Here is a 129,183-nt window from a genome sequence, read left to right on the forward strand (position 1 = left end):
CTGTTCCAGCCCATGGCCAAGTGTGAACATGAGTCCAGGGTACCCAGAGCCTTCCACTTTAAAAAAATTATTTTAATTGGAGGATAATTGCTTTAAGATATGTTGGTTTTTGCTGTACAACAACGTGAATCAGCCATAAGTATGCATATGTCCCTTCCCTTTTCAACCTCCCTCCCCCTCCATTTTTTTCATGTGGACCGTTTTTAAAGTCTTTGTTGAATTTGTTATAATATTCAGTTCAGTTCAGTCGCTCAGTCGTGTCCGACTCTTTGAGACCCCATGAATTGCAGCATGCCAGGCCTCCCTGTCCATCACCAACTCCCGGAGTTCACTCAAACGCACGTCCATCAAGTCGGTGATGCCATCCAGCCATCTCATCCTCTGTCGTCCCCTTCTCCTCCTGCCCCCAATCCCTCCCAGCATCAGAGTCTTTTCCAATGAGTCAACGCTTTGCATGAGGTGGCCAAAGTACTGGAGTTTCAGCTTTAGCATCATTCCTTCCAAAGAACTTCTGTTTCTGTTCTGTTTTTTTGGCCATGAGGCATGTGGGCCCTTAATCCAAGGAGGCCGGTGTCCTTGTAGGAGGAGAGGACATGCAGAGACAAGCATGCCGGGAAGGAGAGCCATATGTAACAACAGAACGCAGAGGCTGGAGGGGGTGAAGCTGCAAGCCAAGGAATGCTGAGGTTGGTGACCACCACAAGCTATGAAGAAGCAAGATTCCAAGGAGTATGAATTTGTTGTCTCCTTGATTTCTCAAGTCTAGCCTCCAGAACCATGAGAGAACACATTTCTGTTGTTTAAGTCACCCAGTTTGTGGTATATAACCCAGTTTGTAGTTAGGGCAGCCCTAGGAAACTAATACAGGTGTCATTTGAACTAAGTAGAGAATGATGAGAAAGAGGAAACCAAGTGAAGAGTTACAGGGAAGAATATTTCATGCAAAAGCAGGAATTAAAAAACAGTGGCTGAAGAGGGGTGAGTAGGAGCTACGCCTGGAAAGCTAGCCAGGGATAGTGCTTGTAGGACCAGGCGGGAGAGGGGATTCAATTAGCAATGAGGTGGTTGTGTCATTTGAATGACAGAAACAGCTGTCAAGCGAGTTACCCAGAGTCTTAGAGGGCAGGATCTAGGATATATTAGTTGCAATAAATAATGACAATATGAGATGACAGGGCCCTTTCTGAGCTTCCCCGCCCTGCCCGGCGACCTTGCTGGATGGTCAATGTCAGTTCTAGCATTTCAGGCCGTGGCTGGCTTCGGCTCCGTTAAGGCAACGCTCCTTCTCCGCAAACTCCTTCCTCCCTCCGACCCCAGACACCCCAAATACACACAATCTAGGTAAAATAAGCTCTACAAATGCGGTTTGCGGCCAACTTCCCCATCCCAGCTGGGCATGAGAGATTCCCTAAAGGCCGAAGCATTTCTAAAGAAACACTGAGAGACCCAGCCAACTCCCGCAAAGGTACAACAATCCCCGCCGCGGGCGCCTGGCGCGCGGGGGCGGGACCGGGGAGGCGCGTGCGCGTGCGCAGGGGGCTGCCTCCCGGCGAGGGGGTGGGGCGGGCGCCTGGGCCGGGGCTGTGACGTCAGGTGCGCGCGTGGCTCGGGCTGCGCAGGAACAGCTGGTCCCTGGGAAGGCGGCTGGCCGGCGGACACGCGTGGGGTGCGGGTGGCTTGCCGCGCCACGCTGCGGGATTAGCCGCCGCCTACCACCACTGCACCATGTCTGGCCAGCTGGAGCGTTGCGAGCGCGAGTGGCATGAGCTGGAGGGAGAATTTCAGGAACTGCAGGTAGGACCGGACCACCTGGTCCCGAAACTGCTACCTGAAGTGCCGGGTATTTCCTTTCCTGCTTCTCCCAGCCCCGGCCGTGGGAACCATCAAGGCCCGGGCCAGGCCCTGCGGCGGAGGCGAGGGGTTGTTGCCGGTGGTCTGCGTGGGCCAGCCCCCTCCCATCTCCCAGGACTTCACTTTTTCATCCACTTAGGGCGCTGGGTGGAAGCCCCCACAGCTACCCCAGCACCCCCCGCCTTCTCACCGGCTCTTTGCTGCGCGCGCCTCCTTCGCTGCAGAAAGTTGATCTGTGACCTCTGAGGGGAAGTTCCAGGCATGTCCATGTTGGGGAGGCCGGAGGGACCAGGTATGTTCTGGGACTCAAAAGAGAAAGCCCAGTCCCTACCTCCTCAGGGGTCTCCCCTAACCCCACCGCCGCCCACCAGGGTTTGGCGGCTCCACTCCCCTTTTGCTGTGGCGGATCAGCCCTCTCCTCTGACGCTCCATTTTGGGAGATGTGCTTGGGAGCCCTTCACCTTGAGCCCGCAGGCTTTGCTTAGGGGTTAGAGACCCCTGACCTCAGCCTTTGGGGCTCCTGTGTCCCGCCTCTGACGTTGCTGCAGGCCAAGTTTGGCGTCGTGGGTGACATCTGTCACTTCTGACAGCTGGGTTGCCTCCCAGTGATAGAGGCTGCTCCCAGCCCTCAAGCTTTGGCCCAGAGCCTTATGCTGGGTGGGGTGAGGTCGAGTATAAGAGAGGCCCCTTGAAAGAACAGCATTGGCATTGCCGCTGCGGGGTCCCTGGCAGGAGGAGTTGTTCCTGAGAGGAGGTTCGCAGAGGCCTCAGCTGCCTATCCTGGTGACTAGAGAGGTCTCTGAAAATCTTGGAGTTGGCTAAGAGAGATGCCTGGATCTTTTTTTGGGAGATGGGGCTGTTCCCTCCCCAACTACCGGATTGTGTTTGTTTTCTCCAGAGTTGGGCTCTGTTTGCCTGAAATCACATGGAACACCCCCAGCCCACTTCTGCCTAGTCTCAGCTGGGACCAGTGACATTTTGCTTGTCCATGGAGCTCTTGTCTGCAGTTTAATTAGCCGTTTACTGTGTCCAGAGTAGGGGAAGGAGGGGAGATGGGGAAGGGTGTCTGTGATGGGTCTTTCCAGAGCCATCTAGAGGGAAGATGGGTCATAGGTCCGGAAGAATAGAGAAGGGGTGCTGGAGAGACCAAGCAGGGAGAGGAGTGCTGTTTTAGCTGTGAGCAGAGAGTAAGGTACCAGAGCTGGTTCCCAGGGGACCTTTCTGGCTCTCCTGCCATGGAGAAGAGTCAGCTACTTTTTTTTTTTCTCAGTATTTATCTTTATTTTGGCTGTGCCAAGTCTTAGTTGCAGCACTCAGGATCTTCAATCTTCATTGCAATATGTGGGGGATCTTTAGTTGTGGCTCGTGGGATCTAATTCCCTGATCAGGAACTGAACCCCGGGCCTCTTGCATTGGGAGCGAGGAGTCTTAACCACTGGACCACCAGGGAAGTCCCCACTCAGCTGCTTCTTGCCGCTTTGTCCTGCTGGGCTCTCGGTTATGTCCAACTGTGGACCCATGGAGGGTATTAGGGTCGGGCGTGAGAGAAGAGTTTTGCTGTGTGGAGCTTTTGTTGTTCATAATGCCTTTCCCTGACCCTGCTTTCGGCTAGAAGGAAGAGTCTTAACTCTTCAGAGCTATACAATTAATGCAATTAACAGCAATTAGATAGCTAGTCTTGGCAGGCAGAGGTTGCAAAGGAGACGTTTGATTTGTTGTTATGTTCTTACTTGGTGTCTCTGGGGCTCAAGTGTGTGGGGGACAGAGAGGAATTGGAAATGAATCCTGGATTGTGTCCCCTGGTGCAAGGATTGTAGAAGAACTGACTGGGTAGAAACCATGATGTCCCTTGCTCAGGTCTTCAGCACTGGGGCAAGTGGAATGGACTAGGTCCGACTTCTTATCCCTCCCCCCACCCCCCATAATACACATGAGAACTCTGAACTCCTGAGATGAACATCTCTGGAAAAAGGCATGTAATAGGTAGAGTGTACGTTGTCATTATGTGTGTGTTGGGTGAACTTTCAAATATGAGACATTTGTCGGGGAGCAAGGAGGTCACAACAGGTATACGTTGGGTGGGGGTGCTGATTGGAACTAGAAAAGTTAATGGTAGGAAGGGTCTTTTTCTCCCACCAGAAAATCCCAGTCTATCTTACTTCACCTGTATCTGCTTCAGAATCTGGGATTTGTGGGTGTCATGCTCATATCTCTCTGATTCTGTCTTGCTTGGGATGATGTATAATATCTCTGTGTTTTATCTCTCCTTCCCTTTTGCCAGTGGAGGGAGGAAAGAGGAGATCTAATTTCAGACCCAAAAGGATTTGAAAGATTTCTGGAACTTCCCCCCTCCCCCAAACCCTAAAATGTCAAAATCTCTGGGACTTTCTAGAGGAAAGGATCTTTGTTCTTTTGTCTGTAATGTACATCTGCCAGGGCCTCCGTGGACTCAGGGGCAAGGCTGAGTTGCTATGAGGACTTTGGTTTTGGCTGGTTGGGGTTTTGGGTGTGCTGGCGATTGAGCATTAGTCTGAGACTGGCGCATGTTTGGCCCTGTGGCCTGTGGTGTGACCACAGAAGGTCACTTACAGACGTGGTGGCAGGTGATTTAATGAGCATTTCTTGTCTTGCCTCTCTGGAAACCTGACCTCATCCCTCTGCACCCAGGAAGGAGGTGGCCCGAAGAGGCCTTTCCCTTACCCTGACCTCGCAGAAATGCAGGGGCCTGACAGGACATTACAGAGATTTTTGGCTTTTATTACCAATGAAACAGGTATTCCTTTGGCTGCTGTGTATAGAATAGACATGAGGGGGCCAGGCTGGAAGCAGGAAGATCAGTATTATTTAATTAAAACCCTCTGAAATAGAGCCTGTTATACCCATCTTACAGAGTGAAAAATATACCCCAAAGTATAAGTACTAGAGTCAGGATTCAAATCCAGGCAGGTGAACATCAACATCTATACTCTTAAAAAAAATTTTTTTTTATTTATTTAGGCCATGCCTTGCACTACACAGGATCGTAGTTCCCACATTAGGTACTGAACTGGTGCCTCCTGCATTGGCAGTGTGGAGTCTTAACCACTGGACTGCTGGGGAAGTCCCCAGAGTCTGTACTCTTAACCACGGCCCAAGGCAGGTCTGTGCCCTGGGTACTCTTGTTTCTCTCCCATCTTGCATTGTTTTCTAGGCCTCTTTTCCCCTAGAAGTGGGTTGTGTGGAAAGAACTCTGGACAAGGGAATCAGAATTCTTGGGTTCAGGTCTGAATTCTGCTGCTGTCTAGCATCTGACCTTTAGCAAGCTGCCTCTCTGAACTTGAGTTTCTTTGTCGACCAAACAAAGGCTGACAGTAATAGCAGCAACAATAAGAACTAATTGTATGATACATGGATTATTCCATTTAATCTAAACAACAACCTGGCTTTATAGATGAGACTGAGGCTGAGAGATGTTACGTAACTTGAAATTCGTGGAGCCAGAATTTGACCCCAGGCCCGCTGTTTCCATCAGGTATTTTTGGGGTTGAGCTCCAAAAGTATCCTGAGACCTTTGGCTTTAGAAGGAAAGTTTTGGACTTGTGGGGACTAATTTTATTTCTATGGTGCTTTAACATGAAGCATTAGTAAGGGTTCTTAGTTGTAAGTGGCAGAAATCCAATTCAACCAGCTTTAAGCCAAAAAACCGAAATAGTTTATTGGCTTCTGTATTGGGAAGTCCAGTGGCAAATGGCTTCAGGCAGGGCTGGATCCAGCTTCTCCAGTGATGTTACATGTGCACGTGTGTCTGTGTCCTCTGTCAGCTTTGTTCTCAACCATCTCTCCCATGTTGTGGCAAAGATGAGCTTTGACAGCCCCAGGCTGACATCTACCAGCTTAGCAAACCTCAGAAACAAGCATCTTTTCCCCTGTAATTCTAGCTGGAGTCCCAGGGCTGACTCTCATCGGCCCTACCTGGGTCATGTGATTATCCCTTAACCAGATCCTGTGGCACTGATTGGCTGGGTCTTGGTTAATATGTCCCCCCTGTTGCCCAGGACTGGGATGACTGCTGCTCAAACCACATGAAATAACAGTGGGAGAGGGGTGGTCCCATGAAGGAAAATCAAAGTACTGGTAGTGAAAAAACAAAAACAGAGAAGGATGCCAGACAGCTATCTTTTTAGGAGTAATATTGTAGAAACAGTCTATATCTGTGTTTCACCAACTGTGTTAAGGCACCTCCAAGGAGCTGCAGCAAGCTCATAGGGGCACTATGGGATAATTTAAATTTTCAAGAGAAAGACAATGACATCTGTCACGTACCACTTAAACTGCTAATGGAGTAGTTCACAGCTGCACATTAGATTATGCTACATTCTTTTTAATGATGTCATATCTTAGTGAAGTTGGGGTTTTGGTGCTGATTAAAATCAAGTACTATGTGAAAATCAATTTAGAACAAGAAATGAGGGTGACAGTGTCCAATCTATTCCTAAGCTTTGAGCCTGACAGGCATATACATCCATAAATAATTTTGGTTACTTCAAAATGAAATAAAAATACCCTTGGCAATTTCTGCGTATTCTTTTTTATTTCTTCCAAGAGACTACTGAGTTGTTAGGACATGGATACTTTTCAATTATTTGGCTTCCTTAGTGGCTCAGAGGGTAAAGATTCTGCCTGCAATGTGGAAGACCCAGGTTCGATCCCTAGGTCGGGAAGGTCTCCTGGAGAAGGAAATGGCAACCCACTCCAGTATTCTTGCCTAGAGAATCCCCATGGGCAGAGGAGCCTGGCAGGCTACAGTCCATGGGGTCACAAAGAGTTGGAGACAGCTGAATGACTTCACTTTCACTTTTTCTTCCAATTATTTGGCCTAAGGACTCTGTGAAAAGTTCATTGAGACACTAAGGCAGTGGTAAACCAACAAAGTTAGGGAACCTTTATTTTATATCCTCATTGTGGTGGTGGTTACACAACTGTATATATTTGCCAAAATTCATTAAATTGTACACCTGAAAATTGGTGAATTGGTATGTAAATTATACCTATAAAGCTGATTTAAAAATACCAGTACATGGCCTGTTACCTATATCTCATGCCCTAGCTCTTTCACAACTGAGGAAACTAAGAAGTGGCAGATTCTAGACGTGAAGTCAGTCTGAGTGTCAAGCCTAATCACTTAATTTTTATGTTACCTGCCTCCCAAATGCCTGACATACTTGCCTATACCTCCACTTACTGTTCCTATAACAGACATTACTAATTGATCCTGGCACGTGACTCAGAATCTTTCCCAGTGTAGAACTGATACAGTTTAGGTGAAGTCAACTTGTCATCTTTGTAGTCTTTCCACTGCCAGTGAGTCTTCGTTCAGTATATTCAGCATTCAGAAATCTTTGTCTGAAGTCAGTTCCTTAGAACTATATAAATGCAATCTCGTGAAAACTTAGCACCAGCCCCAACTACCAGCCACCGTATTTTTGTGGTGGCCATGACTCTGGCAGTCTACTGGGCTATCCACCAGCTTGCAGTGCTCCTAGGCCAGAGCCCTGTCTGAAAATGGCACATGATTCCATTCTGGCACATTTAGTAAATTTTTTTGGCCATGCCATATGGGAGCTTAGTTCCCCGACCAGGTATTAAACCCATTCCCACTGTAGTGGCAGTACAGAGTCTTAACCACTGGCCCGCCAGGGAAGTCTCATTGCCATCAATTCTTGCAATGCATATTGACTCAGGTGTTGTGACTCAGTCAAGTTATGTTAAGAGGGCATCTCCAGGTGTGTCACAGCCGTGCTGGGACCTGGAATCATTAACCTCATCTTCCCACTGGGGCAGAGTTTGTGGCCTCAGAGGACAGGAGAGGTGGCAGATCTCCAAATCCTTCAATGGAAACTCAACTGTTTGTGTCTCCTGTACATGGTATAAAAGGAATGCCAATCAGATATGTGGGAAAGGAGCTATGGGCATCCTAGCTAATGGTGCCAATGTTAGCGTCTGTCTCTGATCTATCCTATATTTTTATAAGTAATACATAGCCACATAGTTAAAAAGTCAAATAGGAAATGTGTATAAGCATTCTATAACAGCTAAAATCTGGAAACCTAACTGTCCATCAGGATGGATAATTCCACCAAACATCCATAGAGTGTGGTATGAAGATGAGAATGAATAAACTAGAACCATATGTATCAACATGGGTAAATGTTTTAAAGAGAAAAGCAACATTGAGTGAAAAGTTGCTAAGCAGGTACGTATAGTATAACATGTATAATATAATTTAAAGCATTCAATACAACACTTATGTTCTGCTTACTGATACGTGTCTATACAGTACAAATACAGACTTTTGCAAGGGAGTGATATGGGTCAGATTCAGTAGAATGGAGATTTGGGCAGGGCCCTAGCAAGAGGCAAATGACTCTTCCGTATGGATCTCTCTGAAAAGAGTTTAAGGACGAGGCTATTTACAGGGGTTTAAAGGGGTTTCCCTGGTGGCTCAGGTAGTAAAGAATCTGCCTGCAATGAGAGAGACCCAGGTTCAATCCCTGAGTCAGAAAGATGCCCTAGAAAAGGGAATGGCTTCCCACTCCAGTATTCTTGCCTGGAGAATTCCATGGACAGAGGAGCCTGGCGGGCTACAGTCCATGGGGTCGTCAAGAGCTGGACACAACGAGGCCCCTGGAGTTGGGACCATCCCAATACTTAAGGGACAGACGGAAGGGGCAGTCACCGGAGCCTAGTGCAGGGTAAAGGAGAGCAGCAGGACTGCAGCTGTAGTGTCAAAAGCCTAGGAAAGTGAGGAGGAGGCAGGGGAACCAATACCCCAGTCTGCCTCTCCTCCTTCCCCCAGTCTTCTGTCCTGGCACCCCGTTGGCTAAGTAGGAGGCAGGGCAAGGGAGCCCAGGAGATGCAGTCCGTAGGGGTCAACCTCTCAGGGCACAGAGGAAGACAAGATTGATCTGGGGTGGGCTTGGGGGTGGAAATAACCAGCCTAGGGGTTCCTCTTGTTGAGGGTAGAGGATGGGAATGCTATGTAGAAAGAATATGTAGGGGCTTTCAACAATTTGTGTACTATTAGTTCTTAAACTGAGGGTGAGAAATGTGGGCATTAATGTTGTTTATTTTCTATTAATTATAGGATTTTCTGACTTTTTCAATATGCCTGAAATATTTCATAGTCAAATGAGCAGGAGACCAGAAAGTCACCTAACAGTACCAAAAGCCTTATTCATAAAAATAGGCTCAATGGGACTTCCCTGATGGTCCAGTGGTTAAGACTCAGCGCTTCCACTGCAGGGGCACGGGTTCAGCATCTGGTTGGGGAGCTAAGATCCCACATGCTGAGAGGTGTGGCTAAAAAAACAAACCCCCCAAAAAAGATTCAGTCATTTATGTGATTAGGACCATGCAAATTTCATTTACTGAAGAACTGAGCAGTGTACAATGCTTGTACTTTCTCTTGGGGATTTTTATTACATTTATATAGTCAGCACTTGATTGTTTCCTGGCAGTGTTTGCCTTGTAACTATCTTCCCCGCCCCCCACCCCAAAGCTCTATCTTTAGGTATTTTATCAAGTGGGTCTTTCTTTCCTTTGCTTGGTCTTGAGTTAGACAGCTGGGGGTTGGGACTTGCTCTCAGCCGCAGAACAGAGTCCTTTCTTTCGCAGCTGCCTGTCTGCTCCGGTGCCCCCAGCACTCAGGGTTATTTTTGGAGGTAGCAACTTGAAGTGGGAGTCAGTCGTGTGCTTTATAAGCTGGTACTCCCTGCATTGTGTGCAGACACCAGACTCCCAGTTTTTGGTGAGTGTGCTCTTTTGCTTCAGTCCACTTCTGCCAAGTTTATTTTATTTTATTTACTTTATATTCTGTTTCTTATTGATTTATTTATATGTTTGGCTGCACGGAGTCTTCCTTGCAGCATGCAGGGTCTTTCAGTTGTAGCATGTGGTATCTAATTCCCCAACCAGGGATTGAACCGTGGGCCCCTTGCATTGGGAGTGCAGAGTCTTAGCCACTAGACCACCAGGAAAGTCCCACTGCTGCCAAGTTTAGAAATAAAAATAGTGGTTTGGTATTTTGGCATTTTCTTTGAGAGTTGGCAAACATACATGTACCATATGACCCAGCAGTTTATTCCTAGATATCTAACCAAGAGAAGTTGAAATATATATCTACTACCAAGACTTGTGCACAAATGTGCATAGCAGCCTTATTCGTAATAGCCAAAGACTGGAAATAACTTAAATGTCCAACAACTGGTAGATGAGTAAACAAAATATGGTATAAATGCTGTGGTGTGATAAAAAAGTGGATACATGCCACAACAGAAATACACCTCAAAAACACGATTCTTTGTGAAAGAACCAGACACAAAACTGCATCTTATATGATTCCTCTGATGTGAAATGCCCGGAAAAGACAAATCTATAGAGTCCGAAGGTGGGTTAGTGGTTGCCAGGAGCTGGGAGGAAGAAGAGTGGGGAGTGAGTGTGGATAAGCACTAGAGATCTTATTGGGTGACGGAAAGTTCTGAAACTGGACGTGGTAATAGTTGCACCACTTGATAAATGTATAAAAATCACTTAATTGTACACTTAAAATGAGAATTTTATGACATGTAAGTTATACCCAATAAAGTTGTTAATAATGGTTTAGGTTCTTGCTTTGGCAGAAAAACACCCAATATGGTTGTTCAGAGATCTGCATTTTAAAGTGCCTGTTTAGTTACTGGCTTGATGAAGGATTTATTCATCAGGCTCCAAGTTTTTTGGCACCTTTACGATGACAGTGCCCAGGGCAAGAGCTTGGTAATGAGTCCAAGATTTATGGCTTCTCTTCTTACCTGGTATGGTTAACTTTTCCCAGAAGGGAGGCTCTGTTCTTTGGCATATTAATCTAGATTCTGACCCCTGCCTCATTTTTAAATTAGCTAATTTTATTTGACTGTACCGGGTCTTAGTTGGGGCATGTGGGATATTGTCTTCCTTTCTGCACGCGGGATCTTTAGTTGTGGCATGCGAACTCTTAATTGCAGCAAATGGGGTCTAGTTCCCTGCCTGGGGATCGAACCTGGACCCCCTGCATTGTTAGTGCAAAGTCTTAGTCACTGGACCACCAGGGAAGTCCCTGACACTGGCCTCTTAAATGGAGACACTCAACCCAAATTGGCAAAGCCAAACAGAATAAAATGGCATTTGTTCACTTATATTACTTAGGACCTCAAAGGTGTACCACCTTCAGATATAAGCTGATCCAGGAGCTTAAATGAAACCATCAGGGCTCAGTTTACCCCTCCATCCTGTTTTCCTCTCAATTGGGTTCATTCCCAGGCAGCTAATGGCAGCCCCATTAGCTCTGGGCTCATATCCTACTATCTTCAAAACGAGTGGCAAAAAAGTTTCTTTTTTTCCCCTTTTTTTCAACAGTTCTGATAAAAAAAGTCCCACAACTGAGTGTGATTGGTTTTGAATGCTCGTCCCTGAGTCAACCAGCTGGGTCAGGAGGGTGATGTTCTGATTGGCCAGGCCTGGGTCATTTGCCTTGGAACCTGGGGCAAGGTCCACTCTGTTCCTAGCCAGATCTCATGGACTCAGTGTCAGGGAGGGAGGATCTCCAAAGAAATTACAGGGAATTAACCAGAAAGGGAATAGCTGCCGAGCTGGCAAAAACAACAGAAGGCTTCCATCTGGTGACTAGTTGCGTTCAAGACCATAGGGGCTGGTTGGTTGAAAGGCAGGGTTGGCTTGCCTCCGTGTGGCTCACTCCTGGAAAAAGCATCTCAAAGCACAGGTCCAGCTGAGGGTCTTCTGGAGACATCCTCAGGAGTGGAGGACAGGGTCTCTGAGGGAAGACAGGAATTGTGTTCCTTCCCCCCGTCCCGCCCCCTCCCAGAAACACCACAAAGACAGTCCCATCAAGAGACAGCTGTTGTGAAATGTTTCAGCCTCTCTGGAAAATGATATGGCAGTTCTTTAAAAAAAAAAATTAAGCTGTGTGATTAATTACCATATGATCCAGAAATTCTGCTTCTGAATACACACACACACACACACACACACACACACACATATATACCCCAAAGAATTAAAAGCAAGGACTCGAACAAATATATATACATCCATGTTCATAGTAACATTATTCACAATATCCAAAAGATGGAAGCAACCCAGGTGTGCATCGACAGACGGGTGGATAAAATGTGCTATGTACATACTGTGGGGTATTGTTCAGCCTTAAAGAGGAAGGAACTTCTGATACGTTCTGCAGTGTGGATGGACCTTGAAGACATTATGCTGTGTTTAAATGTCAGGCACAAAAATATAAATACTGTATGAGTCAACTTGTATGAGGTACTTAGAGGAGTCATATTCATAGAGGTAGAAAGAATGGTAGAGGACTTCCCAGGTGGCACAGTGGGTACGCACCCGCTTGCCAATGCAGGAGACACGGGTTTGATCTCTGTTCTGGGAAGATCCCACGTGCCTCAGAGTAACTAAGCCCTCGAGTTGTAACTACTGAGCCCACGAGCTGCAACTGCGGAAGCCCACTTGCCTAGAACCTGCACGCCATAACGAGAGGCCATTGCAATGAGGAGCCTGAGCACTGCAACAGAGAGTGGCCCCTGCTCGCCACGATTAGAGAAAGCCTGTTCAAAACAGTGAAGACCCAGCGTAGCCAAAAATGAATAAGAAAAGAGAGTGGAGGTTGTCAGGGGCTGAGGGGAACAGGAAACTGAGTTATTGGGTGATGGGTTCAGAGTTTCAGTTGAGATGATGAAAAAGTTCTGGAGATGGATGGCAAATAATGTGAACATATTTGATGTCACTGAGTTGTACACATAAAATGGTTAAGGTGGTAAGTTTTGTGTGTATTTTATTGCAATTAGAAAAATTTTAATGATTAACATGGTAAGTTTTATATATATTTTACCACAGTTGAAAAAAGACTGAGAGACAACTGTCTGGGAAAAGGACAGAATCCACGAAGTGAGTTGATAATCTTTCCTGCTGCTGGTGTGACTACACAAGGTGGAATCAGCAGAGGCTGGGTGTGGGTGAGGAATGCCCTGGGAACAGAGAGCGTGTCACACTAAGGGCCTTGTTGCCACTTCACATTGTCCTCGAGGCTGACAAATCCTGAGCCTGGAGCCGAGGACAGGGTGGACAGGAAGTGTGGTATCCAGTATCAGATCTCCCTTAGGAAGTGGCCCTAGCCAATGACAGAGAACTGTTAGGAGTCAGGAATGACTGTATGTGCCTGCGGACACAATTATGAGAAGGGCCATGGACTCCAGTCTGATGTTTTAAGAGTGGGCAGAAAATACCACCAGTGGAGCGTTATTGTTGTTTAGTCGCTAAGTCGTGTCTGACTCTTTGCAAGTCCCCATGGACTACAGTACGCCAGGCTTCCCTGTCCTTCACTATCTCCCAGAGTTTGCTGAAACTCATATTCATTGAGTCGGTGATGCCATCCAACCATCTCATCCTCTGTTGCCCCCTTCTTCTCCTGCCTTCAGTCTTTCCCAGCATCAGGGTCTTTTCCAGTGAGACGGCTCTTCACATCAGGTGGCCAAAGTACTGGAGCTTCAGCATTAGGTGAAGTATGGAGCATTGCATGCACGTGTGCTAAGTAGCTTCAGCCGTGTCTGACTCTGTGCAACCCTATGGACTGTAGCCTGCCAGGCTCCTTTGTCCATGGGATGCTCCAGGCAAAAATACTGGAATGGGTTGCCATTTCCTTCTTCGGGGATCTTCCGGACCCAGGGATCGAAGCTGCATCTCTTACATCTACCTGCGTTGGCAGGTGGGTTCTTTTACCATTACACCACCTGGGAAGCCCATGGAGGCATTAGGAAGCGCCTTTAAGAAAGTCAGTGGGGATACGCTGAGTGTTGGTGAGTGTGGGCAGCTGTTGTATGCTGTGGGTGGGAGCATAAATTGGCACAGCCACTCTGTGGGCAGTTTGCCAAGACAGGTTAAAAGTAAAAACAAGCCTGTACGCCATGACCCAGCAATTCCACGTCTCTTCCCCAGAGACACTTGTGTGTGTGCCCAAGGAGACAGTGCAAGGATATTAATCATTGTTGCATTGTTGGTTATTGTCAGAGACTGGAAACAACCTAGTGATAGGAAAATGGCTAAATAAACTGTTGTCTGTTCATAGTATGAAGGACTGAACAGGACTAAAAATGAAGCACATCTGTATAGTCTTCTTTTTTTCTTCTTCTTTTCAATTAATTAATTTGGCTCTGCCAGTCTCAGTTGTGGCACGCGGGATCTTTGATCTTCGTTGCGGCATGTGAACTCTTAGTTGTGGCTTGTGGGATCTAGTTCCCTGACCCCGGATCAAACCTGGGCCCTCTGTGTTGAGGGTGTGGAGTCTTAGCCCCCGGACCACCAGGGAAGTCCCTATCTATGTATTCTTATGTGGATAGATCTATAAGACATATTATTGAGTGAGAAAAGAAGGTTGTGAAATCATATCTATATTCTGATACTGTTGATATATTAAAAAAAATCAAAAGTATGTGCTTTAGGGTATAAGCTATGCTGCTGTAGCAAAGAGATCCCCTAATAAAGTGGTTTAAATGAGATAGCTTCTTCCTTTCTCACATAGTAGTTCAGACGGGTGCTGAGTTATCCATTGGCCAGTTATCCATTGGCATAAAGCAACAGTAATTGCATTTTGCTCATGGATTCTGGGAGTCAGGAATTTAGGCAGGGCATGGTGGGAATGGCTTGACTGTGTTCCACAAGGTCAGAGGCCTTAGCTGGGAAGATGCAAATGATTGGAGCTGGAATTATCTGGAGGTTTCTTGACCCTCATATCTGCCTGAACTGAATGACAAGAAGATTTATCTTAGTTGTGGCTGTTGATGAGATCAGACTGCCGTCATGTGGCTTCTCTAAGTGGTTAGGGTTTCCATGCAGCATGGTGGCCTTAGAGTCATGGAACGTTTTGTTCCAGAAGCTAGTGTTCCAGCAAAGAAGGTGCAAACGCAATGGCCCTCTGTGATTTTTTCTCAGAAATGGTATAGTGTCAGTTCTGCCGTTTTTAAAAAATTGAGATAAAGTTGATATATTATATGTTTTAGGTGTATAATATAGTGATTCACATTGTTAAAGGGTAGACTTGACTTATGATAAAATGCTGGCTGTATTCCCTGTGCTGCACAGTGCATCCTGAGAGCTTGTTTATTTATTGCATAGTGGTTTGCATCTCAGTCCCCCTACCCCGGTATTGCCCCTCTCCCCTTTGCTCTCCCCACTGGTAACCACTAGTTTGTTCTCTGTGAGTCTGTTTCTTTTTTGTTATATTCACTAGTTTGTTGTATTTTTTATATTCCACATATAAGTGATATCATATAGCATTTCTCTTTCTCTGTCTGACATATTATTAAACATAATGCCCTCAAAGTCCATCCATGGCGAAAATGTCATTCTTTTTTTATGGGTGCATAGTATTCCTGTGTGTGTGTGTGTGTGTGTGTGTGTGTGTGTGTGTACCACATCTTTTTTATCCATTCTTCTGCTGATGGACATTTAGGTTACTTCCGTATCTTGGCTATTATAAATAATGCTGCTATGAACATTGAGGTGCATGTACCTTTTTGAATTAGTGTTTTCATTTCCTTCAGATACAGACCCAGGAGTGAAAGTGCTGGATCATATGGTAGGTCTATTTTTAGTTTTTTTGAGAAACCTCCATACTGTTCCCATAGTGGCTGCACCAATTTATATTCCCACCAACAGTGTGCAAAGGTTCCCTTTCCTCCACATCCTTGCCAGCATTTGTTATTTGAGGTCTTTTCAATGATAGCCATTCTGACAGGTGTGAGGTGATATCTCCCTGTGGTTTTAATTTGCATTTCCTTGATATTAGTGATGTTGAGCATCTTTTCATGTGCCTGTTGGCCATCTGTATGGCTTCTTTAGAAAAATGTCTATTCAGATCTTCTGTCCATTTTTTAATTGGGCTGTTTGTTTTTGGGGGTACTTCTGACATATTTGACAGAAGAACTGTACAAAAAAGGTCTTCATGACCCAGATAATCATGATGGTATGATCACTTACCTAGAGCCAGACATCCTGGAATGTGAAGTCAAGTGGGCCTTAGAAAGCATCACTACGAACAAAGCTAGTGGGGATGATGGAATTCCAGTTGAGCTATTTCAGATCCTGAAAGATGATGCTGTGAAAGTGCTGCACTCAATATGCCAGCAAATTTGGAAAACTCAGCAATGGCCACAGGACTGGAAAAGGTCCTTTTTCATTCCAATCCCAAAGAAAGGCAATGCCAAAGAATGCTCAAACTACCACACAATTGCACTCATCTCACACGCTAGTAAAGTAATGCTCAAAATCCTCCAAGCCAGGCTTCAGCAATACGTGAACCATGAACTTCCTGATGTTCAAGCTGGTTTTAGAAAAGGCAGAGGAACCAGAGATCAAATTGCCAACATCCGCTGGATCATGGAAAAAGCAAGAGAGTTCCAGAAAAAACATCTATTTCTGCTTTATTGACTATGCCAAAGCCTTTGACTGTGTGCATCACAATAAACTGTGGAAAATTCTGAAGGAGATGGGAATACCAGACCACTTGACCAGCCTCTTGAGAAACCTATGTGCAGGTCAGGAAGCAACAGTTAGAACTGGACATGGAACAACAGACTGGTTCCAAATAGGAAAAGGAGTACGTCAAGGCTGTATATTGTCACCCTGCTTATTTAACTTATATGCAGAGTACATCATGAGAAACACTGGGCTGGAAGAAGCACAAGCTGGAATCAAGATTCCTAGGAGAAATATCAATAACCTCAAATATGCAGATGACACCACCCTTATGGCAGAAAGTGAAGAGGAACTGAAAAGCCTTTTGATGAAAGTGAAAGAGAATAGTGAAAAAGTTGGCTTAAAGCTCAACACTCAACATTCAGAAAACTAAGATCATGACATCTGGTCCCATCACTTCATGGGAAATAGATGGGGAAACAAGTGGAAACAGTGTCAGACTTTATTTTCGGGGGCTCCAAAATCACTGCGGATGGTGACTGCAGCCATGAAATTAGAAGACGCTTACTCCTTGGAAGGAAAGTTATGACCAACCTAGATAGCATATTCAAAAGCAGAGACATTACTTTGCCAACAAAGGTCCATCTAGTCAAGGCTATGGTTTTTCCAGTGGTCATGTATGGATGTGAGAGTTGGACTGTGAAGAAAGCTGAGTGCCAAAGAATTGATGCTTTTGAACTGTAGTGTTGGAGAATACTCTTGAGAGTCCCTTGGACTGCAAGGAAATCCAAGCAGTCCATCCTAAAGGAGATCAGTCCTGGGTGTTCTTTGGAAGGAATGATTCTAAAGCTGAAACTCCAGTACTTTGGCCACCTCATGAGAAGAGTTGACTCATTGGAAAAGACTCTGATGCTGGGAGGGATTGGGGGCAGGAAGAGAAGGGGACGCCAGAGGATGAGATGGCTGGATGGCATCACCGACTCGATGGACTTGAGTTTGGGTGAACTCCGGGAGTTGGTGATGGACAGGGAGGCCTGGCGTGCTGTGATTCATGGGGTCACAAAGAGTCGGACACGACTGAGCAACTGAACTGAACTGAACAGACATATTGTATTGGTCAGAGCAGCCACAAGCCTACTTGTATTTAAGGAGACTGAAGAGAGATACCACTTCTTTGTGTGAGGAGTGCTAAAGGACTGGTGGTCATGTTTTAAAAGAAGATCCAGGTTGGTGTGGCTGAGGAGGGCACTGTAGGCTTTGTCATTTGTACCATGTAGCTTCCATTTCCGATTTCAAGGTAACTGGATCCATTGTTGCCATATGCCGCCAGGGAAAGAAAGAGTGGAGGGTAAGTCGTTACTTAGAAAAATGTGGTTCAGTTATTCTTGGCAGAAAATGTTGCCTTGAAACTGCCTTGTCGCAGTGAAAACTGAACAGCTAGAAAGAGCAGGTGTAGTGGTTAAAAAAAAAATGTAGTTCAGAACTTACATCCCTTCTGCTTGCAACCCATTGGCTAACACTTGGTTGTATTCCTACACTTAGCTGCAAAGGAGGCTGGGCAATGTCTGTAGCTGGACAGCCATGTGCTGGCTATGTCTTGGTGGGGTCCTTTTATTAAAAGGAAGCCAAGGAGGGCTTCTCTGAGGGTCCAGTGGTTGAGTGTCTGCTCCCAATGTAGGGGATACAGGTTTGATCCCTGAATGGGGAGCTAAGATCCTACGTGCCTCATGTGCCACGTGGTGTGGGGCAAAAAAACAAAAAACTGAGATGTAATAAATACTCAAACTCTTTATTTAAAAAAAGGAAACAAAGGAGAATAAGTATTAGGGACAATTAGTTTTTGCAACAGTGAGCATTTTTCAGATGTATGTTAAGTGTGTATATATATATATATATATATATATACACACACATAAATAGGTCTATGTGGAACATAGAAATACACAGATACAGAGAATACAGTCTAGAAGAAACGTAACAGTGGTTACTTCTGGAGAAGTTGGAGAAGACAGGATAGGGGTCTATTCAAAGTCAACTCTAGCTGTAGCTGTAGTGTTTTAATTTTTAACGAGGATAATGTCCTTATGTTTACTTGTGAAATTAAATATTAATTCAAGCTGAAGAGGGCCCAGTGAGCATCTGTCTGTTGATGTTGTAGTCTGGTCTTATCTCACTGTCCGGGGGCCCGACACCCAAGAGTGCCGGGAGGTGGTGTGGTGTTTCACCTTCCGTTGCTGGGGACTCCAAATCCAAAGGCGTCACTTTCTCAAAGGCTGTGTAGTTGGGGGTCTCTCTGCACCCATCCTCCACGTCCAGTTCTGGAGAGTTGCCTTTCTTACCCGCAGACACTGGTTGAACACTGAGGACTGTTTTGGCGCTGAAGCCTCTTTCTGTACAGATTATTCGTTCATTACAGGTAGGAAGCTGGTCACTGTACAATGGAGAAGACAGATGGCCACCATCTCCCCCAAGCAATCAGAGTTAACATCACAGACTCCACATCCCTTCTCATGGGAGACACTGAGGACCCAGTGTCACTTGAGTGGCATGTCTGTCCCAGATGCATATTCAAAATTCAATCATGAGGAAATATCAGACAAACCAAGGCAGAGGGACATTCTCCAAAACAACTGGACTGAACACTTTAGAAGCGCTGATATTCCCAAGACAGAAGTTGAGGAGCTGGTCTAGACTAAAGGAGACCAAAGAGATATGAACAACAATACAAGGCATAAGATGGAATTGGGTCCAGGGTCTGGGGAGAAATTGCCATCCAGAGATAGTTCACAGGACTTCGCTGGTGGGCCAGTGGTTAAGAATCCACCTGCCAGTGCAGGGGATACAGGTTGATCCCTGGTGTGGGAAGATCCCACATGTGAGGAGCATCTAAGCCCACACGTCATAACTGTTGAGCCCGTGCTGTAGAACCCAGGCTCCACAACAAGAGAAGCCACCGCAGTGAGAAAGACGAGCGCTGCATCTAGAGAGTAGCTGCTGCTTGTAGCAACTAGAGAAAGCCTGCATGCAGCAACCAAGACCCCACACAGCCATAGAGAAATAGTAATTAAAAAAAGAAAGCGTTCACATCCAAACTTGAATTTGGATGGTATTTGAGGCCACAGTAGTGTATTGTATCAAAGTAACATTTTCTATATTTGATAGTTAGATGTATAAGAGAATGTCATGTCCTTAGGAAATATGCATTGAAGTATTTAGGAGTAAAGAAGCCTATTGTCTACAAGTAACTCCCAAATGATTTAGAACAGAAATAGTCAGACTCTTGACAAAAAGGTCAAGTAGTGAGGATTCTGGGCTTTGCAGGCCATGTGGTCTCTGTCACAACTACACTTGCTCCATTGCTGTGGTGCTGCAGACGATATATAAATGAATGGGCATGGCTGTGCTCCAGTGAAATGGATATTTATTCATGGATTCCAGAGTTTCAATTTCATATATGTTTTACATGTCACAAAATATTCTTCTTTTGATCTTTTGCAATGAGACAAAAATCATTTCTAGCTTACTGCCTGTACAAAATCAGGTGGCCAGATTTGGCCAGTGGGTTTATTGATGCCTGATACAGATAAAGACTACACGCACACACAAACACACACATGGGAAGAAAGCAAATATATCATAATGCTAATAGTTGGTGAATCTGGGCAAAAGGTGTAAGGGGAGTTCTTTGCACTCTTACAAATCTTTCAGAAGTGTGAGATTAGTTAAAAATTAAAAGCTAAATTTTAAAAAATGAGACACGGTTTTCCTCTCTGGGGGCTCAGGAAGGAGAGAATGAGGAAACTGTTTAAATCCAGGGGACTGAGCCCTCTGTCAACTGAGGGCCAAAGGAGATAGGCTCAGAGCATTCTTCCGTGTTGCTCCTAAGTGTTATCTATTCACTTCATTGCCTTCATTTTTTTCTTATTTTTGAGCTTAACTTTCATATCTAGGAACCTGCTTGGCAGACATGAGAGTTTAGGCTATGGGCCTCATTGCCCATCCCTTTTTCCTCTCTGCTAATACAGTTCTCTACCACCCAAGCAGACAGCCACTTTAAATATGGCCATTGGATTATTGTTTTTTATTTTATGGTCCCTGTACCCTCATATTGTTCTCTCCAGATTGTTGGTATTTGTCTTAGATTACCAGGACTCTGGAGGAGACTGGTTGTTTCCCTGCATAGGGCACTACCCAGGGGGAGGTGTGCTATGGCAGTAATGTCGAGAAGATCCTTTGTTCCATTCTCCCTGCCGTGGGGAGCACTGTCTTGTATTTCCTCTGGCCTTGTGGTCCCGAATGGTTATTTCCAGGAGTAAGATATTGAGTGTATTGGAGTGGCTGTGCCTGGGATAAGGAGGGTTGACTTAAAGGGAGGAGGTATGTCTTTTTCTTAATTGTCTTAGCAAGAACTGTCTTCATTGCCAAGATCAGAAACCCAACCCAAACTGGACTAACCAGAAAGGAATTTATTAATTCATATAACTAAGAGTATCAGTGTTGTATTCAGACTTGGTTGGATTCAAGCGCTGAAATGATGCTGTAAGAATGCTGTCTCTTACTGTGTCCCAATTCTGTTTTCCTGTTTGGCTTCATTCTTCTTTTTAAAAAATTATATTTATTTGGCTACATCAGGTCTTAGTTGTGGCACATGGGATCTTCAATCTTCTCTGTGACATGGGGATCTTTAGTTGTGGCAGTTGCAGCATGTGGGATCTAGTTTCCTGACCAGGGATCGAACCCTGGCCCCTGCATTGGGAGCATGAAGTTTTAGCTAATGGACCCCCAGGGAAGTTCCCAGCATTCTTAGGCAGGCTCTCCACACTCAACAGCCCCAGGTGTGCCTTCTACCAGAGTAACAAACCCAGGAGAAAGAGGGCATCTCTAAATCAATACTTGTAGGTGAAGTCCCAGAGCTGACTCTCATTGGCTCAGTTTGAGCCATGAATCCACCTATGAACCAGTCAGTTATTGGGGGGATTGGAGAATACTGATTGGCTAGGCCTGGGTCACATGACCACGCTTGGTTATGGGCACTGTTAGCTCTATTCAAACCACCTGGACCAAGAATTGACAAGAGGTGGCTGGCCCCTCAGAGGCATATTTGGTTTCTGTTCCCATCAGAAAAGACAGAACCTGCACAGAAAAAAACAGCAGTTCCTTATTTCACTAGTGCTGCCTTCCCCAAATCCAGTCCCAGTTTTATAAGTTAGATCTTTAATAGGTGTACTTGTATCATCTTAACTGTCAAACTGGATTCTATAGTCACAAAGAGCTGACTCATTGGAAAAGACCTTGATGCTGGGAAAGATTGAAGGCAGAAGGAGAAGGGGGCAGCAGAGGATGAGATGGTAGCATCACTGAATGAATTTGAGCAAACCCTGGGAGATCGTGAAGGGCAGGGAAGCCTGGTGTGCTACAGTTCCTGGGGTCAAAAAAACTCAAGTCAGACATGACTTAGTGACTGAACAATAATATACTCAGACACAAGCAGACTGAAAAATAACCTCATTATGTTTTCCTGCACACCCTGCCCGGGCTCTTCTATCCCTCAGGAAACTCACAGGATCTACAAGCAGAAGCTGGAGGAACTGAATGCACTCCAGACTTCATGTAGCAGCTCCATCAACAAGCAGAAGACACGACTGAAGGACCTGAAACTCACACTCCAGAGGTAGGCAGGCTGCAACTCAGAGGCTCCCCTGGCTTTTAGGGACAGAATCTCAACTCAAAACTGGCTTGAGCCGAGAATGGAAATTTTAATGGAAAAAAACAGAAGTGGCTTCAAGCATCACTGGATCCAGGGGGTCAAAGGGTGTTTTCAGGAATTTGGTTTTTTCCCTTTCAGTTCTGCCTTCCTCTAGATTGGCTTCACTCTCTGGCTGAGATGGTCACTGAGATAGCCACCAGCAGTGCCAGGCTGTTATCTTCTTGGCCTTTCTTCCTACTGGCTTGGCCACCCCAGCAGAATGAGAATTGTCTTTCAGCCCAAGTGCTAGGTGTGAGTCTCATTGGCTGGAACTGGTCATGTGACCATCTGTGACCCAATCATTGAGACTCGGTTTATATAAGACTTGGGGGCTACCCTGGTGACTCAGAGGTAAAGAATCTTCCTGCAGTTCAGGAGACCTGGGTTGGGAAAATCTCCTGGAAAAGGAAATGGCAACCCATTCCAGTATTCTTGCCTGGAGAATTTCATGGACATCCGAGCCTGGCAGGCAAGCCCATGGGGTTGCAAAGAGTTGGATACGACTGAGTGATAACACTTTATAAGACTTGGTCCTATGCTCAGTTAGTTTATGGACCTGGGGGATGGGATAGCTCTACTTGAACTACTTGGGAGGGGGAAGAGGATGAGGCATAGTTCCCACAGGAAAGTTGTTATGAGAAGTCCTGTCAGGCAGGCAAATAGCCAGTATCCTTCTCTCAGGCAAAGGGAGTTCACCCCACCAGGTCTCTGGTGTAGGGGGTGAGAGGTCCGGCATGCCTGGTGGGGATATACTTGAACTTACGACCTAGTTCCTTTCCTAAGGCCAGGATCACCTGTTCAGTTCCTAGTCCCATGTCTTTATGGTTTGGAAAGTGCTGTCATTCCCTGCAAGTGCAGGAGTCCAGTGAATGCTGTGACCCCCTAGGAAGACAGGTAAACAGGCTCTGAGTGCCTTGTCCCTGGTCGCTTAGTTGGGCCTCCATTCCAGTTTATGATTCCTGGGCGATTCTTCCCTTCCCCAATGGAAAATTTGGGAGGATGGTTACTGATTATACCCCTAATCTTGACTGACCATTTCAGACATGGAGGCCCATTAGTCATGTGAAGAGTGTGGATGGTTCCACATAATGACATCACCACTCTTGGAAAAACATATCTCACTGATGGTAGGACTCCAGTCTTTTATCTGTCTAGGGTTTTTCATTCCTGTCACTCTTGATACTTCTTTGTTCCTGTGCATTGTAGGATGTTGGGCAGCATCCCTGGCCTCTACCCACGAGATGCCAGTAGAACTCTCTACTCCTGTCTTGACAACCCAGAATGTTCCCAGACAGTGTCTTCATGGTTTGGGAGAACTCCCATCCCAAGTTTCCCCAGTTGAGAACCATTGGGTTGGAAGGTTGACTCATGAGCTAGGTTCCCAAGGACCCCTGCTATTCTTCTGAGTATCTATGACTTGTTTTTCTAGTTTTGAAATTAAATCTCACCAAAGAACAACAATCAGACCTTGGTTGGTTGACTGCTAATACTTTCAAAACTCTTCCTGTCTGCACTCTCGTAACCTTAAGGTTATTCCTATAGAATAGCGTAGAGGGTGGTATTGCCGGCCAATATCCCTGGAGCTGGTACTATGTGTCAAGTATTCTAAATGTTTACACTGCATTTACTTACTGTGTCCTTACAATGATATCGTTTGCAAGGTAGGTCTGATGTTATCCCTGTTTTTGAGGTATGGAAAAGAAAGCAGAGAGGTTGGTTAAAGGACGTTTCCCAAGGCATCAAACCCAGAGAGTACAGCTGGAGAGCTGAGGTTGCCAGAAGCATTGAGATGGAAAGATGGGGGACAGTGCCTAGAGCTTCTGGTTTCTTTATCCAGTCTGTATAACGCTTGTCTCACCCCCCACACCTCTGGCCTCAGGTACAAGCGCCATGCCAGTCGGGAGGAGGCGGAGCTCGTTCAGCAGATGGGCGCCAACATCAAGGAGCGGCAGAATGTCTTCTTTGACATGGAGGCCTACTTGCCCAAGAAGAATGGGTAGGCGCTGGGGACCTGCCCTCACACTCCCAACACCGTGTGCAGATGCCCAGGCCTGGAGCACCTGGTCTGCGTGCCTCTGACCTCCCTGCTGGGGGTTGAGGAGGAAACAAGGGCAGGGAAGAGAAGGAAGCTTCCTTACATGACCCTCCATGAACCCAGGAGGGGACCTCAGCCCCTCCGTGTAGCAGTAACATTCCTGGAAGGGCTTTTTCAAGGAACCAGACAAAGGATCTGGTTCCCAGCCTCTGCCATCTGCCTGATGTCACCTGGGGTCAGGAGGAAACGTGTTCTTTCAAGAGAACAAACATCCATTGAGGGCCCCTGTATGCCTGGCATTGTGCAGGGGGGCTCTCTTGACGTCAGTCATTTCACCCTCTACAACCCGGTGAGTGAGATCCAGGAATCTCTGTTCTAAAGGTTCAGAGAAGTGGCTTTAGGAAGTATCTTGCCCAGGGGGCTCAGACTGGGTTAGGCTGAACCAGGATGTGAACACTGGACATTCTGACTCTAATGTTTGTGTTCTTTCCGTTTTCCTCCTTCAGAGAAGTCCCATCTCCTTCCTCAAGTGACATCTCTGCCACCTTGTAAAGAGGGATCCTTATAGCATTGTATCATGACTTGATGTGGGTGGCTAAATGCATGTCCCAGGAAGCACCCTGACTTTCTTCCTGGTTTGACCCAGCCCTGAGTCAGAGCCTTCTACCAGAGGCCTTCCTTTTGTCTTCTCCTTTTTGGCTGTGTTTGGTTAAAAACTCCATGCTTTGGGTGGTGATAACTTTCTACAGAATGAAACAGCGTGACCTTCTTTTAAAGTCAGATTCACTCTCCCAGCTCCAGTCTCCCTAGTCCTCTGTCCAGCTTACATTAGTTAGGAATCCTTGGAATACAAATAACAGAAAACCCAACTCAAAGTTGCTTAATTAATAATAGGGCATTTATTGACACATTTAACTAAAAAGTCCAGGTGTAGCTCTAGGTAGGACTGCTGCTGCTGCTGCTGCTGCTAAGTCGCTTCAGTCGTGGCCGACTCTGTGCGACCCCATAGACAGCAGCCCAACAGGCTCTGCCCTTCCTGGGATTCTCCAGGCAAGAACACTGGAGTGGGTTGCCATTTCCTTCTCTAATGCATGAAAAATGAAAAGTGAAAGTGAAGTCGCTCAGTCGTGTCTGACTTTATGCGACCCCATAGACAGCAGCCTGCCAGGCTCCTCTGTCCATGGGATTTTCCAGGCAAGAGTACTGGAGTGGGTTGCCATTGCCTTCTCTGTAGGTAGGACTGGATACTGTTAAACTGTGTCCCTATTTATTTATTTTTTTTTACTCTGTTTTGCAGTGTGTGAATTTTATTCTCAGGCAGGCTTCCTCCACAAGCTGGCCCCAGCAGCTCTGGGTTTGCTTTCTACCTGCTTAGCAAATCCAGTACAGAAAGCCTCTTTGTTCTGTAGGAGTTCTGGGAAAAGTCCTCTTATTGATTCTCATTGGCCTAGATTGTGTTCCATGATCATGATTGACCCAATCAGGAGGTTGCACCGCTTTGACTGGGGGAACCTGGGTCATGTGCCTTGCCCTAGAGCCTAGGGGGAAAGGTGATTCTCTGAAGGGAAATTATACTGCCCTTCCAGGAGGTAGGGACTATATGCTAGGTGAGAAAAATAGATGGTTTTCTGACACCTCTGCTCTAGATGCACAAGACTGGAAATCTACCTAGATTTTGCCCATAGCTGGAAGAAGGCTTTTCTGTTCCCTTTTCTCCTCTCAAACTTCTGTGTATCCTTCAAAGCCCAGTTCACATGTTACTACCTCAGTGAAGTCTTTCTAAACCCCTCTCTCCCTCTGTGGAATTAACTTGTCTTCCCCTGAGATCTCCTAACCCTTTATTTTCACCTTTGTTAATTAGCATGTTAGGGGCTTCCCAGGTGGCTCAGTGGTAAAGAATCCACCTGCTCAGTGGTAAAGAATCCTGCCAGTGCAGGACCAGCAGGAGACACTGGGTTGGAAGGATCCCCTGGAAAAGGAAATGGCTCCCTACTCCAGTATTCTTGCCTGGGAAACCCCACGGGCAGAGAAGCCTTGGGGGGCTACAGTCCATGGGGTTGCAAAGAGTCGGATGTGACTGAGCATGCATGTACATAACATGTTAGAGTACAGGCTGTTGTAACAGAAGCATCATGGCACAGTGGCTCAAACATGCGAGGCTTTTGTCTCTCACACACAACAGTTCAGAGGTGAGTGGGCCAAGAATGTTGGGCTCCTAAGGTCACCTAGGAACTTGGTCCTTGCTGCTTACTTACTACTCACCACTTCTTTAGGAGTTATTCTCATCTGCATGGCCAACGCTGGGTCACGCCATTGCATTCTCAGCAAGCAGGAAAGAGTCAGGCTGTGGAGGGCAATCAGATCCCTTTTTACAAAAATGTTTGCCATTTCCTCGTGAAGCCAAACACATACATACCATACAACCCAGAAATTCCACTCCTGGGTGTATATACACTCAGTGGAAATGAGTGCTGAACGTTCACAACAAGGAAGCCAGACATAAAAGGCCACATATCACAGGAGCCTGTTTACATAAAATGTCAAGAATAGACAAATCCACAGAAACAGAAAGTAGATTAGTGGTTGCCAGGGGCTGAAGGAGTGAATGCTAGTGGGTAAGGACTTTCTTCTTGGGGTGTTGAAATTTCATGTTCTGGGATTAGGTGACACTGATGTTTGCACACCGTTGTAAATATACTTGAAACCATTAAATTCTATAATTTGTTTTTAATGTAAACATTTTTTATGAGCTCACATTATTTTATTTATTTTTTAGATGAGGTAGACATAGCAATTTGATATTTCTGTACAGTACAAAATAATCACCACTAAGCTGTATGCTTATTTTTTATTTTATTTTTTAAAAATATTTAGCTGCAAGGGAGGCTGGGAAACATGGTTGTAAGCCAGCTAAAATGGGGAGAGATGGGTTAATCATGACAGTCCTGACAGTTGCCATGTTCTCTAGTTAATCATTTTCATTCTCATATGATGTGAGAACTTTACCGTTGAGCTTAGCACCTCGTTTTCTAATATCTGGTGCTCAGTGCCATGCTTATTGTGCGTGCGTGCGTGCTCAGTCGCTCAGTCATGTCTGACTCTGTAGCCCAACACGCTCCTCTGTCCATGGGATTTCCCAGGCAAGAATACTGGAGTAGATGGCCATTGCCTCTTCCAGGGGATCTTCCTGACCCAGGGATTGAGCCCACATTTCCTGTATTGACATCGGGTTCTTGACCACTGGGCCACCTGGGAAGCCCTTGCCATGCTTATTAAGTTTGCATATTTTTGGCTGGGGCCCACTCCTGGGGTTGTTGGTGCGGTGGCCCTCACAGGTCTTTCCTTTCAGGCTCTACTTGAATCTGGTTCTCGGTAATGTGAATGTGACCCTTCTTAGCAACCAGGCCAAGTGAGTATCCCAGGCACCCCTCCACCTGACTTTATGGAATCCTGGCATTTTGCTCTTTCAGCTCAAGAGAGATGGGACCAAGCTAGTTTTTGCATTAAAAAAAAAATGTTCACAGCTGGGACGCTGGCTTTTGGTCTTTCCGACAGTCTCTTCCTTAGTATGTAGACCACCTGGGGGAGGTTTCCTTCCTTCCTTCACAGAGTCAGTATGTGGTGTGGACTGGACTGCCAGCTTCCCATGAGAAATGGGCCCCCTGTCGCATTCCATGCCTTATCACACACATTCCTCCTGGGACGTAGGCAGTCCTGGCTACCCCAAATGTATCCCATTTCCAGGGAAAATGGAGCTGTGGCTTTTCCACTACTGTAGGTAGTTGAGGAGGAGACCCTATCTCAGCTCCCTGCCCATCACGGGCTCAAAACCTTAAACCCAGGAGTCCAGGGACAAAGGAAGCTTTGCACACTGGCCCTCTTTCCCTATCGATCATCACCATTAATTCGAAATCTCTCCCTTAGTTTGATCTAGCAGGCCAGGGATCCAGTGGGGTGATGGATTATAGTGATGTGACCTTTCCTGGGGGTGTCTGTCACTACAGATTTGCCTACAAGGATGAGTATGAGAAGTTCAAGCTCTACCTGACCATCATCCTGCTCCTGGGTGCTGTGGCATGTCGATTTTTCCTTCACTACAGGTGATGGGGTGTGTTGGTGTGTGTGCAGGGGTGAGGGAGGAGGGCCATCAGAGAAGGATCCAGGGTTTCTGTTGCATCTCCTCGTTTGGTGTGATAAGGTATAGGGTAGAGAATGACCATTTCTTACAGGAATTAGTTCTGTCTGCCTTACAGCCATCCAACAAATATCTACTGAATGGTTGCTAAAGAGGCCTTATAACGTAGTAGTTAAGAAAGAGCCCAGTGTGGTCCATCCATACAATGGAATATTATTTGGCCACAAAAAGAACTGAAGTACTGACACGTGCTATAACATGGATGAAGCCTGAAAACATGGTGCTGAGTCAAAGAGCCCAGAGGCAGAAGGCCACTCACTGTGTGCTCCCATTCATATAAAATGTCCAGAACAGGCAGACTCTAGAGACAGAAAACAGATCAGTGGTTGCCAGGGGGTGGTGAGGAGGCAAATAGGGAGTGACTGCTAAGGGCCACAGGATTTTTTTTTTTTTTTTTTGGAGTGGTGAGAATGTTCTGGAATTAGATAGTGATGATGGATGCACAACTCAGTGAATATACTGAAAACACACTGGCTTGTATCCTTGAAAAGGGTGAATTTTATGGTATGTGAATTGTATCTCAGTTACAGAAATAAAGGTGGTAGCGGGTAGGATGGGGAGCAAAAAAGAGGAAGGAAGGAAGGAAAGAAAAAGAGATAGACCACAGACTTCTTGGGTTTGAATCCTGCCTTCGAGACCTACTGGCTGTCAGATGGGCAGGTTGCCTCTGGGTGCCTCAGTCTCCCTCGCTGTAAAATGAGGGTGACACCAGACCCTGCCTCACTGGGTGGTTGTGACAGCTGAGTGCATTAACACTGCACGTGGCTGTGCCCAGCGCCTGACACCCAGTGGCACGGTCGAGAGGGTCAGCTGCTCCATTTGAGTGGGACAAGGAGGTGAGCCAAAGCCACGATCCCCCAGGGGGTTTTGTTTCCCCCTGCTCTGGCCCCGGGTTTCCTGCCCTGAGGGGAGGCAGCCAAGTGTGGCTTGGGCATTTGGCCCACGTGTCAAGGGTTTATTTCCTGGCAGGAGCTTGGCTGGGAGTCCAGTTGCTGGGCTGCCCACTTGAGTGTCCAAACAAAGGTTCTTTCAGGCCCTGAGCCCGTGCCTGCCTGCTGCCGTGGGCCAGGGCAGCTTCCCTGGAGGGCAGAGGGTGCTCATGTCAGTCATACCCACTCACGTGCCCCCAGAAAGGGGGCAGAAGTTCTTGACGTGCAACCAGATTTCCTGGTGCTCGGACTTCTGGGGCCCTCAGAGGACAAACCTGTGGTGTGCGGTTGAGTGCTGAGGCTCACTGAGGGCCTGGCATCACCGTGTCTCCCATCCCTTTCTGTATTCATTCCCTGGGGCTGTCGTAACAAGGCACCACAAGCTGGGTGGCTTAGAACAACAGAAGTGTATTTTCTCATAGTTGTGGAGGCCAGAAATCTGAAATCAAGGTTGGAATCATGGTTGGCAGGACCACACTCACTCTAAAGACTAGAGGAGGAGCCTTCCTTGCCTCTCCCAGCTGCTGGTAGTGGCTGGCCATCCTTGGCATTCCCTTGGCTTAAGGCTGTTTCACTCTAGTCTGTCGTTATGGCCCTCTGCCCTGCGGCCCTGTATCTCTCTCCTGGTCTTCTTATAGGGAGACCCTAACCCATTATCTCCTCATCTTCACTAATTATATTTACAAAGACCCTGTTTCCAAATCAAGTTATATTCTGAGGTTCTGGATGGATTTGAATTTGAGCAGGGGGGAACACTGTTTAGCTGACTACACCTTCAATGGCTTAAAAAAGGCCGAGAGCGGGGAGCTGGATGGGCAGCACATCTCTGAACCTCAGTTTCCTTATCTGTAAAATGGGAAGTTGTTGTTCAGTCGCTAAGTCGTGTCCGACCCTTTGAGACCCTGTGGACTGCAGCACGCCAGGCTTCCTTGTCCTTTACTATCTCCTGGAGTTTGCTCAAACTCATGTCCGTTGCATCAGTGATGCCATCCAACCATCTCATCCTCTGATGCCCCCTTCTCCTTTTGCCCTCAGTCTTTCCCAGCTCCATTGCTCAAACTCATGTCCATTGAGTCAGTGATGGCATCCAACCATCTCATCCTCTGACACCCCCTTCTCCTCTTGCCCTCAATCTTTCCCAGCATCAGGATGTTTTCCAATGAGTCAGCTCTTCACATCAGGTGGCCAAAGTATTGGAGTTTCAGCATCAGTCCTTCCAATGAATATTCAGGGTTGGTTTCCTTTAGGAGTGACTGGTTTGATCTCAAGGGACTCTCAAGAGTCTTCACCAGCACCAAAATTCAAAAGCATCAATTCTTCGGTGCTCAGCCTTCTTTATTTCCAACTCTCACATCTGAACATGACTACTGGAAAAACCATAGCTTTGACTAGACGGACTTTTGTTGGCAAAGTGACGTCTCTGCTTTTTAATACACTGTCTAGGTTTGTCATAGCTTTTCTTCCAAGGAGCAGGCGTCTTTGAATTTCAGAAATGGGAAATAATACTGTCTTTGTTTGGGTTTCCCCAGAAGAAATCCCCCAAGAAAAGCATTTGAGTGCCAATAATTTATTCAGGAGGTGATCCCAGGAAACACTGGTAGGGGAATGGAAGTGAGACAGGTAGGGTTATCCTGTGGGAACCTGGAGTTCAGTGCTGCTGGGGAGTAGGGGGCAGCAAAGGACGGGCTGCAGTTACTCCCCCTTGAGGGAGTGGGTGGCATTCATCCTCCAACTGCTGTCTGCTGTCAGTTAAGGGAGGCTTGACTCTCCGAGTATTGCAACCTTAGCATTTATGCTACAATTGTCTACAAAATGAAAAATGGAACAATGTAAGTGAGCATAATAGGTACAATTATCCATTTCCACAGCCAAATTTAGTTATTACCAGCACTCAGGAAGGCACATTTCCGTATATTGAACTTTCAAGGCCCTACTCAAGTGCCATCCCTTCTTTGGGGACTTCCTTGTCCTGGTTTGCTGTTCAGTTGTGCGTGTGCCGGGGGTGGAGGTGGGGCGGGGGGACAGCTGTCCCTGGTTTCTCATGTCTGTACCCCTCCCTGGGGCTGTTTCTCTATGCCAGGGTGACAGATGAAGTCTTTAACTTCCTGCTCGTATGGTATTACTGCACCCTGACAATTCGGGAGAGCATTCTTATCAGCAACGGCTCGAGGTAACAGGGGGCCCAGCTTTGCAGGGTGGTGCGGGGGAGCCAGAGGGAAATCTGTCATGGAGGTGAGAGCTATCACCCTCGCCTTGCACCCCCTTCCTCCATGTGGGGTGGGGGTATTCATGACTGTTGAGAACCAGGGAGGAGGAAAACGGTGTCTGCTGCTGCAGCTTCACTTGCAATGGTCAGTCTCTTGCTTACAAGAAACCCTAACTCAAATAAATGAGTTTAGCACAATAGGAAGTTTATTTTCTCACATTAAGGAGTGGGTCCATTAGTGCTGAGTTCAGGTAAGGCTTAATCCAGGCGTTCAGACAGTGTCATCAGGACCCAGTTTCTATCTCTCAACCATACCTTCTACTGTGTTCTTTTGGTCTCGGGTTCCAGGTAGGAGCACCCAGCAGCTCCAGGCTCACATCTTCATTTCTAGCATTCCCAGCAAAATAAGGCACATTCCTGTCTCCCAGGAGTCTCACTGGCTCCTGTTGGCACTCACTGATTATCTCTGAGCCAGTCGCTGTGGCCAGAGACTGCACTGCTGTGATTGGCTGGTTGTGAGCCTTGTGCCCACCCCCAGGGCTGTCAACCAGCACCTCAAAGCTGAGTGTCAGGAGAGGAATGATTCCCTGGAGGAAAGTGAATGGTCACCAGAAGGTTGAATGGATTCTGGTGAGAAAAGTGGAAGGTCCCCGAGAGAGAGATTAGAGTGTCAGGACTGAGTTAAGACCCACGACTTGCCACTTGTAGGACCCATTTCCCATAGGTCTGATGCCTTTTGAGGGTGTCCATTTGAACCCCTGCATACCATTCTTGGCCCTGTTTTTCCTGAAACAAAAAGTAACAACCTCTCGACCCTCCCCACTTCCTTCTTCCTGGAGGCTGGTAAGGAACGGCCAGGAGCTGTGTATTTAAGATTGGGGTGTTTGCCAAACCCCCAAATAATTTGCTACCTTCTCACTTCTCTGCCAGTGGTCTCTCATGGCATATCCCTGCCCCGCCGGGCCTTACCCTGACCATAGAGCTGAGAGGTAAGGACCAGGGAAAACAGCTCTTCTTAGGTATGTAGCCCTGTAGCATGTAGCCCTTTAGAAAAGATCAGTGTTTCTCAAACTGCGCTCATCCTTTGCCATGTCCAGCATCACCTGGATGATAGTTTTTTCACAATTTAAATCCACCGTCTTTCTGTTTCTCTTTTTAATTAAATAAATGTGAATTTATTTTAAAAGGAAACTTTTATTTTACCACCATACGTGGAAAACCAGCATCAATTGCAGGAAAGAGGAAATAGTGTAAAAATAGAATTTCATTTTCATTGTCTAATTTATTGAAGTCAATGATTCCTGCTTCCTGAAGGCTCTGAGCCTGAGGCTTGCTATCTCTCTTACTTGTGTGTACATGTGTTAAAAGGGAGATGAGCAGATCTCTATGTATGTATTTATGTATGTGTTAATTGCTCGGTCGTGTCCAACTCTTTGTGACCCCATGGACTGCAGCCCACCAGGCTCCTCTGTCATGGCATTCTCCAGGCAAGAATACTGGAGTGGGTTGCCATTCCCTTCTCCAGGGAATCTTCCCAATCCAGGGATTGAACCTGGGTCTCCTGCATTACAGGCAGATTCTTTACCATCTGAGCCACCTGGGAAGCCCAAGAACAGGGGATTTTGTAAATTAAAGATGTCCTGGCATTTAACCTAGACTGTCTCCCTGACTTAATCGGGAGAATGGAAAGAACAGGACTGATGACTTCTCACCACATGATTCAGTATCATCTAGTGTTACACTCAGATACCATCTAAAACTTGATGGTACATGCCCCATGCTTTGGGAAACACTGAAGTTGAAAATCCTACCAAATCAATAACATTTGTAGTTTTCCTTAATTTTAGAGATTGTATCTTCCTGCTTTGGGGCATGGTTGGAGGGGACCCAGGGTAGTACATAGTGGAGAAATGGGCCCAGGGCAATGGGCCAAGCTTTCTTGTTACTAATTCTCTTCATGCTCCCCTGGGCTTGGTGTTGGGAGTTTCCTCCTCCTGATGGACTCATATTAAAAATGTTCAGGGGCATGCTACATCTCTAACAGTCACTAACACTTTAATAAGAGTTACTCTTGTCCCTTTTTTCTTGTATGACAGACTGTGGGTGGGGGGGTTCCCTGAGAGAAGGGAACAGGTCTGAGTCGAGGTCCCTGTAAGTGTGGAGCATACCCAGAAAACAGGGAGGAGGACTAAAGGGGGAAAGTAGGGTTCCAGAGCCACCTCACTTGCCTGACACCTTAATGGGGCCTTCTCTGGGGCCTCCCTAGGGCTTGTGCTCTGATGGGACAACAGGAAGGGCTGTCACTGAGCTGGTAATGCAAAGCTTTGTGTGTGGTCCAATCTGTCCCCGACCTGCCATTTATTACACATTTATTTTATGTATTTTACATTTTATTTTATTTTGCTGTGCCACGCAGCATGTGGGATCTTAGTTCCTTGACCAGGGATCAAACCTGTGCCCCCTGCAGTGAAAGTGCGGAGTCCTAACCACTGGACCACCAGGAAGTCCGCATTACACTTTCATGAGCAACTTCTAAGTACCAGACACTGAGTAGGGAGGGACTCCAAGATAGGTCCCACGTGGAGCCTTTTGGGAGCACTCATAGGGGTTCTTTAGAAGACCATTCATGGCAAATATGCTTCAGGAAGGTCAAGTTGCTTCAGGAATCACACTCCCCTAGGCCTGCCTCCCCAGTCTGGCCTTCGGCACAGATTCGGATGTGTTGGTGGTGGGGACCGTGGGATGAGCGGGGTGGGCCTGTATGGATGTCTTATTTTCTGGAATGACTACGGGAGTTGTGGTCAACTTGTGGGAGAGGGAGGCATGGCAGGTGGACCAAAGTTGGGTGATTAAAACTTGTGACTCGTCCTCAACGTCTGTTGAATAGTTAGCCTCCATCCTACCCCTCTCCTTCTCAGAGCGGATTTTTCTCCTGAGGGTGGGCACGGGAGATGCCTGTGAGGTTTCCCCTCACACTTGGCCCTTATTAGGGAATAGCTAAGAAACCAGTTCAAGAACGCTCAGTGAGGAGGAGGCAGGGGTCCAGTTTGGGATGAAGGCTGCCTTTCTCTGAAGTGTCCCACGGCCAGCTCTGGAGCTCACAGTGGGTACCCAGTGAGTGCCCCAGAGTCTGTGTAGAAATGAACTGAACCCAAGCTCTGTAGTGAAGGAAGTTCGTTGGGGTCATCTTGGTGTTGGAGAGACAGCTGAACCTGAGCCAGATAGACTTCCTGGAGGCTTGCTGCCCAGTTTTGGTCTGATTGAACCTCTTTTATCCTGTTTCCAGTTGCATCCAAGACCTGAATTAGGGGTGTGTTGGGGGGAAGCAAGCTTTGAGAGGTGGGTGTGTAGGGGAACGCCCGCATCATGGGATGGAGCCACCCGTGGTTTGTGTCTGATGTTTCCCATGTGAGATGTAGCTCCTTAGCTTAGAGCCATAAGTAAGTCAGCTTCCCTTCCAGATTTTGCAAATGATGGAAAACCACCTGATAGGAGTAAACATGAAAGGGTATTTATTGGAGCATATAAATAGTTCAGGGGGGTCCAGAGCGCTCAAACAATGTTAATTTAACCGGCCTCCTCCTCCTCCCTTTTCCTTTCCTGCTACCTCCTGCCCTGGCTCCCAGCAGCCCAGACCAGCACCCACAGGGATCAGCAATCCCAGAGGAAAGAGCATCTTTCCTCTACTGGTCCAGGGGCAGTAGGGTCTTGAGACAGACTTCTGATTGGCCAGACTCAGGTCACATGCTCATCCCTGAACCAATCACTGTGCTGGAGTGATTTAGCATCTCCATTGGCTGACTCTGGGTCATGTGCCCAGTTATCTTCGCTCCACCACCCAGACTGTGGCGGTGAGGTAGTTCCCCCAAGGAAAGACAAAGGGGAGAAGTGGAACAGGGAGTGATTAACAGACAGACAAAACAGCAGATGTCCTCTGCAGTAGTTCCGGGATAGAATGAATAATGAATCAGAAATCACGTTGCCTTTTCTGGCAAGCCAGCCCACCAGTGCCCAGAACGAATGGGTTTTTGTAAGGGCCTTTCCTAGGATACAGAGGGGTGGGGTGGCAGAGGAGAGAGGGAGCCTTGGTGTAGAAGCCATTCCCTGAGTCATGCCCAGATGACCTGAAGCTCAAAGCCAGAGAGAGCCAGGGGTTGACTAGTGACTGGTGCCTGGATCTTACGCTAAGGTGTCCTGAAGGGAGCTCTCCAGGCACAATCCCCAGATATCAGAACATGCTGTTCCTACTACATTCAGCTATGCAGTGTGCCGGCCTTCCTGGAGTACCTACTGTCTGCTCATTTAAAAGGCCACAAGCTCCTGCAGGCTTCGTTTCTGGGGCAAAACGGACCCTAGAGATAGACTGCTGAAGGGTGAAGGTGTCTTTCTGGAGCGGTACAAATGTCCTAAAACTGACTTTGGTCATGTTTGCACAACTTTGTGAGTACACTGACATGTATACTTTAAATGGGTGGATTGTACGGTATCTGACTGACATCACAATAAAACTTACATAAATACACACACACACACTGGTACGTGTGGAGCACCAGTTCAGAGCCCTGGGGTATGCAGACGGACAATGGGGCTGGCGAATGCACACTGGGAAAGAGGACATTTTTAGCCTCTCCCAGTGCCACTGAGCTGTGTTTATTGGTGGCGTCTGTCAGCGCTGGGCTGTGGGCACAGTGAACTGTGAAATTAGAAGCTGCTGCTCAGCCAGGCTTGCTGCTGAGAGCCTGTGTCTGGCTCCGGCCCTTCCTGGACAGGGAGCGGGTATTTCTCTGGGGACCTTTGGTAGGTAGGACAGAGAACGGGGGCTTGCCAGGCCTCCAGGGCTTGCAGAGATGTGTTGGTTGCTCTTCAAGATGAAGGTCTAAGGATGGGGCCAGTTATCTTTTCAGTCAGAAACCAAGGTTCTTCAGAGACACTGACAGGCAGGGCAGGGACACAGGGAAGGGAGATTGGGAACCAGGAAGTGGACAGATGTCCCATCCTGTCCTGTGAACTCATGTGGCACCTGCGTCAGTCTCCTGTCCAGTCTGTCCTGGTGGCATCTATACCAGCTGCACTTCTTGAACATCACTTTTTTCATTTCAGAATTTATTGAGTACCTACTGTTTACCAGGTGCTGTTAGTGCTAGGAATAAAAAGCCTCCTAAAACCTTGTTTCTCCTCATAACCACTCAAGCATCCACAGGCTGTTGCCCAAACACCTAGTTTATGACCAGACTTTTTTTGTGGCTGTATTGTGTGGCACATGGGATCTTAATTCCTGACCAGGGATTAAACCCGCAGTCCCTGCGTTGGAAGTGTGGAGTCTTAACCCCTAGGCTGCTAGGGAAGTCTCTTTCATTTATTTTCTTTCTTTCTCTTCCTTTCTCCTTTCTCCTTCCCTTCCTTCCTTCCTTCCCAGAACTACTGAAGGGCTTCCCAGATGGCTCAGTGGTAAAGAATCTGCCTGCCAGTGCAGGACACACAAGAGATAAGGATTCAGTCCCTGGGTCGGGAAGACCCCCTGGAGAAGGAAATGGCAACCCACTCCAGTACTCTTGCCTGGGAAATCCCATGGACAGAGGAGTCTGGTGGGCTACAGTTCATGGGGTCACAGAGATTCAGACGGGACCAAGTGACTGAGCACACACACACTCATTGAAGGGCTTCGAAGAGAAGAGAGGAGTAAGATGCTGTGCCTACCCTTACAATGTTTATGTCCAGGTTGGAAGGTCTTAAGACAACTCAAATCCACTTATTAGGACAGTGCAAACGAAAACCTCAACGACACACCGATTTTCACATAATAAGATTGGGAGAAATTTTAAAATTAGGTATTCCGTGTTGCTGAGGGTTTGGGGAACTCGATAGTCTCTACTGCTGATGGGAGGGTAAATTGGGAATTGCTGTTTTGGAAGGTAATTTGAGAAATTACCACGCACGCGCCCTCTGAGCTAGCCATCCTGCATACTTACTTCCTGGTAGCCGCCGTGGAGAAATGCCGTCAGGACACAGGGGACTTCCACAGGATGTATGGCAACATGAAGGGTGACTGTGACAATTCGGGAATGGCTGAGTAGACTACGGCAGAGCAGACACATCCTGAAATGCCGTGTCACATTTAAGAAGTCGGTGGCAGGTCTGTAGATACAGGCCTGGAGTCAAGACAAGGAAGCAAGTCGCAGGATGATTTTAGTTAAAGTCTAAAAAAAAAAAAATTTTTTTTTTAATTTAATAAAAGGGACTTCTTGGAACTTTCCTGACAAAGACAGCATACTCCCAATGCAGGGGGCCCAGGTTTGATCCTGGTCAGGGAACTAGATCCCACATGCCACAGCTAAGGTCCGATGCAGTGGAATAAATAAATAAATTTTAAAAGAGAGGGCTTCCTTGTGGTCCAGTGGTTAAGACTCTGAGCATGCAATATAGGGGAACAGGGATTTGATCCCTGGTCGGGGAACTAAGGTCCCACATGCTACACGGCTCGGCCCAAAACAATTTAAAGAAAGAAAAAAAAACATCTAATCCATCAGCTCATCCCCTAAACCAGCAGATCCTCGGGTGCCTCCATTTGGAGCCCATCTCCCCACTTGGCCCCCTCTCCAGTTATCTCCCAAGAGAGTGTTCTGGAAAGACGAAGGTTAACTTCTTCTCCCACATGGGTGCTTCCCGTGTCCCAGTCCCTGGTATCCCAGGGTGCATTTGGCAAAGCAGATTGCTGCCTCCTCATGTTCTGATCACTGAGCTCCTGGAGGAGGCCTGGGGAGGCCAGCAGAGGCCTGAGACGCACTCTGGGACCTTGAAGAATAAAGACTGCCTGTGACACTGGAGAGGGGGTGACAGCCAGGCTCCCTGCCCCTCTTTGGAGTGATAGCCCTGAGCCAGGGGAGCGCTGGGTTCTTCTTATTTATTTGGCTGCCCTGGGTCTTAGTTGCAGCCCGTGGGATCTTCAGTCTTCATTTTGCCATGGGGCATCTTTAGTTGCAGCAGGCAAGCTCAGCTGCACCACGTGGGATCTAGTTCCCCGACCAAGGATCCAACAGGAGCCCCCGGCTTTGGGAGCGAGGAATCGGCCATGGGACCACTAGGGAAGTCCCAGGGCTGGGTTCTGACTGCGGGGTCCCGGCAGCTTGTGGACTGGATGAGTGAAGTCCAGGGCTGGGCGAGGGCCTGCTGTAGACAGAGGAGCAGATGAGCCTGGGGCCTGGGGCCCCCGGAGAGCAGCTGTGTCTGGGATGGAGTGAGGCACTTTGTGTACAGTCTGTTGTTCCTCTGCGAATGTGGGGTTAACAGCTAGCTACAGCTCTGTGTAAACGTGTGCGAGTGTTCTGTGTTTATTCAGCATGCTCGTTGAGCACCTGCTCTAAGCCAGGTGTCACGATACAGATGAACAGACAGTATCTCTGCTCTTTTGAGTGGGGAAGGGGGTTCAGAAACAAATGAGGAAAGAATGATAATTTTAGGTAGTGATAAGCACCGTGAAGAAAATGAAGCAGGGTAACTTGATCCAGAGTGGGGCTGTCTAGCTGTTGCAGATAAGGGGGTCAGGGAAGGCCTCTTGGAGGAGGTGACAGTTGGTCCGCAAACTTGAATTTGGACCAGGAGCCAGGCCGGCCAAGATCTTGGAGCAGAGAGAATGGCAAGTTTGAAGACCCCGTTAGTCTGCTCAGGCTGCCATGACAAAGTATCACAGACTATGGGACCTAAACAACAGAATGTATTGGTTCTGGAGGCTAGAAGTTCAGGATCAGGGTGCTGGCAGGTTTCCCCTGGGACCACGCCTTGGCGTGCAGAGGGCCACTGCATCCTCACAGGGCCTATTCTCCGTGTGCATGCACTCCGCTCCAGTCTCTTCCTCTGCTTGTAAGGACACCGAGCCTATCGTATTAGGGCCCCACCCTTGTGACCTAATTTAACCTTAATTATCTCTTTAAAAGTCCTCTCTCCAAATATAGTCACATTTTAAGGTACTGGGGTTAGAGGTCTTCAACATAGGAATTTGAGGGGAACATCATTCAGCCCATCACAGGCCCTGAGGTAGCCATGGGCTTGGTGGGTTCAAAGAAAAGGCTACCTGGAGCTCCTGAGAGTAGGGGTGAGGAGGGGCAGAGAGGCGGGTCTTGGAGTGCTGGGGAGGTTAGGGAGGTGCCCGAGTGCCTCTCTGGGTCTCTGTGTGATTGTATATCTCATAGGACAGAGGGCAAAAGTCCTGGCTTGGGTTCATTTCTTGCTCCAAGAAGCTGTCTCTGGGTTGTAGACCACTCTTCTCCCTCAACACAGGCTGGGAAGCTTGCCTTTCTCTCCCCTCCTGAGCTCTTTTCCTTCTCTTCTCTCAAGAATTAAAGGCTGGTGGGTGTCTCACCACTACGTGTCCACGTTCCTGTCCGGAGTGATGCTGACCTGGTAAGTGTCTCCTGCTTGAGCCCAGGACCTCTGCTCACTCTCCTCAGGGAGCCGGTGGATGGGAACTGGCAGTGGGCCCAAGATGCAGGGGATTTGGGGGCTGACTTTTGGGCCGAGAAGTAAAAGTGTGAGCTTACGAAGGGGCTGCAGGGCCACCCCAAGCCAACTGGGGACTTTTCCAAGGGCCACTGACTGTGGTGACAGGGAGCAAGTCTGGACAGAACAAGCACAGGGACAAGACCGTGACTGATGGAGGGAGGAGGAATGGGTGGGCATTTGGTCTTCGAGATGCCTACCCCCGCTCCCTTGGTTCTAGAATGTATTAAAGCAATGATGGAAATTACCTGGTCCAGCCCCAGGGACATGGTGATAAGGTAGAAACTGGGTTTAAAATCTTTTCTCTCTCTCTCTTGGTTGGAACAGAGATAGGATGGGGATGAACAAATGATTTCAGATTGGGGCTTCATCTTTGCTTTTCCTCCACTTCTCTGCAGGCCTAACGGACTAATTTATCAGAAGTTTCGCAATCAGTTTTTAGCGTTCTCCATTTTTCAGAGTGAGTGTCTCTTGCTCAGATTCTGGGGACGGGCACGGTGTGGCTTTCACTGGTGGAGGTTGTGTGAAGAGTGGAGGTTATGTTTTTCTTGTGTGAAAGGAGTGGAAGGACTGGGGGAGGTCCCTGGTCGGGCAGGGAAGGGTCCCAGAAATCCAGAAGGAGCTGCCCACCATCTCTCCCCACCACTCCATCAGCTCCATCCTGCCGTCCAGCCCCCTGCCCCTGGAGAGGAATGTCTACCCCCTGGAGCTCCAGTTGCTGCCTTTTTTTCCCCTGGTTCAGAATCTGACCAGTTGTGCCCCTCAGGAGCTGCGTGGTGTTGGGAGCATCAACTCTGTTTCCCTTAAAATGGACATTTATGTTCTTTTTCTTATTTAAGAATAGCTCCGGATTTGTACACAATGAGGGGTTAACTCTGAGGAACAGAGATTGGATGGTTAAAGACAGGGAGAGAGTTTTACTTTTTGCCAAGTACCTGTTTGTTCCCCTTGAGTTTTATGCTGAATACATCTTACCTATTCAAAAAAATACAATTTAATTTTTAAATAAAACCCTGCGTACAAACATAAGCCAAGAAGGAAAATTATGTATAATTCCATCCTTAGGGTGTTAATAGACATATGTCCTTTTAAATATTTTCATTCATAAACACACATACACACCTATAATACTGTATTATGTATAATCTACAAACAGGATTCTTCTACACAGCTTTTTTTTATAACCTAGTTTCTATTCTTTTAACAGTTATGATGGGTATTTTTCCATGTCGACACGCAGAATTCTGCTTCCTCGTTTTTTGGGTTCAGACGTGTGTGTGTGTGTGTGTGGTGTGGTGTGGTGTGGCGTGGCATGGCGTGGTCTGCCTCCTCGTTTTTTGGGTTCAGACGTGTGTGTGGGTGTGGGTGGGTGTGTGGGTGTGGTGTGGTGCGGTGTGGTGTGCTACGGTGCAGTGTGTGTTGGGGGTGGGAGGAGGTTGTACCCAGGCGCCCCTGGTGTCTGGGCAGTGGAGACCTGCCGGCCTGCCGTGGAGGTGTTGCTGGGTCCCCTAGTCCCTGAGCTGGGCGCTGTGCTCCCCCTACAGGCTGTGTCCAGTTCCTGCAATATTATTACCAGAGAGGCTGCCTCTACCGACTGCGGGCCCTGGGGGAGAGGAATCACCTGGACCTCACTGTGGGTGAGTAGCCTGGCCTGGTCAGCGAGGTGACAAGCACTGACCCTTTCTGTTCCCCCAGACTTTGCCCCGTGTCCGTCAGGGGGCCAGGTGCCGGTAAGAGCCTGACAGGATTTGCCACATGCAAAGCCAGGGCTTGCTGGCCTCATCCTAATTGCTTTTTGTAATTCATGGTGGATTCCATTGCAGTTGACAAATGCAAGGCCAGCTGTGTGCCAGGCCCTGGAGGCTAAGTGCCTGTAGCCTATCCTTTTTAAATGTCTATATTTTTTTCCTATGTTTTATGACATACATAATGCTAGTCTAGTCTAGTGTTTTTACACTTGTGCAATTTATGTGTTCTTAACTTTAACTCATTGGGGTGGGTGCTGCATCAGGAAAACTCAGAGACCCTTCCTTTAAACTTTCAGGGGAAAGTGTTGTTAATAAAAAATCTGTTTTTTGAAGTGGTCATTTCCATCGAATTACTCTGCGCAGTAGGCCCTATTTTGTCAAGACTCGATTGAAATGAAGCATGCCATAGCCAGTTACGAAATGTAAAATCCCGTGCAAATTATGAAAAACCAAAAACCATACTAGTGCTGGCATGTCAGCGTCCTGTAAGAGTGGTCAGCCCACTTGGGTCACAGGGACGTGAGGTGCGAGGGCCACCAGGCCTGGCGGCAGGTAGTCCACGTGTTCCCTGGGTTATTTTCCAAGTTAGCACTCACCCACCTGATGGAGGTCAACCCGCCTGATCGCAGAGTGATGGGCAGGGCCAGGCCACCTCACCCAGGCCCTTCACTCCCTCCTTCCTCTCCACAGAAGGATTTCAGTCCTGGATGTGGCGAGGCCTCACCTTCCTTCTGCCCTTCCTGTTCTGTGGCCATGTGAGTCCCCCTGGAGTTTGTGGGTACCCCCTTCCAGGAATAGAAGGTCCTAAGGCCACTCCCTCTCTCACCAACCATCTGTGAGCTGGGGCCCTCGGGGTCCTGTGGCTGGGACGGCCCCTGGGTCCAGGGAGGCCAAAGGCAGGAGCGGGAATTGGCCCTGGGCACCCGCATGCCCCACCCCAGGCTGGGTGCCCCAGTTTCATTTGAAGGGGGTTGTCAGTGTCTCAAGGGCAGTTTACAGCAGAAGCTGGGGGGCTTGCCCCTGCCCCCTGGGCTTTCCCACCTGGGTCTCAAGGGGACTCAGGTGAGCTGAGCAGTTCCTGCTTCCCCTCTCTAGTTCTGGCAGCTCTACAATGCCGTCACATTGTTTGAGCTCTCCAGCCATGAGGAATGCAGAGAATGGCAGGTATGGTGCTCGCACGTGTGTGTGTGTGTGTGTGTGTGTGTGTGTATGTGTGTCCTGGGGCCACTTGGAAAGAATTCCTTCCCCGCCCCACCCCCTGCTCTGTGGGGACCTGCAGTAGAGAGCTCACTGCTCTGGGGGCCTAGGAGACTGGGGCAGGAAATCTGGGGGTCCCTTGGAGCCCCTCAGAGGTCTGAGAAACACCAAGGAAGGCTCTGGGGATAGGAGGCAAGGGGGGAGCCCCCTAGGACACTGCCTGACCCCGAGGACTCATACCTCTCACCCAGCTGGCTCAGATCCCTGCCTTCCGCTGGCAAACCTTGAAGTTCTCAGGGAGCTTGTGCTTAGGGGTTCTGAGGTCCCTGGGGGCGCTGATGTGTGTGTGGGGTTTGGGGGGGCCAGTCACTTCAACAAGGAGAGCTGACCTGAGTGGGCCTCTGCCTTCTCTCCCTTCTGTTCTCTGCCTGCCTCCCCCACCCCGGGGCGCCCCCTCCTATGCACCACCCCCCCAGGTGTTCGTGTTGGCGCTGACGTTCCTCGTCCTCTTCCTCGGCAACTTCCTGACCACACTCAAAGTCGTGCACACCAAACTCCAGCAGAACAGAAGCAAGGCCAAGAAGCCGTGAGCCACGGGGCCAGCGCCCCTCAAGACCCCGGACTTTGAGACTGCAGGGGATCCCAGGCGGCATCCTTGCTGCCCATCTCCTCCCCAACAGCGCCAGTGACCACTGGCAGCGGTGACCTCAGGGGCCAGTGCATCACTGGGAGCAGAGCCAAGGCCCAGTCCCTGGCTGGACAAGAGGAATGTGACCCCAGCCTGTTGGCACAGTATTAGCCGGCCCCAGCCTCCCTATTTATGACATATTTAATATTGCCTGCCCCCTTCCCTAGAATCTGCTGCCCTCCTTCCCCTGCTGCTCTCTCGAGACTGGGTCAGTCTTCCTGGGAGGGGGCGGGGGGAACTAAGCCTCAGGGACCCCCTCTGTTCCCCATCCTGTCACTGAGCCCCTCAGGTTTGGGCTTCAGATGTGCCTCACTGGGGGTGGGTTTCGGCTGATCTGCTAGTTCCTGAGTTCTAGGTGGGTGGAAGGAAGCCTCTTGATGTCCTGCGGAGTCTCCCTCCCCGGGCGCTGCTTCTGCTGTAAGCTCCCCGCGGCCTCCGGGGTGTTTCAGCTCTCAGAGAACCACTGTCCCTCTGTGCCTCCTGCTCCTTGTGCTTCCTGAGGCTCCCTGCTTGCTGGCCGCCAGGGCTTGGCCTGAGGCAGGGGAGTTTTCTGAGGGTCACCACCAGAGGGCACCCCTGCATTGTTTGGTTGGTTTGAGGGCATGTTTCCCTCCCACCCACCCTGCCCCCCACAAAGTTTGGGTCCACTCTTGTGGGAGGGGTGCTTCCTGACCACCACTCCTCAGCCCACCTTCCCAGATTCATGCAGTAACTCAGGGAGTGGGGACAAGACTCAGCCCTGGTTGGGACTTCAGCCAGCATGGAGGTCACCCGTGCTCCGGACTTCTCCCCTTCACCTCAGAGGTTCTGGAATGTGGAGGGAGGAGGGGCGAGTTTGAGCAGGCTCGCTTTGTGGAGGTCACCCTCTGGAGGTCATGGCAGGTCTGCTGGTCACCTCACATTAGGTTCTCTATCTATGAAGAAGCCAAAAGGTTTGGTTGCATTTTCTGCATCTTCTCGTATGGGCTTCAGCCGCCCTTAACAACTTACCTAGAAATCTCTGTTGGCCAGAATTCACAGATGGTGTCTGTAGTCATGCTCTGGCCCTCGAAGGAGTTTAAGTTTTCAAAATATGGTATTTCCCCTCCCTCCAGTAAGATCCCACATGAAAAATCCAGATTTCTACTTTCCCTAGAGAGATGGAAAGACCTAGAAACATTCCCATAGAGCAGCATTTGGCTGGGCTGAGCTGCCTTGTCTAGGGTGGGGGCTTGCTTTCTAGTTTGCCCCACCACTTCCTTTCATCCCTACCCTACTTCACTCATTTGGGTCTCCCATCTGGCCCTTTAGGAACTTGGGTTTGCCCCAGACTAGGAGTTGGCAAACTTTTTCTGTAAAGAGCCAGATGGCAAATATTTTAGACTTTGAGGGCCAGATGGTCTGTGTCACACGAGTCTGCCGTTGGAGGGCAAAGGCAGCCAATGTATAAATGAATGGGAGTGGCTGTGTTTCAATAAAAGTTTATTTACAAAAATAGGCAGTGGCCAGATTTGGCCCATAGACTGTAGTTTGTGGACCTCCTCTGTCCTAGACCATCCTTTCTTTGTCCACGAAGCTCTGGACTGAATGCTCTGTTGACTCTCCCTAGGCATGTCAGGGCCTTGGGGAACCTAGGTGGGGTAGGGTAGGTTTTATGTCTCTTTCTCAGGCCCAGTGGAGGCCAGAGCACTAGGCAAGGGAGGGGGCAGAGGCAGAAGATACCAGGGAGGGCCGGAACCACCTAACGCCATGATCTCATATTAGGTAAAGCTGATTCCCGGCTTATTCAGGAACCACCAGCTCACAATCTCTGGGGCATTAGAATCACCTGGGACTCTGACCCCAGACCTTTCAGGAGGTTCCGGGAAGCTGTGCTGGGGGTTAATCAGGAAGTCTCCCAGGAGGCCAGGATGGCCTTGGTGTGTAGTCTCCACACCTCGGCAGCAGGGGGCGCTGTTTGGGACAGAGGGGAGCCTGGTGACAAGCCAGTGCCATCCTTCTGCAGGTAAAAGAAATCTGTAGAGAGACCTGACTTGCCCAAGATCACTCAAGAGCCTCTGTTACTTTTCATCTCCGGTTTCTGGCAAGTCGTGGCCAGGGTAGGGTCACAGACGCTGAGCAGGGATCAAATAGATGGTCCAGGGAATACTTCCTGCTTTTAGAGAGAGATCCCTCTCTGTCCCCTGTGCGTCCAGCTCTGGAAAGATGGTGGCCAAGCTGAAGGCTGAGACTGAAGTCCTCTGTATGAGGTGGAGGAAGGAGGCCCTAATGTCCAGGGCTGAGGCCTGTGTTCTTCTGATAGGCCCCAGGCCCACCACGGTGCCTGAGTTCCTGGGCGGAGGAAGCGAGAAGCTGGAAGATGTGACCATGCCTATTTCGGGGGCCCAGGGAGGTGGGTGACTTGGGAGAGCAGGCTTGGGAGCCCTGTGGAAGGCTGCCAAGTCCACATGTATCCATGTACCAGACGTTGTTTCTCGTTTCAGGCATGGGCTTGGAGGACCTGTTGGGTGTGCAGAGAGGAAACACACAGCTGGGAGCTGGATGTGACAAGGGCACTCCTGAGTGCCGGGGACAAGTGCTGGTTCCAGGATAACAGAGGGACCGAGTTCAGCACCCCCACCCTCACCACCACTATGGCCACACAGGCTGGAGGGGAGTGTGTGGTCAGAGCTCCAGCTGGGAAAGGAGAGAGTTCCAGAATGTTCCAAGAGCCTGGCCACAGGCTCCAGACACTAGGTCCTGGAGGTGCCTGACGCCAAGTGCCCTTCGAGAGCTGGGGCAGGGGTGGGGTCTGGGCAGCAGCATGGGCCTGGGGGCCTGGGCCCTGTCAGTTCTGTCGTGAGGGCCGCATGCCCTGCTGGGAGCTGTCAGAGCAGCAGGCAAAGCCGGTGTTGTTTCTGCCGCTGTGCTTTCTTCAGAGCACTGAGGGCAACCTTGGCAGCCTCCCGGAAGACGTCTTCCACATTCTCCCGAAACTTGGCAGAACATTCCAGGTAGAGGGCAGCTCGGATCTGCTCGCAGGCGCTCTGGCCCTGGTCGGGGGAGGGGTTGGGATTAGACCAGGGGCTTTGGGCACCTCCTGTGCGACCCCACTCATGAATTTGGGGGCTTCCTGGGGCCAGGGTCCTCCCCAGGGTGTGCAGATGGGCCGTAAGGGCTTGTTTGGTGTGGCCCACAGGCTGTAGCTGCTGGGAACTCCATCCTGGCCTCCACCCCATACTCTCCCCAAACTCAGGCAGAGAGGGGCTGACTTCAGCCAGGAACTGTGGTGGTCTGTTGTGTCTGCCAGGCCTGTGAGAAGCATTGAAGGCCTCAAGACATAAGGGCTTCCTGCATGCCTCTCTCCCTGCTCGTCTCAGAAGCACAATTTAGGCAACTGAGCTGGCTATAGAGTAGAAAGAAAAATACTTCTAACACAAATTTATTAATGCCTATTCCTTTTGATTAAACTTTATTAGTTTTCGTTTGTGTTCCTTTTATTCTGCCACGCCTCACCCAGAAGGCTGCAGGGTTTAGTCAGGTTCCTGAAAGGAGCCCTGCTTTCCAACACAGGCCTGCCCCTCCAGGCCTCTGGGGTGATGGGACAGGACGGTGGTCAAAGGCTCAGGCTCTGGGGCCAGAGTGACTAGGGTGGGATTTTGGCTCCAATTCAGGTTATCTGTGTGACCCTGGACTAGCTACTTAACCTCTCTGAGTCTCAATCTCTACTCTGTAAAAGGGAGGGGGGCAGTAACAGTGCCTGCCTCAAGGTAATAAGGATTAAATGAGGTAAGTAATGTGCTCAGATAAGTGTCTATTAATATCTAAAAATTATTCTTAGGGAATTTCCTGGTGGTCCAGTGGTTAGAACTCAGTGCTTTCACTGCTGTGGCCCCAGGTCTAATCCCTGGTTGGGGAACTAAGAGCCCACAAGCTGCTGGGATGGCATTTACACATAGTCACTTCAGTCATGTCCGACTCTGCGAACCCATGGACTGTAGCCTGCCAGGCTCCTCTGTCTATGGTATTCCCCAGGCAAGAATCCTGGAGTGGGTTGCCATTTCCTTCTCCAGGGGATCTTCCCTACCCAGGGATTGAACATCTGAATCTCTTATATCTCCTGCACTGGCAGGCAGGTTCTTTACCACTAACACCACTTGGGTATACGATTCTTAGAATTCTGTTGCCTTCAGCTTCTGAAAGGTCACTGAGGCACACCAGATGCTGAGGCCAAAGGCCTGGGAGGCTTTTGGCCATGGCTGTGCACGTGGACCCAGGCTCCTCGGGGTGGGGTCGGGGAGGGCCCCTGGTCACCTGTGTGTAGGTGATGGGCTCCAGCTGGGCTGCCCGGAGCTTGCGCAGCTGCTCCTTGTCCTTCCTCAGGTCTGTCTTGCAGCCGATGAGCACCATGGGGATCCCACGACAGAAATGTGTGACCTCGGGGAACCACTGTGGAAGGGGAGGGCAGGCATCAGGGGTAGGGCCCCATCTGGCCCCACTTCCAGAGGCAGGCGGGGCTGGGAGACGGGGCCTCACCTTGATGAGAACGTTGTCGTAGCTAGTGGGGTTCATGACGTCATAGCAGATGAGCACGAGGTGGGTGTTCTGGTAGGACAGGGGCCGCAGCCGATCGTAATCTTCCTGTCCTGAAACCAGACAGCAGGTGGGGGTCAGGGAGGTGCCCCTTACTTCTCCACCCAAGTCCCCTGCCTGGGCTCAGATAGGGTAGGGGTTGGGGTCTCCTGGGCAGTTGACTCTGTGTCTCTGGGCCTCGATTTCTTCAACTATAAAACAGAGGAGACAGCCCACAGTCCTGGACCGTAGGGAAGATTACACAAGATAAAAGCAGCGGGGCTTCCCTGGTGGCTCAATGGTAAAGAATCCACCTGCTAATGCAGGAGACAAAGGTTTGATACCTGATCCGGGAAGATCCCACATGCATCAGAACAACTGAGCCCATGCACTGCAACTATTGAGCCTGTGCTCTAGAGCTTGGGAGCTGCAACTACAAAGCCCACACGGCCTAGACCTGTGCTCCCCAACAACAGAAGCAACCGCAGTGAGAAGCCCACATGCTGGAACAAAGAGTTGCCCCGTGCAGCAACAAAAACACTCAAAAATAAAAGCCGTGCGGTGCTCTTGTGGTGCTCAGAGATGGGCCTGGCTGAAGGGTCAGTGCTGGGAAACAGCTAGCACTCATGTTGATAATGATCACCACCCCTCGCTTCCGTCTTCATCCCTGATGCTCAGGTTTAAGGCTCAGACTCTGAAGAAACCGAACCCTTCCTCTCCCGAGGTTTCAGACCAGTGGGGTTGGGTGGGCCCAGAACACTGCAGTTAACTGTGGAGGGTGCCCCTGCCACCAGCAAGCTGAGAGGGGCATGGTCTCTGGTTATACTCCTCTTGCCATTCTGGCCTATGCTAATAGGAGGGTGGGGGGACTGCTGGAGATGATGGGCATTTGCCTGCCTGGGCCCACCTGGCACTGGTTGTCAACCCTGCACCACATGACTCACCAGGGGAACTGATGGCTTCTGATACATCAGCCCCTCCCAGCACCAAGTGAATCAGGACCCAAGCTTGGGCTTGGGCAACAGTGGGCTTGGTTTTTTTCAAAAAAAGACCTCATTTAGTATTTTTTGTCGACAGTTTCAAGCTTACAGAAAAATTGCAAAAGAGTGCAAAGAATTCCCTTACTCCCTTATTCACTGGGGCCTCACGTTTTGTCCACTTGCTTTATCTGTATATAAACACTTTAAACCATGTGAGAAGACCTTTGGCTGGCTGCTGCTTCTCCCCACCCCCGCCCCAAACTCCTGGAGATTTACCGTGTGGTTTTTCTAAGAACAAGGACGTCTTCTCACTTACCTCAGTACAAGTATGAAACTAACCAACACTGAGACTGTATTCTAACCCAATCTACTAGCTGTGTTCAGATCTCACCAACAACGTCCTGCAGAATTTTTTTCTGTTTCAGAAGCAGGCCTGGGATTACACACTGCATGTGGTCCCCACGGCTCAGTAGTTTTTTTTTTTTTTTAATTGAAGGATAATGGCTTTACAGAACTGTGTTGGTTTCTGTCAAACATCAACATGAACCAGCCATAGGTATACATATGTCCCCTCCCTCTTGAACCTCCCTCCCTGGCTCAGGGATTTTTAAAAACTCCCAGAGTGAGAAGTGAGAGTCTTTCAAGCCCATGGGCGACCCCCAGCCACCTCTGCAGAAAGACTCAGGCAGTGACTTCCCTTCCAGGGAACGCAGAACACTGAGCCCAGGAATCCCCACCCTGGCCTTTAGCCTGTGGGTGCCAGGGTGACACCAGCTTGCCCTCTGACCCCTGCCTGCCCAAGGCCTCTCAGGACAAGTGGCCTCTCCGGAGAGCACGGACAGGCCATGTCCTGCTGGTGATGGCACAGCTGCCATCTTTCCCACTGGCTCCCCATCAACCCAGGGACCCCTGACAGTGTGCAGTGGCCGGGAACCCAGCTCTAACGATGGCTGGTCCGGGAGGACTGTCTAGGCTGTCATTCAGCCCACGTCCCCTCAACACCGGAGAAGGGATTAGGGATAGTCTGCACCTGGCAGACTCGGGCCCTCCTGCCCTTGTCGCCAAAAGCAGGAGAAATCCTTGTAAGATGGTGGAAAACAGGCCAATACGCTACTCTAGCCAATCTCCTCCCCTTTCCACACACATCCCCAAACTATCCCCTCTCCTGACCTCTGTGAACATCTTTCTAGACCTGCACTGTCTGGGAGGGTAGCCACTAGCCCCACCTGGCTACTTTAATTAACGTTAAAAATTCAGGTTCTCCAAATGTAGCATTGGCTACATTTCAAGTGATTAACTCATCCAAGACAGTCTCCTGCGTCGCCTCCTCCCGTGCCGCCGCCTCAACCCATTCTCCACCCAGCGGCTGAATGGAGTGGGTGGGGTGGGGTGTGTGTCTGTCTGTGTGTATGTGCATGCACTAAGTCGCTCAGTCGTTGTCCAACTCTTTTTGACCTCATGGACTGTAACCTGCCAGATTTCTCTGTCCATGGAATTTTCCAGGCAAGAATACTGGAGTGGGTTGCCATTTCCTATTCCAGGGGATCTTCTCAACCCAAGGATTGAAGCCAAGTCTCTCGCCACCTTCTGCACTGGCAGATGCATTCTTTACCACTGCGCCACTTGGGAAGCCCCTGAATAGATGGTAACAAAACTAAAATCATGCCCCTCCCCTCATCTCAAACACCTTCAGTGGCTCCCTATTGCTCTTTGTGGAAAATCCAAGACTCTCCTGGTTATTGACATGACCTCCATGCCTACCAACCTTGGCTTCACCCTCCTCCCACCTGTGCCCCTAACCCTCACTCGCTGCGGTCCAGTCTTGCTGTTTCTTGAACTCATCAAGCTCTCATGTCACACCTGGAATGCTTTTTCCTCCTTTCCCCATTGTTTGCTTCCAAACATTTTAAACATTCAGACTCACTATCCATAGTTATTTCCTTTATCAAGATAATCATCTTCTCTGTACCTCTACTTATTGATAATGCCACGTTATGCATTACAGTATTTTTTTTTTGTCCGCAACCCATGGCTTGTGGAATCTCAGTTCCCAGACCAGAAATTGAATCTGGGCCATGGCAGCCCAGAATCCTAACCACTAAGCCACTGAGGACGTCACCTCACATACTTCTTACAGGGCCTCTGCCTCTAAATGATTAAGAAATCTTTACAACATGGACTTCCCTGGTGGTCCAGTGGTTAAGAATCTGCCTGCCAATGCAGGGGACACAGGTTCAACCCCTGGTCCAGGAAGATTCCATGTGCCTCAGGGCCACTAAGCCCGTGTGCCACACCTACTAAGCCAGAGCGCCTAGAACCTGTGCTCCACAACGAGCCCCAAGAAGCCTGCACACCCCAACTAGCGAGTAGCCCCTGCTCACCACAACTAGAGAAAGTCTGTGCCAGCGATGAAGACCCAGCGCAGCCAGAAAATTAATTAAATTTAAAAATTAAAAAAAATTTTTTTTAAAAGAAATCTTTACAACAAACACCTGATGTGCTAGTCAGGGAACTCCTGAATCCTATTTACATATAAAGAAACCATGAGCCATGAAGTGACCTCCCCCACTTCCACCACGAGGTCACCGAACCAGAGCCAGGCCTGACTCTAGGTTCATTCCGTTCCAAAGCCAGCCTTCCTTCTGCTGAAACACAGCAGTGCTCTCTTCTGCTCGGTAGTACGCACAGACCGGTGCCAGGCCTAACACACACTCTGATGCCCTTTTAGAAACACGGCAGGAGAAGACAAGCAGTTACGAGACAGGACTGCTGCGTGCCGAAGTCTGTGCCGACGTCTTCCCCACCTTGCCCGGCTGACTCTTCAGAGAGGCCTTCTCTCACCACACAAAGTCTGTCCCTGCCCTGTCTGGCCACAGTCTGTTCTCCCACGTTTATTCGTTTACTGCCTGTCCCCTGGGAGACTGTAGGCACCCGGAGGGCAGGGACCATGTCTGTCCTTAAACATCGTTCCTGGCACCGGGCAGGTGTCCAGTCACTGCTGGCTAGTGGGCTGTCTCGAAGTCGTTCAACTCTTGTCAGATGAGGCAGGGACCAGGGAGGTGAAAGGGTGCCACTGGGCTGAGCAAACTGGGGCCTGAGCTGACTGCAGCAGGCTCGATGGGGGCCGAAGTCAGGCTGGTAGAAAGAGGAAGTCAGACCAAGCCTGCTCCTGGTGAGGGCCTCTCCGTTGCTGTTCCCTCTTCTAGAATGCTCTTCCCAGGTAACAGCATGGCTCACTCTCTCCTTTCCTTCAGGCTTCTGCAGAGATGTCACCTCTTCCTAGAGAACTTTCCAGACTGCTTTGAAATAAGAGCGTCCTTTGCCATCTGTCCCATGACCAACTATGGCTTTAATTTTCTTCCTAGAAAGGACATCACTACCCAACATCATGATTTTTCCATGAGTACATAAGACCCTGAGATGCCGGCCATCTCTGTACACATCACTGTTACATCAATGGGTACACACACAAGCTCAGTAATCATTTGGGGGTATGAAACAACAAATGAGCGGGTGAATAAAGTGTAATGATAATTTCTATGGCTTTCAGGCTTGCAAGGGCACTTCATTTCTATCACCTGTGTTAAAAATTTTTTTGGCTGCATTGCTCGGCTTGCAGGATCTTAGTTCCCCAACCAGGGATCAAACTTGTGCCCTCCTATCCCACCCCACTTCAGTGGAAGGATGGATTCTTAATCACTGGACTATCAGGGAAGTCCCACCTGTGTTAATTTAAGCAGTCACCCCAGGAGGGAAGCTGGGTGGGGCAAATTCTTCCTGTTAGGAGCCCATGTGGCTGGGGGTGATTTCAAGGTCATAGACAGGTTTCCTGTGAGCTGAAGCACCAACTCAGTCCCCAGTTCCAAGGTCAGCTGCCAGCCCAGCCACTCTAAAAATTCCAATCCTCCTAGGAAGCCTTTCAATTGGGAATTCACCTCTGGACCTCAGTTTTCTCAACTGTGAAATGGACATGTGAGGAATAGGTGGGCCTGTGATAATGGTAGTGAAAATGGTCAACAGTATTTATCGGCAGTGCTCACTCATCACATGCCAAGCCCCATTCAAAGGCTTTTGTATGCACAGACTCATCAATCTTCACTATGATTCCTCACTACTGGCTATTGGGTTTTGGGGGCTTTTTTCTTTCTTTCTTTTTTTTTTTTTTAGTCTTATCACGTGGCTTTGTGGAATCTTGGTCCCTCAACCAGGAATCGAACTCAGGCCATTGGCAAGTGAAAGCTCGGAGTCCTAACCAATGGATCGACAGGGAATTCCCACCACTGGCGATTGTTTTCTTCAATTTACAAATGCAGAAACTGAAGCAGAGAGATGAAGTGACTTGCCCAATATCACACAGCCAAAAGGAAGGTTCATAAATGATAGAGGATCATAGGGAGGGCTACTGGGGTGCTTTTCTCTCAGGGCACCCCAGAGGATAGGAAGCTGTCCTTATTCTACAAGCCCCAGCCCCGACCAGGTGAGGAAAAGGCTGCCAACAAGGGATGAACTCTGGGAGAGGATGGGTAGCCAGCCCAGATCTCAGCGCCTCCTCTGGGTTGCCTTCTTGGCTTGACTGTGTCTGGCTCAGCTTCCCCAGGGGTCAGTATGCAGGGACCACGCCTGCAGAGGATGGACTTGCAGGCGCTGCTGACCTCGTTTCTTTGGGAGTGGAGTATCCTGGACACCACTCCCCTGTGAGTCAGGGGAACCAATATCCATCATGTTCCACATGACTCATGTTCCACGATCTTGGCACCTTCCCTACCTGGGCCTCAGTTTCCTTATCTGGAAAAGGGGGTGATAATCCTGTCCTTGATCTTGGAAGTAGAGAACTTGCAGGCTCGCAATGCTGGCCAAAGGTGTGGTTACTACTGAAATTGAAACTCACAAGGGACAGGGGCCTGGGTAGAGGATTCTAACCCCTGATCTTTGGACCCACAAACTCTAGGGGGCCTCCCAGCCACAGGTGATACAATGACCTTTCCCATTTACCCACAGTGATTCACAGGCTTAGAGGGGCAAGTCATCTGTCCAGAAGAGATGAACAGGGTTCCACTCTGGCCTCTGCAGATGGGCTTGCAAGGTTAAAAAAAAAAAGCCCCCGAAGGCCTTCCCTGGTGGTCCAGTAGCTAAGACTCTGTGCTCCCAATGCAGGGGCCCTGGGTTTGATCCCTGGTCAGGGAACTGGATCCCACATACCACAACTAAGAGTTCTCATGCTACAACTAAGACCCAGCACAGCCATATGAATTTCAGAAACAAATAAAAGGCCCCGAGTTATGTGCAGAAGGATGCATTTGCTTCTAGAGGGAATGTTTTCTGGGCCACAGTGCCCCTTGAAGCTGCCTGTCTTCCTGAAGCTGGGGTGCTGTGGGGCAGAGGAAGTGAGGCGAAACTCGCCTCATGCAGGGCATTTCCTTTGCGGGAAGCTCGGCCGTGGCAGGCATCGTGTCGGGGGCATGGTCTCTAAGGTCTGGTGCTGGATTGAGGAGAGGGTATCCTTGGAGCCACAGCAGTCCCCAAATCTGCCAGAGGACACCCACTGGGCACATAATTCCCAGCTCTGGCTGGGGTGTTGGTCAGGGTAGGGGTGTAGGCAGTGTGAGAAGCGGAAGCTGCCAGAAGAGGAACCCACTTCTGTACTAGTGCTGCTGGGGCCTCCCCAACCTGTGTTTCCTCCCCCGGAGAAAGGAGCGGCTGGTGCTCGGGTGGCCTGGGCCTGGAACTCAGACCACGCTGCTCTGACGGATCTGCAGGGTCAGCTCCCCCGCCTCTGGGGCTCCTGGGTCCGTAATTCCTGTCTTAGCAACTTGCTTTACCCCCGATTTGTCCTACTGTTCCCATCTCAGGTTGGGAAGGGGCCCGCAGCTCCCCACCTCCCAGGGCAACTCCACCCTGCCCCACCCCTGGGCCCCACCCCAAAGCCCAGATAACTGTCTCTGGTTGGTGTCTTAACATCCCACCTCGCCCCACATCTCCCCTCTCTCTGCCCAGGAAACTTCAGACTTCACCGCAGTTTCCGGCCTCTGAGGTGGCAGATGAGCCGCTAAAGCGATGGGTGCTCACAGCTCCCGCCCCTCTTCACCTTTGAGCACTGAGAGCTCCATCCCCCTCAGTACCCCTCCATTGGCTACAGCGGTGTCTGTAACTGCTTCCGCCGGATGGAGACAAGCAACCAGACTGTCCTCCCACACAGACCCCTGTGGGCAGGGTCCTGGGTATGGAGAAATTTTGCCTCCTAGGGGCCACCCCATCCCACAGCTCTGGGTACCACTGATTGGTTGGAAAGATGCTTTCTCCTGTCCTCCACCCCTCACCTTGGGGTCTGGCCCGTCCGGTTCTAGAACCTTCTACAACAACCTTTACTGGACTCATCTCCACCTTGGCCACTCCCTTCACTCTCTCAGTCTCTATCTTCCTCTAGTTGGTCACCTGGCCGTCTTTTCTGCCACTTTCTCCTGATATCTGTCGACCCCAAAGGCAGAGACCAATCTCACCATCTTTATCACAAAGGACCTTCTCCAGAGATCTCTATGTGCCCAAGATTTTTCTTCATTCATTCGTTCCACAAGCCTTGCTCTGTGACAAGTGCTGTGCTGGGCACCGGCATGTGGAAAAGGAATGACCCAGCCTTTCCTTCACGTTCCTCTAGATAACGGGGCTTTCCAAGACACAGCAGGATACTCTTGAGGGAGCAGCCACATCTCTCTGCACCAGAATCTCTCTACTGGGCTGTCCCACTGATTGTAAGGCCAGCCTACTTCCCCAGAACACTAATGAGAGGTTCAAAGCCCGGCTCTGCTCTTCTGCTGCCTGTAACAGTCCTGCTGGGAAAGCATGGGTGGGGGCTGGCACAGAGCTCTGCAGGCCACTGGTTCAAAAGAACAGGCTTGGGCTCAGGCCTGGGCCTGAGCAGCAGGAGGTTAGAAAACTCCCAGTAACACTCAGTGAGCTCTTTGGAAGAGGCAGGCCCTGTGCTAAGCGCTGTACATCACATGACTCTGTCATCCTCATAGCTATTTTAGCCCTGCTCACAGAGGAGGAAGGGGCTTCCCAGGTGGTGCAGTGGTAAAGAATTCACCTGCCAATGCAGAAGACACAAAGACACATGTTCGATCCCTGTGTTAAGAAGATCCCCTGGAGAAGGGTATGGCAACCCACTCCAGTATTCTTGCCTGGGAAATCCCATGAACAGAGGAGCCTGGCGGGCTACAGACCCTGGGGTCGCAAAGAGTCAGACACAACTGAGCATGCACACACACACAGAGGAGGAAACTGAGGCCCAGGTGTCCCCAGGGACATACAGCCATGAGAGCTGGCATCAAAGCCCAGGTCAGACTCCAGAGCATGCGGCAGGACGCTGCGGGCAGGTCCTCATTGCCCTGGGTGGTCACGCCTTCTGACAATTGAGAAAGCGCTCTCCCCACCCCTCCGGCACGAGCTCTTAGTGAAAACCCTGCCTTATACCAAGCAGAAGCTTGCCAGAACCTCTTCGTGACAATGTACTCTGATAAGTCTTTTGAGCATCTTCTTCCAGGTTAAGCAAGAAAGACCAGAAGTGGTCCCAGCACTGGGTCTGCTGGGGGAGGCTGTGGTGAACAGTGAGCCCCAGGGATCTAAGTGGAGAAGGCCTGAGAGGAGAGGAAGGAGGAGCTGGTTCAATCCTTGCTCTGACCCTCCCTCCCCCACCAGCCCTCCACCCAGAGCAGAGTTAATGAACCTCCCCCTACCTGGGTCCGTGTGAAACTGAAAGAGCCCCAGACACACCACTTGGGGTCCCGCCTTTGGGAATTCCTCAGACGACTTTGGCTTTTCCAGTTCAAGGGGCTGGCCCTGTTCTGGGGGCGGCCCTGCACGGTGTTCATCCAACAAGAGAGGGTCCTTAGGGGCCACTCGAGGGGGGACACACCCACAAAGTCAGGAATACAGAAGGACCTGGGTCTGGGAGAGACCCTTTCCTGAACCTTTCCAGGGTGGAATGACAGATGCTACTGGTTGCCTTATGGAGAGGTGCACAGTGGGGTGGGGAGCTGGGGATGGGGGTGGGGGATTTTGGTCTCATCCAAGGGCAGTTGGAAGACTCCACTTTATACATACAAGGCGTGGCTGACAGGGCACCTGATGACATGGTTCCACACAAGTCATTAAACATAAGAGTCACAAAGGCTGGGTGAGGCCCCAACTGGGGATCCTAACCTTTGCTCCCCAATGTTGATTCAGCCCAGAGGGGAGTCGGGGCATGAGGTAAGCTCCTCAAGGGTACCAGCAGCAGCAGCAGTGTTACTGGAATCTTCCCATTGGCTGTGCTCCTCCTACCATCCCCCAACAATAGGAACGCTGAAGATTGCGAGGGGATCAGCATAAATACACTTGCCTTGGGAGCTGCAGGTGGCAGAAAGAACCTTATTTTGGACCTACATCCCCTAGAGCTCTACTCCTTCTTCAGTGCCAGGAAAAAACAGAAGTGTAGCCACAGAGTCCGAGAACCACAGGCTCAGAATGACAGACCACAGAATTCCAGAGCCAGGCACCACAGTCCATGGAATCCCAGAAACACGGGACTCAGAATTTATAGCTACAGGGCCCTAGAGTCTCAGGACTGTCAGCCACAGAATCCTGGCGTTCACAGGATCTGATCTGAAGCCCAGAGTATTCTACAAAATAGGACCCAGAAATGCAGCCTACGAATCCTTAGCAGCAGGGGACTCAGATCAGCAGCCCACGGAATCTTAAGAGACCACAGCATGTAACACACGACATCCTGGAACCATGGTAAACAGAAGCAAAACCCACGGTTTTCTAGAACCACAGGAGAGGAACGAAGCTGTGAGCCCTCAGAACATCAGCACTAGGAGGGCGGCCCAGAAGCTCACCTCTTCCAAATACCCTCCTTTTACAGATGGGGCGACTCTGTCGGGCTTCCAGCACCACCCAGCCAGGCGGTGGTTAACGGGCTCCCAGACAGCGCCTCTCCAGGAGTGACGGGATGTCGAGGTCCGGAGAGGCAGGAGGGCGGGCGGGATGGCCCGGTGGGGGGATTCCCCTCAGGGGAAAACCCTGCAGGCGGACCCTAGGACCCTCGCCGCGCAGACGCACTCACCGGCGGTGTCGTAGAGGTTCAGGGTCACCTCCTTGCTGCCCACAGTCACGCTGGCTGTGTACTTCTCGAACACGGATGGGGCGTAGTGCTGTCGGAGAAGGGGTTATGTCGGTTCTTAAGGGGTGCAGCGGGTGTCCAGGTTCCAGCTGGACACCCACCCCTACCTTCCATCTTCAGCCCATCTGGCTCAGCCTCACACCCCCACTCTGCTGGGCTCTGGAATTCCCGAGGGGGCGCCCCCGGGTGACGGCCGCCTCTTCGTGATCAGGATGCCAGGGACCCGGGGTCCGGGCTCGAGGCGCAGGCTGAGGTCCGCCCGTCGCCCCTCGTGGCCCCAAGTCCTTTCCCCCATCCCACCCCCAGCCTACCTGTTTGCAGCCCCCCGGCGAGCCTCACCTCGGGGAAGGAGCCCTGGCTGTACACCATGAGCAGCGAAGTCTTGCCGCAGCCGCCGTCGCCCACGATCACAATCTTCAGCTCCTTCCGGCCGGAGCCCGGGGCGGCGGGTCGGGCCGGGGCCGGGGCCGGGGCCGGGGCCGGGGCCCCAGCAGCGTCCATAGCCAGGAGCCGGCAGCACTGGCAGCGGCTCGCCGGGTAGAGCGCTGGGGTTGAGCGATCGGAGGCGGGGTGGGAACTGGCCCGGGGGCGGGACTAAGAGAAGCCCCGCCCTCGGCACCTCCTCCGCCAGGCAGCCAACCGGGCTGACTTCAGTCTCATTCCCAAGGAAACTGAGGCAACTGAGAAATGGAGAGCTCGGCGGCGATGGCAACTCCCATCTCCTCCCCTGTGCATCACTGCGCGCCCCTCACCGGCAAGGTCCGATCGTTTCCGCCTCTTCCCGCCCGGCATTGGCAGGCTGTCTTCAGGCAGAGACCCTTTGATTGGCCGATTTGGCCTCCCATCGGATCGCATCCTTTTGATTGGCAGGATGCCCCCAACACGCCGGTTTGAGGAGCCTTGGTCTCAAGCGCTAGGAAAATGCCCCCATCTGCGCCCCGTCCCAATTATATGGCCTTGGGGAAGTCCGCTTTGACTGCAAGTTCCCCCAGAAGGTAGCATCGGTGGTGCCCAATATCCTAGCATGAGGGTCAAATCGGCCCACCTGATCCGGCCGTCTGAGTCTGTGTGCGGGCTGGGGAATAGCAGTTCCGCTTACCTATCACCCCACCTCCCAAAGGTGGAGGTCTGGCGCCCTCTGCTGGGCGATGGCATCTGCGCGGGGACTTTGGGAACAGGTGAGCTGACTCATAACAATGCCCTTTAGAGAGCTGGCCCCAAACCACGCGGGCGGGAGCCTCTTTCTAGCAAGACCCAGAGGCGTGAGCAGAGAGACTCCGTCGAGGAGAGGACAGGGAAGGCCAGGGTAGATGTAGTTGCCTTCAGCTGGGCCCCCTTCCGTCCACTTTATTTGTATTCTCCAGACAGCAGAAATACCTATCCTTCTCAAGCTGTCTCCCTACCCTCCTTACCCCATGACCAAAACGGCTATTTCTTGAGCATTTACTCTGGATGAGTACTATCAGGAAGGCTGGCTGAAACCATCCTGCCCCCATCCCTCCCTGCACTTTGGGCTGTGCTTTGCACAAATTAGGCCAGTGGTTGCAGAGGGATCCTCAGGAGCAAGCGTGTACCAGGCAGGCACCAGGGCATGGCTAGGTGAGAAAGCAGGGTCTTTCCCAGCTAGGATAAGATCTCTGATAACTTCCTCAGAGAAGAGCTGGCAGGACTCAGGATCTTCTTGCCTTCACCCCAAAGGTTCCCCATTTTCAAGCACTCAGCAAAGATCAGGTAAACTTTATTTCCAGAGGAAGTTGCCAGCCTGGCAGTTCCATAAATGCCAGGTCAACGTTTTCGGCGGCTGCAAGGCATAACCTGACCACCAGATGGCAGCAGAGACTGCCCCTGGAAACTTTCAAAGCGCACAGACCTGGGAAGAGAGAAGCCCAGCTCTAGGCTGTTCAGTGGAGAGCCCTCAAGATCCCCTAGACAAATTTACAGCAATTCATTCATTTTTTGCAGCACAAGTTTATTGAGAGGCAACTGTGTTCCTGTTTTTGAGGAACTCAGTCTTGGGGGAAGCAGTCTAAATGCAAGATGTGAACTATTTAGACACCAGAGCCCCTGTGGGATTGAGAGAGACCTGGGTAGTACATGAACTAAGCTTGGCAGTGCTGGCAGGAAGGGCCAATGGAAGTAGGATGGGCGTCCAGCTTGAGTAAATGCACAGTGGCTGGAAAACCCCATCAAGTTTGGCAATGGCTGGGGCGTGAGAAGGGTGAGACATGGCTGTCAAGGAAACCAAGGCTTAGACCATGGAGGCCTGGCTGCCAGGCTGAAGACAGGAGTCAGACACAGGCTCTGAACAGAAGAGCCAAGCCAAAGCTCTCTCCGGTGACTGAGGAGGAGCTGTGATTGGTTGGTGAGGCCGTGGCTGGGGCCATCTCTGCATAGGGGCAGCCTGGCGCTGGCAGGAGGGGAAGAGCATCACTCAGGGACAGGGAGGATGGAAGAAGGTTTTGAGAGAGAGGGGAGGACCACTTACCTTTGAGCCAACTGTAGGACTGACCTTGTGTCAGGGATCCTGAAGCTCAGGGAGTGACTAGGAGAGTAAGACTGCCTCATCTGGGAGGGTCACTGGGAGAATTCACTTAGAAGGGTCACCCTACTCTGAGCAAACTGTGGTAACTGCTCCAGCCTGGAGGGGGAGTCCACTTGACTTTTCTCAAAGTCCTCAGACCTGAGTTTCTACCTTTTCTATGAAATGAATTTCAACTTACAACAAATGACATAACACAGAGCCAAGAGGAGGGAAAGTGGGTCTTCCCAACCTGGCCTAGGCCCAGGCAAGACAGCTGACACTGGCCCCAGCCTGCCCACCCACCCTGCCTGGCCAAGAGGTTGGCGGAGCCCCAACCCCACCCTGCAGGGAGCATGTTTGATTTGGACCTCGCTCCAGTGGTGGTGCAGGGGCTGGCTTTGTAGCTAAAAATACCCAGTGGCCAGGCCAGCTGCTCAGAGCTTCCTCAGAGGCAGTAGGCCAGTGCAGGCCAGCTGAGGCACTGGAAATGCCCACAGGCCGGCAGACTCCCTTACCTGCAAGACAATCTGAGGACCCAGATCCATTCTTCTCTTCACTAGGAATTCCTGGAGAGATTTGGGAGAAGAAAAAAATTCTTTAACCCGGTTCTTGCTACAGAACTGTTGGTACACAGAAGCCTAGGGGAGTTGGCAGGTGACATTTGTGGGGGTGAAGCGACTTGTGTTCACACTTAGGCCTAGGGGCTCTCCCAGTGTTAAATCGTTCAGCCATGTCTGACTCTTTGTAACCCTATGGACTGTAGCCTGCTAGGTTCCTTTATCCATGGGATTCTCCAGGCAAGAATACTGGAGTGGGTAGCCATTCCCTTCTCCAGATCTTCCCAACCCAAGGACTGAACCCGGGTCTCCTGCATTGCAGGCAGATTCTTTACCGTCTGGGCCACCTGGGAAGCCCTGGGTGTCTAGTGAGGCCAACTGACCCCAGGAGAGAAGTAGGGCCAGATACACTTCTGTCTTATGAGGTCAAGGTCTGGCCAGCACAGATCAGGACAGGGAAGTGAACAGCAATGCTATGGCTTCCACTTCCCTAGTGCCTCAGGAACACTGTCGGAGGTCACTGCACACCTGAGGGGTCATCCACCCTATGTGGGACAGAAGTTAATGGAGCCATCCTCTGAGGTCCCAGAGATGGGAGGTGGCCCAGGGTGGCCTGGGGGATCAAAGCTGTCTCTTCCTGTGCTAGGGCTCTCCTCCAGGCTCGACATTTGGTAACAGGGTTGGGGGAGTGACTGCCAGAGTAAAAAAGCGGCCTTCATAAAGCCAGACTCAGAAACAGCTCAAGAGGTTATCCGCCACCTTCCTCCTCCTGGTTCACAAGGGGAGACTATGAGTCCTGGAGGGGCGGGATTTTGTCGAGGTCACTGGCCAGAAGGAGACAGACAGCACTGGACCCAGGCGGCCTCTGAGATGGCCGGGTGCCCTCCACAGTCCAGGCAGACGCTGAGTTTCCACCCAGAGGGTCTGTCCGAAAGGTCGTACTCCACACCGCGCCCGTTGGCCGACAAGCCGGAAGGGGCGGGGCCCTGGCGTCCAGTAGTAAGGCAGGTCCGGCCACCTCCCAGCCGCCCTTCCGCCCTTCCGCTGGCGTGGCCCTCTCCAGGCAGGCTCCACCGGCTGGGCGCCAGGAACGCCCCGCCCCGAGCTCGCTGGGTGACCGGTGGGCGGGGCCACCCTCCCGCGCAGGAACCACCGTCTGAGGACGATAGGCTGCCCCGCTCCTCCCTTCACCTAGGAGGTGATACCAGCATGCGGACAAACAAATTCAAGAGGTAGAAAAAAAGACTAAGAAGCGAGAAGGGGGTACAATCCTTCCAGGTCTTCCGGACACCCCTCCATTTCCAAGAATCACACCCCGAACCCAGGGGAGAGCCTCATTGTTCCCTAATTGGTCCGAGGGCGGGTGTGGAGGAACTGGAACTGGCTGTAGCCCTTCAGGCTGCTGCTGAGAGGGAAAGATTTCAATTATTTAACCATCCAGTGCCCACGGGAGGTAAAGACCACTGGTCCGCGGAGCCCCAAGGACTCCATCAGAAAAGGATGGAGGACACTCTTAGGTGGCAGAAACGTCACATGAGAATCGAAGGGAGTTGAATGAACACATCAATGGCAGAGCAGAATCTAAACCTTAGGACTGGGACAAGTGTGTACGTGGGAAGAGGCTCATAGTATAGGGTATTAATAATCTGAGCCTCACCAGCTTTTACAAAGTGCTCACTCTGGGTAGGGGAAAGGGAGTCTAGTGCCCAGTGTAGTCAGCTGCACCCCTTCACCCGAGCAAAGGACAGGATGGACCAAATCCAGCTTATCTGGGATAAGATCCTCATGTGGTCAAGACTCGGCAGCCAGAAGGAACTACGAGTACCATGCTGGCTACTTTCAACCAGACAGCTTTGCCGGCTCCTGGGCAGTGATGCCAGCAGACAGCTGGCATGGGCAGGAGACCAAAATAACCCAGACAGCTGGGGCGAGGGGGTGCCACGGACACAGGCGCTGGGCTGGAAGTCAAGACACCTGGAACCTCATTCTGACTGCCCGTGGTGGCCTCCTGACCTTGAATGAGTCACTTCTACTCTCCCAGTTGCCGGGGGGGGGGGGGGCACACCCCTAAATCAGGACCCATTATGGAACAGCCTGTGGACTTGAGGAAGGGCCACAACCCCAACTCACACACTGGAGGAAAAACAGTGCTGGCTCCCAGCCGGCAGAAAGTCAGTCTTCCCCTTTGCCCAGAGGCTTCGCCACATGCTGTGGGGTGGGCAAGTGGGGGAGGAGCCTACAGATGGCCCAGCCACCTAGGAATGAAGGCCAACTAATGTGAAGCCAGAACGTGAGGCCGACACCCCTTAATCGCACTTAATCTGCCCTCCACCCTTTACAGCAGGCTTCATTATCATCACTTTACACAGGAGACTCGCCCAAGGTCACTAGCACCCTGGAGAGTCAAGCCCACAGCTGCCTGACCTACAGCTTCCCTTGATGAAACACCAACACTGCCCCAACAGAATCTCTGGGTCAAGCCCTAAGGCTCCTCCAATCCTCAATCCAGCCCCCACACTGAGGGATGGGATAAAAGTGAACAGAGCCGATCAGACTGGGAAGCCTGAAGCCAAAAGGGGGGAGGCTGTGCAATCAGCAGGGACCCAAATGGTTCATCAAAGTAATCACAAACTAGAGCTCACATGGGGGAGGGGTCAGAGATCAAGGGTCACACTATCACCAGCTGTGGAGCTTCCTGGAGATCAAGAGGACAGGAGACCCCTCACAATCAGCCTGTCTTAGGAAAATGAGAGTTGCCATTACTACAAAGCCCTTGACTCTGCACCAAGAAATGAGGTCGGGGCTTCAAGTGCACAAGTTCAGGTCCTTTCAACACCCCAAGGTGTTACCCGGCACAAAGGTTCTCAGAATGTGTCTCCACCAGGCAGCCATGAGCAAAACCTGGGAATTTTATTAGAAATGCGAGTTCTCAGGCCCCACCAACTGAATCAGAAACTCAAGGATGGGGTCTCGGAGTATTTTAATGAGCCACCCGTGTGATCGGATGCACACTTTGACAATCACTGACCCATTTGTTCGGATGCGGAAACTGGGGCTGAGAGACTGCGCTGCTTACACAAGGTCACAGCAGGTAAAACGGCTAGCCAGGTTTCAAATTCGGGTTTGTCCAATTCTAGAAACAGGGCTTTGAGGGGGAGGGGGCTGGGTGAGATGGAATCGTGGGAATTTCCTGGAAGGAGACGAGTCAAGAAACCTCTTTCTTAAAGAAAACTGGCCCAGATCTCAAGTCCTTCTGTTCTTCACCTCCCTAGCAGCCAGACATTAGAAAGGAAGGGGCCAGCTTCATACAATCACCCCACACACCCCCAGTGCGGGCCGGAAGGGAGGGCCAGCGCCGGGTCCGGTTTCCTGGCAGCCGACTGTGCCTTTCAGAAGAGGCATCCAGGGCCCTCCCCCACCACAAAACACACGACTGGGAAATACTTTCGTAAGTGCAGCCTCTCCTATGCTGCTAAATACGGCAGAGAATTGCACGCCCCAAACTCCTGACAACAGAAGCTGACAGGCGGGGATGGATGGACCAAGCAGGCCCAGCAGGCAGCCGATTTCACACAGTCCCACACATCTGTGTGGGGGAGGGGCCGAAGAACCAGACTAGCGGGTTTGGGGTGCCCGCCCTCCCTGGGCGCCAGGCCAAAGCCCCCCAAATCGCCCTCGCAGGCTGGGAAAGGGCTCACACCTACCTTAATGCGGGGACTGGCAGAGTCAGACTATACCTGCTTCTGCTATCCAAAGGAGGGCGGTCCACTCTGAGGGTACCGGGCCCCTTCTCCAGTCACGAGCCTAAAGGGAAAAACGGGAGGGTTTTTTTAGGGCGTCGATGGCCACAAACCAGACATGATCTCCTAGAGGAAGAAGAGCCTTACAAATGCTGAACCCCCTTCCCAGCTGCCAAGGCGTCCGTCACTCTAAAATGGATGAGGCGGGGGGGGGGTGGCGCACGGGAGTCACGAAGGTTCTGCCGGAGCGCTGAGCTGCAGGAGGCGACTCATCTGCATTTCCAAAGGCCCGCCCAGTCTGCATCCCCTCCCCCAGGAATGGCCGGAGGTGCGAGGGTTTACCCCACAGCCCTCCGCCTAGGGGGATCCCGGGGAAGGCCCGCTCGGCTTTCCCAGGCCCCAACCCCCCACCCTACCCTCCCGAGCGCCGGTGGCCAGCACTGCCTTCATGGCCACTTCGGAACATCGGTGGCCTGCGTGAGGGCCTCGTGCCCAAAGCAGGGGACAAAAGGGGCCCACCCGCCCCTCGGGCTCGGCTATCAAAAAGGGCGGTTAGGGGGCCAAACGTGGGCGCCATGGCTCGAGTGGGCAGCAGGGAGGGCCTGGGGTCAGAGCAGGGCCACGGGGGGGTAAAAAAAACTCCGCAGCCTCTAGAGCAGCCCTTCGGGGTCAGGGGGCGACCTCGAGCGGCCCCGTGGCCCTTTGCTACTGGCTCCCGGACGGGAGGAAGAAGAAAGGCCCCGCCCGGGAGCGAGGCCTCGTGCCCGCGGGGGCTCCTGAGTAGGGCGCGGGGTTTACGGAGGCTGCAGAGCGCGCTCTCTTCGTCTAAGCTTCCCCGGGCCGGGGGCATACCCCCAGGCGGCGGCCTGGAACGCGGGCGGCGGCCTCCCCTCCTCTTCCCCCCGCTCCGGCCCCGCCGCCTCCTTCCCTCCTCCCGCCTGGCGCGCTGCGGCCGCCACCGCCCGAGCCGCGGGCGGCGCGCGCGAAATGGCGCCTGTCTGGCCGCCTCGCCCCGCGGATGCGAGCGCGGGAGCCTCGGCGCGCGACGCCCCCCAAGGCCCGCGGCCCCCGAAACGGCCTCGGAGACCAATCCCCGACCCGGGGCACTGGCCCCGCAGGTTCTCAGGGCTCCGCCCGGCCGACGGACCGCCGCCTGCTCCGGGGTCCCAACGACAACCGGGGAAGGAGGGAGGAAGAAAGAGAGCGGCCGCCATTAGCCACCCCGCAGCCCGGCCCTGGCTCCGGCCCCAGCCTCGGCCCCAGCCCAGCCGGCGGCTCTGCTCTGAACCTGAAAATAAAACTCGTGTTTGCGAGGGAGGAGCGAGCGCGGACGGGAGCACAAGCAGCGCTGGGGCTGCAAAGCGGGAGAGATGCTGCGTCATGGTGCCAACATGGACGCCGGCCTTTTGTCCTTTTTTGCTTAGGAAGCGCAGGCGCGCCCAGGAGCCCCGAAAAGCCGGCTTCGGAGGGCGAGACCCCAACCACCAAAAGGAAAAGAGGCCTCAGGCCCGGAAGGAGAGGCTTCCTCAGCTTTTGTGACCCCCTTCCCCAAAGCACTTCAATTTCTTCTCCCTATCAAGGCTCAAACGTAGAAAAGAGAGGGGAACTAGCGCAGGCGGCTCCATGGATGCCCCAAATCGCTGGGGAGACCTTCCTCTTGCCTCCTGGGCAAAAGGGGCAAAGGGTCTGAAGAGCCCTCCTCGTGCCCCCACCCTCCCCGATCCGGCTGCCAAACGTGAAGCTCCAGAAACCTCCTTCTCCCCTCAGCTCCTAAACATTTGCAGCGCTTGGCCTTCTCGAAAAAACATTTCCTCGAAGGGGCAAATACACTTTTTTTTTTTTTTTTTACTTACCGCTCAGCCCGGTGCCATGGAGTCTGGAAGATCAAGCTGGGCGGAGGTTTTGGAGGTGTTATTGTGGGGGGGAAAAAAAATCTTTTAGGGAGATTGTTTAGTTGGAAATATTTGGGGTAATGGTAGTGTCTTTTTTGTTGTTACCTTTTTAAAGTTACACTCTCATGGCATTTTCTGCTCCTTCCACTTCTGCAAACTTTCCAGGGTTGGGTTGGCAAAAGGCGGCTTCGCTGAGGACTGTTTACTGCTCTGGATATAGCAATGGTGTGACCGTCATTAAGAGACAAAAGGCGAAAATACACAGTCAAATCAAACAAAAGGCAAAAGACGCACCGGCCATCCCAACCACCATAGAAACTACCCCCGTTAACGATGGTGTTTGGCTCGAACCAGCTAGGACTTGTTTTCCAGTTTTAATCTAGTTTCCTGTGACGGCTTTAGTCTCTTTACACAAAGAGGTCTTCCTTTCCCTCACAACCCCCCTTCCCCAACAAAGACGTCTGTTTTTCTTCAAATAGATCGATTTTCAAAGAAAGTGTACCTGTTACGGGGAAGAAAGCTGACTAGCATTTATTGCTGTAAACATTTTCAAAAGCTTAACTCTAAAACCTAGCTTTATAAAAGCAAAATCGTCTAAAAGCATTTTAACTGGCTTATGCTAGACAAGAGCGACAAAGACATACATGCAGATGAAGGTTCAGAAAATTAAGGACATCTCAGCAACATTAACATGAAAACTGCACTGCGTAAGGACAGAATGGATTGGGTACTTACAATGTAAAAGGTTTTTAAACACTTAAGAGTAACGACTGCTTACAGTTTTTTGTTGCTGCCATTTCGCTAATCCTAAAACTATACATTTAAAACATTACCTTGTTAAAAAGAGCAGAAGGAGTTAATAAGATGGCCAGTTTTAAGTGTTTAATAGAGGAAACTATATATATAAAAATTTATTGTTCAGTTAAGAGAATACAGATTAAGACAGCTCCAAGCTCCCCCACCCACCCAAGAAAAAAAAAAAGGAAAAAAAATTAAATATGTCATTTACTTAGGTTTTTTGTAATTCAAAATTGTTAACTGCTGACATTAATGGTGTGCTATGACCTAGTTATACAAGACAAAGATGGATTCCAAGTCATAAGGAAAAATCCAGATCTTTTTAAAGTCTTCTTCATTCTTCCAATTTTGAGTCCTTTAGCTTGTTGACAAATGTTAAACACAACACTGAGGCGTCCTGAACGGGATGGTGGAGTCAAAGGAAAAACATTCCCCATTTGCAACAAAGGAAAAACCCACTTGGCCATTTAATTCCATTGCAGAAAAATGGCTCCCCTCATCTGTTGGCCTCTCCTTGGTGTCTGATGAAGGATGTTTTGAGATCAGCGTCTAATAACTCAAGCCCTATAGAAGCCGCGCGCTGATTGGCTGCCGCGCCCGGCCGCCCTGCTCCAGCCAATTACCTACCCACGGCCAAATTACAAACCCCGAAAAGAGCCCCAATATGAAATACACTACCACGAAGCCCCAGCGAGGCGGCTCCCTCTCCTCGGTCGCCAGACAGGAGAGGCAGAGGGGGCTGCAAACGCGTCCTCGCGAAGCCCGAGAGCCTCGGAGTTGAACTCACAAAATGGAAGCCGCGCGCTGATTGGCCGCCGCCACTCCCGGACCTTTAATAAAGAAAGGGGAAGGAAAGATAAATGCAAAAAAGGGGGAATCGTTCCTCCGCCGGTGGCTGGAGGAAAGGGGGGGGGAGGGGTGCGGAGGGAGAAGCATGTGTTCACGACAATTACAAGGGCACTCCTCTCCAAAAATAAAAACAGAAAGAAGCTTCTATCACTCAGGTCCAGGCCCGGGCTGCTTCCTCCCAGGAATGTAAATGCTAATTTGGTTAAAATCCTGGTTTCCCCTCCTCAGCTCAGCTCAGGGGGGAGGGGGTCGCGGGGCAGAAGAAGAAGCCGTAGCCGAGATACCTCGATTGCAACTCGTCTGGGGGCCGCCTTGCCGCCCCTCACGGCTCCGGGCGTCCAAACACACAATCATACACCCCAAAACCAGCCCTTTCCCTTGGGTCCCCACGCGCCCACCTCGGGTCTTGGCAGTTTGGAAACAGTTTTGGAGGCCTGAGGCGCAAGCCGCGGCGGCCGCGGCTCGGAGGGTAGCCCCAGCCGCGGGAGGTAGAGCCCGGGGAGACCACCCCCCCTCCCCCGCCGCCAAGCCCCCCATCTAAGTCCCAGCAGAATAAATAAATTAAAAGGCCTTCCCCCGGGGAGGGGGGAGGCAGTGTGGGAGCGCGCGAGTGAGGGGTGGGGGGCCGCTGGGGCCCGGGGCTTTGGCGGCGCAGCTGCCGCCGCCGGGAGAGTGCCTGGGGAAGCGGCGAGGAAGGAGAGGGGAGGAGGAAGAGGAGGAGGAGGAGGAAGAGGAGGAGGGTGAGCGCTCGGGTCGGGCTCCTTAGCGGTGTATTGTGGGATGTGCGGCTACTGGGAGCCGAGCCTCCGCCGCCAGCCGCCTCCCGGGCAGCAGCAGCAGCAGCAGCAGCAGCGGCGGCGGCGGCAGCAGCTCCGGGCCCGGCAGCCGCGGCGGCGGCGGCGCTCCCCCCTCCTGGCCCCCCGTCCGGCCGCTCCGGCCTCGGCTCCCGCGGGGGACACCATGTACTGGCTGGCGGCGCAGGGAGGCCGGCGCCCGGCGGGGATGTAAGCGCGGCTCGGGGAGGGAGAGGCCGCGGCCGGCAGCCGGGCGTCCCGAGCCCCCAGCCCCGGCCCCCGCTCCGGCCGACCGAGCGAGCGGGCGGGCGGCGCCAGGCCTGCCGGGAGCCCCGCGCCCGAGCCGGGCCGAGCGAGCGAGCGAGCTAGCGCCACGCCGGGCGGCCGGGCGGCCGGGCGGGCACCATGGGCCGGAGCCCGCGTCCTCCGGGTGCCCCGGGCCCCGCCAGTCCGCACCAGGGGCCCCCGGGAGCCCCTCGCAGCCGCTCCGAGACGGTGGCCGAGCGGGCGGGCGCCTAATTCTCCGGAAGGGTTATTCTCTCGCTCCATTCTTATTTTGGGGGGGAGCCAGCTCCTTTTGGGGCGCGCTGGTAAGGTGGGAGGGGGTGGGGGGCTGGACGATTTGATTCTTTAGCGTGTGTGTAGAAGCGGCCGCCGCCGCCGCCGCGGCGGAGACGACAACAACTTGCTCGTTTTCAGGTTGGGTTAACGGCATGGAGAACAGTCACCCCCCCCACCACCACCACCAGCAGCCCCCGCCGCAGCCCGGCCCTTCGGGCGAGAGGAGGAACCACCATTGGAGAAGTTACAAGTTGATGATTGACCCGGCTTTGAAAAAGGGGCATCATAAACTGTACCGCTACGATGGGCAGCATTTCAGCCTTGCGGTGAGTAGCCGGCGCGCCTCCCTGTCGGCTCCCCCCCCCCCGAGCCGTGCCGAAGAGATTGGGGGCTGAGTGGTCCGAGCGGCCCGGGGACCCCCCCTTCCTGACCACCCGGCCAACTGTCAGCCAGGTCCCTAGTCCTGGAGTTTGACAAGTGCCTGGAGAAGGGGGGGGTTCCTGTCCCTGACCCTGGGGAGTGGGACCAGCCCACCCACTCCGCCTCTCTTTCCTATCCACAGATGTCCAGCAACCGCCCGGTGGAAATTGTCGAAGATCCCCGGGTGGTCGGCATCTGGACAAAAAACAAGGAGCTGGAGCTGTCGGTCCCCAAATTCAAGGTAGGACCCCCTCCCCCGTATCCCGCGCCCCTCCCCCCCCCCTCCCCGAGTTCGAAAATAACGCCAGTCCTGACCTAGCCCAGCCGGATTCTGAGTTCCCGCCGTCCGGGGGCTGGGGAAGTTTTGGCGGGGAGGGGGAGGTTGCACAGAGAGGGGGTGTCCCCTCTCGGCTACAGTAAACAGAATAACACTCGGTGAAACTGTAATCAAGGAGCTGATACAGTGTCCTGCCCGCCCAGCTGGGGGCTCCGAGTACCCACCTGGCTCCTGCCAGCCCAGGAACTCGGCCCTGGGACCCGCCCCCCTTCCCGGCTTTGTGGTTTTAGGGGGACAGCTTCCTAGCCCGAGGGGTCGTCCCTGCCCTGGCAGCAGGAAGAAGAGGTCAGAGTTGGGGGCGGGGGGTGGGGAAAGAGAAACTGTTTCTTTTTCCCCTTTCCTTTCGAACCCAGAGAACTTCCACGTTCCAAACGATTTAATCCTCCGCTTCCCGGGCCCGCCCGCGTGCTTTCCCCCTCCCCCCCAATTTTTTTTTTTTTTTTTAATTTTTACCCTTCATTGTTTTCAAAGAGCGGGCGAGTGGCAAATGTTCTGCTTTCCCTTCGGTTTCAATGTTCTCCAAACTCCCTTCCCCCTCGTCCCCTGCCAGATCGATGAGTTCTATGTGGGCCCGGTGCCTCCGAAGCAGGTGACATTTGCCAAGCTGAATGATAACATCCGTGAAAACTTCCTAAGGGACATGTGCAAGAAGTATGGGGAGGTGGAGGAGGTGGAGATTTTGTACAACCCCAAGACCAAGAAGCACTTGGGCATTGCCAAAGTGGTCTTTGCCACGGTCAGGGGAGCCAAGGAGGCCGTTCAGCACTTGCATAGCACTTCGGTCATGGGTAATATCATCCACGTGGAGCTGGACACCAAAGGTGAGTGGAGGCCCGCTCAGGACAGCCACCGCCGAGGAGCCCCAAGACTTGTCAGTGTGACCCCCTTCTCTCCCAGGGCCCGTCTTGCAGTGTTGGGGAGCCCCTCAGTTTTCCTTGGGTACCTCCCTACAACCTTATTTTTCTTTTGCCCCCCTCTTGAGGGTAGAGTCACGTGGAGCTAAATGTGTTGTCTGTTGCTAGGAGACGGAACTGTAATTTACCAAATGTGCCGGTCCTTGGCCACTGCACCCCTAGGGACCACCTGGAGGCTTCCCCACTGCTGACACCCCCGTGGGCCCCTCTCGGAGCCCTGGTGGCCTGGGTTTAGGCAGTCCCCAGTGTTGCTGTCTGTGTTAGGAGAGGAGACAGGGTTTGTTTATTAGGGTGGGGGGGGGCCGCTGAGGGAAGAGCCAAAAAGCCGCTTTTAAATGTGCGAAGAGTAGGTCTCTCCACTAAAAAAGTCCTCCTAAGGGGTTAGGGAGTGCCCCTCCCCCTCTTGCCGCCCCCTCCCCCTGGAAGTGGGAACCAATCTGGGCCCGGAGTGTGGTTTCATTGATAATGTTCCCGATAGAGCTGGGCGGGCTGCTCTGGGTGTTCAAGGGTTGACACTGTGTCTTCCCTCCTCTCTCTTAAAGAGACAGCATCACCTCCCAGGCAGCAGAATCCCACTCTGCGCTCGCTCTGAGCCTCTGAGCGGCTGCTGGGAGAGCTGGGCTCTGGAAGCCATACCTCCCACCCTCAGGGTCCTGGGAGGCTTCTCCTCCGTGCTGACTGGGGGGCTTCCGGACCTCCAGGGCATCCCCTAAAGTTTGTCTGTGGCCGCTTAGAGTTCCTATAGAATATAGAAGAAAGTGTCAGGTGCTCTAAGGTCCAACCAGAGGTGACTGGGCAGACATTGTTGGGGTCTTTCCCACCTTCCCCCGCTGTGGGGGGGGTTCCCGGGGGACCCTGCCTGGGAGGGTTTAGGTGGGTAACTTCCAGGGGTTCTGTGAGCATGGGGTTTAGGGGCAACTGGGGTATACCAAACCTAAGACCTGAAAATCTAAATCTTCTTTTTTGCCTTTAATACATGTCAACTGAGTTTCTTAGTCTTTGCTGGGGGGTGTGGAGGGACGCTGCTCCTGGTTGGGCACAGTTACCCTATAAACTTTTGCCAAACCTGTCCCAGGCCTGAGCCTCCTCAGGGCACAGGCCACAGCCCCCTTCACCTCCCCTCCTTTTGTCTCTGTCAAGGGAGACCCCTTGGGTGGTGGCAGGCTTATCTTAAGGAACAGTCAGCCCTCACCAAAGTTGTAAAAAAAAAAAAAAAAAAGGCCCTTAGAGACTGCCACTAAGTTTGTATTTCAAGAAAGAGACCGGTAAAGAGTAGCTCAAGGAATGTGTCTCCTTTGCATATGTAAGCAGCTGCCTCAGAGGGCTCTATAAATATCGATAATCTGGCCCCCTGGTCTGTCAGAGGCCTTTCTCTGCTGGTGGGGGGCTGGGAATGGGGAGGAGCTAGGGTGGAGGGTTATCCAACAGGGGGACTGGGGACTGGGAGGAGGCTGTCAGTCCTAGAGTGCTTTTACAAACTCTGTCAGTCACCCAAGAGGGTTCACAACAAACTGTCACTTCTGTGTCACTGGGTCTCCTTTTCACTTGCTACTGGGCTCTGGCTGGTAGATGGGAAGGCAGAAGAACGGGGATTACCTGACTGTGGTAATGGCTGGCATGGCACAGGTGACAGGAAGGGGCTTTGTGGTGGGGGTGGCATGTCTATATTTGGGGGAGTCCCGGTGTCATGAGACATTAAATTCTTGAATCTCAGGATGAGAGAATCATACAGTTTAGCCGCTTCATTGAACAGATTGTACCTCCCGAATGAGGTACAAAGAGAGAAGTGGGAACTTGGTCAGGGTCACTCAGCTTCCCAAGGTGTGGGGTCCCAGGTACAAGGGGACCCACAAGGATGCCCACCTGTGGGGGCTGCCCCATCCTGGAGCCTCACTGAGGCTTCCCTCCCTTGCCTTTTCTACAGGGGAAACCCGCATGCGGTTCTACGAACTGTTGGTCACGGGCCGATACACACCCCAAACCCTGCCAGTGGGTGAGCTGGACGCTGTCTCTCCAATCGTGAATGAGACCCTGCAGGTGGGTGTGTGACCCCACCCCATCACCAGTTTCCCAGTGTGCACCCCCCACCCCACTTCACCAGCTCCAGCATGGGACACCAGGACCCAGGAGGGAAAGAAGCCTGGCTGTGCCCACCACAGCTTTCAGTGGGGTGCAGGGGAGGGTCCTGAAAGCCCTGTCTGCTGAAGCACCCTCTGGCTTGGCCCCTCACCCTTTCCCTGCACACGCTGGGATTACCACTGATCAGAGCCCACGTGCTTTCCACGCTGATCCTGAAACACTGCTGTGTTCAGGATCCTGTTGTCTGGTGTCCCATGGACCCCTCCGTTCCACGCCCCCACCCCCGCCAACGAAAGCCTGGTTCAGGGCTCTCCTTCCAGAGCAAGAATGACTCTTCCCTCCTTCCCCAACCACTGCCCCCCAGAACACCCACCTGGACCACCCTCTCGCAAGTGGACCACTCTCAGGAGTAGCTTTTACCAAGTGAAGAGTCTTTGCTTACTTGCTGATCCGCTGGGATGTCTATCAGGCACTTTACCATGTTACACTATTTAAAGCCTAAAATATCAAGAGGCTGGGGGAACAAGGTAGCCACCCCTCACTTCCATCGTTGGCCTCGGCTACCTCTGCCTGGAAGGTCTTTGATTTCTGACGGCCTGAGGCAGGAAGGAAATCCCAGTGTAAACCAAGACATCAGGGTCTTATCTTTACCCTGCTTCAGGGATTAGGAAAAACCCTCAAGGTTCTCTGAGGATAATTGGCTACCCCAAGATTAGAGAAGGTGAGGCCCATCCAGCTATTCTTCTTTAATCTCCCCTCCCCTCTCCGTTCACCATGCTGAGTGACCAGTTTGGCTCCGAGCTCCCCGGAAGATGGAGTGAGAGGGGAAAACAGTCCCATTCTAGTGCATGATTTCCCCCCCAGCGATCTCAGACCTTTCTCCCTCTTTCTCTCTTTCCAGCTGTCAGATGCCCTGAAGCGCCTCAAAGATGGTGGCCTGTCTGCAGGCTGTGGCTCCAGCTCGTCCTCTGTCACCCCCAATAGTGGTGGGACACCCTTCTCCCAGGACACAGCTTATTCCAGCTGCCGCTTGGACACACCCAACTCATACGGCCAGGGCACGCCGCTCACGCCACGCCTGGGCACCCCCTTCTCGCAGGACTCGAGCTATTCCAGCCGCCAGCCCACGCCCTCCTACCTCTTCAGCCAGGATCCCACAACGACCTTCAAGGCTCGGCGCCACGAGAGCAAGTTCACAGATGCCTACAACCGCCGCCACGAGCACCATTATGTCCACAACTCGTCTGCTGTCACTGCAGTGGCAGGGGCCACAGCTGCCTTCCGGGGTGCGGTGGACCTCCCATTCGGGGCAGTTGGCGGCAGTGGGGGCAGCAGTGGGCCCCCATTCAAGGCCCAACCACAGGATTCTGCCACGTTTGCCCACACTCCTCCGCCCACCCAAGCAACCCCTGCGCCCGGAGTCGCCTTCAAGTCAGCTTTCTCTCCGTATCAGACTCCTGTGCCCCCTTTTCCCCCGCCCCCTGAGGAGCCCACCACCACAGCCCCCTTTGGGGCCCGTGACAGTGGCGAGTTCCGAAGAGCACCTGCGCCCCCACCCCTGCCACCCGCCGAGCCCCTGACAAAGGAGAAGCCTGGCACACCGCCGGGACCCCCGCCCCCTGAGGCTAACAGCATAGAGCTGGGTGGTCGGCCAACCTTCGGCTGGAGTCCTGAGCCTTGTGACAGTCCCGGCACGCCTACGCTGGAGTCCTCGCCCGCAGGGCCAGAGAAGCCCCATGACAGCTTGGACTCTCGGATCGAGATGCTGCTGAAGGAGCAGCGCACCAAGCTGCCCTTCCTTCGGGAGCAGGACTCAGACACAGAGCTGCAGATGGAGGGCAGCCCCATCTCCTCCTCCTCCTCCCAGCTCTCCCCACTGGCCCCCTTTGGCGCTAACTCTCAGCCAGGCTTTCGAGGCCCTACACCACCCTCTTCGCGCCCCTCCAGCACTGGCCTGGAAGATATCAGCCCCACGCCACTGCCTGACTCAGATGAGGATGGTGAGCTTGATCTGGGCCTGGGGCCTCGGCCCCCACCCGAGCCGGGTCCCCCAGACCCTACTGGTCTTCTGGGTCAGACAAGTGAGGCGGCCTTGGACCTGGCTGGAGACAGGACCCCAACCTCAGAGAAGATGGATGAGGTACCACATAATGTTTGTCTGTCTGTCTGGGCTTGGTTTTGTCTGTCTTGTGACACCCTCTTTCCTCCCTGAGGATAACTACAACACACAAGCAACAGGGCCAGGAGAGCCAAAATAACAGGTCAAAAATAAAAAGAACGTGCAGAAAGCATCAGGGGCCGTGACTGAGCAGTTGGTTTGCCTCTGAGCTCCCTAGCAGCTTTGGCGAAAAGGGAAACTTGACCTAGATCTGTTGCTCTCCATGTTAGGTTATGGGAAGTTGAGACTTTTCTGGGGGATAAAGTCTGAATTGAGCTTCTTTGGTTGAAGTCTGAGATCCCAGAGAGTGTGGACAAGTGATGGTTTTGGGTCCCTTCCTCTGTTGGGTAGCTAAGGGCCTGGTCAAGACTAGTCCTGACACTCAGACAGTTACGGGGAAAGGGAGTAACCAGAGTGTTCTGCTGAGCTGGGTCAGGTGGGAACTCTGGAGCTCTGTCTCCTAGTACCTGGTGCCCTCTGAAGAGACTGGAAACCATGTGGGGCAAGGAGGGCATTGAAATTTACCTTCTCCCTCTCCTCTGACTCCAAGAGTTTCAGCAGGAGGGCCACAGCCAGAAGCAGGCAAAGCTGACCCCCCACCCACCCACCCTCTGCCTACCCACAGAGCTTCATTTGGGGTCTCTCTGCCCAAGCTCCATCCTCAGGGTTAGCATGAGGGATGCTGCCTGCCACATTCTCTTGTGGGGAGGATTAAGTCATCTTCCTTGGCTCTGTTCCTACCCTCTCCTGGTCCAGGCACCTGCCCTGGCCCTCCTGGAGACCTGCTTTGGAACTTGTGATCCTGAAAGGCATGAGCAGCCAGGAGCTTAGAGGGAGCTCTGTGCCCCTGTGGGTGGCGGGAGGAGGGGCCCTCCCTCCTTCCCAGGTCCTTTGATTAGGCCGATTTGGCTGCCTCAGGGAGGAACAGAGAGGACCTTGGCTTGCCTGGGAGGGGACTGCAGGTGGCCAGGGCCCCTGGGGGCCTCTAGGCTGATCTGGCAAGTGGTTTCTGGCGCTAAGGAGTTCAGGCAGGGAGAGTTGACAGGTGTTCAGAGGTGGGGGCGCTACTGGCTCTGCCATCCTCCTTTCTTCCCGAGGTTAGGGGATGTTTGTTTACCATGCTCACTTGCTGATTCAGGGCTAGGAAGCCTAGAGTAGCTGGAGAGAACGGGCTCTCCCGCCGGGTCACTGGAGGAAAGGAGAGACTGAGGCCCAGAAAGCTGTGGTCCGGGAAGCCCCGGGAGTACGGACAACCTCCAAGGTGGCCCTCGGGAGCCCCCTGCCGGCAGTCGGGAGAATGGCTCCCGGGCCCCGCCGGACCAAACCTAAGGGAATCCCAGCCTAGGCTGACCAGGCGGGAGAGCAGCGCGAGGGGGCACTCCCTATCTTCACAGAAGCTGGTGGTTAGAAGTTCTGGTTCCAGGCCTTAAGCCTTGAGCCTCGAGTCCCACCTCTGTCACTTACTGGTTATGTGACCTTAGGGAAGTCACTTTCCCTCTCTGAGTCTCAGTTTCATCATCTGTGAAATGGTGGGATAGTCAGAGTATCCGCCTCACGCCGTCTCGGCTTAAGTGAGGTGCTGCACGAGAAACTCCAGGAACAGCTCAAACTGATGCCCAAGGCTCAGCGGCTAGTTCCCACAGGTTCTCGCCCCCCGGACGTGGGAGGGGCGGAGGGAGGGGCAGGGCCTCGAGCTGGAGCGTGGACCCCGGTCTCCTTGTGATTGGCTGGCAGTGGGGCTGGGGTTAACCCTCTGCGTGCTGCGCCTGTCTCGCAGGGCGCTGTCCAGGACTGATCTGGCGCTGTCCCTGAGTATCAGGCTGCAAGCCTGCCAGTGCCTCCCTCTCAGCACGAATGTGGGACCCTGAGAGGCAGCGAGAGTGTGTGTGTCTGTAGAGGGGACAGAGTAACAGCCCGAGCGTCCTTCTGCTGCCGGAGATTTCGTTTTCCTTTTTTCCCAGTCCCTCCATATCCCTTTTCTCCCTCCCTCGCCTGTAGGTCTGACCTTTGACCTTCTAGCCTGCGTAGACCCCCCACCTCCTTAACCTTCAAATGCACTCCCTGTCTCTGGCAACCTACAAAGGCTCTGTCTCCCCAGATGGCACCTGAGCTACCTTTTCGCCTCTGGTCCTGACACAGGAGCCTGGGGGCAGTCCATTCCTCCTCTCCCAGCCCCTGTTCTGCCTTCTTGCTCCACCTCTACCCTGTGGACACCATGGCCTGCTCCAGTTCCAGGCCTGTGCACCCAGCTCCCCAAAGCCCCAAGTGTGAATGTAAAGAGGACCTCGCTATTTCACAGCCAAGTCACACTTGGCTCCCCCATTGACCTGGTACCGCTGTCCTGGATTCCCACGGCAGCCCCGACCCCTCACTCAGCAGGCACCCTGGGCTCCAATCTCAGCTGTTTCTGACCAGCGCCTCTTGGGCCAGTGATTTACGTGTGTCTCTCTGAGGGTGTTTTCTCACCTGTCAAAAGATTGGAATAGAGCCCTTCCTCATGAGATGATGGTACAGATAAGAAACATGAGACATTGTGCTCACAACACTCAACCCAACCACAGCCTGTACAAAAACTATGTGAACGGAATAATTAAGGAAAACATACAGACTTATCTCCTTTTCATGCACCCTGACTCCTGCTAAAGCTTCTCCTTCCCTTGCTTCTGTCACCTCTGCCAGGCCCTCTCTGCCACAGTGAAGACTGCAGGCCAACTGGGAATAAAGGCTGGTGAGCCACTTCCTGGTTGGAATCCAGGCTCCTTCTCAGTGGCCATGTAGCCTTGGGCAAGTTAAGCTCTCAGTGTTCAATTTTCTCATCAGTAAAATGTGATAAACACCTACGTTGCAGGTTTTCTGAAGGTTAGCTGAATGAACATACATAAAATGCTTAGAAAGGTGCCTGCCAATAGGACAGGCTACGTGCTGTGATAAGTTGTTTCAGTCATGTTTGACTTTTTACAGCCCCATAGACTGTAGCCCACCATACTCCTCTGTCCATGGGATTCTCCCAGCAAGAATATTGGAGCAGGTTGCCATTTCCTCCTCCAGCAGGGAAGGGCTATAGAAATGTTATTAACTATTAGTATTATCTTCTCTGAATACAAGTTGAAACAATCTTTCAAATTGAAACAGAATCTTTTTCCTTCTTCATGTCTCACTGCCCCCTTCTCTGCTTTCGTTTTCTTTGCAAAGGACTATATATTTCACATTCATCCTAGTCAGCCTTTGCCTTATCCCTCTAGAAGTTCAGCTCCAAGAGAGCAAGTTTGTCTGTCTTGTTCATCACCGTGTCCTCAGCACCTGGGACAATACCTGGTATACAGCAGGTGCTGAGCAAATGTTTGTTGAATGAACGAATGCATGAAGCTGCATGATAACCCCATGAGGCAAGTACTATGATGCCCAAGATACAGATGGGAAGACTGAGGCTTAAAGAGGTTAAATGACTTGCTCAAGGCCACACAGCTGGGATGGGAAGGGATGAGGATCAGGACTGCGGAAGCCATGTTGCTCACTAGTCTTGCAGAAGGCTGCTTCTCTGACCTTCTGGTGTTGGGAAGGGGAATCTGGGAGCCTGGCTTCCCAGGCTCCCCCTCACTTCTCTCCGCTTGCTCTCCCTGCAGGGGCAGCAGTCCTCAGGGGAGGACATGGAGATCTCAGACGACGAGATGCCCTCGGCCCCCATCACCAGCGCTGACTGCCCCAAGCCCATGGTGGTGACCCCAGGGGCCGGGGCCGTGGCAGCTCCCTCTGTGCTGGCCCCAACCTTGCCACTGCCCCCGCCCCCTGGCTTCCCACCACTGCCCCCGCCCCCACCCCCACCCCCACCCCAGCCCGGCTTCCCCATGCCCCCACCTCTGCCACCACCACCGCCCCCGCCACCCCCGGCCCATCCAGCTGTGACAGTGCCCCCACCACCCCTGCCAGCCCCGCCGCCTGGTGTCCCACCCCCACCCATTCTGCCGCCACTGCCGCCCTTCCCACCAGGGCTGTTTCCTGTGATGCAGGTGGACATGAGCCACGTGCTGGGGGGCCAGTGGGGCAGCATGCCCATGTCCTTCCAGATGCAAACGCAGATGCTGAGCCGTCTGATGACGGGCCAGGGCACATGCCCCTACCCCCCCTTCATGGCTGCCGCAGCTGCAGCCGCCTCCGCCGGACTGCAGTTTGTCAACCTGCCGCCGTACCGGGGCCCCTTCTCCCTTGGTAACACTGGCCCAGGCCGCGGGCAGCCCTGGCCACCCCTGCCCAAGTTTGACCCATCAGTGCCACCACCAGGCTATGTGCCCCGCCAGGAGGACCCGCATAAGGCCACTGTGGACGGCGTCCTGCTGGTGGTGCTCAAAGAGCTCAAGGCCATCATGAAGCGGGACCTGAACCGCAAGATGGTGGAGGTGGTGGCCTTCAGGGCCTTCGATGAGTGGTGGGACAAGAAGGAACGGATGGCTAAGGTGAGTGGGCAGCATGTCCCCTCGGTGGGGGGCGGGCAGGCCAGAGGCAGAGACCTGGCCAGGCAGCCTCTGTTGTCCCCAGGCACCTTAGTGGAAACACCACCACCCAGATCCCCCAAACAGAATAGTGTGTGTTATTTTGTGAAGCCAGTGTGTCGATGACACGTGTGTACTCACTGTGTGTTTCTCTTGGATTCCAATCTCCAAAACTCCAGTGCCCCTGCCATGTGTGGGCAGCCATAGTAACAGCTTCTCAGGTGAGGAAGTTGAGGGTCAGGGAAGCGGAGTGTGGCGCTGGGGGTGTCCTGAGTAGTGACATGAAATGCGGTAGGTTCCAGGAAAGGAAGTGCCCAGTTCGGGCATGACTGTCACTGTGGAAAGGATGGCAGGCTACTCGAGGGACAGGGTTGGTGGCCGTACTCTAACCACACTGACCTTCCCCTCCTCTCTCGCACCCCAGGCCTCGCTGACCCCAGTGAAGTCGGGTGAGCACAAAGATGAGGACAGGCCGAAGCCCAAGGACCGCATCGCCTCTTGCCTGCTGGAGTCCTGGGGCAAGGGCGAGGGCCTGAGCTACGAGGGGCTGGGCCTGGGCATCGGGCTGCGCGGGGCCATTCGACTGCCCTCCTTCAAGGTCAAGAGGAAGGAACCGCCAGACACAGCCTCGTCTGGTGACCAGAAGCGGCTGCGCCCCTCCACCTCCGTGGATGAGGAGGACGAAGGTGGGGCCTTGCCGGGTGCTGGGACTTCCTCCTTCCCTACGCGCCCCCACCTGGCTCTGACCGCCCGCCCTCCCTCCCTGCAGAGTCTGAGCGTGAGCGGGACCGGGACATGGCCGACGCCCCCTGTGAGCTCGCCAAGCGGGACCCCAAGGGCATGGGCGTGCGGCGGCGGCCAGCCCGGCCCCTGGAGCTGGACAGCGGCGGGGAGGAGGACGAGAAGGAGTCGCTGTCGGTGTCGTCTTCCTCGTCAGCATCCTCGTCCTCGGGCTCCTCGACCACCTCACCCTCGTCCTCAGCCTCTGATAAGGAGGAGCGAGAAAGCACGGAGGAGGAAGAGGAAGGGGAGGGGGAGGAGGAGGGGGAGGAGGGCCCCAGGAGCCAGATCTCCTCCTCCTCAACCTCATCCATGTCAGATAAGGTATTGTTTGGGCTTGGGGAGGCCTGGGGAGCCGGGCCAGGCGAGGGAGCCCTTCGGCTCACCTGTCCAGCATCCGTCTCCCCTAGGATGATGATGATGAAGACAGCGACGACCGGGATGAGTCTGAGAATGATGACGAGGACACAGCCCTGTCAGAGGCGAGTGAGAAGGAAGAAGGGGACTCAGATGGAGGTGAGTGTGGCTTCTGGCCCAGCCCAGGGTCCCTCTGCAGAAAGCAGAGCCTGCACAACAGTCAGCAGTACTGAAGGGGTAGGATTTCTTGACTATGAAGTGTGAAGTCATTAAAACACAAACACAGCCTGCCGTGTAATTCCTTTTTAATGAAATGTCCAGGATAGGTCAGTCCACAGAGATAGAGAATGAGATGGTTGGATGGCATAACAGACTCCATGGACATGAGTTTGAGCAAACTCCAGGAGATTGTGAAGGACAGGGAAGCCTGGTGTGCTCCAGTCCATGGGGTCGCAAAGAGCAGACACGACTGAGCGACTGAACAACAGTAGAGACAAAGAGTAGACTAGTGGTTGCTGAGGTCAAGTGGTGGGGATAGAGGGGTGATAGCTGAAAGGAACGGGCTGCTTCTTGAGCTTGTGAAATTTCTATCTTTGGGACACGATAGAAATGTCAGTTGTCCACATTGTGAAGGTGCTAAATACCACCGTGTCATCTACCCTAAGATGGTTAGGTTTATGTTATGTGGATTTCACCTCTGTTGGAAAAAAACAGATGATGGTGAGTTAACACACACACACACACACACACACACACACACCCCTCCACACACACACACACCCCTCCACACACACCCCTCCACCTACCTGAGGGACACGTTCACCCCAGTGCCTCCTGTTTTGAGCCCTTTGGTGACGCCTCTGGCTGGGGCACAGCAGATAATAACAGGGCCCTTGCCCGTGTCCCCCATGCAGAGGAGACGGTGAGCATCACCACCTCCAAGCCTGGAGCTGAGTCCTCCAGTGAGAGTTCTGAGTCATCTGACTTCGCATCAAGCTCCGAGTCCTCTTCATCATCATCCTCAGAAGATGAAGAAGAGCTGCCAGCTGGGGAGGATGAGGAAGAGGAGGAGGAGGAAGGGGAGGCAGCTGCAGACGAGAGCATGGCTCCCACTGCTCCTGATGAGGACTTTGAGAATGAAGTGGTCACAGGAGCACCCACAACGGAGTCACAGGGCCCAGAAGAGGAGGTGGACATTGAGGCTGAGGACGAGGCCCCTAAGGAGCGGACCCCGATGCTGGAAGAGCCCCCCTTGCCTGTGAGTGTCGAGGAGCTGGCTGGCTGCAAGGAGCCCCCCGGGGAACCAGGCCTGAACCAGGAAGGGGCCAGGTTGCTGTCTCCAGAACCCCCTGCAGGAGAGATGGAGGCCCGGCCCCTGCCATCCCCAGAGCCTACCCCAGGTAATACTTGCAGCCCATGGGAAGGCGGTGGGAATAGAAACAAGATGTCTTTAACCATCAGAATGAACCAGGGCTCCTTTGTGCCATCACTTAAAGTTACCAAGTAATTTCCTTATCTGTAAAACGGGATCAATGGATGGTGCTTCCCCCGTAAGGTCATATGGGAGGATGGAGCGAGATGACTTGCCACTACGAAGCTGGGTACCTGTTAGACCCCAAAGGCAGGTCTGCTGCTGTCACCATTCCTCACTGTATTTCCCTGGGGTCTAGTCCTTGGACTGCTAGTCCCATGAGATGCTCCCAAAAGAGGTGTGGATGTGTATGGTCTTTTAGTGATAGGCAGGCAGAGAAGGCTTCTGGGCCCTGGGCACCTATCACCAGAAGGGTGCTGGGTGGGTTAAAAGGGGCTGTGGGCACTGCCCCCTCCATCATCTTGGTGGAGCTGCACAAAGCATGTGAAAGGCTCTGGCAGTGCCGTCCAAGAGAACTTTGTACAGCAATCAGCATGTTCTCTCTGCCCTGTCCAGCCCCATAGCCACTAGACACAGCATTGTTAAGAGCTTGAGAAAGGGGGAGAGTGCCGCTGTGGGACAGAATTTGTAATGTTGATTAATTAAGTTAACATAAACTACTATATGGGGTCACACAGAGTCGGACACGACTGAAGCGACCTAGCAGCAGCAGCAGCAGAAACTACTATAGCCACACGTGGTTAGTTGGTACCTCTAATAGTCCTTAAGGAGAGCAACCCGTTGTATTTTGTTTAAGTTTTTTATTTGGCTCTAGAACCACAGATTTTTGCAAATTGTTAAACGTATTTATAAAGCCTCTATTTTTATCTCCTTTATAGTTTTAGGAACTGATAATAACAACAGTGGACCAAAATGGGCAAAAATATCATCCCTCCTGGAGCTTACGCTCAGGGCAGGTTGATAGATGACAGCTGATAATTTAGAAAACATACTAGGTGACAGTGGAGAGAAACGCTAGGAGAAAACCTTAAAGGCTCTGACAAGTCGTGTAGAAAAGGGACTTGTTTAATTTTATTCAATAGCAGAGGTCATTTTCTTGGTCCATGGTATGTTCCTTGCTCACCGGAACACCATTCTAAAGACAGTGTCAAGGGCGCCAGCTGGGTCTCCTGCATCTTTGATTGATTCCCACCAACATTTCTCAAATCCTGCTGTGTATCTAGGAATCTAGAGGGTGCGAGTGCATACCCAGAGAGGTGTCCAGGGTACAGTAGGGTAGCATGAGGAGGGGCCGTTTGAGTCAATAACTAAGGTCTGCTTTCTGCCTGCTGCTCTGCAGAGGACAACCTGGAAGCGGAGCCTGAGGCCCCGGCACTGCTTTCTTTACCGCTGCAGCCACCATTGCCGCCGCCTCGACCGCCCCGGCCACCCAGCCCACCACCAGAGCCCAAGACCCCAGACCCCCCACTCCCATCCGTCCCTCTGGAGCCTCCCCCCCATGAGGAGCAGCCCCCACGTACTCCGAGCCTCTGTGGCAGCCTGGGCAAGTCCCAGAGCGCCGAGGCGGTGCCGGCCACGCCGAGTGGGGAGCCCTTACCGACGGCGGGCAGTGGCGGCCTGGCCCTGAGCTCCCCGCAGCTGCCCGGTAGCCCCTTCTCCTACCCATCCCCATCCCCCAGCTTGAGCAGCGGGGGCCTCCCAAGGACACCTGGCCGGGACTTCAGCTTCACACCCACCTTCCCCGAGCCTGGGGGCCCCCTACTTCTGCCTGTCTGCCCCCTCCCAGCTGGCCGGCGTGACGATCGGTCTGGCCCCCTGGCCTCCCCGGTGCTCCTGGAGACAGGCTTGCCGCTTCCTTTGCCCTTGCCCTTGCCCCTGCCCCTGGCGTTGCCCGTACCTGTCCTGCGGGCCCAGTCGCGGGCCCCCACCCAGCTGCCCCCTCTGCTGCCTGCTCCACTGGCCCCTTGCCCACCCCCCATCAAGAGGAAGCCGGGCCGGCCCCGGCGATCCCCGCCAGCTGTGCTCACCTTGGATGGGCCTTTGGTCCGACCGCCAGGAGGGGCCGCCCTGGGCAGGGACCTCCTGCTTCTGCCAGGCCAGCCACAGACCCCTGTCTTCCCCAGCACCCATGATCCCCGGACCGTGACCCTGGACTTCCGGAACGCGGGGATCCCAGCCCCCCCACCACCCTTGCCCCCCCAGCCCCCTCCACCCCCACCTCCACCACCTGTTGAGCCCACCAAGCTGCCCTTTAAGGAGCTAGAGAACCAGTGGCCTTCTGAGGCCATACCTCCGGGTCCCCGTGGGCGTGACGAGATCTCCGACGAGTTCATGGCCAAGGTGCGGGGGTCCTGGCGCCGGCCACCGAAGAAGCGCCATGAGGACCTGGTGGTCTCAGCCTCGCCCGAGCTCTCGCCACCGCAGCCTCTCTTCCGGCCCCGCTCAGAGTTTGAGGAGATGACCATCCTCTATGACATCTGGAATGGTGGCATTGACGAGGAGGACATCCGCTTCCTGTGTGTTACCTACGAGCGGCTGCTGCAGCAGGACAACGGCATGGACTGGCTCAACGACACGCTCTGGGTCTACCATCCCTATATCCTGCCAGGTGGGGCGGGGGCCACACCTCCCTCTCTGGGCGGCATCTCCTACGAGGGCGCATGTCACCACCACTTGTGGATGGTGTCTGTGTGTTGGTGCCACACCAGGCTCTGTATGGAGTCATCTCTGCCTTGTGCACCAGAATTAAGAGATCTTGGGGCCAAACGTAACAACGTGATTGTACAACATAACAGAAGCAGGGGCTGACAGAGGGCTCACTCTTCCTGGCTCCCCCTCATCAGCTAATTTAATTTTTCCAACAGCCTAGGGAGGTGGGGGCTGTTATTATTCCCATTTTACATAGGAAGAAACTGAAATTCAGAGAGGTTAAGTTACCTGCCCAAAGTCATGCAGCTATAAAGTAACTGAGTGGAGATTTGAACCCAGGTAAACCTGGCTCCAGAATCTGGGCTATTAATCACAATGCCCCCATAGTCAGTTGTTAGCACAACCCAGTGAAGTTGGTGCTATCTTTATCCCTGCTGTACCAAACTAATATACTGAACATTTATTCTGTGTCAGGAGCTCTACTCAGCATCTGTAATCATTCCGAGGGTGTCATAATTATCCCATTTTGCATATGGGGAAACTGAGGCAGAAGGTGGATAAGAAACACACTCAGGACCATGCAGCTAGGTACCTGACAGAGTTCTAACCACAGTGGAGTTGGGCAGTGGGCAGCTTTAGGGAGGTGGCCTAAGTGTGGGTGGTAGAGCTGGGTGTCATCAGCGTCCTGGAGATGGGTCTGAGGGTAAGGCCAGGTCTGGGAAGATGGGGCTCTCCAAGAATGTCCATGTGGCCCTTGACCCACACCCACCCACCAGCCTCTCTTCAGCTAAGAAGAAGAAACGGGACGACGGCATCCGGGAGCACATGACGGGCTGTGCCCGCAGTGAGGGCTTCTATACCATCGACAAGAAGGACAAGCTCAGATACCTCAACAGCAGTCGTGCTAGCACCGACGAGCCCCCCACGGACACCCAGGTAGGGCCATCAGGTGCCCACCCACCCAGGAGCCTCCCAGGCTGGGCAATGGGTAGGGGCCCTCCTGGAAAGGGTGCCAGGCAGCCAGGGCAGTTGTGGAACCAGAGGCCTGGCTCACGGTGCCATCCCCCTGGGTGCTCAGGTGTGAGATGTGAGGCGAGGTGAGCGGCGGGCAGGGAAGCGATTGTGAAGGGTCTTTGTCAGGGATGTGAACAGTGTTGAATTGCATCTCCAGAAGTTAGCTTCATCTTTGTTTTAATTCAGCAAATAAATTGGGTAGGTTGGGTGTGGGGGGCTGTGTGGGGAAAAGTGAATGCCTTTGAAAAACTTAGCAGGATCATTAGAACATTAGAAAGTCTAATGGATGGGACTGGGGGCTGACTGGAGGCAGAATGGCATGACGCTGCTGGGTCCGGCCTGGGGCACTGGGTAACTGGATGCCAATCACAGAGGTGAGAGGGAAAGTGAGACCGTTGTGTTGGGACAGCTTCAGTTCTGGGGTTTATGGAACATCCAGGTAGTGAGGTCAGGTAGACAGTTAGATGTATGGGTACAGTATAGAGCCTGGGAGGGGTACTTCCGGTTCGAGGATTTAAATTTAGGCATTATCAGGATGGAAGCGTTAACCAAAGCCCGCAGCAGGGATGAGCTGACCCAGGGAGAGCACCTGGAGGGGAATGAAACTCCCAGGTATTAATGATGGGGACAGGACCAGGAAAGCCAAGAGAGGGAAGGGATGCAAGGGTGTTGGGAGGAGTTGTGATTTCAAATGAAAGCCATGGGTTATTAGGGTAGGTAAGTACTCAACAGCTTTACTTTTTAAAAAATCATGTATTTATTTATTATGTTTGACTGTGCTGGGTCTTTGTTGCTATGAAGGCTTTTTTGTAGTTGTGAGCAGGGTGAGCGCTCTAGTTGTATGCTCAGGCTTATTGCTGTGGTGGCTCGTTGCAGAGCACAGGCTCTAGGGTGTGTGGGCTTCAGTAGTTGTGGCACATGAGCTCAGTAGTTGCGGGTCCTTGGCTCAGGCTCAGCAGCTGTGGCACAAGGCCTTAGTTGCTCCATGGCATGTGTGATTGAACTGTGTCCCCTGCATTGGCAGGGGAACTCTTTACCACTGAGTCACCAGGGAAGTCCCTGATCACCATCGTCTGTCCAAGAAGCAGAGATGCTTCAGATCTGTAATTGAGAAGAGAAAAGATGACAGGAGTGAAGTGGATGCTGTTTTGTTACATTTAAGATTAGAGGAACTTGAGCACGTTCAGATTCTGACAGGAAGGAACCAGGTGGAGGAGAGGTGGCGATTAGGACAGGACAGGCATAGGTGTGCCCAGAGCAAGGAAGCTGGGGCCACAGAGCTTAGAGTAGGGTCGCCAAGGACAGCGGGACACAGGTACCGTGGTCTGTGAGGCCAGGTCCCCCAGACGGCCACACTCCTCTCTGATCTGTCACCCGCCGCCCCACCCTCGCAGGGCATGAGCATTCCCGCGCAGCCGCACGCCTCCACACGGGCAGGCTCCGAGCGGCGATCTGAGCAGCGGCGCCTGTTGTCCTCCTTCACTGGCAGTTGTGACAGCGACCTGCTCAAGTTCAACCAGCTCAAGGTGAGGCCAGACCCCACCTGGGGAAGCCGGGGTAGCCCTGGGACCGAAGGCCATGACTCTCACCCGCATCTCCGTCCCTCCCCTAGTTCCGGAAGAAAAAGCTCAAATTCTGCAAGAGTCACATTCACGACTGGGGCCTGTTCGCCATGGAGCCCATCGCGGCCGACGAGATGGTTATCGAGTATGTGGGCCAGAACATCCGCCAGGTAAACACTGCCGGGCAGGACAGGTGTGGGAGCCAGGCCATGGCTAGCCCCGCCCCACCCAGACTGAGGCCTCTTCCTGGCCAGGTGATCGCGGACATGCGGGAGAAACGTTACGAGGACGAGGGCATCGGTAGCAGCTACATGTTCCGGGTGGACCACGACACCATTATCGACGCCACCAAGTGCGGCAACTTCGCGCGTTTCATCAACCACAGCTGCAACGTGAGTGTGCGGCTCGGGGCCACGCCCCCGGGGGCGTGCCGCGAGGACCTGGAAGCCGCTGGCACAGGAGCCAGCATGGCCTCCTTTCCAAGCATGGGGCCGAGGACGGGGGGCTCAGGAGGGAGGACGCAGTGTGATGCCTTGTCTGAGGAGCCCTTCTCCTCTGACCTTCAGTTTTCCCGTCTGTCAAATGGCCCTAATGAGACCAGAGGTGTACCTGACACGGTCCATATAGTTGATAATTGCAGAGTTCCTTCTCCCTGCTGGGTTTTTTCTATGCCTCTGCGGTTAGTGCTGGCCAGTAGAAGTTTCTACAGTGAAGGAAGTACTCTGCATCTTTGCTGTCTGCTCCTGTACACATGAGGTACTGAGCACTAGAAATGTGGCCAGTGTGGCTGAGAAACTGAGTCTTAAATTAACTTAAAGAGACACACAGGGCTAGTAACAGCTGACATGGCATGTCTGGGGTGTTGGAGTGGATGTTGATATCAAGGTTGGTTGTCTCATGGAGACAAGCACAGGGAGCTTCAGATGGGAGGTCAGGTACTGCTGATTGTGGGTCAAGTCTTGTTTGGCATTGCTATTTAGTGAGTGACCATGGACAGGTTACTACTTGTCCAGCAATAGTTACAAGTTGCTACTTCAGTTTCCCAAGCTATAAAACTGGGATGATCACAGTCCCTTCTCATAGGTTGTTGGGAGGACCAAGAGGGTTACTGAGCACAGGCCTGTGCAGACACAGTGGGCTCCCAGCACATGCCAGCTCACAGCATGGTGACTTGTCATTCCCTGGGGCCAGTGGGGACTTTGCTGAGAGTCTCCTGTGAAAGCCTGAGGGATGAGAGGGAATTACCTGGGTGTAGGAGTGATTGAAGTGAAGCCTGGGGCAGGGAGGGAGAGAGAACACCTCTCCAAGGGGCAGAGAAAAGGAGGTTGGCAGGGTGGCTGGTGGCTGGGTCACTCAACCTTATAGGCAGAGCTGAAAACTTTCTCTAAAAACTGAGGCAGGCTACTGACTGGGGGGTGACAGGATTTGCTGTCCTTTTGGAAAGACTTCCCTGGCAGTTGGGGCAGGAGTGGAATTATTCAGAGCAGAGACAGGCAGCGGGGACTTACTGGAGTCCAGGCCCATGGTGGCAGAAGTGAGAGCCCCTATAGATGGAACCTGCTGAGTGTGGTAGGCCAGATCCAGCCTGCTGGAGGGGAGGTGAGGCAGGGGAGGGATGCTTGGGGGACTGGGTGAGTGGAATGGCCACTCCCTCAGTTTGAATTCACTGAGCCAAAGATGTCTCCTTGAGCTGTCAAAGTGGATATCAAGCAGGAAGTTGGATCTGGGGTTCTGCAGCACAGGCCAACCTTTTTGTAAAGGGCCAGGGAGTAAACGTTTTTGGCTTTATGACCCAGACCATCTCACAGCTGCTAAACTATCATTGTAACAAAGGCAGCCACAGGCAGTATGTAATAAATGAGGGCAACTGTGCCAATAAAACTTTATTTGCAAGAGCAGGCAGCTGGGGGGTGGAGTTTGCTGATCCCTTCTCTAGAGCTGTGAAGTAGGGCCTGGGCTAGAAATATAAATTTGGGGTCATCTACGGTATAAAAGAAAATTGAATATTTCCCTAGGAAATAATTCGTTTTTATTGCAATCATCATGCTCATTTAACCTCAGAGGCTAGGGGTCTTTCTCTGCCCGATGTGGGAGCCGAGGCTGAGAGCAGGTGACCAGTGGGCACTGGGGTTGTGGGGCCAGGGCGTCAGGCCTTGAGCATGGGGTTCGGTTGAGTTTCAGGGTATGCAGTCCGCGAGGGCCTGGTTGGGGGCCCAGGTAGGTCAGCTCACCCTCCCCTACTCCCATCCCACCCACAGCCCAACTGCTACGCCAAGGTGATCACGGTGGAGTCACAGAAAAAGATCGTCATCTATTCCAAGCAGCACATCAACGTCAATGAGGAGATCACCTATGACTACAAGTTCCCCATCGAGGACGTCAAGATCCCCTGCCTCTGTGGCTCTGAGAACTGCCGGGGGACCCTCAACTAGGCCGGCACCCGGGGTTGTCAGCCACCCCGGCTCCCAAGCGTGGACCCCGGCTCTCTGGGGCCGGGTCCCATCCCCCACCCCCATTTCAGGTGCTGTCCCTCTACCCAGTGGCCGTGCCAGGGCCTGGCGCCCCCAACACTACCCCCCAGGTCCCACCGCAGCTCCGGCCCCTCAGTGGGAAAGGGCTTCTCTGTCTCAGCCCGTGTCTCCTTCATTTTTTTTTTAAATGCTCCTTTTGGGACTTTGGTTTAGCTCTGGTGTAAATGTCTTCCCCCACCTTCTCCCCTTCATCCACCTCTTTCCCTCTGTGTTTTCTCATCCTGTCCTGCCCCGTCAGCCTCTTCCCATGAATGCTGCTATGTTGTTCTGTCTTCTCCTTTTCTTTTCTTCCTCTTCATAAGAAAAGACATTTTTAACCGTTGAAATGTGAAAGCAGAATCAGAGAGTGGGGACCCCCAGCGGGGGCTGCAGAGGCCTCGTTTGATTGTGCGTCGGCCCAGGCCCACGTTCTGGAACCCTCCAGGCCTGGGCGCCAGGCCAGGTGCTGCAGAGGAGGGGGTCAAGCCAGGCGGCTCTGACCTCAGAACACTACGGAAGGCCCCCTCTCTGCTGGCGGACTCAGTGAGAAGAAGACCCCCCTCTTTCCCATCCCCTCCTCAGTCTGTTCCTTCCCCAGCAGCCTGGGGGTGCCTTCCCCCCGCCACACACGCCCTCCAGCAGACCCTGGTGGAGCCAAGCTGGCCCCAGGCAGGAGTTTCCCCTCTGGGGCTCTCCATGCTACCCCACACCTGCCATCCCCAAAATCTTGGGTTCAATGTTTACTTTCTCATTCAAATGCCAGCAACGAGGGAGCCTCCAGGAGGCCCCAGTGTGGGCAAGGGGTGCTGGAAGTGGGGTATTTACTCTCTCCGGCTCTCACCTTCACCCAGGGGGAGAGATACACCTCCCAGGGAAGGCGGGTCCCCCAGTCCCGCCACTACGGGTGTCTGACCGAATGCGTGTGGCATTTTTTTTTTAATTTGCTTATAAGCTTCACCTGCTCGCCCCCAGCCCATAGAGCCTGACTCACCCTGCCAGCAAGCCCTCACCCCAGGAAGCCAAGAGCATATTTATTTTCGGAGTGAGAAGGTGTATTTCTCCCAGAGAAAGGAAAATCTTGGAAAAGATTTAAAAACTCACAACTAAGTCTGATAGTTTTTTTTTTTAACCCTTTACATCATTCTCTTCCAAGTTCCTTTCCATGGATTTTTTTTTTTTTTCTTGTGCGTGTATAAAATCAAAACGAAGGGAAAAAAAAAATAGGTTTTTGAAGTTCAGAACCGACTTCTGTACATAGGCTGCCATAAAGGACTTTTTCTCGGGAACATTGTTTCTTGTAGAAACACGTGGGAAGACTTTTTTGCTTATTTCTTTGTACTTCCAAAAAAACCCACACACACACACACACACACACACACAAAACAAGTCCCCCGCACCCCAGAAAGCAAAGCAGGCGTGTAAATAATTTATGGAAAGTGACTGCTGTGACCAAGAGTCATCCTCAGCAAGACGGGAGCGCTCCCGGTGGGGCCGCACCACCCTGCGGATGCAGGCCCGGAGCCTCTGGTATCTCAGCTTGTGTCAAGCTTGTTATCATGTAAATTCTGTACAAAGAATTGTTATTTTTTTCTCTCTTTTTTTTTTTGTCGTTGGTGGTTTTGTTGTGTTTTTCTTTTTTTTTTTTAAATTTCTTCACCCCAACCCCTCTCTGAGACTATGCCCACTGGTTTCAAGGTCGATGAAATTGGTGGCATGAAGACACAGAAAGGGACCTGGGTACAGCGGCAACCTTCTCTTCCTTTTGCGGTTTTCTGCCTCATTGTGCAACTGAGGAAATATTTATTTTTCATATGAGGAAATGTGTAGTTTGTAGAGATGGCTGATTTAAGTTACTTCTGCAGTCCCCAAGGGGCTGGCTTCAGTCTATCCCCTCCTCCCATAAAAGAAGTGGAGGTGGGGGATGTGAGGAAACCAGGGTCCGGGGTCCTGCCTCACCCCTCACCCTGGCCTCACCTTGCCCAACCAGCCTTCCCTAAGGGCAAGTAAGGGCCTGGGCCCTCCCTGTCCGCAGGAACCCCTGTCCCGCCCCTGAAGTGGCTTGCGATAGCCAGAAATGTGTCAGGTCATTTTTCTTTCAATGCCTTCATTTTCACTGAACAAACTTGCTTTTCAAGAGTTGGGGGTTTCTGCTTTTTCTTTTTCTTGTCCCTCCCTCCCTCTTTCCTCCAGCCAAGAAGAGAATCCATAAGTTTTAGGGATGTTTGTGCATATAGACTCTCATCGTATGTAACTTGTTTTGAAGAGAAGTGTTTCCGTTGTGGGTGTGTCTTGCTGTAAATATTTGTTCATATTTTTGTGAATTCAATACTATGTACCATTGTATTATAGTAACTTTTATAAAGCAAACCATAAATATACTGACTTTTCTTACAGATACGCCGTCTCTCTTGCTCTCCTGTCTGTCTGTCCTCCTCCTTTCTGTAGGGGGCATACCACGCTCACAAGGAGTGGGTGCTTACTGGGCTGGGGGTTAGGGTTTGATCCCTGGTCCAGGGAACCAAAGTTTGCATGTTACAACTAAGAGTTCACGTGCCAAAACTAACACCCAGCATGAAAGTCGCTCAGTCGTGTCCAACTCTTTGTGACCCCAGGGTCCATGGAATTCTCCAGTCCAGAATACTGGAGTGGGTAGCCTTTCCCTTCTCAAGGGGATCTTCCCAAGCATCCCCCCCTTCCCAAAAACAACTTCCTTAAAAAAAGAATAAAGGTTATGATAAAGAAAAAATAGCTAGGAGAAGGGGGAGTCAGGGGGAAGGAAATTAAATTTTAAATAGGATGGTCAGGGAAGCCCACTTACCTGACGTGAACAAAGCACAAAGGAGATAAGGGAGTCAGCCCTGTGGAGATCTCGGGGAAAGGTGTCTGAGGCGGAAGGAACAGTGAGTGCAAAGTCCTGCGGCAGGAGCCTGCCTGGTGTGTTTGAGGACCAACACGGAGGCTTGCATAGCTGCAGCTGAGTGACAGGAAGGGTGAGGCAAGGAAATGAGGTCTGAAAGGTACCTCATGGGGGAGGCAGATGCTGTAAGGCCTCACAGGGCGGCACAGGAACATGCCAGGGCGTCCAGTTCAAGGCTCAACAAAAGACACTTCCAAATCTCAGTTTCCTTCATGTTCCCTCTTCAACCTGCTGCTATATTTTCCACCTTGATCAATGACACTTCTATTCATGCCTCCACCCACCTACCACTGCTGCTGCTGGTTACCTAAGCTCAAAGGCTGGAAACCCTAGACTTCTTTTCCCTCAGCTCCCAAGGCTGATGGTTCTCCTTCTACCATGTTCTTCAAATTCATCCACCCCTCCCTCTGCCCCTTAGTCCCACAGGCTAAGTCCTCTCTTCACTTCATTTGCTGTGGGGGCCGAAAATGGAGGCTCAGCTCCATACATCTGCATGCACAGGGCACATGGGGTTGTGCTAGAGGGGAGGAAGTGCCAGGTAGACTCAGGCGAGAGCACCTCACCCAGACCCCTCTCTAAAAATAAAAAGAGCAAGCACATAGCACTGATGCTGTGCCAGCCACAGTCTGAAATGTCTTTGACATTAAGCTCATAGTAGTGCAAGCGCTAGGAGGTAAGTGTTATCCCCATTTAACAAGTGAGGGAAACTGAGGCATTGAGGGACCAAGTAGCTTGCCCAAGGTCACACAGCTAGCAAGCAGCTGATGTAGGTGTGAACCCAGGTAGTCAGGCTCCCCTAGTCTATGCTGGTTCCTGTGGGTCTGCTCTGCCCACACCCCATCTAAAGAGGCAACAACTGCTTTGCACCAGCTGATTGTTGCTGCATAAGAAGGCAAGTTCAGAACTGCCTGACTGGACTTCACTGATGGCGCAGTGAATAAGAATCCGCCTACCCACCTGAAACTATCACATTATTTGTTAATTGGCCTTACCCCAATACAAAATAAAAAGTTTTAAAAACTTCAACTTAATTGGATTTTTTCAAATGGATAAATACAACTGTATTAAAAAAAAAAAAAAATCTGCCTGCCAATGCAGGGCACATGGGTTCCATCCCTGGTTCAAAAAGATTCTACCTGCCTCAGAGCAATTAAGCTCATGCACCGCATTACTCAGTCCAAGTACTGCAACTGCTGAAGCCCGAACGCACCTACAGCCTGTGCTCCGCAACTAGAGAAGCCACCGAAATGAGAAGCCCACCCACTGCAATGAAGAGTAGCCCCTGCTTGCTGCAACTAGAGAAAACCCTCACAAAGTAACAAGGACCCAGTACAGAAAAAAAAAAAAAAAAAAAAAACTGCCTGGTTGTCCAAGTAGAACCAGAATCCTAGAATTTGTATGTGAAATATCCCGATCTTCTGAAATGTTGACTTGAATTTGTTGAAACCAGGCAGATGACATAAAATACATCTGTGAGCCAGCTTTGGCCCATGAGCCACCAGTTGGTGACCTCCTGTGTCACAGAATTTTCCTTCTTTGCATAAACCATGGGGAAACGGGGAGGGATTTTTAACCAGCAGCACGGGCCTGGGACCTGCCATTGTTCCTTGGGTTTCTCACTGCTCTTCTTTTCATTTCTGAATTCATAATCCTAGAAGCCTGATTTTCTATAACCTGACCCTCCCCCCCCAAAAAAAGTCATCCCAACTCCTTCATTATACCAACTCCAATGTTTTTTCTTACACAAGCTTGTAGTTTTGATCTGACTCCTCCTCAGGGAGGGCTGTCAAGCATCAGAAGCAGAAGAGATCCTATTTGCCCCCATCTCTTCTCTGGTTTTGAAGAAAAATTTCCTTCCAAGTGTTTTAGGATTCAGTAGCTCCTTTCCCAACTGTATCATTATTTTGCAAGGGCCATTCATTCACACTTGTGTATGAACCAGCCTCTTTCCAAATGGAATCCACACTAGGAGCAGGGCTCGGGGGAATGGGGCTGCATTTGGGAGTGGGGATGGGGACACTAGAGTCTGCCTTACCGAGTGTGTGGTCAGTTGCTGTGCTGAGTCTAACTCTTTGAGATCCCATGGACTGTAGCCGGCCAAGCTTCTCTGTCCATGGGATTTTCCTGGCAAGAATACTGGAGTGGGTTGCCATTTCCTCCTCTAAGGGATCCTCCTGACCCAGGGATCAAACCCTCATCTCTTGCATCAGCAGGTGGGTTCTTTATCACTGAGGGTAGAGGGCAGAAGCTGAAGGGCTCAGATCCCTTCTACCGGCTCTCACATCAGGAACCAAGTCCCGTGGTTGAGCAAGTATGATGCCCCCAAGTCCTTTAGCTAACACCTCTCTGTCCAGAAGTTTGGGCTTAGGGCAGCAAATTTGAGGACAGTTCATCCTTAGAGATCATAACGCCATCGGACAGGATACTGTCAAGCAATGTCGAACCTTAGGGCCTTTACCCTTGCTGTACCTGAACCGTGAACTTCCTGATGTTCAAGCTGGTTTTAGAAAAGGCAGAGGAACCAGAGATCAAATTGCCAACAACCGCTGGATCATGGAAAAAGCAAGAGAGTTCCAGATAAACATCTATTTCTGCTTTATTGACTATGCCAAAGCCTTTGACTGTGTGCATCACAATAAACTGTGGAAAATTCTGAAAGAGATGGGAATACCAGACCACCTGATCTGCCTCTTGAGAAATCTGTATGCAGGTCAGGAAGCAACAGTTAGAACTGGACATGGAACAACAGACTGGTTCCAAATAGGAAAAGGAGTACGTCAAGGTTGTATATTGTCACCCTGCTTATTTAACTTATATTCAGAGTACATCATGAGAAACGCTGGACTGGGGGAAACACAAGCTGGAATCAAGATTGCTGGGAGAAATATCAATAACCTCAGATATGCAGATTACACCACCCTTATGGCAGAAAGTGAAGAGGAACTAAAGAGCCTCTTGATGAAAGTGAAAGTGGAGAGTGAAAAAGTTGGCTTAAAGCTCAACATTCAGAAAACGAAGATCATGGCATCAGGTCCCATCACTTCATGGGAAATAGATGGGGAAACAGTGGAAACAGTGTCAGACTTTATTTTTGGGGGCTCCAAAATCACTGCAGATGGTGACTGCAGCCATGAAATTAAAAGACGCTTACTCCTTGGAAGGAAAGTTATGACCAAGCTAGATAGCATATTCAAAAGCAGAGACATTACTTTGCCAACAAAGGTCTGTCTAGTCCAGGCTATGGTTTTTCCTGTGGTCATGTATGGATGTGAGAGTTGGACTGTGAAGAAGGCTGAGTGCCGAAGAATTGATGCTTTTGAACTGTGGTGTTGGAGAAGACTCTTGAGAGTCCCTTGGACTGCAAAGAGTTCCAACCAGTCCATTCTGAAGGAGATCAGCCCTGGGATTTCTTTGGAAGGAATGATGCTGAAGCTGAAACTCCAGTACTTTGGCCACCTCATGCGAAGAGCTGGCTCATTGGAAAAGACCCTGATGCTGGGAGGGATTGGGGGCAGGAGGAGAAGGGGACGCCAGAGGATGAGATGGCTGGATGGCATCACTGACTCGATGGACGTGAGTCTGAGTGAACTCCGGGAGTTGGTGATGGACAGGGAGGCCTTGCGTGCTGTGATTCATGGGGTCGCAAAGAGTCGGATAGGGCTGAGCGACTGAACTGACTGACCTTTCTCCTAGGATGCTCTTTCCCCAGATTTTCTCATGGCTGCTTCACAAATATCATCTCCCAGAGAGCCCTTCCCTCGATCGAAATTGGCCCTCCCTCCGACCCTTACCTCTACACAAGCTCATCACTCGCTTCATTTTCTTAATAGTATTTACCACAAAAAGATATTGTCTGTGTTTTCCTTTAGAGTGTAAGTCCTCTTCACCCTTTGGTTCCATAACTCCCCTCCAACCTACTTGGACCTACTTAGCACAGGGTTGCACCAGGCGCCTCCGAAGCTTCCCCAGCCTCTGAGCTTCCCCAGCATCCGTAAAGCGGACGCCTCCTACAGGGCTGCCGCCTGGAGCTCCCCCTGGCGGCCGAAGAACGTCACTGATCCAGCCCGACACAAACGCGTGGACACTGCCTTGGACTCTGCTTTGCTTTATACCCAAGGGCAGGAGAGGTAGAGGCCCCAAAGAGGGGCATGGTAAGTAGTGGGCGGAGCCTTTAGTGTGTGTGGGAGGGGTCCCGGAGTCGGATGGTGGGCGGGGCAAGGAGGGCTCCCTTCAGCTCCAGTGGAGTGGGCGGGTCACAGGGCGAGGGGGCGTGATCCACCGTGCGCCCCGCTCCCGAAGGTGGGCGGGGCCTCGATGGCTCTTGCTGGACCTGCGGCGCCTACATGCCGGACACAACCCCATTGGGCTCCATGTCGGTGAGGTTGCCTCGCAGGTCCTGCTCCTCCTCGAAGGCCTTGAACAGTGAGTTGAAGTTGCCGGCTCCAAAACCCTGGGGCGGGAGAAAGGAGATGAGCTGCGAGGCCCAGAAAGCCACCCGCCGAGGACAGGCGGTCCTTAGTGATACCTGGTGATTGTGGCGCTGAATGACTTCCAGGAAGAGCGTGGGCCGGTCCTGCATGGGTTTGGTGAAAATCTGCAGGAGGTAGCCTTTCTCGTCGTAGTCCACCAGGATCTTCAGCTCCTAGGTAGGAGGCAGGGGAGTAGGTAAGGGGCAGGCTGGCCCGCCCCCCTAGCCTGAAATGGTGGGATTCTTAGAAAGGCCATGGGGGTTTCTGCACCCCCAAAGCCAAGAAAAGACCATTTTCTGCAGCAGTTCCAGACACTTCCAAACAGATCCCCCAACTGTCCTCTTAGCACCTCCCCACTTCAGCCCCTGTATCAGCCACCTAAGGCTGGTGTGGACCACACAAGTACCACCCAAGTACCACCCACACAGCTCTCCAGTGCTTCTGCTTTTGTCTCCTTACCATCCATCTTCCACACAGACAGAGATCTTTTAGAAATCACATCATCTCATTCCCCTGTTTCCATTCTGCAATGGAAACTAGAACTCTCCTATGTGGCTGCTGGGAATGTAAAATGGTACAGCTGCTGTGGAAAACAGTCTTGAGAGTTCTTCCAAGAGTTAATAGTCGAGTTACCATATGACCCAGCAATTTGACTCCTGGGTATCTACCCAAGAGAATTAAAACTTGTCCACACAAAAACTCATACCCAAAGGATCATAGCAACATTATTCCTAAGAGCCAAAAAGTAGAAACAAATATCTATCAGTGGATGAATGGATAAGCAAAATGTGGTCTCTTCATCCAATGGAATATTATTCAGTTTTATAAAAAGGAACACAGTACTGACACAGGTTTCATGGATGAACCTTGAAAACTTTATGTTGAGTGAAAGCAGTCACAAAAGATTACATATTATATGATTCTATTTATATACATGTTTAGAAGAAAGCAACTCTGCTGCTGCTGCTAAATCGCTTCAGTCGTGTCCGACTCTGTGCGACCCCATAGACGGCAGCCCACCAGGCTCCCCCATCCCTGGGATTCTCCAGGCAAGAACACTGGAGTGGGTTGCCATTTCCTTCTCCAATGCATGGAGGTGAAAAGTGAAAGTGAAGTTGCTCAGTCGTGTCCAACTCTTAGCGACCCCATGGACTGCAGCCTACCAGGCTCCTCTGTCCATGGGATTTTCCAGGCAAGAGTACTGGAGTGGGATGCCATTGCCTTCTCTGAAAGCAACTCTATAGAGACAGAAATCAGTGATTGCCTAGGGCTAGGAGTGAGGAGAAGGTAGATGGAGAGATTGGGAGGTGGTGGCTAAGAAGTCTGATGTCTCTTTTGAAAGTGATGAAAATGTTCCAAAATTGATTTTGATGATTGTTGCATAATATAGTGAATAGCCAAAAACCACTGAATTGTGTTTTTTTTTTTAAATAACATGTTCTGTGACTTATATATCAATAAAGTTGTTAAAAATAAAGCCAAGAAAACCTCCAAAAAAAAACCAAAAACCCAAACCCAAACCTCCAGTGGTTTCTGACCACAGAAGAAAAAAATCCAGACTCCTGAATAGCCTACCAGAGGAATTGGCTCCTGCCTCCCTCTGTGACCTGGGCCACTCCTCAAACATTTCCCTTCATACACTCTGGCCCTCTTTCTGTTCTTAGATACTCAGAGCTTGCTGCTGCCTCAGGGCCTTTGCACTTGCTATTTCCTCTGCCAGGACTGCTCTTTCTTTAGACCTTCATGCAGCCAACCGCCTCTCATCATCTCGATCAGGGTTCCCAACCTCTGGGATCTATGCCTGATGATCTGAGATGGAGGTGATATAAGGACAATAGAACAAAGTGCACAATAAATATGATGTGCCTGAATCATTCCCAAATCATCTCCTCCCATCCCTGGTCTGTGGAAAGATCATCTTCCATGAAACTAGTCTCTGATGCCAAAAAGGTTGGGGGCCATTGAATTAGATTTCACTGAAATGTCACCTCCTCAGAGAGGCCTTCCCTGACTGCCTCCTATGTAGTAGCCCCAGGTCACTCTCTGTCATAGCCAGTTTAATCACCAACTTTCTCTCTCTCTCTCTCTAATGGTGTTTGTATTACTTATTTATTTGTTTGTTGTCTGTCTCCTCACTAGAATGCAAGTTCAGGATGGCAGGGCCCTGGTCTGCTCTCCTTCCTCTCCCCCACATCGCAGAGCCTGATGCCAGGGTTAGACGACATTTGTGAGGTAAGATGGAGCTCAGGGCTTGTTCTTCTTGGCTGACCCAGGATCAGGCTTTAAACCTCACCTCTAGGATATCAATATTCTCCTTCACCCGGATCTTGGCCATCTTGAGCTTCTCCCGCAGTTGTTTGTAGTATGTGGATGGAACAGCCAAAAACTCCACGCCTCTCTCTCTCAAGTGGCGAATCTGTCTCAGAGCAGGGTCAAGGTCAGTCCTTTTCTCTCCATGCTCAACACCCCCAGCCAGGTAGAAGTGCTGAGCCAGGGTCCCTTTCCAAGCCCCATCAACTGCAACGATGCGATGTCACCTCATCCCCTTCCACCTCTGGGCCTTGTGGGTCTCATGAGAAGAACTGCAATCACTAACACTTAATGGAACCTCACGATGTGCCTGTCTCGGCTTCCCCAGTGGCTCAGTGACAAGGAATCCGCCTGCAATGCAGGAGACCTGGGTTTGATGCCTAGGTTGGGAAGATCCCCTGGAGGAGGGCACAGCAACCCACTCCAGTATTCTTGCCTGGAGAATCCCGTGGACAGAGGAGCCTCGTGGGCTAAAGCCCATGAGTCACGAAGAGTCAGACACGACTAAAGCGACTGAGCACACACACATGCATGTGCCTGTCTCGAGCACTTTCTATGTACTGTCTCCTTACATTGACGCAGCGATCTTCTGAGACATTTGGATGATTATTCTCCCCACTTCATAGCTGGGAGAACTGAGGCCTTGAAAGATTAAGTATCTATTCTCAACATAGTAGCCAGGGGGGGTTATTAAAATACTAGTCAAATTATGTCACTCCTCTTCTTACCCTACCCTGGTGTCTCAGAGTCAAAGTTCTCACCATCTGCCCTGACTCCTACATTCTGACCTCATTCCTGGCCCCGCTCTCCTTTGTTCATTCTGTTCCAGCTGTTCCTTTTTTCTTTTTAATCTTTATGTCACACCAAATGGCGTGTGGGATCTTAGTTCCTCAACTGGGAATCGAACCCATGGCCCCTGTGCACAGAGTCTTAACCACTGGATCACCAGGGAGTTCCCTCAATAAGCATCTATTGAGCAAATGAAAAAATGAATGAAATGAAGTTGCCATGGTCATGCAGTGAATTCTTGGTTGCTCTGGGACTGAATGGTACAGGCCAGGCTCCTGTCCACTTGGTCACCCAACCTCCCCAGAGGCTGGGGCCATAGACTCAGGACACTTAATTTGACTGAAAGGACCTACTGGATCCTGTGACTTAATAGATTCATTTTCAAGTTGAGACAACTGAAGCCCAGAGAGGAAGTTGAATCCCTGGAGACACACAGCAAGTCACAGGTAGAACTGGGTCTAGATCCAGGCTTCCTGTTACTCTGGCACTTGCTTCTTCTGTAGCAGAGAGACAGAACTTTCTGGGGGTGGCAGTGTGCCTGCACATGAGTGGCAGGAGCCTGCAAGAGAACCCCGTCAGCTATCTGGGCCAATGAAGGGGACCCAGGACTTCCACTTGCCACTCCCACCCCTGGCCCCTGACTCAGTTTGCAAAGTTTGGCTCTGGAGCTGAATGGGAGGTGAATTAGGACCAGGAATGGGCTTCTCACTGCTGTGATGATGTCTTTGGTCTTGAGAGCAATGTGCTGGACCCCAGCGCCCCCGTTATAGTCCACATATTCCTGCAGAAGGGAAGCAAGGAAACCATTGTCAGTGGCTCCAGCCAAGAGCCTCAGCTGCAAGAGCCCTCATGCCTCTTCCCCGCTTCCCTCTTTCCCAGCCAAGGTCCCCGGGGCAGGAGACAGAACTCACCTGGATCTGGGACTTCTTCTTGCCCGGTGCTGGCTCATTAATGGGCATCTTGATGGATTCCTCATAATTGGCCACCACGACGGACCGCAGAGAGCTGTACTCCGTGTGCACCTGCGTGTCATCCACGGACCAGAAACGGTGGAACTGCAAGTTCTTCAGGTACCTGCGGGGTTGCCGGAAGGGCCCGCCGGCTCTGAGTGCCGGCCTAGGACTGGCCCTCTGCCCCCACTCCACCTTCCAGAATTTGCTCCCTGAGCAGGCATCAAAAAGGGAACTGCCTTTCACATCAGACACATCGTGAATTTTAGGACAGTGTTCCTTTGGGTGGAAGTAAAGCATCTGGTAACAAGACCTGTATACATGATGACACACCAACAGATGCAGAACCTTTTTTTTTTTTTAAAGCATCATTTATTTTATTTAAAAAATCATTTTTATTTTTAAAAGAAATGATTTTTATTTTTAAAAAATGATTTTTTAATAATTCTTATTTTTTAGGCTACTTTGTGCACGTGTGGGATCTTAGTTCTCTGCGTGCGTGTGTGTGTGTTCAGTTGCTTCAGTCGTGTCTGACTCTTTGTGACCCCATGGACTGTAGCCTGCCAGGCTCCTCTGTCCATGGGATTTCCCAGGCAAGAATACTGGAGTGAGTTGCCATGCCCTCCTTCAGGGGGTCTTCCTGACCCAGGGATCAAGCTCCCATCTCCTGTAGCTCCTGCCTTACAGGTGGATTCTTTACTGCTGAGCCACTGGGGAAGCCCCTTAGTTTCCCGTCTGTCAAACCCGTGCCCACTTGTGCAGTGGAAGCGTGGAATCTTAAGCACTGAACCGCCAGGGAAGTCCCTGGAGGTGCTTTTGAGAAGGGCTATTTGCTTCTGACTTGCACCCACGAGCTCTTTGACGAGCTTTTGAGTAGTGGTAGCCTTCCTCCACTGATTTATTGGAAAAGACGCTGATGCTGGGAAAGATTGAAGGCAGATGGAGAAGAGGGCAACAAAGGATGAGATGTTTGGATGGCATCACGGATTCATTGGACATGAAATAGTGCAAGCTTCGGGGGATGGTGAGGGACAGAGAAGCCTGGTGTGGTGCAGTCCATGGGGTTGCGAAGAGTGGACACGACTTGGTGACTGAGCAACAACAACAAAACCTTCCTTCAAGCCTCCCTGAACTATGACACCCCCAGTGCTGATTCTCCAAGGTTTCCTGGAGGGGCTTGGTTGGTCAATTTGGGCCTTAAATCATCAGATCTCCATGGTGACAATTTTACAGAGAACAGATGAACTGGTGACCTCAGGCTAACCTCCCCTGCCTTGTGCTCTATTTCCTGATAAGACTGGGGAGCGGTCCTGTCACAGGTGTGGGAAGGGCTTGGGCCAGGAACTCACCATTCAGAGGCAGACACCATCTCTTGATCAGGCTGGTTTCCCACAATGTGATCGATTATCTCGAGACTGCAGCTGGGCCTGGAGAGGGAAACAGTGGGTGAGGAGAAGGCTACTCCCTAAATCTCCTTCTCCCTACCCCTCAATAACAATAACTGCTCACTATTCCATAGCACTTACTATAGACACTTTATTTGCCTTCACTCACATACTATTACTAGCCCCATTTTACAGATAAAGAGACTGAGGCTTAGAAAAATAACTTGGGACTCCTGGTGGTCCAGTGGTTAATAATTTGCCTGCCAACGAAAGGGATGCAGATTCGATCCCTGTTGGGAAACTAGGATCCCACATGCAGCCGGGCAGCTAAGCCTGTGTGCCACAACTACTGAGCCTGCGTGATCTGGAGCCTGCGAGCCACAACTAGAGAAGCCCACTTGCTGCAGTGAAGACCCAGCACAGCCAAACAAAGGAAAAAGAAAAGTAATTTGCCAAGGTTAAATAGCTAGGAAGTAACAGAGCTGAGATTTGAACCAAGGCAGTTGTGTTCCAGAGCCTATGCTCTTCACCTCTATGCTGCCTCTTCAAGCCAATCCTGGGGGACCCTCAGGGGCTCCCCCAGCAGGTCCCGAGATGCTCTGCCTGCCCTGCATGGATGAAAGGGCCTTGCTTTCCACCCTCCCCTGTTCCAAGGGGCACTCACAGCTTGGAAAGTTGGGGGTCCATGAATGGTGGTGCCTCGAATCCAGGCAGGAACCGGCCAGTATAGTTCATCTTCTCCACCAGGGTGTGTGTCGTGTCCCCATACTGTGGGTGGCAAACAGCCTGAGGTCCCATCCCGGCTGAACCCAGGCCACACTGCATGGGGCCAACACAGCCCTGGGTTCCAGCCCAGATCTGGTCCTAACTCCAAGTGTGATCTTGGGCAAGTCACTTCCCCTTTCCGAAATGAACTGCAATTTGACATTTGGGAATTTGACAGTCTCCCCATAGGACCAGAAGCTCTGTGGGGGTTGTGATGACGTCTTGCTCATGATACCATCCTAGCTCATCATAGGTGCTCGATACAAATATGTTGTCTGCATGAAGAATGATGAGGGCATTGGATCTAATTATATGGAAGGATCCTTTCAATCACTCTAACAATCTTTGCATGTATGTGTCCTGTGTCGCTTTAGTCGTGTCCGACTCTTCACGACCCTATGGACTGTAGCCTCCCAGGCTCTTCTGTCCACGGGATTCTCCAGGCAAGAATACTGGAGTGGGTTGCCATGCCGTCTTCCAGGGGATCTTCCCCACCCAGGGATCAAACCTACATCTCTTACATCTCCTGCATTGGCAGGCAGATTCTTTACCACTAGCACCATCTGGGAAGACCCTAAGAATCCTTGAAAGTGAAAGTGAAGTCGCTGAGTCATATTTGACTCTTAGCAACCCCATGGACCGAAGCCTACCAGGCTCCTCCGCCCATGGGATTTTCTAGGCAGGAGTACTGGAGTGGGGTGCCATTGCCTTCTCCAAGTTGTAGTAAATCTTGAGGAGGGGGACTTCCCTGGTGGTCCAGTGATTAAGACTTCACCTTCCAATGCAGGTGGTGTGGGTTGGATCCCTGGTTGGGGAGCTAAGATCCCCTATACCTTGCAGCCAAAAGCCAAAATATAAAACAGAAGCAATATTGTAACAAATTCGATAAAGACTTTAAAAATGTTCCACATCAAAAAAAAAAATTTTTTTTAACATAAATCATGAGGAGGAAGGACCTATGATGGTCTCAGGTGCTAAACAGGCTTTGTTGGGTTATCTACGATATGCCAGTGCTGTTGTTCTAAGTACTATGTATGAATCATCTCATTTGATCCTTAAAATGACCGGAGGGAGGGATCACAGCTAAAGGAACAGGCCCAGAACTGTTAAGTAGTGTTTGGCAGGTCACACAGGTGGTCCTTGCTCATTTAAATGGACTTGCAGAGAGGTGAAGTGATTTGTCTAAAGTCACACAGCTTGAGTGGGGAGGGGCTTCCATCCCATCTCCTTCCCCAGACCCACCCATCTCCTTCCTTCGGAGCCCCTGCCTGCCGCTTGCAGTCCCATGCTCTCACCTCGACTGGGGAGGAAGGGAAGCCCAGAGATGGGTGACTGGGAGCCCCCCTCAGCCTCTGCACACCAGCCAAGAATACAGGCGATCGGGGTCGAGGGAGAATGTTTGTGCTTTGAGGCACAAGGATGGGATGGTATAATGGAGTCAGGGGTTGGGAAAGAAGGGTCCTGGCATCTCTGTGGGTGTAGGCAAGGTGGAGGCTCCAAAGTTAACTCACCGTCTGTAGCACAGCAAACTTCACCTTCCCAAGCTTATCTTGCTCTACCCAAGGCTCCCGCACAATCTTGGCGCCTCGTTCCCGGGCTTTCTGCAGAGGAGACGGGGTGGGGAGGCGGTCCGTGCTGGATCCTCAGGGAGCCCTTTGGCTGTCCCTGCTGGATCCTCTCTGTGTGGTCCTGCCACAGCCTCTTCCAGTGTTTCCAGCCCCAGGCAGGAACTCCAACCAACTTTAACTGTTGCCCTTGACACTCATGCCTCATGCCCATTTGGCAGATTGGAAAACTGAGGCCTGGGGCTGTGGGGGACAAACCAGGTGAGAGTGGGGGTCTGTCCTGCCTGTCCTGTGCACACTCACTCTGTGGCCCTGCCCCCGCTCTAGGCTTCAGTTTCTTCATTAGTGAAAAACGGTGGTTGGATAAGTCGAATACCAGCTGGCATTTATTTATTTATTTTTAAAAACATTTATTTATTTGGCTGCATTGGGTCATAGTTGCAACATACAGGATCTTCTTTGTAATAGGCGGGCTCTGGAGCATGTAGGTTGCCCCATAACATGTGGGATCTGAGTTCCTAGACCGGGGATTGAACCCACGTCTGCTGCATTAGAAGGCAGATTCTTAACCCCTGGACCACCAGGGAAGTCCCCATGCTGGCACTTATTGAGCACCTACTATGTGTCAGACCCTCTGCCAGTTGCCTTACATGCATGATTCGTGTATTTATTTAGCAAAACCTCATTACTGGATGTCTATGCTTATCACATGTCAGGCATTGTTGTAAGTATTAACCTCTTAAATCCTCATTACGTGAAAGGCACTATTATTGTCTCTTTTATGAATAGAGTCATTCACTTAAAGATGAGGACATTGAAACACAAAGAAAGTAAGTCATTCACCTAAAGTCACACAGCAATTAAGATTCAGACGCAGTAGTCTGCCCCTGGAATCTACACTTTAAACCTCTAAACTGCCTCTTTTAAAAAAAGAATTAATTACTTTATTTGACTTCACTGGGTCTTACTTGTGGCATGTGGGAGCTAGTTCCTTGACCAGGGATCAAACCCAGGCCCCCTGCATTGGGAGCTTGGAATCTTAGCCACTGGAACACCAGGGAAGTCCCTAAACTGTCTCTTGAATACTTGCTTGGTACAGAATCATGCCTATGAAATGATCATTATGATCTCGTTTCCTCTTTGTAACAACTCAGTGAGATAGGTGGTTATTCCCATTTTACAGATGCAGAAACTGAGGCCTGGAGAGAGATTGCTTGGCTACCAAGGGGCAGATGTCACTGGAATTCAGGTATATGTCAACCAGCGTCTGGGCACATCACTCCAGCGTGGCAGTGCCCTCCAGCCCTGACCGATGGGAGGTCCCTCTGGCAGACAGAGGGCAGGCTGAGGCTCCCTGCTTTGTCTCCACGCCAGCCCATGTGCGGTCTCACCTGCACAATGTAGTCACAGTCCTCCACCTCGAACGCAATGTCCTTCACTCCATCGCCGTGTTTCACCAGGTGATCGCCCATCTCTGTGGTCAGCAGGGGAGGCAGGTGATGCTGGAATCACAGCCCCTCCCCCATACTCTCAGCCTTCTGAGCTCCATCTCCTTCTGGGCTCAGGCCCCCTCCCTCAACCCTAACCCACCTCTGTGTCCCTGACCCCTACCCACAATACCATGTCTCCACTCCTTGGCACCTTGAACCCTCCAAGGCCCCCTCACCTTTGTTCCAGGGGTTGAGGGCAGAGGAGAAGACGAACACGATCTAAGATGTAGAGAAGAGGGATGTTACTGGTGGGTCAGGTGAACTTGTGGAGGTACACCCCCAGCCCCTCTCCCTGCCCACCAGCAAGATACCCCTGGTGGGGCATTAGGACCACCTCCTCTCTGCCAGGCAGAACTCTTTTTTTTTTTTTGGCTATGCCGTGTGGCATATGGGATCTTAGTACCCTGACCAGGCTTCCAACCCATGCCCTCTGCAGTGGAAACACAGAATCTTAACCACTGGACTGCCAGGGAATTCCCAAGGACTCTTGATCCTGGGTTCCTGCCCCTTCTCTGCCTTAGTTTCCCCTCTGGTCCTGAGGGATGGGGGCTTCCCCCATGCCAGAGCTGCCTGGAGTCCCGGGATGAGCTGGTGGTCAGGCCTGCCTATGGGGAGAGCTCCAGGGACCTACAGACCAGGGCACGGCTCAGAGTTAAAGCTCTGATGCTGGAGGCCTTTGCCCACTTTTCCCGAACATCCATGAGACCAGCATTGGGCCAGGCTGAGAAGGAGACCAAACCAAAAAGGTCCCTGTTGCGCGTTGTACAAAGGTGCCCATGGGGGCTGACCTCAGCACAGGCTCCGCTAACCACACCAGGCAGCCTGGAAGAGCACCCAGCCGCCTGGAGGAAGGGCCTCATGGTCTGCTGCACCCAGAGGTGCCAGAGCCACCAGGGAGCCCAGAGACCAGCAGGGGAGAGACGGCCCTCCTGGAGGAGTGGGGGCCCGGTGCAGAGACTCACCTGCCCTTGCTTGACCACATGGCTCACCACTTCCCGGGAACCGGTCTCCAGGCCCTTGTAGGCTAGGGGCTCAAAGCCCAGCTTACTGCAGTAATATGACGCAGCCTGAATCACAGAGTTGCAGGCAGGCCTGTGAGGGGTGAGGCGCTGGCCCACACCCCCACAGCATGTCTGCCCCATTGCCCCAGGTACTGTTCCTCCTGGGAAAAACGCCTGGCTCCCTGGCCCATGCTGATCTCCCTTAAGGTCCCCGCTGGGATCTGCAGCCTGGATTGTGTAATTAGGATCCAAAGAGTGACTGTCCTTCCAGGACACTCCTGACACTGGCCAGGATCCTCCCTCCCAGCAGCCAATCACAGACCTGGCCAGAGGCCTGCCCCTGTCCTAGAGGCCTCCTTGCCTGCCCTCTGCCCAATCCCAACACCTTGCCCCGGCTTCTACCTGCTTGGCATTGCCAACCCAGAAGGTCACAGAGTGAAAGTGGAGGAATCGGCCTCTTTCAGGCTGCAGAAGGAGAGAAGGGGTGAGACTGAGTCCCTAGAAGTGGGTCTAGAAAAGTGTCAGTGGAGAGGAGTCCCCTAGCCCTCTCCCTTGTGCCACCCTCAATCCCAGAAGTGAGGACAAGTCACCTCACCCCACCCCTCTGCCCTGAAGCCTTGCCAAGCCTCGAAAGAGGGTTCTCATGTAGAAACTGAATTCCTGTGGGTTTAGGATTGGTAAGCCCCACCCACTGAGGAGGTCTGCCCAGGTTTCACAGTGTGAACAGCCTTATGTTACAGGAGCAAGGATTTAAATTAGACCTTAGAAAGAACTTCCAAACACGATTAAGCAATTGGCAGGAATTTAAAAAGAGGTAAAAATTTTTCTTAGGAAGGCAAGGTTGAAGTGAGTCCAGTCGCAATGAGGTCAGGGGAGTGCAGAGATGAACCTGAGCCTGTATCCAGAATGTCACGTACCCACTGAAGCTCTTCCTCTTCTGCCCTTTGCTGACATCCCAGGCTCCCAGGGCCCTGACCCCACATTTCCCCTCCTGCTTACCTTCTCTCCTTTGTCGCTGTAAGTCGTCTAGGAAGAAAGAAAAGAACAGTAAGACACAGACACTCGGACACAATGTGCTTATGGAAATCTCACCACAGATCCCTACCATCAGGTAAGGCCGCCATGGGTCCAGGCAGGCTCTTTTTTTTTTTTTTTTAGGCTTTTTTTTTTTTTTTTTTTTTTTTTTTTTCTTTCTTTTCTGTCTTAATTCATGTATTTTTAATCGAAGGATAATTACAATCTTGTGTTGGTTTCTGCCATACATCGCCATGGATCAGGCATATGTCCCCTCCCTCTTGAGCCTTTCTCCCACCTCTCACCTCCCACCCCATCCCACCCCTCTAGGTTGTCACCCCAGGCAGGCTCTTACCATGATTGATCGTGGTCACACTTCCTGCTGAGAAGACTGGGACTAGAGGCCAGCGGAGTGCTGGACAGAAATATTTAACATGTAGCTGGCCCCGCCCCCGGCCTCCTGGCCTTCCTGGGGGTGGGAGCTGATCCTGGAGGCTCCTGTGCCTGGAGACCTCTAATCCAGCCACAGCCTCATTGGACAGGGTGACGCTGTGAGGCCTGGAAAGGGGGACTGACATGCCCAAGGCCACTAGCCAGTGGGGCACAGAGGCAGGCACAGACGCCAGGGGCACGACGTTCTTTCCAGGACCCTGTGCTGGGATTTCGATCTTTGCCCTCCAGAATTCAAAGCCCAGAAGCCAAGGCCAGCTTGCATGCAGAGGTGACTCCAGAATTCATAATTAAGGGGAATTTGAGCTATTTCAAATCCTGAAAGATGATGCTGTGAAAGTGTTGCACTCAATATGCCAGCAAATTTGGAAAACTCAGCAGTGGCTACAGGACTGGAAAAGGTCCGTTTTCATTCCAATCCCAAAGAAAGGCAATGCCAAAGAATGCTCAAACTACCACACAATTGAACTCATTTCACATGCTAGTAAAGTAATGCTCAAAATTCTCCAAGCCAGGCTTCAGCAATACGGGAACCGTGAACTTCCTGATGTTCAAGCTGGATTTAGAAAAGGCAGAGGAACCAGAGATCAAATTGCCAACATCCACTGGATCATGGAAAAAGCAAGAGAGTTCCAGAAAAACATCTATTTCTGCTTTATTGACTATGCCAAAGCCTTTGACTGTGTGGATCACAATAAACTGTGGAAAATTCTGAAAGAGATGGGAATACCAGACCACCTGACCTGCCTCTTGAGAAACCTACGTGCAGGCCAGGAAGCAACAGTTAGAACTGGACATGGAACAACAGACTGGTTCCAAATAGGAAAAGGAGTACATCAAGGCTGTATATTGTCACCCTGCTTATTTAACTTATATGCAGAGTACATCATGAGAAACGCTGGGCTGGAAGAAGCACAAACTGGAATCAAGATTGCTGGGAGAAATATCAATAACCTCAGATATGCAGATGACACCACCCTTATGGCAGAAAGTGAAGAGGAACTAAAAAGCCTCTTGATGAAAGTGAAAGTGGAGAGTGAAAAAGTTGGCTTAAAGCTCAACATGCAGAAAACGAAGATCATGGCATCAGGTCCCATCACTTCATGGGAAATAGATGGGGAAACAGTGGAAACAGTGTCAGACTTTATTTTTGGGGGCTCCAAAATCACTGCAGATGGTGATTGCAGCCATGAAATTAAAAGACGCTTACTCCTTGGAAGGAAAGTTATGACCAACCTAGATAGCATATTCAAAAGCAGAGAGATTTCTTTGCCAACAAAGGTCCATCTAGTCAAGGCTATGGTTTTTCCTGTGGTCATGTATGGATGTGAGAGTTGGACTGTGAAGAAGGCTGAGCGCCGAAGAATTGATGCTTTTGAACTGTGGCGTTGGAGAAGACTCTTGAGAGTGCCTTGGACTGCAAGGAGATCCAATCAGTCCGTGCTAAAGGAGATCAGTCCTGGGTGTTCTTTGGAAGGACTGATGTTGAAGCTGAAACTCCAATACTTTGGCCACCTCATGTGAAGAGTTGACTCATTGGAAAAGACCCTGATGCTGGGAGGGATTGGGGGCAGGAGGAGAAGGGTACGACAGAGGATGAGATGGCTGACTTGATGGACATGAGTTTGGGTAAACTCCGGGAGTTGGTGATGGATAGGGAGGCCTGGCATGCTGAGATTCATGGGGTCGCAAAGAGTCGGACACGACTGAGCAACTGCACTGAACTGATGTTGCCCCAGCCTGTTTTTTTTTTTTTTTTTTAATGAAAGTCCATTAATTATTTATTAATGTTTATTTATTTATTGGCTGCATTAGGTCTTCATTGCTGCATGGGCTTTTCTCTAGTTGTGGCAAGCAGGGGCTACTCTTGGTTGTGGTGCTTGGCTTCTCTCTCCTTTTTTTTAACTTAGTTGATTTATTTATTTATTCATTTTTGGTCGCACTGGGTCTTTGTCGCTGCACGTGGGCTTTCTCTAGTTGCGGTGCTCGGGCTTCCCACTGCGGCGGCTTCTCCTGTTGCCGAGCACAGGCTCTAGGCACATGGGCTTCAGTAGTTGTAGCACTGGGGCTCCGTAGCTGCGGCTCATGGGCTTTCATTGCTCTTCGGCATGTGGAATCTTTCTGCACCAGCGATTGAACCTGTGTCCCTTACACTGGACCACCAGGGCAGTCCCAGCCTGGGTACTGGGGAAGAGGTTGTGGCCCCACCCCTGGCCCGGAGTGGGTGGGATGTGGGAGCTATCGCCCTGGGAGGAGGAAGGCCTGGATTCTTCCCCAGAATCCCCCCACACCTGAATCTTCAAGGCTCAGTTTCCTGGAACATGGTGTGGTGACTGCTGGCCAGCTGTGGCATTTACCTGAGGGCTCCAGGACAGCTCCCCCACCCTCGTCTAACTCCACCTCGGTCCCCAGAAACCCCATTGCTGAGCTGTCTTCCTAGGGAACTGATTTCATCAACTATCCTCATTGCCTGAAAAAACATTCTTTCCAGTCCCTGATGCTGGCAGTCTCAGCCTGTGACTATACCCCTCACTCCCTGTCTTGCATTTTGGATTTCCAAACGTCCTGCATTAGCCTTTGTTGTTGTCTTTTGAAAGTAATGTTTATTTTACCCCAGTGGCAAATCACTCATAGTTTTTTCCAATGTATTTAAACTAAAAAAACAGTTCACTAATTTCTCCCACTCCCTGCCCCATCCCCCACCCCGCCCCTGACAGTCACAGGCCAGGTCTCTGTGTCTGTGAACCTGGTGTCTGATGTGTTTTGCTTTCTTTGTTTGTTTTTCTTTGTTTTTTTTTTTTTTAACACATTCTTGACCAGAGGCGTATTAATACATCTTTTGTCATCTGAACATTATTGACCGGAGACCTAGCAGTATCACTTACATAGCAAATCACCAGTCACAGGTGTTAGTTTCTGCAAAAATTCTACTATCAATAATGAGTTAAGATACTGCATATAAGAGAGATCATAGGAGGTCTACCCTGTTGGTTCATTGGTTAAGACCCATGCTTCCACTGTAGGGGGTGCAGGTTCAATCCCTGGTCGGGGAACTAAGATCCATATGCCAAAAAAAAAAAAGGAAATTTCAAGAGAAGGGAGGATAAGCACACTAGTCAGGTAAAGAAAACTTAGGTGTGAAATCCAGAACTTTCACACCCAGGTTTTCTTTACCTTTTCACATTCACCATATGAGTATTCCACTGGCTTTAACGCTAATCCTAATTATAACACTGGATGTAGCCCTACCTCCGCCCTATGGCTCTCTTTGTCCTAAAGTTAATAAATACCCTAAACCAACACCAATAACCCTATTAAAAAAAAAATAATCACTGGGGACGCCCTAGTGGTTCAGTGGTTAGGACTGTGTGCTTTCACTGCTGAGGATCCAATCCCTGGTTAGAGAGCTAAGGTATTGCAAGCCTCATGGTACGGCCAAAAAAAAAAGAGAGAGAGAGAAAGAGCAATCATATAGTGTTTGTCTTTCTCTGACTTATTTCATTTGGAATAATGCTCTTGCAACCCATGCCTGTTGTTGCAAATGATAAAATTTTTATTCCCTTTTACGGCTCATTGTTTTAAAAATATTTTGAAGATTTATTTATTTATTTTGGGGGGCTGTGATGGGTCTCCATTGCTGCACGTGGGCTTTCTCTAGTTGCAGTGAGCAGAAGCTACTCTCTAATTGTAGTGCGTGGACTCTCATTGAGGAGGCTTCTCTTGCTTTGGAGGACGGGCTCTAGGGCCCTCAGGCGTCAGGAGCTGCGGCTTCCAGGCTCTAGAGCACAGACTCAGCAGTTGTGGCGCAAGGGCTTAGTTGTTTCCCAGCATGTGGGAACTTCTCAGACCAGGGATTGAACCAGTGCCCCTTGCATTGCAAGGCAGATTCCTAACCACTGGACCACCAGGGAAGCCCTATAATTTTTTTTTTTTTTTTTTTTTGGCTAGTGAGTTGTGAGGTCTTCCTGTATGTTCGATATTAGCCCTTTATCAAATATGTGATTTGCAAATATTTCCTCCCACTCAATAGGTTGCCTTTTCATTTTGTTGATGGTTTCCTTTGCTGTACAGAAGTGTTTTAGTTTGATGTGGTCCTATTTGTTTATTTTTGCTTTTGCTTTTGGTGTCAGATGCCTTAAATTTTTTTTGTTGTTTGTTTCTTCTTCTATTTTTTTTTTTTTTGGCTTGCAGGATCTTAGTTTCCTGACCAGGGACTGAACCCAGGCCCCAGCAATGAAAGCACTAAGTCCTAACCACTGGACCACCAGGGAATTCCCTGCCTTTTTTCTTTTCTTTTTTTAATACTGAAAAACAGATAATCCTGGTAGGTTATAACCTTGAGGATCATTCAGTCCAACATTCAATCCAATGTTCCCATTTCTCAGATAAGAAAAATGAACTAACAGCAAGAAGGTGCCTGACATTACTCCCCTCATTCTTTCCTGCCCCCCTCCTCCCTCCTTGCCTCTCTTGTCTTCCCCTCCCAACCAGAGAGCAAAGAGAGGCTTGTACCGGGGAGGAGCACCCCTTCCCACCTTCCTCAGCAAGACCTGCTAGGTCCTCCTGGTCCACTCTCAAATTTCCACCTCCTCCAGGAAGCCCTCTCAGAACTAGGTCAGAGGTTCAGCTGCTTAGCTGCCATGGGTCAGCCTTAGTCAGCAAACCCCTGGGAGGTGGGACCTGGGACAATCAGAGAACTTTCCTAAGCCAGTCAGAATAGAACTGGAATGTGAACCAGATTATTCTAAGTCCAGAGCCTACACTTTTTATTTTTGGCTGCACCACTGCATGGCATGTAGTTCCCCAACCAGGAATCGAACTGGAGAACCCTTGTAGTAGGAGTGCAGAATCTTAACCTCTGGACTGCCAGGGAAGTCCCCAGAACCCCATCGCCGTAGGCATCACCTTCTAAGCAAGTGGGAGATATTGATCCCCCCCGCCACCAGACAGATGGGAAGACTGAGGCTCAGAGAGTGAATATATGCCCCTAGGGTTGTAGAGCTGTAAGAACAGAGATCCTAGCTCCGGCCTATTTGCTTCTATTTGCTTCCCACCAGTCCAGACATCTTTTCCCTTTTCTCTGCTTCCTGGGCAAATATGAAGGTAGGCAAGGTGGCCCCACCTCCTTATTCTGCCCCCACTGGGCCAGTCTGCCTCTGGGTCCACCTTGGTGCCCTGAGTCTAGGTTTCCATCTGAAAACAGAAGTGGGTGGAGCCCAGAGTGGCACTCATGGGCCAGGAGTTTCCACGTGGGAGAATGTCTCAGTGCACCCTCCCATCCCAGGTGCAGAAGAACATTGTGAAGTTGGCCCTTGCTTGCGGCGGCCAACTCAAATCCTTTCTCCTGGAACCTGACCTGCCCTGTGCCCTCGGCACAAAGTTAATGTTTGCTGAATCAAGGAAACATGTCAGCAGCAGCCTCGGGTGCCAAAGGTAAGTGACCGGCTCTGCTGACCAGGGCTGGTATCTTCGTCCCTCCTACACCCTGGACTTTGCTTCCATAAACACTGTGGGGTCTCGGTCACGTGTTGGAAGCACCCCTACATGCCTCTCCCATCTGTGGGAGAGGTGGGGGAGGGGAACCTACAGGACCCAGTCTTTGGAGCCCCCCGGGCCCCCTTCCTGGGGCTCCATCTCAGGCTGGGCCCAGTTGGAGAAGGTTAGCGGTGGATGGGTACGGCTGCCTTGGCTCTTTGTTCCTGAGTGGCCAGTCCATGCCCATCCTGTGCTAGGAGCTAGGTGCCAGATGGCTTGCTCAAGGAGCCCACAACCTAGATGTCCTCATGTGACTCACCCTCCACTGTGCCCTGGTGTGTAGACGACAGGGAACCCGCAGGCTTGAGGCTGATTTTCTTTCTTTCATTTTGTAAAAAATAATTTTTAAAATTTATTTTTGGCTCGGCTGGTTCTTCACTGCCGTGCAGGCTTTGCTCTAGTTTTGGGGAGCCGGGGGCCCACTTTCTAGTTGTGGTGCCAGGGCTTCTCACTGCGGTGGCTTCCCTTGTTGCAGAGCACTGGCTCTAGGGTGCTTGGGCTTCAGTAGTTGTGGGATGTGGGCTCTAGAGCACAGGCTCAGTAGTTGTGCAAGAGCTTTAGTTGCTCCACAGCCTGTGGGATCTTCCTGGCCTAAGGATCGAACCTGTGTCTCCTGCACTGGCAGGCAGATTCTTTACCACTGAGCCATGAGGGAAGCCCCTGATTTGATATATTTTTTTTTCTTTTAACATAGTTGAGCCAGCCATTATCCTGAAGATTTGATAATCATCTATTTAGAATCTTGGCCTTTTTTTTTTCTTTTTAGGATGCACTAGGAGGCCGGTGGAATATTAGTTCCCAGATCACCTGACCTCCCTCTTGAGAAATCTGTATGCAGGTCAGGAAGCAACAGTTAGATCTGGACATGAAACAACAGACTGGTTCCAAATAGGAAAAGGAGTACGTCAAGGCTGTATATTGTCGCCCTGCTTATTTAACTTATATGCAGAGTACATCATGAGAAACGCTGGACTGGAAGAAACACAAGTTGGAATCAAGACTGATGGGAGAAATATCAATAACCTCAGATATGCAGATGACACCACCCTTATGGCAGAAAGTGAAGAGGAACTAAAAAGCCTCTTGATGGAAGTGAAAGAGGAGAGTGAAAAAGTTGGCTTAAAGCTCAACATTCAGAAAATGAAGATCATGGCATCCAGTCCCATCACTTCATGGCAAATAGATGGGGAAACAGTGGAAACAGTGTCAGACTTTATTTTGGGGGGCTCTAAAATCACTGCAGATGGTGATTGCAGCCATGAAATTAAAAGACGCTTACTCCTTGGAAGGAAAGTTATGACCAAGCTAGATAGCATATTCAAAAGCAGACATTACTTTGCCAACAAAGGTCCATCTAGTCCAGGCTATGGTTTTTCCTGTGGTCATATATGGATGTGAGAGTTGGACTGTGAAGAAGGCTGAGTGCCGAAGAATTGATGCTTTTGAACTGTGGTGTTGGAGAAGACTCTTGAGAGTCCCTTGGACTGCAAAGAGTTCCAACCAGTCCATTCTGAAGGAGATCAGCCCTGGGATTTCTTTGGAAGGAATGATGCTAAAGCTGAAATTCCAGTACTTTGGCCACCTCATGCGAAGAGTTGACTCATTGGAAAAGACTCTGATGCTGGGAGGGATTGGGGGCAGGAGGAGAAGGGGACGACAGAGGATGAGATGGCTGGATGGCATCACTGACTCAATGGACGTGAGTCTGAGTGAACTCCGGAAGTTGGTGATGGACAGGGAGGCCTGGCGTGCTGCGATTCATGGGGTCTCAAAGAGTCGGACACGACTGAGCAACTGATCTGATCTGATATAATTAAAGCTGATATAAAGTGTTATATGATTGTAATTTCACAAATAGGAGAGGAATGGTCACAGTTAGGGAGAGCTGCAAGGAAAAAAACCATCACTGGGACACAACTTTCTTGCATTTCACCATATGGGCAGCTTGGAATTAGAGTTCTTTGAGTATCAAAAACAGAACAGTTCATACTATGAGTCCTTGCCTATTGGCTCCTTCTGGGAAAAAAAAAAAAAAGACAATGTGGAACTTCTCTGGTGATCCAGTGGCTAAGACTCGGAGCACTCAATGCAGGGCGCCTGGGTTTGATTTCTGGTCAGGAAGCTGGATCACACGTGCTGCAAATAAGACCCAGTGCATCAAAATAAATAAATATATATTTTTAATGGACACAATGTGAAAAAGAGGCAGTCTCTAAATGAAGATGCCCTTTTGAGGTTTGGAAACACAGTCTTTGGTTGCTAATGAGCTCCTGTGAAATCATATGCCTTATCTTTAGACATAACGTGCCATGAGTTGCATATCTTTGGGCGAGTCGGCTTGTATTCTAAGACCAACGTGACAAAAGGGTGTGGGAAAGCCTTGGCTGTCTTTTGAACTTGGAATGTGGCTGTCTGGCTTGGCTGCAGCAGAAAAGATGCTGATACTCCCTCTTTCTACCCCCAACTTTATTGAGGAATAATTGACAAATTACTGATAAGAGAAACTCATCAGGTCTGACTAAACTGGACAATGTGATTTATGCAGATCACCTGCATGCTTCTGAGAGTCTGGAATTTTGGCACATCATACCATGCAGAGGTTTCACAAGACATCCAAAGACGTCCATGGCAAAAAAAGGGAGGGAAAAAAAAGGCATAAGATCTCGTACTCTAGATAATATCCACATGAATCCCTACCCTCATTTATAAGGCTGTTCACTTGTCTTAGTTCATCTACCATGGTGGAAAATATTGTAAACAACCTAAATGTCCTTGTATTGGTTAAATACAAGGAAACATTAAGTAACTATAAAAACAGATCAAGAGGGATTTCTCTGGCAATCCGGTGGTTAAGACTGCATGCTTCCACTGCAAGGGATACAGATTCGATCTCTGGTCAGGGAACTAAGATCCCACATGCTGGCAGTTCCCACAGTGCAAAACATACCAATGACTGTCAGCCATTGAATGGACTTTATTAATTTATTTTTTCAAGTTTAATTGGAGTACAGTTGACTTACAACGTTGTGTTAGTTTCAGGTGTACAGCAACGTTAATCCATTCTGAATTGGATAAAGAGAACCTGCATTTAAGTAAAGAGAACCAGTTCAACAATTTCCATTTGGAATCTTCTTTTGGGATCACCCCAGGCTATTGTGACCAAAAAGTTTATTTCCTTCTCTTCGGGTCTAATTGCCATTCTGATTCTGCCGCAAATAATATTTGCATGATTTATACGATTTTAGGAGTTGTAAATATGGCTTTTTGAGAGTCATAGTTCTTGAAATGTAATTTATAAAGAATGACATTCACCCTTTTCAGCATATAGTTCTGTGAGTTTTGAAAACATATACAGTCACGTAACTATAACCACAATCAAGATCTAAAACAATTTCATTACTCAAAATCAGACCCACCAACCCATTCACCACTGTATACCTTTGTAGTTAAACCCTCCCCCACCCAGTCACTGACAGCCAGGGATCTATTTTCTGTTATGTGGACAGATTGTGGGTTTTGCCTTTTCCAGCATTTTGTATAAATGAATCAGACAGTAAGCAGCCTTGTGAGTCTGGCTTCTTGCATTCAACATAATGCATTTGAGAGTCTTCCATATTGGTGCCTCTACGTGGATTGTGTGTCTTTTTGTTGCCGAGCGGAGTTTCATAGAACTGGTCTCCCAGAGTTTTGCTGTTGTTGTTTTTGTTTTTTGTTTTGGCCCTGTCTCATTGTGATTTTGATTTGCGTTTCCCTAGTGGCTAATGATGTTGACATTTTTATGTGTTTATTGTTAATTTCATACATTCTTTGGAGAAATATCTCATATCCTTTTCCTACTTTTTCATTGTATTATTTGTCTTTTTATTTCTGAGTTGTTGTTGTTCAGTTGCTCACTTGTGTCTGACTCTTTGCAACCCCATGGGCTGCAGCACGCCAGGCTTCCCTGTCCTTCACCGTCTCCCGGGGCTACTCTAACTCATGTCCATTCAGTCGGTGATGCCATCCGACCATCTCGTCCTCTGTCACTTAGTTGTAATGGTTCCTTATGTGGTCCCTTATCAGGAATCAAGTCCCTTATCAAATATATGATTTACAAATATCATAAATTTACAAATATCATTTTTCCCACTCTGTGGGTTGTGTTTTCACTTGATGGAATGACAGGCAGCACAGATTGTTTAAAATTTGATAACGTCTGACTTACTATTTTTTTCTTTGGTCACCTGTGCTTTTGTTATTGTATGTAAGAAGGGGAGCTGATTTTTTAACTTAAAATATCTTCAGCTGAAGGAGTGTGATCTGTCTCAAGTTGTCACCTTTGGAGGCAGAGCACTTTTTCAAAATAATAATAAAATAGCAGCAACAACAAAAACTTAGATTTTCTGGTCATTTGGTTTTATAAGCCAGATACTGTGCTAAACACACTAGATGCTGTGACCTTTCTTTTTTCTTTTTTTAAATTAATTTTTATTGGAGTGTAGTTGCTTTTATGCCCTTTAATTATTAAATCCTCTAACAACCCTAGGAGGTAGGTGCCGTCATCCCCATTTTACAGATTGGAAAATGGAGGTTTAGAGAGGTATCCAAGGAACACAGCTAAAAAGTGACAGAACTGAGAATTGAGCCCAAGCCTGACTCTGTCAGGCTTCCCTGGTAGATCAGCGGTAAATAATCCGCCTGCAATGCAGGAGACTCAGGTTCAATACCTGGGTCAGGGAAATTCCCTGAAGAAGGAAATGGCAACCCATTCCAGTATTCTTACCAGAAAAGTCCCATGGGCAGAGGAACCTGGTGAGCTACATGAGGTCGTATGAGTCAGACATGATTTAGCGGCTAAATTGCCACAACCGCCTGACTCTCTCCAAAGTCTGTATGCTAGCCACGTCCTGCCATGCTGTCATTGCTTTTGGAAAATGCTTTGGAAATGACCCCTGAGCCCGTTTTCAAGCAGCAGGAGGAAACCAGCCTCCTGGACCCTGGAGAAGCTTCCTCTTCCTTTGGCTTGTGGCTAAGTGGGAAGGGCTGGCTTGGCAGGGGTGAAGGAGGGGAAAAGAGGGGGAAGGTAGGAGAGCTGCAAGTCTGCAGGGGGCCTTCGTGGACAGGCTAGAGAGGAGCAAAGCCTTTGTGTTGGCAGAGGTGGGGGCTCCTGCTGAGCAACCTTGGGCAAACCACTTCGTCTCTCTGAGCCTCATCTGTAAAATGGTAATTATAGTAGCACCTCCCTCATAGGGTTGTTATGAGAATCATCTGAGCTAATGCACGTAGAGCGCTTTGCTTGATGCCTGGCATGACTCAATTAATGCCTACTGATATAGATAATTAATAGTTACCAATTATGCTTATAAGGAATGTATGTGCTTAGTCGCTCAGTCATGTCCGACCCTTTGTAACCCCATAGACTGTAGCCCACCAGGCTTCTCTGTAGTGGGGTTTCTCAGGCAAGAATACTGGAGTGGGGTGCCATGTCCTTCTCCAGGGGATCTTCCCGACCCAGGGGTGGAACCTGCGTCTCTTGTGTCTCCTGTGTTGGCAGGTGGATTCTTTACCACTAGCTCTACCTCAGAAGCCTATGAGGAATGTGGGAGGGTTGCAAATGTCAGATTAGGGGGTTTGGGCTTTATCTTTGAGGCAATGGGGGAGCTTTTGAAGGTTTTGTAGCAGAGTTGCAACATCGTCAGGACTTCAAAGGCTTCACTGCTCAAGGTCAACGTGGGGAAAAGCTGTGGATAACTGCTGTGCTTGAACTGGAGTGGCCTATTTATGATTCTTTATTGTATCTGGGGGCTTCCCTGGTGGCTCAGTGGTAAAGATTCTGCCTGCCAATGGAGATGCAAGAGACCTGTGTTTGATTCCCTGGGTTGGAAAGATCTCCTGGAGAAAGAAATGGCAACCCACTCCAATATTCTTGCCTGGGAAATCCCACGGACAGAGGAGGCTGGTGGGCTATGGTCCATGGAGGTCATGAAAGAGTTGGACATGACTTCGTGACTAAACAACATTATATCTGGGGAATGTAAATAAACTAAAAAGACTTTAGTTTCATTTGAAAATTGGACTGCCAAAACAGTCAAACAGTCCTGTATTCTGTTTTCTGGGATCTACAGCTGTAGGCCTCCAAACAGAATTAAATGAGGATTCAAGGGCAAAAGCCTGTGGATAGAACCACCCCATCCCCTGCCAGGCTCCACAGACTCCCCAACAAGGGCTGAAATAACGGTTGGGGAACAGAGGGCATGTGGGCTGGCCAGTGTGCCCAGCTATTATCAGGGCTGGTGCAGCTGGGATGGGCCAGCTGGGTGGGGCTGGTCTCTATCTCTTGGGGCACAGAGCCCACATGCTTGAACTTTAGAGTGATGGGCAGCTGTAGCACCAGGCATCAGGGATGGCCTGGAAGGTCCAGAGTTCCGAGTGGGGACTTCTCTCCAGTTGCAGTGCACAGGCTTCCGATTGTGGTGGCTTCTCTTGTTGCAGGACATGGTCTTCAGTAGTAGTTCCAGCAGATGGGCTCAGTAGCTGTGGCTCATGTGTTTAGTTGCTACGAGGCTTGTGGAATCTTCCCAGACCAGGGATGGAACCCAGGTCCTCTGTACTGGCAGGTGGATTTTTATCTACTCCAGGGAAGTCCTGGAGACTTCTGTGATCTTGGGCCACTTCCAGCTCCTCCCTGAGTCTCAGTGTCCCAAACCATGGGTGCCCAGGATCTGAGGTGCCCAGGACAGAAGACTGTCCTCTGTGCTCGGCTTTGGAGCGTTGAGTGCTGTCCTGGATTTTGTTGGTTTGGCCTGTCCAGCATCCATTCCTCCTCTAGCCACAGCATCTCAGTCTTCCTTTGAGGAACCATCCCTTCTCCCTTTCTGCCCATGTGGTTTGGGAACATGTTGGGGGGCTTCCCAGGTGGTGCTAGTGGGAACCTGCCTGCCAATGCAGGAGACGTAAGAGACACAGGTTCAATCCCTGGGTGGGGAAGATCCTTTTGGAGGAGGGCATGGCAATCCATGCCAGTATTCTGGCCTGGAGAGTCCCATGGACAGAGGAGCCTGGCGGGCTACAGTCCATAGGGTCGTGAAGAGTTGGACACAACTGAAGCAACTGAGCACGCACGAGCCAGGACTGGCCAATGAGAATCTCTGTGATTGGTTCAGGTTTGGGTGCCTGACCAGAGCTGGCTAGTGTGGGTTTGCCCTGGGACTTTTGCTTGAGAAAGAGACTCTCTCTGGGGTCTGACTTTGCTGAGCCAATGGAACACTACTGCGGTGCCCATGTCTGACTCCATGGAGGGAAAACGTGCCTGTGTGTGGAGCTGGCACAGAGAAAGCTATGATGAGAGAAGGAGACAGATTCCTGATATCTGAGTGACCTAAGTTAAGAATTTTTCCTCCTTTGCTTAAGCTCCTTTGAGTTGGGTTTCTGGCATTTACAAACACATTTACAAACACTAATCCTGGCACTAAGAGAATATAGCAACAACAATAACTGTCTATGAGCACTTATTCAATATCAAGCACCAAAGTTGGTTGGCAGCTGTCGGTTCAGCAACTGGCATTGATATTGATTAGCTTTGCTGGCACTGGAGTTCCCTGGTGGTTTGGTAGTTAAGAATCCACCTGCCAAATGCAGAGGTCCAATCCCTGGTCCAAGAAGATCCCACATGTCACGGGGCATCTAAGCCCGTGTTCCACAACTACTGAGCCTGTGCTCTAGAACCCATGCTCCCCAACAAGAGAAGCCACCACAATGAGAGGCCTGCACCCCACAACTAGAAAGTAGCCCTCGTTCACTGGCAACTAGAGAAAGCCCACGCACAGCAACAAAGACCCAGCACAGCCAAAAAAAAAAAAATTGTAGATGTAGATTTGCTGGCACAAAATGATAAAGTCAACAGACTTATGGCAGTTTTGATTATTATTTTAAAATTCTCTATGGACGATGTACCTCTGTGGTGGGCATGGAAGGTGCTTTCAAGGAAGGACTTGGGGGGATGGGGGAAGTAGCTGGCTGTCAGCTCCTATGGGATCTCCTGCCATTGCACGGACTTTGCCCCAGGCTGCCTCTGCCCAGAGCAGCTTCCATGTGGTAGCTGAACACGGCAGGAGTAAAGGTGGCCATTTCAGCCCAGTGGGGGACAACTCTGACCAGCAAGTCTGTCTCCAGAGTCCCAGTTTGGGACAGATCAAGTCCTCTTGGGCCTCCACCACTGACTTCTCCTTCTCCCCAGTCTGGCTTCTCCGTGTTCATTTCACTGGTGTGAATCCTTAAAAACATCTTGTACCCCAAGCTCTGTCTCAGTCTCTGCTTCTGAAGAACCTATTCTGTGACCAGCTTTACTACCTGCACCTGGAGTGGGCAGGACTCCTTGCCTCTCCCCACTGGGTGTGCCGCTCCCAAGCACTGGGCCTGTTTATCCTCTCAGCTCACTGTTTTCCCATTTTACAGATGAGGAAACTGAGACTCAGAAAGTTGAAGACTTGCCTAAGTGATCAGTTGTCCGCTGTGATTAGAAAATGCTGAATCAGAAGGTGGAGCCAGGTCACCTTTATATCACTATGTTTGCTACTGTCAAAACCAAACCAAACCCTTTATTTCAAGGTGTCAAGAAGTTCAGCAACCATTGGAGGAACATGTATGTGAAGGCTGTGATCCGAACTTAATCATTTTTAAAGTCAAAAGCAGGTTCTGGCCAGCATTTTCTATAAAGAGTTAGGTAATACATATTTCAGGCTTTGAGGGCTATATGGCCTCTGCTGAAACTATTCAACTCTGCAATTGTTATCTTAAAAGCAGCCAGAGGCAGTATGTAAATGAATTGGCATTATGGTATGCCAATAAAACTTTATTTACAAAAACTATTTGCAAAAACAGGCAATGAGCAGAAAGAGACAAGCATCCATATTTGGACTGAGAGTTAATATAGTTTGCTTGCTCCAGCCCTAGACAATCAATAAAACAATTAAGCTTTAGTTTGTAGCAGGGTTGAATTCTGTGATAAAAGGACTCCTTATGGCCAGTTACAAACTGCTAACAGAAGGTAGTTTGAACTTGGAGTTGAGAACCATATGTGCAGTAATATATCACACAGAAAAATAGACAAAAGTCTAGGTAGTATTAAAATGTAATAAAATCGGGAATTCCCTGATGGTTCAGTGGTTAAGGCTTTGTGATGTTACTGCTGAGGGCCCTGGTTCAGTCCCTGGTTGGGCAACTAAAATCCCATAAGCTGTGTGGCAAGAAAAAAAAGATGGAAATGTAGTAAAATGAGTAATTAGAAAGTAATGAGATTTGAACATTTTTTACCTTTGTTTTCATGAGAGTTTAGTTGTAAGTGTATATTAAACTTTTTTCTGCTTTTTAATGTAATTTTTAATGTACATAATTTAATTTTAAGTAATCTGGTGTCTTAAAAAAAAGTCTCCCAAACTTCCTGAAGAATTCACAATGGGCTCTCCTGAGCCAGTAGGAACTGCTGTGCGAGATGTAGGAAGCAGGAGGCCCCCATGGCGAGGGAAAGGGCAGAGGCCATCAGTGGCCCTGGAGGAGGAGAAGCTGTTATAACATCAAGGCCCAGGGCACATCAAAGAGATTTTCTATTTCCTTTCTGGGCAAACAACTATGACGTCAGTCGCTTCATTATTTGCATAAACTGAGGGTGAAGTTACTCAAGATCAACCACTGATCCCTTCCAGACTGAACCTGTGACCCCATTATCCAGAGTCCCTAAACTTTTGAACATCTGCCATCCTTCAGTTCGGAAAGCTGACTTTCATTCTTCACAAGGATAACCGAAGAGTTAGCTTTGGCCTTCGATTTGCTGTGTTGCCTTCAGTGTATTGCTTAACCTCTCTGAACCACCTTTCTCTATATCTGAATGTCAGGGAGAGCTGTGGTGAGTCTCTGGTACCTACAGGGATAGGAGTGACTATGTGTCCAATGCTTGGCATTTAATATAACAGCCTTATGAGATAGGTATTATTGTTATACCCATTTTACAGTTAAGGAAACTGAGGCTTAGAGAAGCTAAGTGGTTCATACTAGTAAGTGGTTGAGCTGGGATTCATTCTGTCTACTCCAAGTCCAAATTTCTCATTTATTTTTTTCTGGTGTGTCTCCCTACATCTGGAGATCTCCAAGATTTTACAGTGATAGGAGTCTGAGAAATCATTAGTTCTGAAACTTGAAACCCAAATGCCCTAGAAGCCAGGAGAGTGACAGAGAAGAGAGAAGAGCCGGGTGGGATTGTGGAGTCATAGGCTCATGCCTTGGCAACAAGGACAATGATTATTCAGCTCCAGCCGTTTATCCCTGGCGGGAATGTGGGCCCAGTTTCGCCAGATTTTGTTCAAGAGCAGCTGAAAATGTGAATTTTTATGTGAAATCCATTGATTTAAAAATTGTTTTATTTTTGGGAACTCCCTGGCAGTCCAGTGGTTAGGACTCCATGCTTTCACTGCCGAGGGCCTGGGTTCAATCCCTGGTCTGGGAACTAAGATCCCATAAGCCTTGCAGTACAGCCAAAAAACAAAAACGAAAAAACCAAAACACCTTAGAGTTCAGCCTGTTGGTTTACAGATGCAGGAACTGAGGGTAATTGACTTCTGGTTCCCAGTAGGCCAGGGCAGATGGAAAATATGGAAGATTTGCAGAGTCCTGGAGGCTGGCAGTATGATTGTGACCACCCAGGTATTGTAGGTAGCTCTTAGGTCTTTATCTCAATTCCATTTCTCCTGGCCTCCTCCTGAAATGAAAATGAGAAAGACATGGATGTCTGGAAGAGGCTGACAATTTAAGTTCCCCTAGATCTTGGCAGCTTTGTAAAGCAAAGGCTCTCTTGTTTGCCTATGGCCACCGCAGGTAAGCTTAACCTGTAGAACAATCGGAATGGGGAAGGAGCAGATTATTCTCCCTGTTGGTTCCCTTAGAATCCTTGATTCAACACTGACTTGGACTTCCCTGCCAGTCCAGTGGTTAAGGCTCCAAGCTTCCAATAAAGGGGTGCGGGTTTGATCCCTGGTCAGGAAACTAAGATCCCATGTACTGTGCGGTGCGGGTGGCCCCCAAGTCCCCCCTCAAACAAAACCCCCCAAATGAACAAAAACCCCACTCACTTAGTCAAACAACTGAGGCTAAGCCTCAGTCCACATCCTCTGAGTCCTAAGTAGGTGGAACACACAGGTAAACATGCATTAAGGATAGCAGATGGAAACGCACTGAACAGTCCAGCTCTGAGGTAGGTCAGAGAATAATTTTCAGGAGAGGTGATATTTGAGCTGGATGGATCTCGAAGGAGAAGCTGAAACCAGCCTGGCCTGAGACAATGTCTTAGAGAAGGAATCTGCAGGTGCTAAGACCCAGTGCTAAGAGAGACTGAGCAATAGATAAATGGGCCAGAAACTGCTATCAGTTTAGGGTGGCTGGAAATAACTTTGTGTGTTGGAGGTGGGCTAGGGGTCAAAAGGCAAGCAGGGATCAGAAGGGTCTTGAAAGATAAGAGAAGGTGCTGGAAAGCCATTAAAAGCTTTTAAGCATCAGAGTGACAGTGTTGTTCTTTGGGTTGGTTATTCTGGCTGCTGTGTAGAGAATGGATGAAAGGGACAGCGAGAAGCTGAGACAAAATTCAGAGCCCTCAGAAATCTGGGGTGATGGCATGAGAGCAGAGGAGGAGGTGATGGAATGGCTTTGAGAGTTATGGAGGCAGTAGAAGGGACAGGATCTACGTCATTATAATAATAACATTGACAATAACAATATAATATAGGGACTTAAACAATAGCTCTGGTTTCTGACTGTAAAGGCGAGAATCTTTTCCCCTCCCTTTTTTTGGGAAAAATTTCAAACCTTAGAAAAGTTGCAAGATAGTTTCCGTGAACACCCAATATTTACCTACTGTCACCGAGATTTACCTACTGTCACATTTTGTCCCTCTTTTTCTCCATGTCTCTGTTTTCATACATACAGAGATGTATACATACATGTTTGTATGCATAGCTTTTTTTCCTGAACCACTTGCAGATTTGTTTCAGAAACCATGATACTGCACCTCTAAACACTTCAGCATTCCTCTCTTTTGAATAAGATTTTTCTAACACATTCACAATACCATTAACTTCCTGAGGAAATTTAATATCCATATACTGTAATGGAGAAGGAAATGGCAACCCACTCCAGTGTTTTGCCTGGGACATCTCATAGAGGAGCCTGGTGGGCGACATACAGGCCATGGGGTTGCAAAGAGTCAGACATGACTGAGCACACACACACACATATACACCTTAATATAAAGTCCATATTCAAATTTCACCAATTGTCCCAGAAATGTCTTCTAAAGCTGCTGTGTTTTTAATTTTATTTTTAAAAATTCAAAGATTATATGTTGCAGTTATTGTGTTTCTTTTGTCTTTTCCTTTGTTTCCTTTTTTTTTTTTTTTTTCTTGCATCCGTGTTAGAAATGTTTATTTAAAAGTGGTACCTGAGGTGAGAGTTCCCTGGTGGATGAGGGGTTTAGGATTTGGCACTTTCATTGCCGTCTGGTGCACAAAAAAGAAAAATGGTGATTAGGTAATTGAACAAAATGTAGGAGGCCTAATGTAACTGGTTCTAGTTTTTTCTATGTAGAGATTATTTTAGCAACGTTTTATTTTGAAATAATTTCAAAAGTTACAGAAACATTGCAACAATAATACAAAGAATGTTCCTATATGTTTTACCCAGAGTCACCAATTATTTATACTTTGTCACATTTTTTTCATTTTCTTATCTACAAATATATATACAGATTTTTTTCTGAACCATTTGAAAATAAGTTACTTCTCTTGCCCCTAAATATTACAGAGTGTATTTTCTAAGGACATTGTCTTATATAGCCCAATGCAAGTATCAAAACCAGGAAATTGAACTATATTTGGTACTAATATAGTTATATTAATATATACTACTATATATATTAATATATGCTAATATAATAACTAAATTTGGTACTATATTACCCATATTCAAATTTCCCCAACTGTGCCAAGGATGTCTTATAGTCTTTTTTTTTTTTTTAGAGAACCAGGATCTAACTAGGGTTCACATATTGCATTTAATTGTGTCTATTCAGTCTTTAAATATATTTATTTATTTGGCATTGCCAGGTCTTAGTTGCAGCATGTGAACTGTTAGTTACAGCATGTGGCATCTAGTTCCCTGACCAAGGATTGAACCTGGGGTCCCTGCACTGGGAGTGTGGAGTCTTAGCCACTGGACCCCCAGGGAAGTCCCTTTAGTCTTTAATCTAGGTGATTGCCCAGCTTCTGTGTGGATATTTCACAATAATGACATTTTTTAAGAGTTCAGCCAAGTTGTTTTGAAGAACGTCCCTCAATTTGGTTTGTCTGTTTGTTTTTCATGACTAGATTCAGAGCAAACATGTTTGACTACTAGGTACGTGATGGTGTGTCTTTTTCAGTGCAAAATGTCAGCGGGAACATGTTAAGAGGTTGTGTCACCTTTTGCTTAAGCTGGGTTCAAATTGGGGCTGCTTATTTTGCTAGCTGGGCAAGTGAGTCATTGAGATGATTTTTCTCAGCTGTCAAATGAGGGTAATAATAATCCTGGTTTATGAGTTTGTTGAATTAAAAAAAGAATTATTTGGCTGTGCTGGGTTTCAAATCTTCTTTGGGGCATGCAGGATCTTTTCTTCAGTTGCCACATGTAAACTCTTGGTTGAGGCATGTGGGATTTAGTTCCCTGACCAGGGATCAAACCCTGGCCCCCTGCATTAGGAGCCCACAGTCTTAGCCACTGGACCACTAGGGGAGTCCCAAACTTGTTGAATTAATACATATAGGGCCCTTAGAACAGTGCAATGTGTTGTGTTTGATAAATTATTAGTATTGATATTATTGTTGTCATCAGTACTATTTTTACTGATATTTATAGAGACCTTAATATGAGACGCACTGAGTCCAG

At 50.6% G+C, this 129,183-nt stretch overlaps 4 protein-coding genes and 1 non-coding gene across 22 annotated transcripts; 2 read left to right on the top strand and 3 right to left on the bottom strand.

The window, feature by feature from the left end:
• The first annotated feature begins 1,580 nt into the window (after nt 1-1,580).
• TMEM120B (transmembrane protein 120B) lies at nt 1,581-44,192 on the top strand. Of its 4 annotated transcripts, XM_070386219.1 has the most exons (14): nt 1,653-1,794; nt 1,991-2,143; nt 15,474-15,508; nt 21,900-22,018; nt 23,973-24,089; nt 27,478-27,537; nt 28,133-28,228; nt 31,333-31,422; nt 39,790-39,855; nt 40,350-40,411; nt 41,496-41,588; nt 42,390-42,454; nt 42,795-42,863; nt 43,373-44,192. In XM_070386219.1, exons 2-14 carry the CDS (start codon nt 2,113-2,115, stop codon nt 43,484-43,486), a joined length of 1,017 nt encoding a protein of 338 aa, XP_070242320.1. In that variant the 5' UTR covers nt 1,653-1,794; nt 1,991-2,112; the 3' UTR covers nt 43,487-44,192. The 4 variants fall into 4 exon arrangements, with proteins under 4 accessions (XP_070242322.1, XP_005904762.1, XP_070242320.1 ...); XM_070386220.1 differs by lacking the exon at nt 1,991-2,143 and having other exon boundaries at nt 1,674-1,794; XM_005904700.3 differs by lacking the exons at nt 1,991-2,143; nt 15,474-15,508 and having other exon boundaries at nt 1,582-1,794.
• On the bottom strand, nt 32,990-33,061 carry TRNAY-GUA (transfer RNA tyrosine (anticodon GUA)). The gene has a single exon. It is a non-coding gene; the product is annotated as a tRNA-Tyr (tRNA).
• Nucleotides 44,193-45,028: 836 nt separating the features above from the next.
• On the bottom strand, nt 45,029-69,184 carry RHOF (ras homolog family member F, filopodia associated). Of its 13 annotated transcripts, XM_070386229.1 has the most exons (9): nt 69,007-69,184; nt 68,438-68,589; nt 67,067-67,171; nt 66,923-66,958; nt 58,591-65,133; nt 58,195-58,282; nt 48,079-48,188; nt 47,857-47,991; nt 45,029-46,595 (listed from the first exon to the last, which is right to left on the bottom strand). In XM_070386229.1, exons 5-9 carry the CDS (start codon nt 58,750-58,752, stop codon nt 46,431-46,433), a joined length of 660 nt encoding a protein of 219 aa, XP_070242330.1. In that variant the 5' UTR covers nt 58,753-65,133; nt 66,923-66,958; nt 67,067-67,171; nt 68,438-68,589; nt 69,007-69,184; the 3' UTR covers nt 45,029-46,430. The 13 variants fall into 13 exon arrangements, with proteins under 13 accessions (XP_070242330.1, XP_070242329.1, XP_070242327.1 ...); XM_070386228.1 differs by having other exon boundaries at nt 68,438-69,184; XM_070386226.1 differs by lacking the exons at nt 68,438-68,589; nt 69,007-69,184 and adding an exon at nt 68,219-68,407.
• A 188-nt stretch (nt 69,185-69,372) lies between these two features.
• SETD1B (SET domain containing 1B, histone lysine methyltransferase) lies at nt 69,373-92,999 on the top strand. 3 transcript variants are annotated; one of them, XM_070386215.1, is made up of 17 exons: nt 69,373-69,612; nt 70,102-70,289; nt 70,526-70,624; nt 71,271-71,541; nt 73,559-73,671; nt 74,615-75,853; nt 79,495-80,322; nt 80,783-81,044; nt 81,128-81,462; nt 81,549-81,654; nt 82,410-82,895; nt 84,207-85,463; nt 86,286-86,452; nt 87,925-88,056; nt 88,143-88,262; nt 88,347-88,484; nt 90,351-92,999. In XM_070386215.1, exons 2-17 carry the CDS (start codon nt 70,116-70,118, stop codon nt 90,522-90,524), a joined length of 5,901 nt encoding a protein of 1,966 aa, XP_070242316.1. In that variant the 5' UTR covers nt 69,373-69,612; nt 70,102-70,115; the 3' UTR covers nt 90,525-92,999. The 3 variants fall into 3 exon arrangements, with proteins under 3 accessions (XP_070242316.1, XP_070242317.1, XP_070242318.1); XM_070386216.1 differs by lacking the exon at nt 69,373-69,612 and adding an exon at nt 69,630-69,992; XM_070386217.1 differs by lacking the exon at nt 69,373-69,612 and adding an exon at nt 69,630-69,933.
• Nucleotides 93,000-97,686: 4,687 nt separating this feature from the next.
• Nucleotides 97,687-108,420, bottom strand: HPD (4-hydroxyphenylpyruvate dioxygenase). Its single transcript, XM_070385594.1, has 11 exons — nt 108,205-108,420; nt 107,419-107,461; nt 107,144-107,226; nt 105,699-105,788; nt 104,087-104,190; nt 103,387-103,464; nt 101,999-102,161; nt 101,797-101,868; nt 100,282-100,404; nt 98,045-98,161; nt 97,687-97,969 (listed from the first exon to the last, which is right to left on the bottom strand). Exons 1-11 carry the CDS (start codon nt 108,382-108,384, stop codon nt 97,859-97,861), a joined length of 1,164 nt encoding a protein of 387 aa, XP_070241695.1. The 5' UTR covers nt 108,385-108,420; the 3' UTR covers nt 97,687-97,858.
• Between the last annotated feature and the right edge of the window lie 20,763 nt (nt 108,421-129,183).

This window comes from Bos mutus, chromosome 17 (genome assembly GCF_027580195.1).
Source record: "Bos mutus isolate GX-2022 chromosome 17, NWIPB_WYAK_1.1, whole genome shotgun sequence".
In the NCBI taxonomy this organism is placed as follows: domain Eukaryota; kingdom Metazoa; phylum Chordata; class Mammalia; order Artiodactyla; family Bovidae; genus Bos; species Bos mutus.

What these genes read in the sequence shown, in the direction of transcription:
- TMEM120B (XM_005904700.3), top strand. Translation starts at nt 1,726, where the DNA reads ATGTCTGGCCAGCTGGAGCGTTGCGAGCGCGAGTGGCATGAGCTGGAG. An exon ending in GAGAATTTCAGGAACTGCAG is followed by an intron (nt 1,795 to 21,899) that starts GTAGGACCGGAC and finishes TCTATCCCTCAG; the next exon opens with GAAACTCACAGGATCTACAA. An exon ending in AGCGTTCTCCATTTTTCAGA is followed by an intron (nt 40,412 to 41,495) that starts GTGAGTGTCTCT and finishes CTCCCCCTACAG; the next exon opens with GCTGTGTCCAGTTCCTGCAA.
- RHOF (XM_070386229.1), bottom strand. Translation starts at nt 58,752, where the DNA reads ATGGACGCTGCTGGGGCCCCGGCCCCGGCCCCGGCCCCGGCCCCGGCC. An exon ending in GAACCTCTACGACACCGCCG is followed by an intron (nt 48,189 to 58,194) that starts GTGAGTGCGTCT and finishes GTCTGGTTTCAG; the next exon opens with GACAGGAAGATTACGATCGG. An exon ending in ACGACAACGTTCTCATCAAG is followed by an intron (nt 47,992 to 48,078) that starts GTGAGGCCCCGT and finishes CCCCTTCCACAG; the next exon opens with TGGTTCCCCGAGGTCACACA.
- SETD1B (XM_070386215.1), top strand. Translation starts at nt 70,116, where the DNA reads ATGGAGAACAGTCACCCCCCCCACCACCACCACCAGCAGCCCCCGCCG. An exon ending in GGCAGCATTTCAGCCTTGCG is followed by an intron (nt 70,290 to 70,525) that starts GTGAGTAGCCGG and finishes TCCTATCCACAG; the next exon opens with ATGTCCAGCAACCGCCCGGT. An exon ending in TCATCAACCACAGCTGCAAC is followed by an intron (nt 88,485 to 90,350) that starts GTGAGTGTGCGG and finishes TCCCACCCACAG; the next exon opens with CCCAACTGCTACGCCAAGGT.
- HPD (XM_070385594.1), bottom strand. Translation starts at nt 108,384, where the DNA reads ATGGGGCAGACATGCTGTGGGGGTGTGGGCCAGCGCCTCACCCCTCAC. An exon ending in GACCCCCAACTTTCCAAGCT is followed by an intron (nt 103,465 to 104,086) that starts GTGAGTGCCCCT and finishes TTCCCTCTCCAG; the next exon opens with GCCCAGCTGCAGTCTCGAGA. An exon ending in CCAAAGACATCATCACAGCA is followed by an intron (nt 100,405 to 101,796) that starts GTGAGAAGCCCA and finishes GCTCTGAGACAG; the next exon opens with ATTCGCCACTTGAGAGAGAG.